At 37.8% G+C, this 144,179-nt stretch overlaps 1 non-coding gene across 1 annotated transcript; it reads left to right on the forward strand.

Annotated features, from left to right (window-relative positions):
* Positions 1 to 140,241: 140,241 nt before the first annotated feature.
* On the forward strand, positions 140,242 to 140,352 carry LOC148698566 (small nucleolar RNA R71). Its single transcript, XR_015960267.1, has one exon. It is a non-coding gene; the product is annotated as a small nucleolar RNA R71 (small nucleolar RNA).
* Positions 140,353 to 144,179: the final 3,827 nt, after the last annotated feature.

Raw genomic sequence — 144,179 nt, forward strand, 5'->3', positions numbered from 1 at the left:
TGGTATGGCTAGCTAAGGGGTTCATCTCCATACATGTTACACTTGCATAATAAAATGATTTCCAATTGCATTTCAATAAACCATGAATTCTCAACACCCCGGGTTAATTAGGTCCGCTTAAATTAACCGTCAAGTTTTCCTTAAGTTAATGAATTGGATGATTGCATACGACAACCCAAAGCATTCCTCACAAGTTCCCTACATGAATTGCATAATAGAGAAACAAGCAAGAATCATTAAGCATCATGAAAACTATAAGTGTTGACGAGGCATTCGTTACTATGATTGCATGAAACTTATGCCAAGAATTCGTTTAACGCGATTGTTTATAAGCAACCTCCACTACTTGTGAATATAAGTTCATAACGATTAGGTGAAACTCACTTATATTCTAGCGTCATATTCATGCATGAAAATTAAGCGCGCATTCTTAATAAACATACATAAATAAGTTATCAATCAAATGGTTAAACAACTTGAATCCACAACTTATGAAACGCAATTAGAAGTAATCAAATCAAAATGCAAGCATAAACATATATTTCGAATCCCCCCCTAGCTAAAGGGGGGTTTAGTTCCTCATACAAAACAAAGAGAATTGAAATTAAACATTGAAATCAAAGAAACACCTAAACATTCCAACAACTCAAACTTGAATTGTATGAACGTTTAGGCACTCTTCTCTTCCATTCCTTATACGTACAAAACAAAGAGAATTAAAATGAAACATTGAAATCAAAGAATCACCTAAACATTCCAACAACTCAAACTTGAATTGTATGAACGTTTAGGTCCTCTTCTCTTCCTCGTTGTTGTAGCACAAGGTCTAAGGTGAGGTTTGGGGGATTATGGAAATGTGGAATGGAGTGAGGAGTGATGGAAATGGAAAGATGGTTTTGGATTCTAAGGGGACTCACGGCAAAGAGAAGGAATGGAAGTGTTTGTGGTGTGTTGTGTATGAAATGAGATGTGATTTTTGTGTATGAATGCATGGGTTTTTATAGGGGGAATGGGAGAATATGTGGGTGATTGTTTAAGAGTGAATGTGGTTGTTATGATTGAGAGTGCATGTGGATGAAATAATGATGGAAAAAGAGCTAGGTTGTTGGTGTGTGAATGCATGTGTTGAATTGGTGGTGCAATGATGAAAGAGTAAGTGCATGTGTGTGTGAATGGTGGTGCAATGATGAAAGAGTAAGTGCATGTGTGTGTGAATGGTGAATGGTGGTGCAATGATGAAAGAATAAGTGCATGTGTGTGTGAATGGTGGTAGCTAGGGTGAATTATGATGCATGCATGTGGAATAAAGATGGAGAAGGTGGTGTAATGATGAAGGAGTAAGTGCATGTGTGTGTGAATGGTGAATGGTGGTGCAATGATGAAAGAATAAGTGCATGTGTGTGTGAATGGTGGTAGCTAGGGTGAATTATGATGAATGCATATGGAATAAAGATGGAGAAGGTGGTGTAATGATGAAGGAGTAAGTGCATGTGTGTGTATGTTTTGTTTGTTGGTTAAAGCTTGTGTTTGCATGTGAATGTTGTTTGTGTGAAGTGTGTGTGAATGTGCATGTGTTTTAAAGAATGAATGGTGGTATAATGATGAAGTGTGATGAGTGATAAGTGTATGATATGTTGAGTGATATGTTGAGTGGTAAGTGAATGATAAGATAAGTGATAAGTGAATGATATGTTGAGTGATAAGATAAGTGGTTATTGATATGTAGATGAATGAATGATATGATAAGTAATAAATGAATGATAAGTGGTTATTGATATGTAGATGAATGAATGATATGATAAGTAATAAATGAATGATAAGTGGTTATTGATATGTAGATGAATGAATGATATGATAAGTAATAAATGAATGATATGTGGTGATGATAAGATAAGTGTATGATATGATAAGTGGTGAATGAAGGAGTGGAATGTTGGAATGTTATGCACGACTAAGGATATAGGAAAGGTTTAAATATCCTAAAACTAAAGGGAACAAGGTTCCAACACTTTGGTCTTCAATTAGGTTTTCAATTTCGTCCAACACTTTGGCTCCAAGCATAAGCTTTCCATCCTTAGCCCAAAAGTGCTTCAAACGTCTCCAAAATGCATCTTTTTGCTCCTTTAGCCCTTTTGGCCTACAAACACACGAAAATAGCTTAAAGTACTAAAATAACTAAAGAAACATAACGTAAATGCACGAGAACAAGCCATTTAAGTCGCATGAATATGCTCCTATCAAATACCCCCACACTTATCTTTTGCTAGTCCTCGAGCAAAACAAAACAAAAGAAACCAGAAACAAAACAAAACGAACAAGTAAAACACAACCTAAACCTTCCAACAAACGTCTCAGGGATTTCCAATGCACATGACACGTTAAAAATCATTATTCCCACAGATTTTAGTCATCTTCACACTTAAGTACATTCTTAATCATAGTCACCATATACTAGTTCACAATTAAGCATTTAAAACCATGTTTTGAATGTAGTAACATGCCTTAGAGAAATTGCTCAAATCCTTACAAGATATGCACTCGTTTTTCACATAGATTTTCTGACTACACACCCTACACTAGTTATATGTGAGAAGATTGATGTAAACATGTAGACGAACACTCACATATGTTATAACAAGGAAAGCATTTTCTGGATTTACGATAATGACATGAATATGATCTCATGAATGGAATGCTACTACTTAGAATGAGAACCAGTGATTCCATAAGCTCATATCAATTTCAAACTCCACATTATTGAACACATAACGATCAAGATAGAAGTCAAAGGGGTGTAACGGGGCTAAAGGTGTTTGGCTAACAAAGAAGGTATATGGAAAACAAAGGTTCTTAAAGAAATAGCGAGCAAAGCATTTGAATTAACGTAGAATTCACTTTTGAATGAAAACTCAACTTTTGAACAACAAGGGGGAACAAGCTCTTTTTTTTTTTTTTTTTTTTTTTTTTTTTTTTCTTTCTTTCTTTTCTCTTCTTTTCTGTTTTTCTTTTTCATATGTTTTTCACAATTTTTTTTTTTTTCTTCTTTTCTTTTGACTCTCAAAACATACAAACTTAAGAACAAACTTTTACTCCCCCACACTCATTTTCTTGCAAAATGTACTCAAAAGGAATTCATTTAAGTCATGCTCACTATCTTTTAAGAACAAGGGTACGGATGGTCCTAATCTAGGCTAGGTAAGGGGTGATATGGTTAGCAAAGAAAATAGGTTAAACGAGGCTCAACGGTGTTAAGACTTACAATATATACGAAATATGGGAAGTAAGGCTATTTGGCTATGGTGGCAACTACACAACTTCATCTTGATATATGTTATGCAACTCAATATCATGCTTTGAATGAAACGGATATAAGTTCTAGCATTTAGTTCTATCATGATACAATTGCATTCTAAGTAGCAACCAAGCAAGGAATAATGAGATCATTCAACAACTTTAGAAAACAAAGAATCACAGAAAATAACTCTCCAAAGAAGGTAATGGCTCAAGTCTCATAGGGTTGTAGCGTTTGTTTGAGTTCCTTCCTTCAAGCATGTTACAAAAACGAATTTTTCTTTTATGATTGCATGTGAAGTCATACAATATAACCATAACTAAGCATAAACCAAGAGTAAATCAAACTTTTCTCTATGTTTATAACTCTTTTTAACAGTCATGCAATTACAAACCAAATCCTTATCATTGTGTTGGAAGGTACCCTAAGACACAAACTCACAAAAACGACTCAAAACACTCTTTTTAGGCTTTTCAAAACAATTTTTCAAATTTTTATGTGCTTTTCGGAGTTATAAAAACAAAACATACTAAAACACTCTAAAACAACTTAAAAACACCTTAAAACAGCAAGGAACAACATTTGAAGTTATGGGTGATAAAATCCCACGAATTTGCATTAACAACATTAGTTACCCCCCCACATTTAAATCAAACATTGTCCTCAATGTTTTAAGCATAGATTCACACAAAACATAAGTAATCACACAAACAACAACTAAACATACTAAACATGGCAGAATGTAATTAACAAAGAGAAGAGTTTAGGGACGCAAATCTGGTTATGGAGTGTAAATTCCCTCTTCTCTTTGTTGATTGCATTGAGGCTTGATCTTGATGATTCCACAGGCTTACTCTCGAACTGGTTTCCGCCCATCATTGATTTTCCTTTGTGCTACTTCTTGAACTGGGCAGCAGGATGGTTCTTTTGGTCTCCCCCGAAGGTCTGAGCATACCCTTTTGGTCTGTTTCTTTGTTCAATCTTTCCAATTCGTATTGAAAAGGGTTGGAGGATAACTCAGCCTATGTTTGTCTCCACATGCTTCAATGTATCATTTTCACTTGCCTTACTCGCTCCCCTTTGCAGAAGTGGTCCCTTCTCCGGAAGTGTATCAACCGTTGAAGATGACTACTCGAGAGCAACGCTAGGTAAGCAATCAGGAATAGATTCCAGGCAGTTGGCTCCAGATCGGAAGATTGACTCCAAGTGCCGGCTGATTGCTTCTTTTACTTTGCCATGCGAGTAAGAACAAGGACAAAGAAAAAGACAGGGAAAGAGCATGATATGAGATACTTTTGCTTTTGACCTTGATGATATGAGATACCTTTGCTTTGAAGAAGCGGTGGATGAATCAGCACATGCTTCAATCCGCCGTTTCCTCCTGGGTCATATGTACTCCAGGCATCTGGAATCATCTTTGGGGAAGAAGAAAGAATTGAGTATTTTGAAAGGCCTTGCTGGGAGTGCGCCCTCAGAGGTGAGGGAGAGTTGGGCATTTTCTTCAGGTTTGCCCTGCCATAAAAGACGAAGGTCGACATATATAGAGATAATATCAAGTGGTGGTACTTTTTACCCTTGTCGACAAACGTTTTGATCCCGCAATTCCGGCTTTTTGAAATAGTGGCGCCTCTTCGATCTTTGAATACGCCTCTTCGATTTCTGAGCAGGCGCCCCTTCGATTTCTGAACGACGCCCCTTCGCTTTCTGAACGACACGTGGTAGTGTAGATGCGACTCCTTTTGACAAAGCTGCACGCGTCTTCTGAAAAGCAGAGAAAGCGTCGCCGAACTTTGCGCTTGTCGGCTAAAGATATGTAGTTGCGGTGATGGCCTCCACGTGTTGTCTGAAAAGAAGAAATCTTTTGACAAAGCTGCACGCGTCTTCTGAAAAGCAGAGAAAGCGTCGCCAAAATTACGCCGGAAATTCCGGCTTTTTGAATCGGTGGACGCGTCGCCTTGGCTTTTTTATTGAGCTATCGATCACCACAACAAACACACTCTGAAGATTTCCCATTCCTGAAACTCGACTCCGGCCCTTTGTGAAATTTTTAACTCCATCCACCCCTTCTCTTTGAACACTTTTGAAAAAAATGGCAAACTCATCGAACCTTAGCTTAGATTTGAGTCTCAGCAGCGATCCGGTTGCGCCCCGTCAAGGTAATGTATGGCGCCCTTCTTTTTTATCTTCTAACGGTCCTCTTTCAGGTGAAGACTCTGTGATGCAGGACGCCACAACAGCTACAATAGTAGCTAAAAACCTCCTCACTCCAAAAGATAGTAGGCTGCTGTCAGGACGGTCCGATGAGTTGGCCGTTCAAGAGTCCCTCGCACTTAGTGTTCAGTGTGCGAGCTCTGTGTCCAACATGGGCCTACGCCTGCTTGCCCGCTCCCGTCAGGTGGAATCGTTGATGGCAGAGGTGGAAAGACTTAAGCAAGAGATCCAGCAGCTTAAGTACGAGAATAGAAGTTTGCATGTGCTTGCAAATAACTATTCGTCGGGGATGAAGAGGAAGCTTGATGAGCTGCAAGAATCTGAGGGTCGAATTCACAGTGATCGTCAAAGGCTTGCGTCTTATCTCCAGAGGCACCTTTTTCCTGGGTCATCCAGCGCTTGGCCAAGTATTGAGGCTTGGAATGCTCTAGCTCCGATGCCTCCCGCTCCGATGCCTCCCGCTCCGATGCCTTCCGCTTCGATGCCTCCCGCTTCTGCGCCTTCCGCTTCTGCGCCTCGTAGTGGGACTTCACGCAAATAACCTTTGTGAAGCTCCACCTTTCTCCATGTTTAGTATCTTTCTTTTTTTTCTTTTTCTTTTTTTTTTTTTTTTTCTTTTTTTTTTTTTTTTTTTTTTAACATAAATAAAATCAAACGGCATGGAATTGGTCCTTGAATGGAAGGTGATAATTGAAGTGAACCGGCATTGGTTTGAATTCTAGTGTAGGTGCCACTCCTTTGAAAGTTTCAGGGATATTGGACTTGGCCAGATTGCAAGTGATGGTTATTACTTGTCCAATGTCATCAAATTTAACTTCTTTGGATTTTGTGGTTTCAAGAACGTCCTCTTTGATGGATTCATGACATTCCCTACTTGTCACCTTTGGAAGGGCTTCCAAGATGTCTTTTTCACCTTCTTCTTCCTTGGAAGTCATGAATCTGCAAGGAATAGGGTTAAAAATAATGAAATTTGGAACAACCATACCTGTATTAGATGGCATAGGAGCAATAGGAGCCTCCGGTAAAGGTGTTTCCACCCTTTCCGTGGGTTGGGTGTATTCCTCTTCCTTGTGATTTGATTTTGATGGTTGAGGGTCCGTTCCAACCTCCTTGTCACTTCTCAACATGATTTCCTTGGCAGTTTCAAATTCTCCCTTCTGATTTGCAATGGTTGAACTAGGGAGTTCGCCTTGGTCGCAAGATTGTCCTTCGAACTCCGCTATATTACTTTGGGCAGGTTGTGGTGGCTGCATAGGTGTTGAATAGAACTCCTCATACGGCTGCCAATATCCTTCTTGTTGAGCCTCATTGTCTTGATTTTGTAAGCCCTGCACCAAACAAATTAATTCATCAAGCTTTTGGTTATAATTTATTGACGAACTTAAATTTGGTTGGGCATATTGAATATGAGGTTGTGGTGGCTGCCAATATCCTCCTTGTTGAGCATTTTGAGGTTCCCACCACATAGAGTTTGAATGATCACTCCAATCCGAATTGTAAGTATTGGAAAACACGTTATTCCTTGATTGAAGATTAAATATATCAACTCTTTGCATTTGGGACCTTTCCATGAGTTGTGACAAAAGAGAAGCATTATCAAGTGCCATCTTGTTCTTAACAAACAAAACACAAATAAAAAAAAAACTAAATCTAAAAGACAATACAGAAACAAACAATCCAAGGGATTAGCAAATTTTCTAATCCCCGGCAACGGCGCCAAAATTTGATGGGTGGTTTATACGCACACAAATTAAACCCTCTTTTTATCAGTTGTAGTATAGGTGCAAGTAGGGATCGTTCTGGACCGGGGATTAGGAGGGATTGTTAATCACTTGGATTTGACTTAAAAACGTAAAAACATAATATAAAACACTAAACTAGACTCAAAGAATGTAAAACTAAACTTTAAAACACTAAAACAAATCAAAAGACTCAAAATGCTTTTAAAAACACAAACTAAAATGCTATACTAAACTTGAAGAATTCAAAACTAAAAATAAGAAAGATTAAGACTAAGACTTAAACGAAATATGGGGGGATTGATTTTGGACGAATTTAAACTAAAATGGATAGATTGTAAAGAAAACAAATTGTAAATATGAAATTGACGGAAATGAATGGATGGTATGGCTAGCTAAGGGGTTCATCTCCATACATGTTACACTTGCATAATAAAATGATTTCCAATTGCATTTCAATAAACCATGAATTCTCAACACCCCGGGTTAATTAGGTCCGCTTAAATTAACCGTCAAGTTTTCCTTAAGTTAATGAATTGGATGATTGCATACGACAACCCAAAGCATTCCTCACAAGTTCCCTACATGAATTGCATAATAGAGAAACAAGCAAGAATCATTAAGCATCATGAAAACTATAAGTGTTGACGAGGCATTCGTTACTATGATTGCATGAAACTTATGCCAAGAATTCGTTTAACGCGATTGTTTATAAGCAACCTCCACTACTTGTGAATATAAGTTCATAACGATTAGGTGAAACTCACTTATATTCTAGCGTCATATTCATGCATGAAAATTAAGCGCGCATTCTTAATAAACATACATAAATAAGTTATCAATCAAATGGTTAAACAACTTGAATCCACAACTTATGAAACGCAATTAGAAGTAATCAAATCAAAATGCAAGCATAAACATATATTTCGAATCCCCCCCTAGCTAAAGGGGGGTTTAGTTCCTCATACAAAACAAAGAGAATTGAAATTAAACATTGAAATCAAAGAAACACCTAAACATTCCAACAACTCAAACTTGAATTGTATGAACGTTTAGGCACTCTTCTCTTCCATTCCTTATACGTACAAAACAAAGAGAATTAAAATGAAACATTGAAATCAAAGAATCACCTAAACATTCCAACAACTCAAACTTGAATTGTATGAACGTTTAGGTCCTCTTCTCTTCCTCGTTGTTGTAGCACAAGGTCTAAGGTGAGGTTTGGGGGATTATGGAAATGTGGAATGGAGTGAGGAGTGATGGAAATGGAAAGATGGTTTTGGATTCTAAGGGGACTCACGGCAAAGAGAAGGAATGGAAGTGTTTGTGGTGTGTTGTGTATGAAATGAGATGTGATTTTTGTGTATGAATGCATGGGTTTTTATAGGGGGAATGGGAGAATATGTGGGTGATTGTTTAAGAGTGAATGTGGTTGTTATGATTGAGAGTGCATGTGGATGAAATAATGATGGAAAAAGAGCTAGGTTGTTGGTGTGTGAATGCGTGTGTGTGAATGGTGGTGCAATGATGAAAGAGTAAGTGCATGTGTGTGTGAATGGTGAATGGTGGTGCAATGATGAAAGAATAAGTGCATGTGTGTGTGAATGGTGGTAGCTAGGGTGAATTATGATGCATGCATGTGGAATAAAGATGGAGAAGGTGGTGTAATGATGAAGGAGTAAGTGCATGTGTGTGTGAATGGTGAATGGTGGTGCAATGATGAAAGAATAAGTGCATGTGTGTGTGAATGGTGGTAGCTAGGGTGAATTATGATGAATGCATATGGAATAAAGATGGAGAAGGTGGTGTAATGATGAAGGAGTAAGTGCATGTGTGTGTATGTTTTGTTTGTTGGTTAAAGCTTGTGTTTGCATGTGAATGTTGTTTGTGTGAAGTGTGTGTGAATGTGCATGTGTTTTAAAGAATGAATGGTGGTATAATGATGAAGTGTGATGAGTGATAAGTGTATGATATGTTGAGTGATATGTTGAGTGGTAAGTGAATGATAAGATAAGTGATAAGTGAATGATATGTTGAGTGATAAGATAAGTGGTTATTGATATGTAGATGAATGAATGATATGATAAGTAATAAATGAATGATAAGTGGTTATTGATATGTAGATGAATGAATGATATGATAAGTAATAAATGAATGATAAGTGGTTATTGATATGTAGATGAATGAATGATATGATAAGTAATAAATGAATGATATGTGGTGATGATAAGATAAGTGTATGATATGATAAGTGGTGAATGAAGGAGTGGAATGTTGGAATGTTATGCACGACTAAGGATATAGGAAAGGTTTAAATATCCTAAAACTAAAGGGAACAAGGTTCCAACACTTTGGTCTTCAATTAGGTTTTCAATTTCGTCCAACACTTTGGCTCCAAGCATAAGCTTTCCATCCTTAGCCCAAAAGTGCTTCAAACGTCTCCAAAATGCATCTTTTTGCTCCTTTAGCCCTTTTGGCCTACAAACACACGAAAATAGCTTAAAGTACTAAAATAACTAAAGAAACATAACGTAAATGCACGAGAACAAGCCATTTAAGTCGCATGAATATGCTCCTATCACACACTCATTCATACACAATCCATTCACCACAGAAATAAGGCCTTTGTGCCAGAAATTCATCCATTCCAAACACTCTTCCATAAACTCATCCATTGTAGAAATGTAGACATCAAACCACCCTTGTGCCGTGCCTTCCCTATTAATCCAAACACCACTCCCCAAACCATTCACACCATCAAACTATCCTTAGACCTTGTGCTACAACAACCAGGAAGAGAAGAGTGCCTAAACGTTCATACAATTCAAGTTTGAGTTGTTGGAATGTTTAGGTGTTTCTTTGATTTCAATGTTTAAATTCAATTCTCTTTGTTTTGTACGTATGAGGAATGGAAGAGAAGAGTGCCTAAACGTTCATACAATTCAAGTTTGAGTTGTTGGAATGTTTAGGTGTTTCTTTGATTTCAAAGTTATGAGGAAATTCGAAATATATGTTTATGCTTACATTTTTATTTGATTACTTCTACTTGCGTTTCATAAGTTGTGATTCAATTTGTTTAACCGTTTGATTGATAACTTATTTATGTATGTTTATTGAGAGTGCACGCTTAATTTTCATGCATGAATATGACGCTAGAATATAAGTGAGTTTCACCTAATAGTTACGAACTTATATTCACAAGTAGTGGAGGTTGCTTATAAACAATCGCGTTAAACGAATTCTTGGCATAAGTTTCATGCAATCATAGTAACGAATGCCTCGTCAACACTTATAATTTTCATAGAGCGTAATGATTCTTGCTTGTACCTCTTCTATGCATTCATGTTGAGGACTTGTGGGGAATGTTTTGAATTGTCGCATGCATCATCCAATTCAATAACGTTAGGAAGATTTGAAGGTTAATTAGTGCATCACGGTTAACTTGGGGTGTTGAGTATCATAGTTTATTGAAATGCAATTGGAAATCATTTTATTATGCAAGTGTAACATGTGTGGAGAAGAACCCTCTTAGCTAGCTTCCCATTCATTCAATTCCATCAAATTCATCTTTACTATCTGTTTTAATTTGAATCTGTACATTTAATTTAATTTCGTCCAAAACTCAATCCCCCTTTACTTTATTGTCTAATTTAGTTAGAAAGTGTCTTAGTTTGTGTTTATAAGAGTTTTGATTCAATTTGTTACACAAATTCGTCCAAATTCACCAAAGTGCTCAAAACTGCCCAGAAAGTGATTTTAAGGCAGTTTTGAGTGTTTTGGGTGATGTTTGAGTCTTTTGGTTTGTTTTAGTGTTTTAAAGTTTAGTTTTGCATTCTTTGAGTCTAGTATAGTGTTTTATATTGTGTTTTTACGTTTGAATCAAACCATAATCTTAAATTCGTCTAACATTGGGTTTAAGGTCAGAAACTGCCTAGTTAGTGTTTTTAGGCAGTTTTGAGTCTTTTGAACTTGTTTTGAGTCCTTTGAGTCTTTGTGAACGTTTTTAACTTTGTTTTTACGTTTTTGAGTCAAATCCAAGTGATTAACAATCCCTCCTAATCCCCGGTCCAGAACGATCCCTACTTATACATATACTACAATTTGACGAAAAGAGGGTTTAATTTGTGTGCGTATAATTCCCGCATCAGTAAGAATGTACTTAAGTGTAAAGATGGCTAAAATCTGTGGGAATAATGATTTTTAACTTATCATGTGCATTGGAAATCCCTGAGACGATTGTTGGAAGGTTTAGGTTGTGTTTTACTTGTTTAGTGTCGTTTTGCTTGTTTTGTTTTTCTGTTTTACTTTCCTATACCCTTGTTCTTGAAGTATAGTGAGAATGACTTAAATGAATTCCTTTTGATTAATATGTTGCAGAAAATAAGTGTGGGGGAAGGGATTTTTGTGTGTATGTATGTGCCTAAGTCTTAAAGGAGGCACGGGAAAAAGAAAAAAAATGTGAGAAAAAGAAGAAGAAAAGAAAGAAAAAGAGTGAAAATAAGTGAGAATGGACTCACAAGTGTGATTGTTGAAGAAAGGGCCCAAAAAGTTTGAATATGGCCCTAAGTTTTGTGTGACTTCCCCTTGGGTGTTCAAAGTTGACTTCTGCGTTCTAAAGGGAATTCTAAGTGCCTAATTCAATACTTTGCTCACTATTGCTTAAAGAACATTTGTTTTCCCTATCCTTTCTTTGTTAGCCAAACACCTTTAGCCCCGTTTCAACCCTTATGCTTCTATCTTGATCGTTATGTGTTCAATATGTGAAGTTTGGAATTGATATGAGCTTATGGTGTCACTGGTTCTCGCATCTAAGTAGGAGCATTCCATTCTTGAGATCATATCTAAACATGCTTATTAACTCCAGAAAATGCTTTCTTTGTTATAACATATGTGAGATACTAGTCTTTCATGTTTACATCAATCTCTCACATATAACTAGTGTAGGGTGTGTAGTCAGAAAATCTGTGTGAAAATAGAGTGCATTCTAGTAAGGAATTGAGGAAATTCTCTAAGGCATGTTACTACATTCAAAACATGGTTTTAAATGCTTAATTGTGAAATAGTATGTGGTGACTATGATTAAGAATGTACTTAAGTGTGAAGATGACAAAAATCTATGGGACTAATGATTTTTAACTTGTCATGTGCATTGGAAATCCGTGAGACGATTGTTGGAAGGTTTAGGTTGTGTTTTTCTTGTTTAGTGTCGTTTTGTTTTTGGTTTCTTTTGTTTTGTTTTGCTTGAGGACTAGCAAAAGATAAGTGTGCGGGTATTTGATAGGAGCATATTCATGCGACTTAAATGGCTTGTTCTCGTGCATTTACGTTATGTTTCTTTAGTTATTTTAGTACTTTAAGCTATTTTCGTGTGTTTGTAGGTCCAAAGGGCTAAAGGAGCAAAAAGATGCATTTTGGAGACTTTTGGAGCACTTTTGGGCTAAGGATGGATAGCTTATGCTTGGCGCCAAAATGTTGGACGAAATTGAAGACCAAAGTGTTGGAACCTTGTTCCCTTTAGTTTTAGGACATTTAAACCTTTCCAATTCCCTTATGCCGTGCATCTCCACCTTTCTCCCAAAACCATACACATGCATTCATTATTCATTCCCTCACATGCTCCCATTACTTATCATCACCACTTATCATTTATCGTAACCACATATCATATCACTTATCACTTATCATAACCACTTATCATCATCACTTATCATATCACTTATCATAATCACTTATCACTTAACATGCACAAAACCTTGCAGCCACATGCATTCCCCTTTTGCACATGCTTTCCCATTTCATTATTCATTCACCTTAATCATTCCCTCACATGTTTTCCCAACCCATTGCAGCACATGCACATTCACCCTTCATTATTTCCATCCACATGCATTTATCATCATTCACCCAAGCTTTAATTCACATGCAAACACATTCATATCAGCCACATGCATCTCCCATCTCATTTCCAGATTGTCCCCTTGCACATGCAGCCACTTATTCAAAGCACATGCACTTGTTCCTCTAACATTTCAGCCACTTGCACTCCCATTCTCTCCCAAAACCGTGCACATGCCTTCTCCTTGCATTTCCAGCCATTCCACATGCTATTTCAGCCACATGCACTCATAATCATTCAACCAACATGTGCACATGCAACCTTGTTGATGTATATTTCCTTCCTAATGCTAGAATATATTTAGTATAATGGCACAAGCAAGGGTGTCGAATCCACAGGGACTAATTGGACCTATGTAACTACTTGTTTGCAAGAAATCTAAGAAATGAATCAAACTAGTCTAAATAGGCAGATTTGAATCAAACTAATCAAACTATGCAGATTTGTTGTTTTAACTTGAAAGCATAAGAGAATGAAGTAAACACAAATCAATGAATCAACAACCAATATAATGAGATAGTATCAATGGAAATGAAACTAGGGATTCGATTTCACCATTGCTCAATTAAATCCATGTTTGTTAAGTTGGTTTATACTCATTCATCTACAAATTTCTTGAGTTTGTTTCACTTGGATATGATCAACCATATGATGTGTGGATTTGATCAAATGTCTATAATCTTGAACCTAATTGTGATGTGCAACTTTGGTTCATAATCTAGAGTATGTAATGCACAAGAAACGTTCACTAAACCAAAGGGAACACTTGGCAGGATGTTTGCCAATCTTTCCCTTCATTCATTCACAAATCCACCAATATTAGACATGATGTATGTTTTAATCTTGGCTAAATAACTTGTGGTTAACTCAAATGGCGATCAAGCATACAAATCAACCCACAAATTCACAATTATAACAGAGAATGAATCAAGAACTAGGTAGACAAACTGAGCATTCTAACTTAATTACATAGCAAACTTTGCAAGGTTACATCGAATCCCTAGAGGAAGCTTAGTTACAATTCATGTCTACAAAAGATTTAACATAAACATATGAAACATGAATGAACATAGAATTGATAAGAATGAACCCTTGAAGCCAAAACTGATGTTGAAGTCCTTGAAGAGTTCCTTGGTGTTGCTTCTCCAAATGTGGTGCGGATGAAGTAGATTGGTTTGGTTTGGATGGTTTCTGCCCTTAGGACAGAAATGGACAGAGAATGGAGTGAAGTAGGGGGGTTTTAGAGTGTGTAATGGACTGAAAATGAAGAAGGAACCTTGCGGATGGGAAAGGGGGAGAAAATGAGCAGTTTCTGTGAAAGGAAAAGAATGTAGAATGCAATGCAATGGAGAGGACGAATTAGAGTGAATGATGGACAGAAAATGCAGCCAAATAGAGTGTGTGTGATCCCCCAACATTCAGATTGGATCTAACATTTATTTAACTCAGATGGCAGAGCATAAATCAGATGGAATGATGGGTTTCTGAGTGTGATACCTGCAAAGCATGGACATGATCTGCAAGTGTGGTTTATTTAATCCAAAACACATGTGGAATGTCTGCAAGCATGAGTGGAATCTGCCAAAAATGAATTGTTTGTACAAATTCTGGAAATGTGAAATGGGCACACGGCATGGGTAAAGGGATGAGTGAATTTCTGGAATAAAGGATGCAAGGAATGGACATAATCTGCAGGTATATGGATATTTAATCCAAGATACATGTGCAAAGTCTGCCACAAGGGAGTGGACAATCTGAAACTGTTAGAATAATCTGGAATTGGGTATGGAAGTGCACGGATTGGACATGAAAGAGATGGGAATGCAAAGGTGATGTGTAGAAATGTAATGGAGTGCACGGGTCAGGTTGTGGACATGCATGTGAATGCATGTTTTGAGTGTTACACATGGAATCTGTACGAAATGGACTGATTGAGTTGGAAGTGCAAAGGGAGCTCGGCAAAGTGTTTGAACATGCATGTGAATGCATGTTTTTGGTGTTAGAACCTCCCAATCTGAATTCAATCTTTTTGCCTTGTTTAGCTTCACCCAAAGTGACACCAATGCACCACTTTCTGTTTAGAACCATCTAATGTGGTCGAATTACACCCTTGGCTGCACACTAACACAAAACAAAGTAAAATGCAACTAGTTTAATCCAAAACAATCATAAAGATGCCAAATAAGTGATAGGAGCATATTCATGCGACTTAAATGGCTTGTTCTCGTGCATTTACGTTATGTTTCTCTCGTTATTTTAGTCCTTTATGCTTCTTTTGTGTGTTTTCAGGTTCTAAGGGCCTAGGGAGCAAGAAAGTGCATTTTGAGGCCATTTGGAGCATTTTTGGGCATGGATTGGATAGCTTATCCATGGAGCCAAGAGGATGGACGAATTTGAAGGCCTTGTATGCACTTGAAGACACAAAACAATGGCTCTAGCCCAATCAAACACATTATGCCATACAAACCAACCTATTTTAGGCCCATTCTATGTACTTAAACCCTAGCCCTTTAAACTAATTCATTTATCACTTATCAAACCATTCACTTATCACTCACCACATATCATTCACTTATCACTTAACATATCATTCATTTATTTCACTTCCATACTCCTCTTAATTCCACATGCATTCTCACACATGCACATCATTCACTCACATTTCCACCATTCATTCTTTATTCCTTTCCAAACATCTCACATGCATTTCCACCTTCCTACTTCATCATTTCACCACATTCTCCCTCTTTAACTCACATGCATTCATCATAATTCACAACACAAAACAACTTCATTGTCGTGGGTTCCCATTTCCTTTCCAAACATCTCACATGCATTTCTTCATTATTTCCTAACCCTACATGCATTATTTATTGCATCTTCACATGCATTCACACACACTTTACATGCATTATTTATTGCATCTTCATTATTTCCTATATGCCATTTTCAGATTTCCACCCACTAACCTAGTCATCAACACATGCACTTCCACCTTTCATCCACAATGATTCATGATTCATTCACTTTGCATCCTTTAAATCACATACTTTTCCATCATTAATTAGCCACTTGCATCTTAAACAAACAACCATATGTTCCCTCCACTACTCCTATAAATACCCTTGCATTCATTCATTCAAGAACATCTCATTCACAACACAACACCCCTCAAACACTTCCATTCTTTCCTTAGCCGTGAGTCCCCCCTCCCTACTAATCCAAACACCAACCATCTTTCCATTTCCATCACTCCTCACTCCATTCCACACTTCCATTCCCCCAAACCAACTATCCTTAGACCTTATGCTACAACAACGAGGAAGAGAAGAGGACCTAAACGTTCATACAATTCAAGTTTGAGTTGTTGGAATGTTTAGGTGATTCTTTGATTTCAATGTTTCATTTTAATTCTCTTTGTTTTGTACGTATGAGGAATGGAAGAGAAGAGTGCCTAAACGTTCATACAATTCAAGTTTGAGTTGTTGGAATGTTTAGGTGTTTCTTTAATTTCAAAGTTATGAGGAAATAAACCCCCCCTTTAGCTAGGGGGTGATTCGAAATAAATGTTTATACTTGCATTTTGATTTGATTACCTTTCGTTGGAATTTCATAAGTTTTGAATTCAATTTGTTTAACCGTTTGATTGATAACTTATTTATGAATGTTTATTAAGAATGCGCGCTTAATTTTCATGCATAAATATGACGCTAGAATATAAGTGAATTTCACCTAATCGTTATGAACTTATATTCACAAGTAGTGGAGGTTGCTTATAAACAATCGCGTTAAACGAATTCTTGGCATAAGTTTCATGCGTATTCCATAGTAACGAATGCCTCGTCAACACTTATAGTTTTCATAATGCTTAATGATCTTTGATTGTATCTTTATTGTGCTTTTCACGTAAAGGACTTTTGGAGAATGTGGTGAATTGCGTTGCGCTAACCCATCCAATTCATTAACTTAAGGAGAACTTGACGGTTAATTTAAGCGGACCTAATTAACCCGGGGCGTTGAGTTTCATAATTTATCGAAAGACCAACTGAGAATCAATCTTGTATGCAAGTGTAACATGTATGGAGATGAACCCCTTAGCTAGCCATACCATCCATTCATTTCCGTCAATTTCATATTTACAATTTGTTTTCTTTACAATCTATCCATTTTAGTTTAAATTCGTCCAAAATCAATCCCCCCATATTTCGTTTAAAGTCTTAGTCTTAATCTTTCTTATTTTTAATTTTGAATTCTTCGAGTTTAGTATAGCATTTTAGTTTGTGTTTTTAAAAGCATTTTGAGTCTTTTGATTTGTTTTAGTGTTTTAAAGTTTAGTTTTACATTCTTTGAGTCTAGTTTAGTGTTTTATATTATGTTTTTACGTTTTTAAGTCAAATCCAAGTGATTAACAATCCCTCCTAATCCCCGGTCCAGAACGATCCCTACTTATACTTATACTACAATTGTCAAAAAGAGGGTTTAATTTGTGTGCGTATAAATCTCGCATCAAATTTTGGCGCCGTTGCCGGGGATTAGAAAATTTGCTAATCCCTTGGATTGTTTGTTTCTGTATTGTCTTTTAGATTTAGTTTTTTTTTTATTTGTGTTTTGTTTGTTAAGAACAAGATGGCACTTGATAATGCTTCTCTTTTGTCACAACTCATGGAAAGGTCCCAAATGCAAAGAGTTGATATATTTAATCTTCAATCAAGGAATAACGTGTTTTCCAATACTTACAATTCGGATTGGAGTGATCATTCAAACTCTATGTGGTGGGAACCTCAAAATGCTCAACAAGGAGGATATTGGCAGCCACCACAACCTCATATTCAATATGCCCAACCAAATTTAAGTTCGTCAATAAATTATAACCAAAAGCTTGATGAATTAATTTGTTTGGTGCAGGGCTTACAAAATCAAGACAATGAGGCTCAACAAGAAGGATATTGGCAGCCGTATGAGGAGTTCTATTCAACGCCTATGCAGCCACCACAACCTGCCCAAAGGAATGTAGGTAATTCAAATGATAATGATACGATTTTTCAATTACTTACTACTCTGGAAAAGCAAATTGGGCAGATAGCGGAGTTCGAAGGACAATTTTGCGACCAAGGCGAACTCCCTAGTTCAACCATTGCAAATCAGAAGGGAGAATTTGAAACTGCCAAGGAAATCATGTTGAGAAGTGACAAGGAGGTTGGAACGGACCCTCAACCATCAAAATCAAATCACAAGGAAGAGGAATACACCCAACCCATGGAAAGGGTGGAAACACCTTTACCGGAGGCTCCTATGCCATCTAATACAGGTATGGTTGTTCCAAATTTCATTATTTTTAACCCTATTCCTTGCAGATTCATGACTTCCAAGGAAGAAGAAGGTGAAAAAGACATCTTGGAAGCCCTTCCAAAGGTGACAAGTAGGGAATGTCATGAATCCATCAAAGAGGACGTTCTTGAAACCACAAAATCCAAAGAAGTTAAATTTGATGACATTGGACAAGTAATAACCATCACTTGCAATCTGGCCAAGTCCAATATCCCTGAAACTTTCAAAGGAGTGGTATTTGTCATTGAGTTCTTGTCGGACAAAACAAGTAAGTATTTTTTTCCAAATTCCATTAGATTTTATACTAACTTGCTATTTTTTTTGAATCAGGCACCTACACTAGAATTCAAACCAATGCCGGTTCACTTCAATTATCACCTTCCATTCAAGGACCAATTCTATGCCGTTTGATTTTATTTATGTTAATAAAAAAATAAAAATAAAAAAAAAAAAAAAAAAAGAAAAAAAGAAAGATACTAAACATGGAGAAAGGTGGAGCTTCACAAAGGTTGTTTGCGTGAAGTCCCACTACGAGGCGCAGAAGCGGAAGGCGCAGAAGCGGGAGGCATAGAAGCGGGAGGCATCGAAGCGGAAGGCATCGGAGCGGGAGGCATCGGAGCTAGAGCATTCCAAGCCTCAATACTTGGCCAAGCGCTGGATGACCCAGGAAAAAGGTGCCTCTGGAGATAAGACGCAAGCCTTTGACGGTCACTGTGAATTCGACCCTCAGATTCTTGCAGCTCATCAAGCTTCCTCTTCATCCCCGACGAATAGTTATTTGCAAGCACATGCAAACTTCTATTCTCGTACTTAAGCTGCTGGATCTCTTGCTTAAGTCTTTCCACCTCTGCCATCAACGATTCCACCTGACGGGAGCGGGCAAGCAGGCGTAGGCCCATGTTGGACACAGAGCTCGCACACTGAACACTAAGTGCGAGAGACTCTTGAACGGCCAACTCATCGGACCGTCCTGACAGCAGCCTACTATCTTTTGGAGTGAGGAGGTTTTTAGCTACTATTGTAGCTGTTGTGGCGTCCTGCATCACAGAGTCTTCACCTGAAAGAGGACCGTTAGAAGATAAAAAAGAAGGGCGCCATACATTACCTTGACGGGGCGCAACCGGATCGCTGCTGAGACTCAAATCTAAGCTAAGGTTCGATGAGTTTGCCATTTTTTTCAAAAAGTGTTCAAAGAGAAGGGGTGGATGGAGTTAAAAATTTCACAAAGGGCCGGAGTCGAGTTTCAGGAATGGGAAATCTTCAGAGTGTGTTTGTTGTGGTGATCGATAGCTCAATAAAAAAGCCAAGGCGACGCGTCCACCGATTCAAAAAGCCGGAATTTCCGGCGTAATTTTGGCGACGCTTTCTCTGCTTTTCAGAAGACGCGTTCAACTTTGTCAAAAGATTTCTTCTTTTCAGACAACACGTGGAGGCCATCACCGCAACTACATATCTTTAGCCGACAAGCGCAAAGTTCGGCGACGCTTTCTCTGCTTTTCAGAAGACGCGTGCAGCTTTGTCAAAAGGAGTCGCATCTGCACTACCACGTGTCGTTCAGAAAGCGAAGGGGCGTCGTTCAGAAATCGAAGGGGCGTATTCAAAGATCGAAGAGGCGCCACTATTTCAAAAAGCCGGAATTGCGGGATCAAAACGTTTGTCGACAAGGGTAAAAAGTACCACCACTTGATATTATCTCTATATATGTCGACCTTCGTCTTTTATGGCAGGGCAAACCTGAAGAAAATGCCCAACTCTCCCTCACCTCTGAGGGCGCACTCCCAGCAAGGCCTTTCAAAATACTCAATTCTTTCTTCTTCCCCAAAGATGATACCAGATGCCTGGAGTACATATGACCCAGGAGGAAACGGCGGATTGAAGCATGTGCTGATTCATCCACCGCTTCTTCAAAGCAAAGGTATCTCATATCATCAAGGTCAAAAGCAAAAGTATCTCATATCATGCTCTTTCCCTGTCTTTTTCTTTGTCCTTGTTCTTACTCGCATGGCAAAGTAAAAGAAGCAATCAGCCGGCACTTGGAGTCAATCTTCCGATCTGGAGCCAACTGCCTGGAATCTATTCCTGATTGCTTACCTAGCGTTGCTCTCGAGTAGTCATCTTCAACGGTTGATACACTTCCGGAGAAGGGACCACTTCTGCAAAGGGGAGCGAGTAAGGCAAGTGAAAATGATACATTGAAGCATGTGGAGACAAACATAGGCTGAGTTATCCTCCAACCCTTTTCAATACGAATTGGAAAGATTGAACAAAGAAACAGACCAAAAGGGTATGCTCAGACCTTCGGGGGAGACCAAATGAACCATCCTGCTGCCCAGTTCAAGAAGTAGCACAAAGGAAAATCAACGATGGGCAGAAACCAGTTCAAGAGTAAGCCTGTGGAATCACAAAGATCAAAAGCCTCAATGCAATTACCAAGGAGAAGATGGAATTTACACTCTATAACCAGATTTGCGTCTCTAAACTCTTCTCTTTGTTAATTACATTATGCCATGTTTAGTATGTTTAAGTGCTTTTTGTGTATTTACTTATGCTTTGTGTGAATCTATGCTTAAAACATTGAGGACAATGTTTGATTTAAGTGTGGGGCGGTAACTAAGTATATTTGATGCAAATTCGTTGGATTTTATCACCTATCACTTCACATGTTGTTTCTCACTGTTTTAAAACTGTTTTAGTGTGTTTTGTCTTAAAAATTCGAAAGTCCCATAAAAATTTGAAAAATTGTTTTGAAAAACCCAAAAAAGAGTTGTTTTAAAGTTGTTTTTGTGTGTGTGTTTGTGTCTTAGGATACCTTCCAACACAATGATAAGGATTTGGTTTGTAATTGCATGACTGTTAAAAAGAGTTATTAACATAGAGAAAAGTTTGATTTACTCTTGGTATATGCTTGGTTATGGTTATAATGTATAACTTCACATGCAATCATAAAAGAAAATTTAGTTTTTGTAACATGCCTGAAGGAAGGAACTCAAACAAATGCTACAACCCTGAGAGACTTGAGCCTATAACGTTCTTTGGAGAGTATAATCTGTGATTTCTTGTTTTCTAAAATCGTTGCATGATCTCATTATTCTTTGCTTGGTTACTACTTAGAAGGCGTTTCATCATATAGTTCCAAATGCTAGAACTCATGCCCATTTCATTCAAAGCATGTTATTGATTTGCATAACATATATCAAGATGAAGTTGTGTAGTTGCCACCATAGCCAAATAGCCTCGCTTCCCATATTTCGTATATGTTGTAAGTTTTACCCCCGTTGAGCCATGTTAACCCATGTTCTTTGTTAACCCACTTTATCTTCACCTAACCTAGAATATGACCGTCCTTACCCTTGTTCTTAAAAGATAGTGAGCATGACTTAATTGAATTCCTTTTGAGTTACATTATGAAAGAAAATAAGTGTGGGGGAGAGAATGTTTAAGTGTTTTTGTTTTGAGATTCAAAAGAAAAAAAAAAAAAATAAAAAATAAAAAAAATAAAAAAGAGAAAAGAATAAGTGATTGAAGAAAGGTTCCAAAACACCAATTCTGGGCGTAAATTGTCTAAATTCTCCCTTTTTGTTCAAAAGTTGAGTTTTCATTCAAAAGTGAATTCTAAGTTGATTAAAATGCTTTGCTCACTATTTCTTTAAGAACCTTTGTTTTCCATATCCCTTCTTTATCCACATACCCCAAGCCCCGTTACAACCCTTGACTTCTATCTTGAGTGTTGTGTATTTCAATTTGTGGAGTTTGAACTTGGTATGAGCTTATGGTGTCACTGGTTCTCGCGTCTAAGTAGTAGCATTCCATTCATGAGATCATATCTAAACTTGATTATTAACTCCAGAATTTGCGTTCTTTGTGATACATATATGTGAGTGTCGTTTTCATGTTTACATCAATCTTCTCACATATGACTAGATTAGGGTGTGTAGTTAGAAAATCTGAGTAAAAATTGAGTGCATATCTTGAAAGGAATTGAGCAAATTCTCTAAGGCATGTTACTACATTCAAAACATGGTTTTAAATGCTTAATTGTGAACTAGTATATGGTGACTATGATTAAGAATGTACTTAAATGTGAAGATGACTAAAATCTGTGAGAATGATGATTTTTAACTTGTCATGTGCATTGGAAATCCCTAAGACGGTTGTTGGAAGGTTTAGGTTGTGTTTTACGTGTTTAGTGTCGTTTTGTTTATTTGTTTTTATTCTGTTTTGCTCGAGGACTAGCAAAAGCTAAGTGTGGGGGTATTTGATAGGAGCATATTCATGCGACTTAAATGGCTTGTTCTCGTGCATTTACGTTATGTTTCTCTCGTTATTTTAGTCCTTTATGCTTCTTTTGTGTGTTTTCAGGTTCTAAGGGCCTAGGGAGCAAGAAAGTGCATTTTGAGGCCATTTGGAGCATTTTTGGGCATGGATTGGATAGCTTATCCATGGAGCCAAGAGGATGGACGAATTTGAAGGCCTTGTATGCACTTGAAGACACAAAACAATGGCTCTAGCCCAATCAAACACATTATGCCATACAAACCAACCTATTTTAGGCCCATTCTATGTACTTAAACCCTAGCCCTTTAAACTAATTCATTTATCACTTATCAAACCATTCACTTATCACTCACCACATATCATTCACTTATCACTTAACATATCATTCATTTATTTCACTTCCATACTCCTCTTAATTCCACATGCATTCTCACACATGCACATCATTCACTCACATTTCCACCATTCATTCTTTATTCCTTTCCAAACATCTCACATGCATTTCCACCTTCCTACTTCATCATTTCACCACATTCTCCCTCTTTAACTCACATGCATTCATCATAATTCACAACACAAAACAACTTCATTGTCGTGGGTTCCCATTTCCTTTCCAAACATCTCACATGCATTTCTTCATTATTTCCTAACCCTACATGCATTATTTATTGCATCTTCACATGCATTCACACACACTTTACATGCATTATTTATTGCATCTTCATTATTTCCTATATGCCATTTTCAGATTTCCACCCACTAACCTAGTCATCAACACATGCACTTCCACCTTTCATCCACAATGATTCATGATTCATTCACTTTGCATCCTTTAAATCACATACTTTTCCATCATTAATTAGTCACTTGCATCTTAAACAAACAACCATATGTTCCCTCCACTACTCCTATAAATACCCTTGCATTCATTCATTCAAGAACATCTCATTCACAACACAACACCCCTCAAACACTTCCATTCTTTCCTTAGCCGTGAGTCCCCCCTCCCTACTAATCCAAACACCAACCATCTTTCCATTTCCATCACTCCTCACTCCATTCCACACTTCCATTCCCCCAAACCAACTATCCTTAGACCTTATGCTACAACAACGAGGAAGAGAAGAGGACCTAAACGTTCATACAATTCAAGTTTGAGTTGTTGGAATGTTTAGGTGATTCTTTGATTTCAATGTTTCATTTTAATTCTCTTTGTTTTGTACGTATGAGGAATGGAAGAGAAGAGTGCCTAAACGTTCATACAATTCAAGTTTGAGTTGTTGGAATGTTTAGGTGTTTCTTTAATTTCAAAGTTATGAGGAAATAAACCCCCCCTTTAGCTAGGGGGTGATTCGAAATAAATGTTTATACTTGCATTTTGATTTGATTACCTTTCGTTGGAATTTCATAAGTTTTGAATTCAATTTGTTTAACCGTTTGATTGATAACTTATTTATGAATGTTTATTAAGAATGCGCGCTTAATTTTCATGCATAAATATGACGCTAGAATATAAGTGAATTTCACCTAATCGTTATGAACTTATATTCACAAGTAGTGGAGGTTGCTTATAAACAATCGCGTTAAACGAATTCTTGGCATAAGTTTCATGCGTATTCCATAGTAACGAATGCCTCGTCAACACTTATAGTTTTCATAATGCTTAATGATCTTTGATTGTATCTTTATTGTGCTTTTCACGTAAAGGACTTTTGGAGAATGTGGTGAATTGCGTTGCGCTAACCCATCCAATTCATTAACTTAAGGAGAACTTGACGGTTAATTTAAGCGGACCTAATTAACCCGGGGCGTTGAGTTTCATAATTTATCGAAAGACCAACTGAGAATCAATCTTGTATGCAAGTGTAACATGTATGGAGATGAACCCCTTAGCTAGCCATACCATCCATTCATTTCCGTCAATTTCATATTTACAATTTGTTTTCTTTACAATCTATCCATTTTAGTTTAAATTCGTCCAAAATCAATCCCCCCATATTTCGTTTAAAGTCTTAGTCTTAATCTTTCTTATTTTTAATTTTGAATTCTTCGAGTTTAGTATAGCATTTTAGTTTGTGTTTTTAAAAGCATTTTGAGTCTTTTGATTTGTTTTAGTGTTTTAAAGTTTAGTTTTACATTCTTTGAGTCTAGTTTAGTGTTTTATATTATGTTTTTACGTTTTTAAGTCAAATCCAAGTGATTAACAATCCCTCCTAATCCCCGGTCCAGAACGATCCCTACTTATACTTATACTACAATTGTCAAAAAGAGGGTTTAATTTGTGTGCGTATAAATCTCGCATCAATAAGGAAGATATAAATGTATGCAAAATGTGACTTAACAAATACCCCCAAACCTGGTTTTTGCTAGTCCTCGAGCAAACTTAAAACTAAAACACAAAATACAAACATCTAACTAAACCACTTTCGCTGGCCACACGATTGCACTGAGCATGTGCAACAAGCCTTTGAACCCCTAGGTGTCCCTAGTTGGAGGAGTTGTGTCTCCTGAGGGTTTACAGTGATGACACCCTGATGCGAAAATAGTTAAACACACAAATTAAACCCTATGGATGACAATTGTAGTAAATGAGCAAATAGGGATCGTTCTAGACCGGGGATTAACTAGGGATGCTAATCAATGTGAAATTGACTCAAAAACGTAAGAACACAATATAAAACACTTACTAGACTCAAAGAATGCAAAACTAAACTTTAAAACACTAAAACAAACCAAAAGACTCAAACATCACCCAAAACACTCAAAACTGCCTTAAAAACACTTTCTGGGCAGTTTTGAGCACTTTGGTGAATTTGGACGAATTTGTGTAACAATTTGAATCAAAACACTTAAAAACACAAACTAAGACACTTTCTAACTAAGTTGGACACTAAAGTAAAGGGGGATTAAGGTTTTGACGAAATTAAATTAAATAAAACAAGTTAATAAACTAGGCAGATTGTATAAACGGATTTGAGAAACAAGATGATGGATGGATTAGTTAGAGGTCCATTCTCCACACATGACACATTTATATATGAATCGATTCTCCAATTGTTTTTCATTAACTATGATGCTCAACACCCCAAGTTAACCGTGATGCACTAATTAACTCTCAAATTTTCCTTAAGTTATTGAATTGGATGATGCATGCGACAATTCAAATCATTCTCCAATGGTTCTCAACATGAATGCATAGAAGAGATACAATGAGAGATCATTATGCTCTATGAAAATTATAAGTGTTGACGAGGCAATTGTAACTATGAATGCATGATACTTTTGCCAAGAATTCAATTAACGCGGTTGTGACTAGCAACCTTCACTACTCATGTTTATAAACTTGTGACGATTAGGTGAAACTCATTTATAAACTAGCATCGAGTTTATGCATGAAGACTAAGTATGCATCCCTAATCAACATACAAAAACAAGTCTTTAATAAACATGATAATTGAATTGCAATCACAAATTAACAAATCACAAATGGAAGAAATCAATTCATATTTCAAACATATCCATGGCTTCAAACTTTCCCCTAACTAATTAGGGGTTTAGCCACTCATGATTACAACAAACTTAGAGAGTAATAACAAAGTAAACATTGAAAACAAGAATCGAAGTACACCTAAAAATTCCAACAACTCAATCTTGAATTGTATGAACGTTTAGGCCTCTTCTCCTCTAGTTGCTGCGGCACAAGGGGTTTTGGTGAGTTTTGGGGGTTATGGATGATGTAGAAGGATGTGTTTAGGGTAGGGATGGATGTAGGGGAAGGTAAGGAGTGTTTTTGGGCAGAAAATATGAAGAATGGTGAAGTATGGTAGTGCTAGAGAGAGGGGAGGAATTTCTGGCGTGAATGAATGTGTATGAGAGATGGTTTTCTGAAATGGAAGAGTGTGTGATTTGTGGCTGCAATGGATGCTTATTTATAGGTGAAAAAGAGGGAACATGACAGCTAGGAACTTGGTGGAAAGCTAGAAATGCATGTGGAGTGGCTGAAATTGTAAGGGGAATGCATGTGGAAATGATAGAATGTGTTGATGTGCAATGATGAATTGGGATGGCTGAAAATCTGGAGTGGGAGTGCATGTGGGTGTTTGGTGGCTGAAATGATGAAGGGGGAAGTGCATGTGGCTGCAATGGTAAAGGGGGAAGTGCATGTGGCTGCAATGGATTAAAGAAAGGGGGAAGTGCATGTGCTGAAATGATGGTGTGGAATGATGTGTGATGCAATCTGAAATGGGAGAGCATGTGGGTGGAAATGCATGTGGGTGAATGTGTGGCTGCATGGTTGAATGATTAAAGGGGCATGTGGGTTGGAAATGCATGTGGAGTGGTTGGAATGAAGTGTGTATAAAAGGCTAGAATCTGATTTAAGGAGAATGGCATTTGTTTTGAACTTTGTTTCCTTATTTTCCACCTCCAAATCAGGTTTTCATTACTTTAAAATATGGTTGAGAGGATGACAAACAAGGTAAGTGTTTAAGGTAAGTTAAATGGCTCAAATCTGATGTAAATGGTATTTCCACATATGGCATGTGTTTTGAGCGTTTTTTTTCTTGTTTTTACAACTTGCAAATCAGGTTTACACCTTCTTGCCTTCCAATTGATCCTATTACACACTTGGGTGATAAGTGAATGGTTTGGTCTTCAATTTCGTCCATCTACTTGGCTTTAAGCATATGATATCCATTCCCATCTCTAATTTGCTCCAAAAGGCTCCGAAAGGCATCCTTTTGCATCCTTAGCCATATGAACCTATAAACACACGAAAATGACTTTAAACACTAAATTAAGTAAGAAAACACAACATAAATGCATAAGAACTAGCTAACTAAGGCGCATAAATATGCTTCTATCAAATTCCCCCACACTTAGCTTTTGCTAGTCCTCGAGCAAAACAAAGAAACAAAACATAACCTAAACCTTCCAACGTTCACCTCAGGGATTTCCAATGGTACATGACAAGTTAAAAATCATCATCCCCACAGATTTGAGTCATCTTTACAATTGAAAACATACTTAATCATAGTCACCACTTACTAGTTCACAATTAATCGATTAAAAGAATGTTTTGAATGTAGTAACATGCCTTAGAGAATTTGCTCAATCCTTACAAGATATGCACTCAATTTTCACTCAGATTTTCTAACTACACACCCTATACTAGTTATATGTGAGAAGATTGATGTAAATATGAAAACGAATGCTCACATATACGTATAAGAAAGAACGCAATTTATGGAGTTAATAAGCATGTTTAGAAATGATCTCATGAATGGAATGCTACTACTTAGATGGAGAACTAATGACCATATGCTCATACCAAATTCAAACTCCACAAATTGAAACACATAACACTCAAGAATGAAGTCAAGGGTTGTAACGGGGTTTGGGGTAGTGGTTAACAAAGAAAAGATAAGGAGAACAAGCGTTCTTCAAGTAATAGTAAGCAAAGTAGTGTACTTAAGACTTAGAATTCATTTAGATTGCAGAAATTAACTTTAAAACACAAGGGGAAGACTTAGACAACTCCTTAGGGCCGAATTCATTGTTTTGGACCCTTACTTCAACAAACAATACTTTGGAATTCTTTTTCACAACTTTTCAACTCTTTTTCATACTTTTCACGCCTTTTTTTTTTTTTTTTTTTTTTTTTTTTTTTTTTTTTTTTTCTTTTCTTTCATGCCGTGCCTATGGCACACAAATTCTCACACAAGAACACTTCCCCCACACTTGTTTTCTGCCAACATAAATCGAAAGAAATTCAATTTGAATCATGCTTTACTAAGCTTTAAGAACAAGGGTGTGGATGGTCCTAATCTAGGCTAGGTGAGGATAATGTGGGTTAACTTAAACATAAAATGACATGGGATACACGGCAATATGGCTAAGGTGGTGGTCACTACACAACTTCATCTTGAATCTGTGTTATGCAAATCAATAACATGCTTTAAATGAAATGGGCATGAGTTCTAGCAATTGGAACTAAATGATGAAACGCCTCTAAGTAGTAACCAAGCAAAGAATAATGAGATCATACAACGACTTAGAAAACAAAAATGCACAGATTCTAACTCTCCAAATAAACGTTTAGGCTCAAGTCTCACAAGGTTGTAGTGTTAATTTGAGTTCCTTCCTTCAAGCATGTTACAAAAACTGATTTTTTATTTTTTATTTTTTATGATTGCATGTGAAGTCATAAGTTATAACCACAACCAAGCATACACAAAGAGTAAATCAAACTTTCATCCATGTTAATCACTCTCTTTAACAGCCATGTAATTACAAACCGAATCCTCATCATTGTGTTGGAAGGTACCCTAAAACAAAAACAAACACACAAAAACACTTTGAAAACAACTCTTTTTGGGTTTTTAAAACAAATTTTTCAAATTTTTATGTGATTTTCGGATTTTTACTTCAAAACACACTAAAACACACCAAAACTGCTTAAAAACACTTAAAAACAGCAAGGAACAAGTCTATAAGTAAAGGGTGATAAAATCCCATGAATTTGCATCAAAAACACTTAGTTACCCCCCCACACTTAAATCAAACATTGTCCTCAATGTTTCAAGCATAAAATCACACAAAACACAAAGAAACACACAAACAGCAAGTAAAACAACTAAATAGGCAGATTCGAAATAAACAACAAAGTGAAGGGTTTAGGAACGCAAATCTGGAATTGGAGTGATTCCTTGAGCTTCCTTTGTTGAATTGCATGGGTTGCCTCCCAAGTAGCGCTTTCTTTAACGTCTTGCAGCCGGACGAAGACACGTTCATGCTCCATTAGAGCCCACGGCATGGAGTGGGATCTCCTCCACGACATGCTCCACAAAGTTCTCATAGTATGGCTTCAATCTATGTCCGTTCACCTTGAACTCGTGGCCACTTTTTAAGCTTTGGACTTGGACTGCACCATGAGGAAAAACATTAGTAACAACAAGAGGTCCAATCCATTTAGAACGTAACTTACCAGGGAATAACCGAAGTCTTGAATCAAAAAGCAACACTTTCTGCCCCTTGGAGAACGTTTTGGTACGAAGCATCTTATCATGATAAGCCTTCGTCTTGTCCTTGTAGATGCGAGCATTCTCGTAAGCCTCGTTCCTAATCTCCTCAAGTTCATCTAATTGGAGCTTCCTATGAACTCCAGCAGCGTCTATGTCCAAATTGAAGGTTTTCACAGCCCAATGTGCCTTGTGCTCTAACTCAACGGGCAAATGACATGGCTTACCATATATAAGCCGAAAAGGTGACATGCCAAGGGGAGTTTTGTAAGCCGTACGATAGGCCCACAATGCATCGTCCAAGCGCAAACTCCAATCTCTTCTTGAGGGTCCCACGGTTTTCTCTAGGACTTGTTTGATCTCCCTATTTGAAACCTCCGCTTGCCCATTGGTTTGAGGGTGATAAGGTGTGGAAACCTTATGAGTAACGTTGTACTTCTTGAGCAAAGCTTCAATGGTGCGGTTACGAAAGTGAGAACCCCCATCACTAATTAAAACTCGTGGCATCCCAAACCTAGCAAAAATATTAGATTTCACAAAATCTGCAACAACCTTAGAATCGTTAGTACGGGTGGCTTTGGCTTCCACCCATTTGGAAACATAATCGACAGCTAGCAAGATATAAGTGAAACCAAAAGATGGAGGGAAGGGGCCCATGAAATCAATACCCCAAACATCAAAAATTTCCACAAAGGAGAGAGATTGTTGCGGCATTTGGTCCTTAGGCCCTATGTTACCTGTTCTTTGACACTTATCGCATGTTACACAAAACATTTTAGCATCTTTAAAGAGATTAGGCCAATAAAATCCAGATTGTAACACCTTTAGGGCTGTCCTTTGGGTGCCAAAATGTCCCCCACATGCATAAGTATGGCAGAATGTAAGAATGGAATTAAATTCAGATTCGGGCACACATCTACGCACAATCTGATCTGGGCAGAATTTCCATAAATATGGATCATCCCAAACATAAAAACGTGCATCATGAACAAGTTTATCACGTTGGAACTTGTTTAGGGTACTAGGAACTTGCTTAGACACCAAGAAATTGACCAAATCGGCATACCAAGGGGTTCTTACCTCAATGGACAGAAGTTGCTCATCCGGAAACGTTTCTAAAATGGGGGTGGACTCTTCCTCATGCACCATTCTACTTAGGTGGTCAGCCACCACGTTTTCACACCCTTTCTTGTCTCGGATTTCAAGATCGAACTCTTGAAGTAGGAGCATCCAACGAATAAGTCTTGGCTTAGCCTCTTTTTTGGTGAGAAGATACTTCAAGGCTGCATGGTCAGTGAAAACAATTACTTTAGTACCAAGAAGATATGATCTAAACTTATCTAAAGCAAATACAACCGCCAAAAGTTCTTTTTCGGTTGTAGAATAATTCAATTGAGCATCATTTAAAGTGCGTGAAGCATAATAAATAACATGTGGCTGTTTATTTTTCCTTTGACCCAAAACAGCCCCAAGTGCATAATCCGATGCATCACACATCAATTCAAAGGGAATGGACCAATCCGGGGGAGTTATGATGGGTGCCGTGGTGAGTAAGTCTTTTAGATGCTTGAATGCCTTCTCACACGCCTCGTTGAACTCAAAAGACACATCCTTTTGGAGTAGGCGGCATAGGGGTTGTGCAATCTTGGAAAAGTCCTTGATAAATCGTCGATAGAATCCTGCATGGCCAAGAAAAGAACGGACATCTCTAACCGACGTAGGAGAGGGTAAGTGACGTACAAGATCTATTTTAGACTTATCAACTTCAATTCCTTTTTCAGAGATGATATGACCCAAAACTATACCTTGTTTAACCATAAAATGACATTTTTCCCAATTCAAAACAAGGTTAGTTTCCATGCATCTTTTCAAGATTAAAGTGAGATTATGCAAACAAGCATCAAATGAGTCTCCAAACACACTAAAATCGTCCATAAATACTTCAATTATCTTTTCAACATAATCAGAGAAGATACTTACCATGCATCGTTGGAAAGTGGCCGGTGCATTGCATAAACCAAATGGCATACGACGATATGCAAAAGTACCAAATGGACAAGTAAAGGTGGTCTTTTCTTGATCATCCGGCGTTATGACAATTTGATTATAACCCGAATAACCATCAAGAAAGCAATAAAAAGAATGACCGGCTAACCTTTCAAGCATTTGATCAATGAATGGCAAAGGGAAGTGATCTTTCCTTGTTGCGGCATTTAGCTTTCTATAGTCAATGCACACCCTCCAACCGGTTTGAATGCGTGTAGGCACAAGTTCATCTTCTTCATTCTTCACCACAGTCACTCCGGATTTCTTTGGCACAACTTGAACCGGTGAAACCCAACGGCTATCCGAGATAGGATAGATCACCCCACAATCTAGAAGCTTGATAATCTCCTTTTTCACAACTTCCATCATTGGAGGGTTGAGCCGGCGTTGAGCCTCTCTGGTTGGTTTAGCCCCCTCCTCTAAAAGTATGCGATGCATGCAAGTTGTAGGACTAATACCCTTTATGTCGGCCAAGGTCCAGCCTATGGCCGTCTTGTGCTCTTTCAACACCCGAATCAATTTCTCCTCCTCCATTGCTGTGAGGGATAAGGAAACTATGACAGGCAACGTCTCATTGTCTCCCAAATAGACATACTTCAAATGATCCGGCAATGGTTTAAGCTCAAGAATGGGTGCCTGAATCACTGAAGGTAACAACTTGTTAGTCGAAACAGGAATTGGACTCGGTTTTGGAGGCTTACCAAAGTGTTGTGGCAATGACTCAAGTGCAGCAACCATCTCGGCCTCATCTTCACTTCTAGGCACGGCAAAACCAGATTTTTGCCCAATTCCTTGTGCAATTGTTGTTTCAAGTGTATCCCTCTCCAAAGAATCGAGAAATTCCTGCGCCAAATCATCAATTATATCAATAGAAAAGCAAGAATGATCGTCCTTAGGAAATTTAATACTTTCAGAAAGATTGAAATCAATGACTTCCCCATCAAATTCCATCGTTAAAGTTCCTTTAAACACATCTATCTTGGTGCGGGCTGTTTTCATGAAGGGCCTCCCTAATAGAATCGGTAATGGGGTGGAATGGGGTGAATCCTCCATGTCAAGCACGTAGAAATCCGCTGGAAAAATCAAGTTATCAACCTGTACCAAAACATCTTCCAAAACACCCTTTGGATATGCATTAGAACGATCGGCTAATTGAATTATCACACCATCATTTTTAAGCTCACCTAAGTTCATAGATGCATAAATAGAGTATGGCATAACATTAATCGAAGCCCCTAAGTCTAACATGCATTGTTCAAACTTAGTATTACCAATAACGCACGGAATTGTAAAACTACCCGGATCTTTGCATTTAGGGGGTAATTTCCTTTGTAACACAGCAGAGACATTTTCACTTACCTGGACCACCTCCTTGTTTGAAATCCTCTTCCTCGTTGTGCAAAGCTCTTTTAAGAACTTGGCATACTTAGGGACTTGCTTGATTGCATCAAGGAGCGGAATGTTAACTTGAACTTTCCTAAAGGTTTCCAAAATGTCCTTTTCACTCTCCTCCTTCTTTGATTGCCTAAACCTGCTAGGAAAGGGCACGTTTAGTGGAATAGAACTTGACAAAGTCGAATTTGGACTTACCTTAGGCATATTGGACGGTTTTGGCACAATAGGGGGCTGCGGCAAAGATTCTTTCACCCTTGCCGTGGCCTTTATTCCTTGTTCCTCCTCTTCTTGCAGCAACACGTCCTCTTCTTGACTTGTTTTGGACGTGCTTGGGGTGGTTTCGACCTCCTTACCACTTCTCAACATGATTGCCTTGGCAGATTCGAATCCTCCCCTTGGATTGACAATGGTTGAGCTAGGGAGCTTGCCTTTGTCTCGGAATTGTCCTACAAATTCCGCAATCTGCCCAATTTGTTTCTCCAAGTGATCCACCCTTTTGTCTTGGTTTTGCATGGCTTTGGTTTGATCCTCTTGCCCCTGAGACAAATTGGTAAGTAATTTAAGAAGTGTTTCATTTCCCAACGACGTACCTTGATTGTTTTGGGCAGGTTGTGCTTGGTTTGGATTGGGGCCGAATGGCTTGGTGTAGAACCCCGGGGGTTGTTGTCTAAAGCCTCCTTGTTGTTGAGGTTGTTGAGGTTCCCTCCACTTGAAGTTTGGATGGTCTCTCCAACCCGGATTGTATGTGTTGGAATATGGATCATTCCTTGGTTGATTGTGGCTCGGAAATCCAATGGCATTTGCACTCTCCCATCCCCCATTCTCAATCAATTGAGGGCATTTTTCCGAAGGGTGTCCTTGGATAGAACATACACCACATACAATCGGTCCTTGTATCTTCATTCCTTCGGCCATCTGAGACACAATAGAAGTAAGATTAGCTATCTGAGATTGAATATCGGATTGAGAACTTACCTCATTCAAGTGTTGCCGTGGGGGGTCCCTTTGCCCAAGTCCTTCATATTGTTGTGCATTTAGAGCACGGTTTGCAATTAGGGTCTTGGCCGACATAGGAGTTTTGTCCACCAATGCACCTCCCGCCGAAGCATCGAGCATTTGCCTTTCAATGGGAAGAAGGCCCTCATAGAAATATTGAAGGAGAAGCTCCTCCTTCATTTGATGTTGAGGACATGATGCAACAAGGGCTTTAAAACGCTCGTAGTATGCCGGAAAAGATTCTCCTTGACTTTGTTGGATTCCGCTAATTTTCTTCCTCAAGAGAATGACTCTTGAAGTAGGGAAGAACTTCTCCAAGAACGCTCTCTTCATGCTCTCCCAAGAAGTAACGGTCCCGGGTGCCAATTCATAAAGCCAATCCTTAGCTTTTTCCACAAGAGAGAATGGAAAAGCTTTCATCATTAGTATGTTCCCATCGACATTTATGGGTGTCATGCTCGAACAAACAACCTCGAACTCCTTGAGATGCTTGTTGGGATCTTCCATGGAAAGCCCATGGTATTTCGGAATGTGGTGCAACAAGCTTGACTTCAACTCGAATTCATCGGTCTTGCCTTGGGCAGCAGCGGGGTATTGAATGCATAATGGTGCGGCATTGGCCAACCCCGAGGCCGAAAGCTCTTTAATGGTCCGATTGTCCGCTGCCATAACTTCTTCTTCCACACTTTCAAACTCAGATTCGGCCTCTGAACTTGAACTAGGTTCACTAGGTTCACTAGGTTCGGGATGCCTCCTCTTTCTTCTCAAATCACGTTCAAAATCGTCGTTAAAGTCCAAGATATGTGCATGCACAGTTTGAGAACTCCGCGTCATGCACTAGTACCTAAACCAAGAAAACAAAACAAAATAAGAAAACTAGGTAAATTACACTAAAAACATACGGCAAAAACACAAGGGATTAGCAATTTTGCTAATCCCCGGCAACGGCGCCAAAATTTGATGCGAAAATAGTTAAACACACAAATTAAACCCTATGGATGACAATTGTAGTAAATGAGCAAATAGGGATCGTTCTAGACCGGGGATTAACTAGGGATGCTAATCAATGTGAAATTGACTCAAAAACGTAAGAACACAATATAAAACACTTACTAGACTCAAAGAATGCAAAACTAAACTTTAAAACACTAAAACAAACCAAAAGACTCAAACATCACCCAAAACACTCAAAACTGCCTTAAAAACACTTTCTGGGCAGTTTTGAGCACTTTGGTGAATTTGGACGAATTTGTGTAACAATTTGAATCAAAACACTTAAAAACACAAACTAAGACACTTTCTAACTAAGTTGGACACTAAAGTAAAGGGGGATTAAGGTTTTGACGAAATTAAATTAAATAAAACAAGTTAATAAACTAGGCAGATTGTATAAACGGATTTGAGAAACAAGATGATGGATGGATTAGTTAGAGGTCCATTCTCCACACATGACACATTTATATATGAATCGATTCTCCAATTGTTTTTCATTAACTATGATGCTCAACACCCCAAGTTAACCGTGATGCACTAATTAACTCTCAAATTTTCCTTAAGTTATTGAATTGGATGATGCATGCGACAATTCAAATCATTCTCCAATGGTTCTCAACATGAATGCATAGAAGAGATACAATGAGAGATCATTATGCTCTATGAAAATTATAAGTGTTGACGAGGCAATTGTAACTATGAATGCATGATACTTTTGCCAAGAATTCAATTAACGCGGTTGTGACTAGCAACCTTCACTACTCATGTTTATAAACTTGTGACGATTAGGTGAAACTCATTTATAAACTAGCATCGAGTTTATGCATGAAGACTAAGTATGCATCCCTAATCAACATACAAAAACAAGTCTTTAATAAACATGATAATTGAATTGCAATCACAAATTAACAAATCACAAATGGAAGAAATCAATTCATATTTCAAACATATCCATGGCTTCAAACTTTCCCCTAACTAATTAGGGGTTTAGCCACTCATGATTACAACAAACTTAGAGAGTAATAACAAAGTAAACATTGAAAACAAGAATCGAAGTACACCTAAAAATTCCAACAACTCAATCTTGAATTGTATGAACGTTTAGGCCTCTTCTCCTCTAGTTGCTGCGGCACAAGGGGTTTTGGTGAGTTTTGGGGGTTATGGATGATGTAGAAGGATGTGTTTAGGGTAGGGATGGATGTAGGGGAAGGTAAGGAGTGTTTTTGGGCAGAAAATATGAAGAATGGTGAAGTATGGTAGTGCTAGAGAGAGGGGAGGAATTTCTGGCGTGAATGAATGTGTATGAGAGATGGTTTTCTGAAATGGAAGAGTGTGTGATTTGTGGCTGCAATGGATGCTTATTTATAGGTGAAAAAGAGGGAACATGACAGCTAGGAACTTGGTGGAAAGCTAGAAATGCATGTGGAGTGGCTGAAATTGTAAGGGGAATGCATGTGGAAATGATAGAATGTGTTGATGTGCAATGATGAATTGGGATGGCTGAAAATCTGGAGTGGGAGTGCATGTGGGTGTTTGGTGGCTGAAATGATGAAGGGGGAAGTGCATGTGGCTGCAATGGTAAAGGGGGAAGTGCATGTGGCTGCAATGGATTAAAGAAAGGGGGAAGTGCATGTGCTGAAATGATGGTGTGGAATGATGTGTGATGCAATCTGAAATGGGAGAGCATGTGGGTGGAAATGCATGTGGGTGAATGTGTGGCTGCATGGTTGAATGATTAAAGGGGCATGTGGGTTGGAAATGCATGTGGAGTGGTTGGAATGAAGTGTGTATAAAAGGCTAGAATCTGATTTAAGGAGAATGGCATTTGTTTTGAACTTTGTTTCCTTATTTTCCACCTCCAAATCAGGTTTTCATTACTTTAAAATATGGTTGAGAGGATGACAAACAAGGTAAGTGTTTAAGGTAAGTTAAATGGCTCAAATCTGATGTAAATGGTATTTCCACATATGGCATGTGTTTTGAGCGTTTTTTTTCTTGTTTTTACAACTTGCAAATCAGGTTTACACCTTCTTGCCTTCCAATTGATCCTATTACACACTTGGGTGATAAGTGAATGGTTTGGTCTTCAATTTCGTCCATCTACTTGGCTTTAAGCATATGATATCCATTCCCATCTCTAATTTGCTCCAAAAGGCTCCGAAAGGCATCCTTTTGCATCCTTAGCCATATGAACCTATAAACACACGAAAATGACTTTAAACACTAAATTAAGTAAGAAAACACAACATAAATGCATAAGAACTAGCTAACTAAGGCGCATAAATATGCTTCTATCACACCCACAAACATTTACCAAATCTGCACATAACTTGGTTAAAACATGCTTTAAACAAACTAATAAGAATCAATGAAGATTATATCATATATTCAAACTCAACAGTTTGCCACTTCAAAGAATCGTATCAATTGTAACGTATAAAGATATTTCTCCATGTCTTACAACTTCAAGGTCACCATACCCAAATGCTTAAGATAGAATTCGCCTCAACTCTACTTCTCACAGAATCCACTCAAGTTCTTCCTCAGATCCTAAGGTTTAATCTCTCCACAACCATATATGAGCGAAATTATGTAAAGGAAATCAAAAGTCTCACATATGAATTTCGAAATAAAAGCACAATTTCTGAGTAGATCTCATGAAATGAATCAAATGCTAAGAATATAGAAATACACACACTTACCATCACCCATGAATACATCCTTAATGATCAGTTAGGTCTTTCTCAGGGATGTAATGCAAGGCTTAGGGTATAGGTTATGAAAGAAGTGATATGGAATACTAGAGCTTGGGGCGTACCAAAGTGTTCTTGAGGATCATGCTCTTCACTTGCATTTGTTTTCTTTCTTCTTTGTTTTTGGCATCCAGGTCCTATGTCTTATCATGAGGAGATTTGGAAATTGTATCCACTTTGATTCTCTTATTTTCTTTTTTTTTTTTTTTTTTTTTTTATTTTTTTTTTTTATAACCTTTTTTTTTTAGAAGAATCTTCAACATAGGTGCTCTCGGTACATGCCACAATCTTGTTCTAAGCTCAATTTACCTTTAGTCTTCACCTTGGTATTCCCCAAACTATAAGGTATGGCTTGTAATGGGCTAGAATGGGTAGAGTATGGTGTGGGTGATGAAAGAATTGGGCTAAAGTGTTTGGCTGCAACGAGGGTGAATGGAGCACACAAATGGGTAGGACTTAAGCCTTTTAGTAGTTAACATGCATAGCCTAACATCATCTCATTGAGTTCATTCACGAATGATACTAAACACATGGTATCTACAAAGGAGAATGATTCTTAGCATCCAAACGAAATAGAAATAATGAGATCATTTAAAGTGAAAATGAAAGAAAAAGATAGGAGTAGAAACACTTTAAACCCTCTCAAAGAAGCAATTAGGCTCAAAATAACTCGCTAGGGTAGTCTCCACTATTCCTCTTCCAGAATTTGAGTATGGTACCTCTATCATCATAATTTCAAGAGTTATAGCTTTATAAATGACAACAAGATGCAACTCTTTTCCATAGCAACCCAATCGTTTGTTTTCAAACATAGTCCTCATATACATTCGTATTAGCATGCAAAAACACTCTTAACCAAAACTAACACCTCAAACAAACACAACACAAAACAAACCTTCCAAACCACCCCCAAAACCTAACTTAAACATTGTCCTCGATGTTTAAAATTGTATGCAATGTAAGTAGGCAAAGAAAATGGAATGGTAACAAAATAAACACAACATAAAGAAAGAACACAAACCACACTAGGTTGCCTCCTAGCAAGCGCTTTATTTAATGTCTAGGCAAGACATGGTAGTTTGTTCATGGTGTTGTAAACTCAAGAACATCCACGACTTGATACACTTGCTCTTCATCCACTTTATCCAAGTATGGTTTCAATCGCTGCCCATTGACTTTAAAAGAAGTGCCATTCTTCATGTTCTCTATCTCCACAGCTCCATGGGGAAATGTTTGCAAGACTTTGAATGGTCCCACCCACCTAGACTTCAATTTTCCTGGAAAAAGTCTCAAACGTGAGTCAAACAAAAGTACTTTCATACCTTGGTGAAACTCCTTCCTTAGGATGGCCTTGTCATGATAGAGCTTAGTCCGTTCCTTGTAGATTTTGGCATTCTCATATGCCTCATTTCTAAGCTCTTCCAACTCATTCAGTTCGAGCTTCCTTGCTACTCCAGCATCCTTGTAATCAAAGTTGAACTTCTTGATGGCCCAATATGCACGGTGTTCAAGCTCCATTGGGAAATGACAAGCTTTCCCAAACACAAGTGATGCGAAAATAGTTAAACACACAAATTAAACCCTATGGATGACAATTGTAGTAAATGAGCAAATAGGGATCGTTCTAGACCGGGGATTAACTAGGGATGCTAATCAATGTGAAATTGACTCAAAAACGTAAGAACACAATATAAAACACTTACTAGACTCAAAGAATGCAAAACTAAACTTTAAAACACTAAAACAAACCAAAAGACTCAAACATCACCCAAAACACTCAAAACTGCCTTAAAAACACTTTCTGGGCAGTTTTGGACACTTTGGTGAATTTGGACGAATTTGTGTAACAAATTGAATCAAAACACTTAAAAACACAAACTAAGACACTTTCTAACTAAGTTGGACACTAAAGTAAAGGGGGATTAAGGTTTTGACGAAATTAAATTAAATAAAACAAGTTAATAAACTAGGCAGATTGTATAAACGGATTTGAGAAACAAGATGATGGATGGATTAGTTAGAGGTCCATTCTCCACACATGACACATTTATATATGAATCGATTCTCCAATTGTTTTTCATTAACTATGATGCTCAACACCCCAAGTTAACCGTGATGCACTAATTAACTCTCAAATTTTCCTTAAGTTATTGAATTGGATGATGCATGCGACAATTCAAATCATTCTCCAATGGTTCTCAACATGAATGCATAGAAGAGATACAATGAGAGATCATTATGCTCTATGAAAATTATAAGTGTTGACGAGGCAATTGTAACTATGAATGCATGATACTTTTGCCAAGAATTCAATTAACGCGGTTGTGACTAGCAACCTTCACTACTCATGTTTATAAACTTGTGACGATTAGGTGAAACTCGTTTATAAACTAGCATCGAGTTTATGCATGAAGACTAAGTATGCATCCCTAATCAACATACAAAAACAAGTCTTTAATAAACATGATAATTGAATTGCAATCACAAATTAACAAATCACAATTGGAAGAAATCAATTCATATTTCAAACATATCCATGGCTTCAAACTTTCCCCTAACTAATTAGGGGTTTAGCCACTCATGATTACAACAAACTTAGACAGTAATAACAAAGTAAACATTGAAAACAAGAATCGAAGTACACCTAAAAATTCCAACAACTCAATCTTGAATTGTATGAACGTTTAGGCCTCTTCTCCTCTAGTTGCTGCGGCACAAGGGGTTTTGGTGAGTTTTGGGGGTTATGGATGATGTAGAAGGATGTGTTTAGGGTAGGGATGGATGTAGGGGAAGGTAAGGAGTGTTTTTGGGCAGAAAATATGAAGAATGGTGAAGTATGGTAGTGCTAGAGAGAGGGGAGGAATTTCTGGCGTGAATGAATGTGTATGAGAGATGGTTTTCTGAAATGGAAGAGTGTGTGTTTTGTGGCTGCAATGCATGCTTATTTATAGGTGAAATGGGGGGAACATGATGACTAGGAATTAGGTGGAAAGCTGAAATGGTGATGGGAGATGCATGTGGCAGAAATGCATGTGATTAAAGGGTGGGAATGCATGTGTTTTGACAGAAAATAAAAGGGAATGTTGGAAATCTGGAATGGGAACCCACGGCATGGTTGTTTTCTGGTGGTGAATGGGTTTATGTTTGAATGGTGCATGTGGGTTGATTATTTAAAGGGAGTGCATGTGTTGAATGATTATGGGTGTATGTGGGTGGAAATGCATGTGGGAATGCATGTGATTTGGCTGAAATGAAAGGTAGTGGGAAGTGCATGTAAGCCACGGCAAGGAATGCATTTTCTGAATGAATGAAGGCAGGTTATGTGGAAGGGCTTGAACAAAGGTAGAAGCATGGCACAAAGGTGAATGGGTGATGTGTGAATGTGGTTGAATGATTAAAGTGTAAATGATTAATGAATGGTTCTTTGTTGATGGTGGAAATCTGAAATGATTAAGTGGAATGTGCATGTGGCTGCAATGATGGTGTTTTGCACGGCAATGATGGAGAAAGAATGTGTGGATGTATGGTTGTGTTGGTGATGAATGTGAACTCTTTGTTCTTCATTTTCATTCCTTTGGTCTTCAATTTCGTCCATCTACTTGGCTTTAAGCATATGCAATCCATTCCAATCTCTAATTTGCTCCAAAAGGCTCCGAAAGGCATCCTTTTGCATCCTTAGCCATATGAACCTATAAACACACGAAAATGACTTTAAACACTAAATTAAGTAAGAAAACACAACATAAATGCATAAGAACTAGCTAACAAAGGCGCATAAATATGCTTCTATCAAATTCCCCCACACTTAGCTTTTGCTAGTCCTCGAGCAAAACAAAGAAACAAAACATAACCTAAACCTTCCAACGTTCACCTCAGGGATTTCCAATGGTACATGACAAGTTAAAAATCATCATCCCCACAGATTTGAGTCATCTTTACAATTGAAAACATACTTAATCATAGTCACCACTTACTAGTTCACAATTAATCGATTAAAAGAATGTTTTGAATGTAGTAACATGCCTTAGAGAATTTGCTCAATCCTTACAAGATATGCACTCAATTTTCACTCAGATTTTCTAACTACACACCCTATACTAGTTATATGTGAGAAGATTGATGTAAATATGAAAACGAATGCTCACATATACGTATAACAAAGAACGCAATTTATGGAGTTAATAAGCATGTTTAGAAATGATCTCATGAATGGAATGCTACTACTTAGATGCGAGAACTAATGACCATATGCTCATACCAAATTCAAACTCCACAAATTGAAACACATAACACTCAAGAATTGTAGTATATGTATAAGTAGGGATCGTTCTGGACCGGGGATTAGGAGGGATTGTTAATCACTTGGATTTGACTCAAAAACGTAAAAACAAAGTTAAAAACGTTCACAAAGACTCAAAGGACTCAAAACAAGTTCAAAAGACTCAAAACTGCCTAAAAACACTAACTAGGCAGTTTCTGACCTTAAACCCAATGTTGGACGAATTTAAGATTATGGTTTGATTCAAACGTAAAAACACAATATAAAACACTATACTAGACTCAAAGAATGCAAAACTAAACTTTAAAACACTAAAACAAACCAAAAGACTCAAACATCACCCAAAACACTCAAAACTGCCTTAAAATCACTTTCTGGGCAGTTTTGAGCACTTTGGTGAATTTGGACGAAATTGGGAAACAAAATGAATCAAAACACTCATAAACACAAACGAAAACACTTTCTAACTCAAAGAATGTAAAACTAAACACTTAAAACATTAAAACAAACCAAAAGACTCAAACATCACCCAAAACACTCAAAACTGCCTTAAAATCACTTTCTGGGCAGTTTTGAGCACTTTGGTGAATTTGGACGAAATTGGGAAATAAAATGAATCAAAACACTCATAAACACAAACTAAATGTATTTCTAACTAAATTGGACATTAAAGTAAAGGGGGATTGGTTTTGGATGAAATTAAACTAAAATGTACAGATTCGAATTAAAACAGATAGTATATATGAATGTGATGAAATGAATGGATGAATGCTAGCTAGAAGGTTCTTCTCCACACATGTTACACTTGCATAATAAAATGATTTCCAATTGCATTTCAATAAACCATTAATTCTCAACACCCCAAGTTAACCGTGATGCACTAATTAACCTTCAAATCTTCCTAACGTTATTGAATTGGATGATGCATGCGACAATTCAAAACATTCCCCACAAGTCCTCAACATGAATGCATAGAAGAGGTACAAGCAAGAATCATTACGCTCTATGAAAATTATAAGTGTTGACGAGGCATTCGTTACTATGATTGCATGAAACTTATGCCAAGAATTCGTTTAACGCGATTGTTTATAAGCAACCTCCACTACTTGTGAATATAAGTTCGTAACTATTAGGTGAAACTCACTTATATTCTAGCGTCATATTCATGCATGAAAATTAAGCGTGCACTCTCAATAAACATACATAAATAAGTTATCAATCAAACGGTTAAACAAATTGAATCACAACTTATGAAACGCAATTAGAAGTAATCAAATCAAAATGTAAGCATAAACATATATTTCGAATTTCCTCATAACTTTGAAATCAAAGAAACACCTAAACATTCCAACAACTCAAACTTGAATTGTATGAACGTTTAGGCACTCTTCTCTTCCATTCCTCATACGTACAAAACAAAGAGAATTGAATTTAAACATTGAAATCAAAGAAACACCTAAACATTCCAACAACTCAAACTTGAATTGTATGAACGTTTAGGCACTCTTCTCTTCCTCCTCCATTGCAGTCACATGCACATTCAAACAAACACAATCATTCCAGCCATACCTTGCATTTTCAGATTGTTCCTCCATCATTGCACCACAATGCAGCCACATGCACTTGTTCCTCTAACATTTCAGCCACTTGCACTCCCATTCTCTCCCAAAACCGTACACATGACTTCTCCTTGCATTTCCAGCCATTCCACATGCTATTTCAGCCACATGCACTCATAATCATTCAACCAACATGTGCACATGCAACCTAGCTGTCATGTTCCCCCCATTTCACCTATAAATACTCATTCATTCACACTCATTCATACACAATCCATTCACCACAGAAATAAGGCCTTTGTGCCAGAAATTCATCCATTCCAAACACTCTTCCATAAACTCATCCATTGCAGAAATGTAGACATCAAACCACCCTTGTGCCGTGCCTTCCCTATTAATCCAAACACCACTCCCCAAAGGTAGATCATTATGCTCTATGAAAATTATAAGTGTTGACGAGGCAATTGTAACTATGAATGCATGATACTTTTGCCAAGAATTCAATTAACGCGGTTGTGACTAGCAACCTTCACTACTCATGTTTATAAACTTGTGACGATTAGGTGAAACTCGTTTATAAACTAGCATCGAGTTTATGCATGAAGACTAAGTATGCATCCCTAATCAACATACAAAAACAAGTCTTTAATAAACATGATAATTGAATTGCAATCACAAATTAACAAATCACAATTGGAAGAAATCAATTCATATTTCAAACATATCCATGGCTTCAAACCGGGGATTAACTAGGGATGCTAATCAATGTGAAATTGACTCAAAAACGTAAGAACACAATATAAAACACTTACTAGACTCAAAGAATGCAAAACTAAACTTTAAAACACTAAAACAAACCAAAAGACTCAAACATCACCCAAAACACTCAAAACTGCCTTAAAAACACTTCACCACCAGAAAACAACCATGCCGTGGGTTCCCATTCCAGATTTCCAACATTCCCTTTTATTTTCTGTCAAAACACATGCATTCCCACCCTTTAATCACATGCATTTCTGCCACATGCATCTCCCATCACCATTTCAGCTTTCCACCTAATTCCTAGTCATCATGTTCCCCCCATTTCACCTATAAATAAGCATGCATTGCAGCCACAAAACACACACTCTTCCATTTCAGAAAACCATCTCTCATACACATTCATTCACGCCAGAAATTCCTCCCCTCTCTCTAGCACTACCATACTTCACCATTCTTCATATTTTCTGCCCAAAAACACTCCTTACCTTCCCCTACATCCATCCCTACCCTAAACACATCCTTCTACATCATCCATAACCCCCAAAACTCACCAAAACCCCTTGTGCCGCAGCAACTAGAGGAGAAGAGGCCTAAACGTTCATACAATTCAAGATTGAGTTGTTGGAATTTTTAGGTGTACTTCGATTCTTGTTTTCAATGTTTACTTTGTTATTACTGTCTAAGTTTGTTGTAATCATGAGTGGCTAAACCCCTAATTAGTTAGGGGAAAGTTTGAAGCCATGGATATGTTTGAAATATGAATTGATTTCTTCCAATTGTGATTTGTTAATTTGTGATTGCAATTCAATTATCATGTTTATTAAAGACTTGTTTTTGTATGTTGATTAGGGATGCATACTTAGTCTTCATGCATAAACTCGATGCTAGTTTATAAACGAGTTTCACCTAATCGTCACAAGTTTATAAACATGAGTAGTGAAGGTTGCTAGTCACAACCGCGTTAATTGAATTCTTGGCAAAAGTATCATGCATTCATAGTTACAATTGCCTCGTCAACACTTATAATTTTCATAGAGCATAATGATCTCTCATTGTATCTCTTCTATGCATTCATGTTGAGAACCATTGGAGAATGATTTGAATTGTCGCATGCATCATCCAATTCAATAACTTAAGGAAAATTTGAGAGTTAATTAGTGCATCACGGTTAACTTGGGGTGTTGAGCATCATAGTTAATGAAAAACAATTGGAGAATCGATTCATATATAAATGTGTCATGTGTGGAGAATGGACCTCTAACTAATCCATCCATCATCTTGTTTCTCAAATCCGTTTATACAATCTGCCTAGTTTATTAACTTGTTTTATTTAATTTAATTTCGTCAAAACCTTAATCCCCCTTTACTTTAGTGTCCAACTTAGTTAGAAAGTGTCTTAGTTTGTGTTTTTAAGTGTTTTGATTCAATTTGTTACACAAATTCGTCCAAATTCACCAAAGTGTCCAAAACTGCCCAGAAAGTGTTTTTAAGGCAGTTTTGAGTGTTTTGGGTGATGTTTGAGTCTTTTGGTTTGTTTTAGTGTTTTAAAGTTTAGTTTTGCATTCTTTGAGTCTAGTAAGTGTTTTATATTGTGTTCTTACGTTTTTGAGTCAATTTCACATTGATTAGCATCCCTAGTTAATCCCCGGTCTAGAACGATCCCTATTTGCTCATTTACTACAATTGTCATCCATAGGGTTTAATTTGTGTGTTTAACTATTTTCGCATCAAATTTTGGCGCCGTCATGCGAGAATTATACGCACACAAATTAAACCCTCTTTTTGTCGATTTGTAGTATAAGTATAAGTAGGGATCGTTCTGGACCGGGGATTAGGAGGGATTGCAAATCTCTTGGAAACTGACTCAAAAACGTAAAATAAAGTTTAAAACACTAAACTAGACTCAAAGAATGCAAAATTAAACTTTAAAACACTAAAACAAACCAAAAGACTCAAACAGTACCCAAAGCACTCGAAACTAAAAAAAACACTTTCTGGGCAGTTTTGAGCACCTTGAGTACTTTGGACGAATTTGGGAAACAAAATGAATCAAAATACTTATAAGCACAAGCTAAATGTATTTCTAACTAATCTAACACTTTAAAATAAATGGGGGATTGGTTTTGGATGAATTTAAACTAAATGCACAGATTCTAATTAAAACAGATTATAAAAACGAAATTGATAAAATAGAATGATGAAAAACTAGTTAGAGGGTTCCTTATCCACACATGAACATAAGCATATAATTTGACTCCCAGTTATGACTTCAACAAACGATGAATGACAATGCTCCAAGTTAATTAGGTCCGCTTAAATTAACCTTCAGATTTCCCTAGATTCATTGGATTGAATGGGATACGCATTACAACCAAATTATTCCTAATCAAAGTCTCTCACATGGAATACGCATGATGGAGACATTCAACAAAGATCATTAAGTTCAACGGAAATCATAAACATCGACTAGGCATTCATAACTATGGGATACGCATGTTAATCCAGCCTAGGGTTTACTAAACACAATTGTGACTAGCGATTTTTACTACTCATGAATATAAGTTCATAACGATTAGGTGAAATTCCCTTATATCCTAGCATCAAGTTTTAGGCATGCAAATTAAGTGTCGACCCTCAACCCACATACATAAACAAGTTCTTAATCAAAACAGGAAAGTAACCCACATCTAAAGTTCATGAATTCATAACTGGAGTAAATCAAATCATAACCAGCATATTTCCTCATAGAGTGTAACTAGTACCTAAAACAAGAAACAAAACAAGATTAAGAATCTGGAATAAAAACAAACGAAAATAAAACAATCCAAGGGATTAGCAAATTTTCTAATCCCCGGCAACGGCGCCAAAATTTGGTGCGAGATTTATACGCGCATAAATTAAACCCTCTTTTCGTCAAATTGTAGTATAAGTATAAGTAGGGATCGTTCTGGACCGGGGATTAGGAGGGATTGTTAATCACTTGGATTTGACTCAAAAACATAAAAACAAAGTTAAAAACGTTCACAAAGACTCAAAGGACTCAAAACAAGTTCAAAAGACTCAAAACTGCCTAAAAACACTAACTAGGCAGTTTCTGACCTTAAACCCAATGTTGGACGAATTTAAGATTATGGCTTGATTCAAACGTAAAATAACAATATAAAACACTATACTAGACTCAAAGAATGCAAAACTAAACTTTAAAACACTAAAACAAACCAAAAGACTCAAAACACACAAACACACTCAAATCTGCCTAAAAACCACTTTCTGGGCAGATTTGAGCACAAACACAAATTTGGACGAATTTGTGTAACAAAATGACTCAAAACTCTTATAAACACAAACTAAGACACTTTCTAACTAAATTGGACATTAAAGTAAAGGGGGATTGAGGTTTATACGAAATTAAATTAAATGAACAAATTAAACTTAAAACAGAATGTAACTATGAAATTGATGAAATGGAATGAATGGATGATAGAATAGCCAAGGGGTTCATCTCCACATATGTTATACTTGCATAATAAAATGATTTCCAATTGCATTTCAATAAATCATTAATTCTCAACACCCCAAGTTAACCGTGATGCACTAATTAACCTTGATAGTCACATTTTGCATGCATTTATATCTTCTTTATTTGGCATCTTTGTGATTGTTTTGGAGTAAACTAGTTGCGTTTTACATTGTTTTGTGTTAGTGTGCAGCCAAGTGTGTAATAATATCAATCGGAAGACAAATGATGAAATGTGGTGCAATTCGACCACATTGGATGGTTCTAAACAGAAAGTGATGCATTGGAGTCACTTTGGGTGGTTCTAAACAAGGCAAAAACATGCAACCACATGCATGTCCACAACCTGCCCGTGCACTCCCATTTGGTTCCAAATCAGATTATGCACCTCTAAAACATCAAAACATGCATTCACATGCATGTCACAACCTTGTGCCGTGTATTCCCTTGCATTTCCACACTCATTCCCATTAACTAAAACATTCAGCAACATTCCACCAACAAACACAATCTGACCGTGCATTCCATCACCTTAATCCACTTCAACCTTGCAGAAATTCACATGCATGAGTCAATTAAAATAGCCACATGCTTGAACATTGTCCATTCCGTGCAGATTCCATATTTTAACACCCATTTCATCCCATCATTCCATGTCATTTCCATTTCCTTCATGTCCAAACCGTGCACTCCCATACCCAATTCCAGATTATTCTAACCAATTTGCAGGTTCCACTCCCTTGCTTGCAGACATTCCACATGTGTTTGGATTAAATAAACCACACACTTGCAGAGCATGTCCATGCTTTGCAGGTATCATGCCAGAAATCCACTCATCCAACCATTTGATGCGATTCCATCTCCTTAATGTCCATACTGTGCACATTCATTCTCTTTTCAGAATTCCTTTCACATGGACCATGTCAGTTTTCCACATGCATTTCTGATTATTCTCCATCATTAGCACATTAAGAATTTCACCAAGGAACACTCACTCATCTCTCACTCGGATCAGATTGGAAACACACTCAATTGGCTCCATTTTTTCTGTCCCTGATCCGCACACATTCTCTCCATTATTCCATTGGATTCCACTTTCTTTTCCTTGCACAGAAACTGACCATATTCTCTCCCTTTCCCATCCGCAATTATTATTCATCATCCATTCCATTACATACATCATTTTTGCTCCATTTTCTGCCCATCATTCACTCTCATTCCCCCTCTCCATTCCATTTCATTCGACACTCTCTCCCTTTCACAAAAACTGTCCATTTCTCTCCATTTATGCACCACTCACAGAAACCATTCGACATAAGTTTCTCCACCCTCATTTACAAACACATTTGGGAGCACCAACACCGAAGGCACTCTTCAAGGAATTCAACATCAGTTTTGCTTCAAGGGTCCCTTCTACTTAATTCTATGTTCATTCATGTTGTGTATCTTTATGTTAAACATTCTGTAAACATGAATTGTAACTAATCTTTCTCTAGGGATTCGATGTAACCTTGCAAAGTTTGCCATGTAATTAAGTTAGAATGCTCATTTTGTCCATCTATTTCTTGTTTCATTTTCTGTTTTAATGGTGACTTAGTATGTTGATTTTAATGTTTGATCATCATTTGAATTAATCACTAAGTTGTGTAGCCAAGATTAAAGCACACATCATGCATAATCTTGGTAGATATGTGAATGAATGAAGGGAGTGTTTAGCACACATCCTGCCGAATTACTCCCTTTGGTTTTATGAAAGTTTCTTGTACATTACATAATCTTGATTATGAACCAAAGTTGCACATCACAATTAGGCTCATGATTAGAGACATTTGATCAAATCCACACATCATATGGTTGATCATATCCAAGTGAAACAAACTCAAGAAATAGGTAGATGAATGAGTATAAACTAACTTGACAAACATGGATTTAATTAAGCAATGGTGAAATCGAATCCCTAGTTTCATTTCCATTGATACTATCTCGTTATATTGGTTGTTGATTCATTTAGTTGTGTTTACTTCTTTTATTTATGCTTTTAAGTAACAACAACAAATCTGCTCAATTTGATTAGTTTGATTCATTTCTTAGATTTCTTGCAAACAAGTAGTTACATAGGTCCAATTAGTCCCTGTGGATTCGACACCCTTACTTATGCCATTATACTAAACATATTCTAGCATTAGGAAGGAATATTACATCAACAAAAATGGCGCCGTTGCCGGGGACTGATTTCAGTCCCTTGTAATTGCTTGTTTGCTTGTTTGTTATTTTGATTAGTGTCAAGGTTCTTAACTTGTCAAATTGATAACTGGAAGTTGATTTAAGTTGCATATATTTCAGGGGTGGAAAAGAATCCCTTAGCCATTCCATTATCCATTGGTTTACATCAACTTGCTTTACAATCTGGTTTTGTTATAATCTGACCATTTAATTGCATTTCGTCCAAATACAATTTTCCCCATATTTTGTTAGGTTTTAGGCTTAGAATCTGTCTTATCTTGTGTTTTGAAGCATTTTGAGTCAAGTCCAAACCTAATTTTCGTCCAAAATTGAGTTTAGTGTCAAAACTGCCCAATTTGTGTTTTTAGGCAGTTTTGAGCGTTTTTAGCTTGTTTTGAGTCTTGTGAATCTGTTTTGAGTCCTTTGAGTCTTTGTTTTGTCCAAATTAGTTAGAAAGTGTTTTGATTTGTGTTTATAAGTGTTTTGACTCAAGTTTCCATCCAATTTCGTCCAAATTAGTGTAGGTGCTCAAAACTGCCCAGAAAGGGGTTTTTAGGCAATTTTGAGTCTTCTAGTTGCTGTTTTGGTTTTTTGGATTGTTTAAGTGTTCTAAGAGTTTAGTTCCACATCCCTTGAGTCTTTTCAAACGTTTTTAAGTTTATTTTTGTTCTTTTCATTGTTGTTGCTTCTTGATTTTCATTCACACTTGTGTTACTTTGTTTCAGGTAGTATATGTCAAATAAACTTGTTGAGTTAGGCCAAAGAATTGAAAGATTAAAGGGCCACACTTTGGACAACTTTGTGCCATCAAATTCATCCTTTAACCGTGAGGAAGAGGAAGGGAATTCACCTAGTTCAACAAGTAAAGAATCTGAGCAATTTGATTGGGCAAGAGAGGAAGAGATGGCGGGCAACGAAGATGAACTTCGAGCTTTGGAGGACTTTGCTAATCCCTTGGATTGTTTTAATTTTGTTTGTTTGTATTTTTACAGATTCTTAATTTTGTTTTGTTTCTTGTTTTAGGTACTAGTTCATGACTCGGAGTTCTCATCCGATTCGTGAACATATCCTGGAGTGATTGGGTTCTTCGTCCGGCTGCAAGACGTAAAAGAAAGCGCTACTTGGGAGGCAACCCAATGCACTGAATAAAACAAAGCATGTCAAAAAAAAAAAAAAAAAAAAAAAAAAAAAAAAAAGTTTCATTTATTAAATAAAATACTAAACATGGAGAAAGGTGGTGCTTCACAAAGGTTGTTTACGTGAAGCCCCACTACGAGGCGTCGAAGCAGAAGGCTTCGAAGCAGATGGCATTGGAGCGGAAGGCATCGGAGCGGAAGGCATCGGAGCGGAAGGCATCGGAGTGGGAGGCATCGGAGCTTGAGCATTCCAGGCCTCAATACTTGGCCAAGCGCTGGATGAGCCAGGAAAAAGGTGCCTCTGGAGGAAAGACGAAAACCTTTGACGGTCACTGTGAATCCGACCTTCAGACTCTTGCAGCTCATCAAGCTTCCTCTTCATGCCCGACGAATAGTTATTTGCAAGCACATGCAAACTTCTATTCTCGTGCTTAAGCTGCTGGTTCTCTTGCTTAAGACTTTCCACCTCTGCCATCAATGATTCCACCTGACGGGAGCGGGCAAGCAGGCGTTGGCCCATGTTGGACACTGAGCTCGCACACTGAACACTAAGTGCGAGGGACTCTTGAACGGCCAACTCATCGGACCGTCCTGACAGCAGCCTACTATCTTTTGGAGTGAGGAGGTTCCTAGCTACTATTGTAGCTGTTGTGGCGTCCTGCATCACGGAGTCTTCACCTGTAAGAAGACCGTTAGATGATAAAAAAGAAGGGCGCCATACATTACCTTGACGGGGCGCAACCGGATCGCTGCTGAGACTCAAATCTAAGCTAAGGTTCGATGAGTTTGCCATTTTTTTCACAAGTGTTCAAAGAGAAGTGGTGGATGGAGTTAATTTTCAAAGAGTCGGAGTCGATTTTCAAGAATGGGAATTCTTCAGAGTGTGTTTGTTGTGATGATAGATAGCTCTATAAAATGCCAAGGCGACGCGTCCACCCATTCAGAAAGCCGGATTTTCCTCCGCAAATTTTGACGACGCGTTCGCGGTTTTTCAGAAAACGCGTTCAACTTTGTCAAAAGATATCTGACAAAGTCGAAGACACGTGGAGGCCATCATCACAACTTCACGTCTTTAGCCGACAAGCGCAAATATCGGCGACGCTTTCTCTGCTTTTCAGAAACCGCGTGCAGCTCTGTCAAAATGAGCCGCACCCGTGACTACTTTTACCGTTCAGAAATCGAAGAGGCGTTCAAAGATCGAAGAGGCGCCACTATTTCAAAAAGCCGGAGTTGCGGGATCAAAACGTTTGTCGACAAAGGTACAAAGTACCACCACTTGATATTATCTCTATATATGTCGACCTTCGTTTTTTTTTTTATGGCAGGGCAAGCCTGAAGAAAATACCCAACTCTCCCTCACCTCTGAGGGCGCACTCCCAGCAAAGCCTCTTGAAATACTCAATTCTTTCTTCTTCCCCAAAGATGATACCAGATGCCTGGAGTACATATGACCCAGGAGGAAACGGCGGATTGAAACATGCGCTGATTCATTCATCGTTTCTTCAAAAGCAAAGGTATCTCATATCATTAAGGTCAAAAGCAAAAATATCTCATATCATGCTCTTTCCCTGTCCTTTTCTTTGTCCTTGTTATTACTCGCATGGCAAAGTGAAAGAAGCAATCAGCCGGCACTTGGAGTCAGTCTTCCAATCTGGTGCCAACTGCCTGGAATCTATTCCTGATTGCTTACCTAGCGTTGCTCTCGAGTAGTCATCTTCAACGGTTGATACACTTCCAGAGAAGGGACCACTACTGCAAAGATTGAACAAAGAAACAGATAAAGGGGGGAAGCTCAGACCTTCGGGGGAGACCAAAAGAACCATCCTGCTGCCCAGTTCAAGAAGTAGCACAAAGGAAAATCAACGATGGGCAGAAACCAGTTCAAGAGTAAGCCTGTGGAGTCACTATGATCAAAGCCTCAATGCAATTACCAAGGAGAAGAGGGAATTTACACTCCATAACCAGATTTGCGTCCCTAAACTCTTCTCTTTGTTAATTACATTCTGCCATGTTTAGTATGTTTAAGTGCTTTTTGTGTGTTTACTTATGATTTGTGTGAATCTATGCTTAAAACATTGAGGACAATGGTTGATTTAAGTGTGGGGGGGTAACTAAGATTTTAATGCAAATTCGTGGGATTTTATCACCCATAACTTCAAATGTTGTTCCTTGCTGTTTTTAGGAGTTTCTAAATTGTTTTAGAGTGTTTTAGTGTGTTTTGTTTTATAACTCCGAAAATCACATAAAAATTTGAAAAACTTGTTTTAAAAAGCCTAAAAAGAGTGTTTTGAGTCGTTTTTGTGTGTTTGTGTTTGTTTGAGGTGTTAGTTTTGGTTAAGAGTGTTTTTGCATGCTAATATGAATGTATATGAGGACTATGTTTGAAAACAAACGATTGGGTTGCTATGGAAAAGAGTTGCATCTTATTGTCATTTATAAAGTTATAACTCTTGAAATTATGATCATGGAGGTACCATACTCAAATTGTGGAAGAAGAATAGTGGAGACTACCCTAGTGAGTTATTTTGAGCCTAATTGCTTCTTTGAGAGGGTTTAAATTGTTTCTACTCCTATCGTTTTCTTTCATTTTCACTTTAAATGATCTCATTACTTCTATTTCGTTTGGATGCTAAGAATCATTCTTCTTTGCAGATACCATGTATTTAGTATCATTCATGAATGAACTCAATGAGATGATGTTAGGCTATGCATGTTTAACTACTAAAAGGCTTAATTCCTACCCCTTTGTGTGCTCCATTCACCCTTGTTGCAGCCAAACACTTTAGCCCAATTCTTTCAGCACCCACACCATACTCTACCCATTCTAGCCCATTACAAGCCATACCTTATAGTTTGGGGAATACCAAGGTGATGAAGACTAAAGGTAAATTGAGCTTAGAACAAGATTATGGCATGTACCGAGGTATCCTATGTTGAAGATGCTTCTAAAAAAAAAAGTTATAAAAAAAAAAGAGAAGAGAATCAAAGTGGATACAAGTTCCAAATCTCCTCATGATAAGACATAGGGCCTGGATGCCAAAAACAAAGAAGAAAGAAAACAAATGCAAGTGAAGAGCATGATCCTCAAGGACACTCTGGTATGCCCCAAGCTCTAGTATTTCATATCACTTCTTTCGTAACCTATAACCTAAGCCTTACATTACAATCTTGAGAAAAGACCTAGCTGATCATTGAGGATGTATTCATGAGGTGATGGTAAGTGTGTGTGTTATCTATATTCTTAGCATTTGATTTATTTCATGAGATCTACTCAGAAATTGTGCGTTCATTTCAGATTTCATATGTGAGAATTTGGATTCCATTTACATAATTTCACTCACATATGGTTGTGGAGAGATTAAACATTAGGATCTGAGTGAAAATTTGAGTGAAATCTGTGAGGAGTAGAGTTGAGGCGAATTCTATCTTAAGCATTTGGGTATGGTGACCTTGAAGTTGTAAGACATGGAGAAATATCTTTATACGTTACAATTGATACGATTCTTTGAAGTGACAATCTTTTGAGTTGAATGAATGACAAAATCTTCATTGGTTCTTATTAGTTTGTTTAAAGCATGTTTTAACCAAGTATTTGCAGAATTGGTGAATGTTTGTGGGTGTCATCACTGTAAACCCTCAGGAGACACAACTCCTCCAACTAGGGACACCTAGGGGTTCAAAGGCGTGTTGCACATGCTCAGTGCAATCGTTTGGCCAGCGAAAGTGGTTTAGTTAGATGTTTGTATTTTGTGTGTTTTAGTTTTAAGTTTGCTCGAGGACTAGCAAAAACCAGGTTTGGGGGTATTTGATAGTCACATTTTGCATGCATTTATATCTTCTTTATTTGGCATCTTTGTGATTGTTTTGGAGTAAACTAGTTGCGTTTTACATTGTTTTGTGTTAGTGTGCAGCCAAGTGTGTAATAATATCAATCGGAAGACAAATGATGAAATGTGGTGCAATTCGACCACATTGGATGGTTCTAAACAGAAAGTGATGCATTGGAGTCACTTTGGGTGGTTCTAAACAAGGCAAAAACATGCAACCACATGCATGTCCACAACCTGCCCGTGCACTCCCATTTGGTTCCAAATCAGATTATGCACCTCTAAAACATCAAAACATGCATTCACATGCATGTCACAACCTTGTGCCGTGTATTCCCTTGCATTTCCACACTCATTCCCATTAACTAAAACATTCAGCAACATTCCACCAACAAACACAATCTGACCGTGCATTCCATCACCTTAATCCACTTCAACCTTGCAGAAATTCACATGCATGAGTCAATTAAAATAGCCACATGCTTGAACATTGTCCATTCCGTGCAGATTCCATATTTTAACACCCATTTCATCCCATCATTCCATGTCATTTCCATTTCCTTCATGTCCAAACCGTGCACTCCCATACCCAATTCCAGATTATTCTAACCAATTTGCAGGTTCCACTCCCTTGCTTGCAGACATTCCACATGTGTTTGGATTAAATAAACCACACACTTGCAGAGCATGTCCATGCTTTGCAGGTATCATGCCAGAAATCCACTCATCCAACCATTTGATGCGATTCCATCTCCTTAATGTCCATACTGTGCACATTCATTCTCTTTTCAGAATTCCTTTCACATGGACCATGTCAGTTTTCCACATGCATTTCTGATTATTCTCCATCATTAGCACATTAAGAATTTCACCAAGGAACACTCACTCATCTCTCACTCGGATCAGATTGGAAACACACTCAATTGGCTCCATTTTTTCTGTCCCTGATCCGCACACATTCTCTCCATTATTCCATTGGATTCCACTTTCTTTTCCTTGCACAAAAACTGACCATATTCTCTCCCTTTCCCATCCGCAATTATTATTCATCATCCATTCCATTACATACATCATTTTTGCTCCATTTTCTGCCCATCATTCACTCTCATTCCCCCTCTCCATTCCATTTCATTCGACACTCTCTCCCTTTCACAAAAACTGTCCATTTCTCTCCATTTATGCACCACTCACAGAAACCATTCGACATAAGTTTCTCCACCCTCATTTACAAACACATTTGGGAGCACCAACACCGAAGGCACTCTTCAAGGAATTCAACATCAGTTTTGCTTCAAGGGTCCCTTCTACTTAATTCTATGTTCATTCATGTTGTGTATCTTTATGTTAAACATTCTGTAAACATGAATTGTAACTAATCTTTCTCTAGGGATTCGATGTAACCTTGCAAAGTTTGCCATGTAATTAAGTTAGAATGCTCATTTTGTCCATCTATTTCTTGTTTCATTTTCTGTTTTAATGGTGACTTAGTATGTTGATTTTAATGTTTGATCATCATTTGAATTAATCACTAAGTTGTGTAGCCAAGATTAAAGCACACATCATGCATAATCTTGGTAGATATGTGAATGAATGAAGGGAGTGTTTAGCACACATCCTGCCGAATTACTCCCTTTGGTTTTATGAAAGTTTCTTGTACATTACATAATCTTGATTATGAACCAAAGTTGCACATCACAATTAGGCTCATGATTAGAGACATTTGATCAAATCCACACATCATATGGTTGATCATATCCAAGTGAAACAAACTCAAGAAATAGGTAGATGAATGAGTATAAACTAACTTGACAAACATGGATTTAATTAAGCAATGGTGAAATCGAATCCCTAGTTTCATTTCCATTGATACTATCTCGTTATATTGGTTGTTGATTCATTTAGTTGTGTTTACTTCTTTTATTTATGCTTTTAAGTAACAACAACAAATCTGCTCAATTTGATTAGTTTGATTCATTTCTTAGATTTCTTGCAAACAAGTAGTTACATAGGTCCAATTAGTCCCTGTGGATTCGACACCCTTACTTATGCCATTATACTAAACATATTCTAGCATTAGGAAGGAATATTACATCAACAAACCTTCAAATCTTCCTAACGTTATTGAATTGGATGATTGCATACGACAACCCAAAACATTCCCCACAAGTCCCCTACATGATTGCATAATAGAGATACAAGCAAGAATCATTACGCTCTATGAAAATTATAAGTGTTGACGGGGCATTCGTTACTATGATTGCATGAAACTTATGCCAAGAATTCGTTTAACACGATTGTTTATAAGCAACCTCCACTACTTGTGAATATAAGTTTGTAACTATTAGGTGAAACTCACTTATATTCTAGCGTCAAATTCATGCATGAAAATTAAGTGTGCACTCTCAATAAACATACATAAATAAGTTATCGATCAAATAGTTAAACAAATTGAATCCACAACTTATGAAACGCAATTAGAAGTAATCAAATCAAAATGCAAGCATAAACATTTATTTCGAATCCCCCCCTAGCCAAGGGGGGTTTAGTTCCTCATAACTTTGAAATCAAAGAAACACCTAAACATTCCAACAACTCAAACTTGAATTGTATGAACGTTTAGGCACTCTTCTCTTCCATTCCTCATACGTACAAAACAAAGAGAATTGAATTTAAACATTGAAATCAAAGAAACACCTAAACATTCCAACAACTCAAACTTGAATTGTATGAACGTTTAGGCACTCTTATCTTCCTCGTTGTTGTATCACAAGGTCTAAGGTGAGTTTTGGGATAGTGTGAAGTGTTTTGGAGGGATGGGGAGTGGTTGGAGTGGTGTTTGGATTAGTAGGGAAACTCACGGATGATTTCTAGTGGTGTTTTGGATGATTTTCTGAATATGGACGAATTTAATGAGAATGAATGCAATGGATGCTTATTTATAGGTGAAATGGGGGGAACATGACAGCTAGGAGGGAATGTGGCTGCATGTTTGAATGATTAAAGGATGCATGTGGGTTGGAATTGCATGTGCAATGAATATGTGGCTGCATGTGCAAGGGGACAATCTGAAAATGCATGTGAAAGCATGTGTTGGCTGCAATGATGAAATGGATGGGAGTGCATGTGGGTTAATTAATTAAAGGGAGTGCATGTGCAATGTTTTAAAGGATGGAATGCATGTGAATATGATGGAAATCTGATATGGTGATGGGAGATGCATGTGGCTGATTTATGCATGTGATTAAAGGGAGTGCATGTTTGGTTGTTGTTGGTCCAATGATGGAGGAACAAGTGCATGTGGCTGAAATGTGGAAGGTGTGTGGCTACTTCAAGTAGGAATCCTTGTGACATCAATTCTTCAATTTCGTCCATTCCTTTTGCTCCAAGTATAAGTTATCCCTTCCAAGTCCAATTTTGCTCCAAAATGCTCCAAAATGCATCTTTTTGCTTCCTTAGCCACATGAACCTAAAAACACACGAAAATGGCTTAAACGCCAAAAACAACTATGAATTAACAATATAAATGCACGAAAACAAGCTAAGTAAGTCGTCTAAATATGCTCCTATCAAATTCCCCCACACTTAGCTTTTGCTAGTCCTCGAGCAAACCAAAACAAAAGAAACCAAAAACAAAACAAAACGAACAAAACACAACCTACACCTTCCAACAATCGTCTCAGGGATTTCCAATGCACATGACATGTTAAAAATCATTATTCCCACAGATTTTGGTTATCTTTACACTTAAGTACATACTTAATCATAGTCACCACATACTAATTCACAATTAAGCATTTAAAACTATATTTTGAATGTAGTAACATGCCTTAGAGAATTTGCTCAATTCCTTACAATATATGCACTCAATTTTCACTCAGATTTTCTGACTACACACCTTAAACTAGTTATATGTGAGAAGATTGATTTAACATAAAAACGAACACTCACATATACGTATGGCGCCCTGATAGGAGCATATTCATGCGACTTAAATGGCTTGTTCTCGTGCATTTACGTTATGTTTCTTTAGTTATTTTAGTCCTTTATGCTTCTTTTGTGTGTTTTCAGGTTCTAAGGGCAAAGTATGGAAAAGGATGCCTTTTGGAGCCTTTTGGAGCAAATTAGAGATTGGAATGGATATCATATGCTTGGAGCCAAGAGGATGGACGAAATTGAAGGATTCCTCCTCCATTGCAGCCACATGCACATTCAATCATTCACACCAAAACCTTGCACATGCTTTCCCATTTCATTATTCATTCACCTTGCAGCCACTCCACATGCATTTCTAGCTTTTCCCTTGCATTCCCCCTTTAATCAACACATGCATCCACTCACCAAGAAATCATTCATTCCACATGCACCCAAAACACCACCAGAAATCATCATTGCCGTGGGTACCTATCCCATTTCAGATTGTCATTCCACTTCATTGCACATGCATCTTCATAATTCAACACATGCATTCATTATTTATTTACTTTGCATCCTTTAATTTAATCACATGCACATTCAAACAAACACAATCATTCCAGCCATACCTTGCATTTTCAGATTGTTCCTCCATCATTGCACCACAATGCAGCCACATGCACTTGTTCCTCTAACATTTCAGCCACTTGCACTCCCATTCTCTCCCAAAACCGTGCACATGCCTTCTCCTTGCATTTCCAGCCATTCCACATGCTATTTCAGCCACATGCACTCATAATCATTCAACCAACATGTGCACATGCAACCTAGCTGTCATGTTCCCCCCATTTCACCTATAAATACTCATTCATTCACACTCATTCATACACAATCCATTCACCACAGAAATAAGGCCTTTGTGCCAGAAATTCATCCATTCCAAACACTCTTCCATAAACTCATCCATTGCAGAAATGTAGACATCAAACCACCCTTGTGCCGTGCCTTCCCTATTAATCCAAACACCACTCCCCAAACCATTCACACCATCAAACTATCCTTAGACCTTGTGCTACAACAACGAGGAAGAGAAGAGTGCCTAAACGTTCATACAATTCAAGTTTGAGTTGTTGGAATGTTTAGGTGTTTCTTTGATTTCAATGTTTAAATTCAATTCTCATTGTTTTGTACGTATGAGGAATGGAAGAGAAGAGTGCCTAAACGTTCATACAATTCAAGTTTGAGTTGTTGGAATGTTTAGGTGTTTCTTTGATTTCAAAGTTATGAGGAAATTCGAAATATATGTTTATGCTTACATTTTGATTTGATTACTTCTAATTGCGTTTCATAAGTTGTGATTCAATTTGTTTAACCGTTTGATTGATAACTTATTTATGTATGTTTATTGAGAGTGCACGCTTAATTTTCATGCATGAATATGACGCTAGAATATAAGTGAGTTTCACCTAATAGTTACGAACTTATATTCACAAGTAGTGGAGGTTGCTTATAAACAATCGCGTTAAACGAATTCTTGGCATAAGTTTCATGCAATCATAGTAACGAATGCCTCGTCAACACTTATAATTTTCATAGAGCGTAATGATTCTTGCTTGTACCTCTTCTATGCATTCATGTTGAGGACTTGTGGGGAATATTTTGAATTGTCGCATGCATCATCCAATTCAATAACGTTAGGAAGATTTGAAGGTTAATTAGTGCATCACGGTTAACTTGGGGTGTTGAGAATTAATGGTTTATTGAAATGCAATTGGAAATCATTTTATTATGCAAGTGTAACATGTGTGGAGAAGAACCTTCTAGCTAGCATTCATCCATTCATTTCATCACATTCATATATACTATCTGTTTTAATTCGAATCTGTACATTTTAGTTTAATTTCATCCAAAACCAATCCCCCTTTACTTTAATGTCCAATTTAGTTAGAAATACATTTAGTTTGTGTTTATGAGTGTTTTGATTCATTTTATTTCCCAATTTCGTCCAAATTCACCAAAATGCTCAAAACTGCCCAGAAAGTGATTTTAAGGCAGTTTTGAGTGTTTTGGGTGATGTTTGAGTCTTTTGGTTTGTTTTAATGTTTTAAGTGTTTAGTTTTACATTCTTTGAGTTAGAAAGTGTTTTAGTTTGTGTTTATGAGTGTTTTGATTCATTTTGTTTCCCAATTTCGTCCAAATTCACCAAAGTGCTCAAAACTGCCCAGAAAGTGATTTTAAGGCAGTTTTGAGTGTTTTGGGTGATGTTTGAGTCTTTTGGTTTTTTTTAGTGTTTTAAAGTTTAGTTTTGCATTCTTTGAGTCTAGTATAGTGTTTTATATTGTGTTTTTACGTTTGAATCAAACCATAATCTTAAATTCGTCCAACATTGGGTTTAAGGTCAGAAACTGCCTAGTTAGTGTTTTTAGGCAGTTTTGAGTCTTTTGAACTTGTTTTGAGTCCTTTGAGTCTTTGTGAACGTTTTTAACTTTGTTTTTACGTTTTTGAGTCAAATCCAAGTGATTAACAATCCCTCCTAATCCCCGGTCCAGAACGATCCCTACTTATACATATACTACAATTTGACGAAAAGAGGGTTTAATTTATGCGCGTATAAATCTCGCATCAAATTTTGGCGCCGTTGCCGGGGATTAGAAAATTTGCTAATCCCTTGGATTGTTTTATTTTTGTTTGTTTTTATTCCAGATTCTTAATCTTGTTTTGTTTCTTGTTTTAGGTACTAGTTTATGACTCGGAGTTCTCATCCGATTCGTGAACATATCCTGGAGTGATTGGGTTCTTCGTCCGGCTGCAAGACGTAAAAGAAAGCGCTACTTGGGAGGCAACCCAATGCACTGAATAAACAAAGCATGTTTAAAAAAAAAAAAAAAAAAAAAAAAAAAAAAAAAAAAAAGAAAATTTATATATTAAATAAAGATACTAAACATGGAGAAAGTTGGAGCTTCACAAAGGTTGTTTACGTGAAGCCCCACTACGAGGCGTCGGAGCGGAAGGCATAGAAGCAGGAGCCATAGAAGCGGAAGGCATCGGAGCGGAAGGCATCGGAGCGGGAGGCATCGAAGATAAAGCATTCCAGGCCTCAATACTTGGCCAAGCGCTGGATGAGCCAGGAAAAAGGTGCCTCTGGAGATAAGCAGAAAACCTTTGACGGTCGCTTTGAATCCGACCTTCAGACTCTTGCAGTTCATCAAGCTTCCTCTTCATGCCCGTCGAATAGTTGTTTGCAAGCACGTGCAAACTTCTATTCTCATACTTAAGCTGCTGGATCTCTTGCTTAAGACTTTCTACCTCTGCCATCAACGATTCAACCTGACGGGAGCGAGCAAGAAGGCGTTGGCCCATGTTGGACACAGAGCCTGCACACTGAACGCTGAGAGCGAGGGACTCTTGAACGGCCAACTCATCGGACCGTCCTGACAGCAGCCTACTATCTTTTGGAGTGAGGAGGTTCCTAGCTACTATTGTAGCTGTTGTGGCGTCCTGCATCACGGAGTCTTCACCTGAAAGAGGACCGTTAGAAGATAAGAAAGAAGGGCGCCATACGTTACCTTGACGCGGCGCGCCCGTATCACTGCTAAGGCTCAATTCCAAGCTAAGGTTCGATGAGTTTGCCATTTTTCAAAAGTGTTCAAAGAGAAGAGATGGAGTTAAATTTCAAAGGGCCGGAGTCGATTTTCAAGAATGGGAAATCTTCAGAGTGTGTTTGTTTGTTTTGATCGATAGCTCTATAAGAAGCCAAGGCGACGCGTCCACCGATTCAAAAGGCCGGAATTTCCGGCGTAATTTAGGCGACGCTTTCTCGGCTTTTCAGAAGACGTGTTCAACTTTGTCAAAAGTTCACGTGGAGGTCATCATCGCAGCTACACTTTTGCCGACAAGCGTAAATTTCGGCGACGCTTTCTCTGCTTTTCAGAAAACGCGTGCGACTTTGTCAAAAGAGCTCTGACAGAGCCGCATCCGCACTACCACGTGTCGTTCAGAAAGCGAAGGGGCGTCCGTTCAGAAATCGAAGAGCCGTTTGCTCAGAAATTGAAGAGACGTTTGTCGACAAGGGTAAAAGAACAGTACCACCACTTGATATTATCTCTATATATGTCGACCTTCGTCTTTTATGCCAAGGCAAACCTGAAGAAAATGTCCGACTCTTCCGCACCTCTGAGGGCGCTCTCCCAGCAACGCCTTTTGAAATACTCAATTTTTTCTCCCCCAAAGAAGATACCAGAAACCTGGAGTACAAATAAGGCAGAAGGAAACGGTCGATCGAAGCATGTGGAGACAGCCACAACAAATACATGTGCTGATTCATTCGCCGTTTCTTCAAAAGCAAAGGTATCTCATATCATCAAGGTCTAAAGCAAAAGTATCTCATATCATGCTCTTTCCCTGTCCTTTCCTTTGTCCTTGTTATTACTCGCATGGCTAAGTAAAACGAAAGCAATCAGAGGCACTTGGAGTCAGTCTTCCGATCTGGAGCCAACTGCCTGGAATCTATTCCTGATTGCTTACCTAGCGTTGCTCTCGAGTAGTCATCTTCAACGGAGCAAGTAAGGCAAGGGAAAATGATACATTGAAGCATGTGGAGACAAGCATAGGCTGAGTTATCCTCCAACCCTTTTCAATACGAATTGGAAAGATTGAACAAAGAAACAGACCAAAGGAGTAAGCTCAGACCTTCGGGGGAGACCAAAAGAATCCTGCTGCCCAGTTCAAGAGTAGCACAAAGGAAAATCAACGATGGGAGGAACCCCTGTGGAATCACCAACATCAAGCCTCAATGCAATCAACAAGGAGAAGATGGAATTTACATTCCACAACCAGATTTGCGTCTCTAAACTCTTCTCTTTGTTATTTACATTATGCCATGTTTAGTATGTATAAATGCTGTTTGTGTGTTTACTTATGTTTTGTGTGAATCTATGCTTAAAACATTGAGGACAATGTTTGATTTAAGTGTGGGGGGGTAACTAATGTTGTTAATGCAAATTCGTGGGATTTTATCACCCATAACTTCAAATGTTGTTCCTTACTTTTTTTAAGGTGTTTTTAAGTTGTTTTAGAGTGTTTTAGTATGTTTTGTTTTTATAACTCCAAAAATCACATAAAAATTTGAAAAACATGTTTTAAAAAGCCTAAAAAGAGTGTTTTGAGTCGTTTTTGTGTGTTTGTGTCTTAGGGTACCTTCCAACACAATGATAAGGATTTGGTTTGTAATTGCATGACAGTTAAAAAGAGTTATAAACATACAGAAAAGTTTGATTTACTCTTGGTATATGCTTGGTTATGGTTATAATGTATGACTTCACATGCAATCATAAAAGAAAAATTCGTTTTTGTAACATGCTTGAAGGAAGGAACTCAAACAAACGCTACATCCCTGTGAGACTCGAGCCATTACTTTCTTTGGAGAGTTATTTTTTGTGATTCTTTGTTTTCTAAAGTTGTTGCATGATCTCATTATTCCTTGCTTGGTTGCTACTTAGAATGCAATTGTATCATGATAGAACTAAATGCTAGAACTTATATCCGTTTCATTCAAAGCATGACATTGAATTGCATAATATATATCAAGATGAAGTTGTTGCCACCATAGCCAAATAGCCTTACTTCCCATATTTCGTATATATTAGTTTTAACCCCGTTGAGCCTCGTTTAGGCTATTTTCTTTGCTAACCAAATCACCCCTTACCTAACCTAGAGTAGGACTTTCCTATACCCTTGTTCTTGAAGTATAGTGAGCATGACTTAAAAGAATTCCTTTTGATTAATATGTTGCAGAAAATAAGTGTGGGGGAAGGGATTTTTGTGTGTATGTATGTGCCTAAGTCTTAAAGGAGGCACGGGAAAAAGAAAAAAAAAATGTGAGAAAAAGAAGAAGAAAAGAAAGAAAAAGAGTGAAAATAAGTGAGAATGGACTCACAAGTGTGATTGTTGAAGAAAGGGCCCAAAAAGTTTGAATATGGCCCTAAGTTTTGTGTGACTTCCCCTTGGGTGTTCAAAGTTGACTTCTGCGTTCTAAAGGGAATTCTAAGTGCCTAATTCAATACTTTGCTCACTATTGCTTAAAGAACATTTGTTTTCCCTATCCTTTCTTTGTTAGCCAAACACCTTTAGCCCCGTTTCAACCCTTATGCTTCTATCTTGATCGTTATGTGTTCAATAATGTGGAGTTTGGAATTGATATGAGCTTATGGAATCACTGGTTCTCGTTCTAAGTAGTAGCATTCCATTCATGAGATCATATATATACATGTTAATAATTCCAGAAAATGCTTTCCTTGTTATAACATATGTGAGTGTTCGTCTACATGTTTACATCAATCTTATCACATATACCTAGTGTAGGGTGTGTAGTCAGAAAATCTGTGTGAAAAACGAGTGCATATCTTGTAAGGATTTGAGCAAATTCTCTAAGGCATGTTACTACATTCAAAACATAGTTTTAAATGCTTAATTGTGAAATAATATGTGGTGACTATGAGTAAGAATGTACTTAAGTGTGAAGATGACAAAAATCTATGGGACTAATGATTTTTAACTTGTCATGTGCATTGGAAATCCGTGAGACGATTGTTGGAAGGTGTAGGTTGTGTTTTGTTCGTTTTGTCTAGTTTCGTGTTCTTTTGTTGTTTTGTTTTGCTCGAGGACTAGCAAAAGATAAGTGTGGGGGTATTTGATAGGAGCATATTCATGCGACTTAAATGGCTTGTTCTCGTGCATTTACGTTATGTTTCTTTAGTTATTTTAGTCCTTTATGCTTCTTTTGTGTGTTTTCAGGTTCTAAGGGCAAAGTATGGAAAAGGATGCCTTTTGGAGCCTTTTGGAGCAAATTAGAGATTGGAATGGATATCATATGCTTGGAGCCAAGAGGATGGACGAAATTGAAGGATTCCTCCTCCATTGCAGCCACATGCACATTCAATCATTCACACCAAAACCTTGCACATGCTTTCCCATTTCATTATTCATTCACCTTGCAGCCACTCCACATGCATTTCTAGCTTTTCCCTTGCATTCCCCCTTTAATCAACACATGCATCCACTCACCAAGAAATCATTCATTCCACATGCACCCAAAACACCACCAGAAATCATCATTGCCGTGGGTACCTATCCCATTTCAGATTGTCATTCCACTTCATTGCACATGCATCTTCATAATTCAACACATGCATTCATTATTTATTTACTTTGCATCCTTTAATTTAATCACATGCACATTCAAACAAACACAATCATTCCAGCCATACCTTGCATTTTCAGATTGTTCCTCCATCATTGCACCACAATGCAGCCACATGGACTTGTTCCTCTAACATTTCAGCCACTTGCACTCCCATTCTCTCCCAAAACCGTGCACATGCCTTCTCCTTGCATTTCCAGCCATTCCACATGCTATTTCAGCCACATGCACTCATAATCATTCAACCAACATGTGCACATGCAACCTAGCTGTCATGTTCCCCCCATTTCACCTATAAATACTCATTCATTCACACTCATTCATACACAATCCATTCACCACAGAAATAAGGCCTTTGTGCCAGAAATTCATCCATTCCAAACACTCTTCCATAAACTCATCCATTGCAGAAATGTAGACATCAAACCACCCTTGTGCCGTGCCTTCCCTATTAATCCAAACACCACTCCCCAAACCATTCACACCATCAAACTATCCTTAGACCTTGTGCTACAACAACGAGGAAGAGAAGAGTGCCTAAACGTTCATACAATTCAAGTTTGAGTTGTTGGAATGTTTAGGTGTTTCTTTGATTTCAATGTTTAAATTCAATTCTCATTGTTTTGTACGTATGAGGAATGGAAGAGAAGAGTGCCTAAACGTTCATACAATTCAAGTTTGAGTTGTTGGAATGTTTAGGTGTTTCTTTGATTTCAAAGTTATGAGGAAATTCGAAATATATGTTTATGCTTACATTTTGATTTGATTACTTCTAATTGCGTTTCATAAGTTGTGATTCAATTTGTTTAACCGTTTGATTGATAACTTATTTATGTATGTTTATTGAGAGTGCACGCTTAATTTTCATGCATGAATATGACGCTAGAATATAAGTGAGTTTCACCTAATAGTTACGAACTTATATTCACAAGTAGTGGAGGTTGCTTATAAACAATCGCGTTAAACGAATTCTTGGCATAAGTTTCATGCAATCATAGTAACGAATGCCTCGTCAACACTTATAATTTTCATAGAGCGTAATGATTCTTGCTTGTACCTCTTCTATGCATTCATGTTGAGGACTTGTGGGGAATATTTTGAATTGTCGCATGCATCATCCAATTCAATAACGTTAGGAAGATTTGAAGGTTAATTAGTGCATCACGGTTAACTTGGGGTGTTGAGAATTAATGGTTTATTGAAATGCAATTGGAAATCATTTTATTATGCAAGTGTAACATGTGTGGAGAAGAACCTTCTAGCTAGCATTCATCCATTCATTTCATCACATTCATATATACTATCTGTTTTAATTCGAATCTGTACATTTTAGTTTAATTTCATCCAAAACCAATCCCCCTTTACTTTAATGTCCAATTTAGTTAGAAATACATTTAGTTTGTGTTTATGAGTGTTTTGATTCATTTTATTTCCCAATTTCGTCCAAATTCACCAAAGTGCTCAAAACTGCCCAGAAAGTGATTTTAAGGCAGTTTTGAGTGTTTTGGGTGATGTTTGAGTCTTTTGGTTTGTTTTAATGTTTTAAGTGTTTAGTTTTACATTCTTTGAGTTAGAAAGTGTTTTAGTTTGTGTTTATGAGTGTTTTGATTCATTTTGTTTCCCAATTTCGTCCAAATTCACCAAAGTGCTCAAAACTGCCCAGAAAGTGATTTTAAGGCAGTTTTGAGTGTTTTGGGTGATGTTTGAGTCTTTTGGTTTGTTTTAGTGTTTTAAAGTTTAGTTTTGCATTCTTTGAGTCTAGTATAGTGTTTTATATTGTGTTTTTACGTTTGAATCAAACCATAATCTTAAATTCGTCCAACATTGGGTTTAAGGTCAGAAACTGCCTAGTTAGTGTTTTTAGGCAGTTTTGAGTCTTTTGAACTTGTTTTGAGTCCTTTGAGTCTTTGTGAACGTTTTTAACTTTGTTTTTACGTTTTTGAGTCAAATCCAAGTGATTAACAATCCCTCCTAATCCCCGGTCCAGAACGATCCCTACTTATACATATACTACAATTTGACGAAAAGAGGGTTTAATTTATGCGCGTATAAATCTCGCATCACGCCCTTCTTTCTTATCTTCTAACGGTCTTCTTACAGGTGAAGACTCCGTGATGCAGGACGCCACAACAGCTACAATAGTAGCTAGGAACCTCCTCACTCCAAAAGATAGTAGGCTGCTGTCAGGACGGTCCGATGAGTCGGCCGTTCAAGAGTCCCTCGCACTTAGTGTTCAGTGTGCGAGCTCTGTGTCCAACATGGGCCAACGCCTGCTTGCCCGCTCCCGTCAGGTGGAATCATTGATGGCAGAGGTGGAGAGTCTTAAGCAAGAGATCCAGCAGCTTAAGTACGAGAATAGAAGTTTGCATGTGCTTGCAAATAACTATTCGTCGGGCATAAAGAGGAAGCTTGATGAGCTGCAAGAATCTGAGGGTCGAATTCACAGTGACCGTCAAAGGCTTGCGGCTTGTCTCCAGAGGCACCTTTTTCCTGGGTCATCCAGCGTTTGGCCAAGTATTGAGGCCTGGAATACTCTAGCTCCGATGCCTCCCGCTCCGATGCATTCCGCTTCGATGCCTTCCGCTTCGATGCCTTCCGCTTCGATGCCTCCCGCTTCTGCGCCTCGTAGTGGGGCTTCACGTAAACAACCTTTGTGAAGCTCCACCTTTCTCCATGTTTAGTATCTTTTTTTTTTTTTTTTTTTTATGAACAAGCTTTGTTTTATTCAGTGCATTGGGTTGCCTCCCAAGAAGCGCTTTCTTTTACGTCTTGCAGCCGGACGAAGAACCCAGTCACTCCAGGATATGTTCACGAATCGGATGAGAACTCCAAGTCATATACAAGTACCTAAAACAAGAAACAAAACAAGATTAAGAATCTAGAATAAAATAAAAACAGACGAAAATAAAACAATCCAAGGGATTAGCAAATTTTCTAATCCCCGGCAACGGCGCCAAAATTTGGTGCGAGATTTATACGCACACAAATTAAACCCTCTTTTTGACAATTGTAGTATAAGTATAAGTAGGGATCGTTCTGGACCGGGGATTAGGAGGGATTGTTAATCACTTGGAACTGATTCAAAAACGTAAAATAAAGTTTAAAACACTATACTAGACTCAAAGAATTCAAAAATACTTTAAAACATAAACTAAACAGATTCTAAGCACTAAAGAACAAGAAAGTAAAGGGGGGGTTTGATTTGACGAAATTAACTAAATTGCACAAATTGTAATTTAAGGCACAACGTAAATATGAATGTGATGAAAATATGGATGATGGAATAGCCAAGGGGTTCTTCTCCACACATGTTACACTTGCATACAAGATTGAATCTCAGTTGGTCTTTCGATAGATTATGAAACTTAACACCCCGGGTTAATTAGGTCCGCTTAAATTAACCGTCAAGTTCTCCTTAAGTTAATGAATTGGATGGGTTAGCGCAACGCAATTCACCACATTCTCCAAAAGTCCTTTACGTGAAAAGCACAATAAAGATACAATCAAAGATCATTAAGCAATATGAAAACTATAAGTATTGACGAGGCATTCGTTACTATGGAATACGCATGAAACTTATGCCAAGAATTCGTTTAACACGATTGTTTATAAGCAACCTCCACTACTTGTGAATATAAGTTCATAACGATTAGGTGAAATTCACTTATATTCTAGCGTCATAATTATGCATGAAAATTAAGCGCGCATTCTTAATAAACATTCATAAATAAGTTATCAATCAAACGGTTAAACAAATTGAATCCACAACTTATGAAATTCCAACGAAAGTTAATCAATTCATATTGCAAATATAAACATAGTTTCGAATCACCCCCTAGCTAAAGGGGGTTTTTAGTTCCTCATAACTTTGAAATCAAAGAAACACCTAAACATTCCAACAACTCAAACTTGAATTGTATGAACGTTTAGGCACTCTTCTCTTCCATTCCTCATACGCACAAAACAAAGAGAATTGAATTTAAACTTTGAAATCAAAGAAACACCTAAACATTCCAACAACTCAAACTTGAATTGTATGAACGTTTAGGCCCTCTTATCCCCGGCAACGGCGCCAAAATTTGATGCGCGATTTATACGCACACAAATTAAACCCTCTTTTTGTCAAATCCAACCCTTTTCAATACGAATTGGAAAGATTGAACAAAGAAACAGACTAAAGGAGTAAGCTCAGACCTTCGGGGGAGACCAAAAGAATCCTGCTGCCCATTTCAATAGTAGCACAAAGGAAAATCAACGATGGGAGGAACCCCTGTGGAATCAACAACATCAAGCCTCAATGCAATCACCAAGGAGAAGAGGGAATTTACACTCCATAACCAGATTTGCGTCTCTAAACTCTTCTCTTTGTTAATTACATTCTGCCATGTTTAGTATGTTTAAATGCTTTTTGTGTGTTTACTTATGCTTTGTATGAATCTATGCTTAAAACATTGAGGACAATGTTTGATTTAAGTATGGGGGGGGGGTAACTAAGTATATTTGATGCAAATTCGTGGGATTTTATCACCCATAACTTCAAATGTTGTTCCTTGCTGTTTTAAGGTGTTTTTAAGATGTTTTAGAGTGTTTTAGTATGTTTTGTTTTTATAACTCCGAAAATCACATAAAAATTTGAAAAAATTGTTTTGAAAAGCCTAAAAAGAGTGTTTTGAGTCGTTTTTGTGTGTTTGTGTCTTAGGATACCTTCCAACACAATGATAAGGATTTGGTTTGTAATTGCATGACTGTTAAAAAGAGTTATAAACATAGAGAAAAGTTTGATTTACTCTTGGTATATGCTTGGTTATGGTTATAATGTATGACTTCACATGCAATCATAAAAGAAAAATTCGTTTTTGTAACATGCTTGAAGGAAGGAACTCAAACAAACGCTACATCCCTGTGAGACTCGAGCCATTACTTTCTTTGGAGAGTTATTTTCTGTGATTCTTTGTTTTCTAAAGTTGTTGCATGATCTCATTATTCCTTGCTTGGTTGCTACTTAGAATGCAATTGTATCATGATAGAACTAAATGCTAGAACTTATATCCGTTTCATTCAAAGCATGACATTGAATTGCATAATATATATCAAGATGAAGTTGTTGCCACCATAGCCAGATAGCCTTACTTCCCATATTTCGTATATATTAGTTTTAACCCCGTTGAGCCTCGTTTAGCCTATTTTCTTTGCTAACCAAATCACCCCTTACCTAACCTAGAGTAGGACTTTCCTATACCCTTGTTCTTGAAGTATAGTGAGCATGACTTAAAAGAATTCCTTTTGATTAATATGTTGCAGAAAATAAGTGTGGGGGAAGGGATTTTTGTGTGTATGTATGTGCCTAAGTCTTAAAGGAGGCACGGGAAAAAGAAAAAAAAAATGTGAGAAAAAGAAGAAGAAAAGAAAGAAAAAGAGTGAAAATAAGTGAGAATGGACTCACATGTGTGATTGTTGAAGAAAGGGCCCAAAAAGTTTGAATATGGCCCTAAGTTTTGTGTGACTTCCCCTTGGGTGTTCAAAGTTGACTTCTGCGTTCTAAAGGGAATTCTAAGTGCCTAATTCAATACTTTGCTCACTATTGCTTAAAGAACATTTGTTTTCCCTATCCTTTCTTTGTTAGCCAAACACCTTTAGCCCCGTTTCAACCCTTATGCTTCTATCTTGATCGTTATGTGTTCAATAATGTGGAGTTTGGAATTGATATGAGCTTATGGAATCACTGGTTCTCGTTCTAAGTAGTAGCATTCCATTCATGAGATCATATATATACATGTTAATAATTCCAGAAAATGCTTTCCTTGTTATAACATATGTGAGTGTTCGTCTACATGTTTACATCAATCTTCTCACATATACCTAGTGTAGGGTGTGTAGTCAGAAAATCTGTGTGAAAAACGAGTGCATATCTTGTAAGGATTTGAGCAAATTCTCTAAGGCATGTTACTACATTCAAAACATAGTTTTAAATGCTTAATTGTGAAATAATATGTGGTGACTATGAGTAAGAATGTACTTAAGTGTGAAGATGACAAAAATCTATGGGACTAATGATTTTTAACTTGTCATGTGCATTGGAAATCCGTGAGACGATTGTTGGAAGGTGTAGGTTGTGTTTTGTTCGTTTTGTCTAGTTTCGTGTTCTTTTGTTGTTTTGTTTTGCTCGAGGACTAGCAAAAGATAAGTGTGGGGGTATTTGATAGGAGCATATTCATGCGACTTAAATGGCTTGTTCTCGTGCATTTACGTTATGTTTCTTTAGTTATTTTAGTCCTTTATGCTTCTTTTGTGTGTTTTCAGGTTCTAAGGGCAAAGTATGCAAAAGGATGCCTTTTGGAGCCTTTTGGAGCAAATTAGAGATTGGAATGGATATCATATGCTTGGAGCCAAGAGGATGGACGAAATTGAAGGATTCCTCCTCCATTGCAGCCACATGCACATTCAATCATTCACACCAAAACCTTGCACATGCTTTCCCATTTCATTATTCATTCACCTTGCAGCCACTCCACATGCATTTCTAGCTTTTCCTTTGCATTCCCCCTTTAATCAACACATGCATCCACTCACCAAGAAATCATTCATTCCACATGCACCCAAAACACCACCAGAAATCATCATTGCCGTGGGTACCTATCCCATTTCAGATTGTCATTCCACTTCATTGCACATGCATCTTCATAATTCAACACATGCATTCATTATTTATTTACTTTGCATCCTTTAATTTAATCACATGCACATTCAAACAAACACAATCATTCCAGCCATACCTTGCATTTTCAGATTGTTCCTCCATCATTGCACCACAATGCAGCCACATGCACTTGTTCCTCTAACATTTCAGCCACTTGCACTCCCATTCTCTCCCAAAACCGTGCACATGCCTTCTCCTTGCATTTCCAGCCATTCCACATGCTATTTCAGCCACATGCACTCATAATCATTCAACCAACATGTGCACATGCAACCTAGCTGTCATGTTCCCCCCATTTCACCTATAAATACTCATTCATTCACACTCATTCATACACAATCCATTCACCACAGAAATAAGGCCTTTGTGCCAGAAATTCATCCATTCCAAACACTCTTCCATAAACTCATCCATTGCAGAAATGTAGACATCAAACCACCCTTGTGCCGTGCCTTCCCTATTAATCCAAACACCACTCCCCAAACCATTCACACCATCAAACTATCCTTAGACCTTGTGCTACAACAACGAGGAAGAGAAGAGTGCCTAAACGTTCATACAATTCAAGTTTGAGTTGTTGGAATGTTTAGGTGTTTCTTTGATTTCAATGTTTAAATTCAATTCTCTTTGTTTTGTACGTATGAGGAATGGAAGAGAAGAGTGCCTAAACGTTCATACAATTCAAGTTTGAGTTGTTGGAATGTTTAGGTGTTTCTTTGATTTCAAAGTTATGAGGAAATTCGAAATATATGTTTATGCTTACATTTTGATTTGATTACTTCTAATTGCGTTTCATAAGTTGTGATTCAATTTGTTTAACCGTTTGATTGATAACTTATTTATGTATGTTTATTGAGAGTGCACGCTTAATTTTCATGCATGAATATGACGCTAGAATATAAGTGAGTTTCACCTAATAGTTACGAACTTATATTCACAAGTAGTGGAGGTTGCTTATAAACAATCGCGTTAAACGAATTCTTGGCATAAGTTTCATGCAATCATAGTAACGAATGCCTCGTCAACACTTATAATTTTCATAGAGCGTAATGATTCTTGCTTGTATCTCTTCTATGCATTCATGTTGAGAACCATTGGAGAATGATTTGAATTGTCGCATGCATCATCCAATTCAATAACTTAAGGAAAATTTGAGAGTTAATTAGTGCATCACGGTTAACTTGGGGTGTTGAGCATCATAGTTAATGAAAAACAATTGGAGAATCGATTCATATATAAATGTGTCATGTGTGGAGAATGGACCTCTAACTAATCCATCCATCATCTTGTTTCTCAAATCCGTTTATACAATCTTCCTAGTTTATTAACTTGTTTTATTTAATTTAATTTCGTCAAAACCTTAATCCCCCTTTACTTTAGTGTCCAACTTAGTTAGAAAGTGTCTTAGTTTGTGTTTTTAAGTGTTTTGATTCAATTTGTTACACAAATTCGTCCAAATTCACCAAAGTGTCCAAAACTGCCCAGAAAGTGTTTTTAAGGCAGTTTTGAGTGTTTTGGGTGATGTTTGAGTCTTTTGGTTTGTTTTAGTGTTTTAAAGTTTAGTTTTGCATTCTTTGAGTCTAGTAAGTGTTTTATATTGTGTTCTTACGTTTTTGAGTCAATTTCACATTGATTAGCATCCCTAGTTAATCCCCGGTCTAGAACGATCCCTATTTGCTCATTTACTACAATTCTCATCCATAGGGTTTAATTTGTGTGTTTAACTATTTTCGCATCAAAATCCCCGGCAACGGCGCCAAAATTTGATGCGAAAATAGTTAAACACACAAATGAAACCCTATGGATGACAATTGTAGTAAATGAGCAAATAGGGATCGTTCTAGACCGGGGATTAACTAGGGATGCTAATCAATGTGAAATTGACTCAAAAACGTAAGAACACAATATAAAACACTTACTAGACTCAAAGAATGCAAAACTAAACTTTAAAACACTAAAACAAACCAAAAGACTCAAACATCACCCAAAACACTCAAAACTGCCTTAAAAACACTTTCTGGGCAGTTTTGGACACTTTGGTGAATTTGGACGAATTTGTGTAACAAATTGAATCAAAACACTTAAAAACACAAACTAAGACACTTTCTAACTAAGTTGGACACTAAAGTAAAGGGGGATTAAGGTTTTGACGAAATTAAATTAAATAAAACAAGTTAATAAACTAGGCAGATTGTATAAACGGATTTGAGAAACAAGATGATGGATGGATTAGTTAGAGGTCCATTCTCCACACATGACACATTTATATATGAATCGATTCTCCAATTGTTTTTCATTAACTATGATGCTCAACACCCCAAGTTAACCGTGATGCACTAATTAACTCTCAAATTTTCCTTAAGTTATTGAATTGGATGATGCATGCGACAACTCAAATCATTCTCCAATGGTTCTCAACATGAATGCATAGAAGAGATACAATGAGAGATCATTATGCTCTATGAAAATTATAAGTGTTGACGAGGCAATTGTAACTATGAATGCATGATACTTTTGCCAAGAATTCAATTAACGCGGTTGTGACTAGCAACCTTCACTACTCATGTTTATAAACTTGTGACGATTAGGTGAAACTCGTTTATAAACTAGCATCGAGTTTATGCATGAAGACTAAGTATGCATCCCTAATCAACATACAAAAACAAGTCTTTAATAAACATGATAATTGAATTGCAATCACAAATTAACAAATCACAATTGGAAGAAATCAATTCATATTTCAAACATATCCATGGCTTCAAACTTTCCCCTAACTAATTAGGGGTTTAGCCACTCATGATTACAACAAACTTAGACAGTAATAACAAAGTAAACATTGAAAACAAGAATCGAAGTACACCTAAAAATTCCAACAACTCAATCTTGAATTGTATGAACGTTTAGGCCTCTTCTCCTCTAGTTGCTGCGGCACAAGGGGTTTTGGTGAGTTTTGGGGGTTATGGATGATGTAGAAGGATGTGTTTAGGGTAGGGATGGATGTAGGGGAAGGTAAGGAGTGTTTTTGGGCAGAAAATATGAAGAATGGTGAAGTATGGTAGTGCTAGAGAGAGGGGAGGAATTTCTGGCGTGAATGAATGTGTATGAGAGATGGTTTTCTGAAATGGAAGAGTGTGTGTTTTGTGGCTGCAATGCATGCTTATTTATAGGTGAAATGGGGGGAACATGATGACTAGGAATTAGGTGGAAAGTTGAAATGGTGATGGGAGATGCATGTGGCAGAAATGCATGTGATTAAAGGGTGGGAATGCATGTGTTTTGACAGAAAATAAAAGGGAATGTTGGAAATCTGGAATGGGAACCCACGGCATGGTTGTTTTCTGGTGGTGAATGGGTTTATGTTTGAATGGTGCATGTGGGTTGATTATTTAAAGGGAGTGCATGTGTTGAATGATTATGGGTGTATGTGGGTGGAAATGCATGTGGGAATGCATGTGATTTGGCTGAAATGAAAGGTAGTGGGAAGTGCATGTAAGCCACGGCAAGGAATGCATTTTCTGAATGAATGAAGGCAGGTTATGTGGAAGGGCTTGAACAAAGGTAGAAGCATGGCACAAAGGTGAATGGGTGATGTGTGAATGTGGTTGAATGATTAAAGTGTAAATGATTAATGAATGGTTCTTTGTTGATGGTGGAAATCTGAAATGATTAAGTGGAATGTGCATGTGGCTGCAATGATGGTGTTTTGCACGGCAATGATGGAGAAAGAATGTGTGGATGTATGGTTGTGTTGGTGATGAATGTGAACTCTTTGTTCTTCATTTTCATTCCTTTGGTCTTCAATTTCGTCCATCTACTTGGCTTTAAGCATATGCAATCCATTCCAATCTCTAATTTGCTCCAAAAGGCTCCGAAAGGCATCCTTTTGCATCCTTAGCCATATGAACCTATAAACACACGAAAATGACTTTAAACACTAAATTAAGTAAGAAAAGACAACATAAATGCATAAGAACTAGCTAACAAAGGCGCATAAATATGCTTCTATCAAATTCCCCCACACTTAGCTTTTGCTAGTCCTCGAGCAAAACAAAGAAACAAAACATAACCTAAACCTTCCAACGTTCACCTCAGGGATTTCCAATGGTACATGACAAGTTAAAAATCATCATCCCCACAGATTTGAGTCATCTTTACAATTGAAAACATACTTAATCATAGTCACCACTTACTAGTTCACAATTAATCGATTAAAAGAATGTTTTGAATGTAGTAACATGCCTTAGAGAATTTGCTCAATCCTTACAAGATATGCACTCAATTTTCACTCAGATTTTCTAACTACACACCCTATACTAGTTATATGTGAGAAGATTGATGTAAATATGAAAACGAATGCTCACATATACGTATAACAAAGAACGCAATTTATGGAGTTAATAAGCATGTTTAGAAATGATCTCATGAATGGAATGCTACTACTTAGATGCGAGAACTAATGACCATATGCTCATACCAAATTCAAACTCCACAAATTGAAACACATAACACTCAAGAATGAAGTCAAGGGTTGTAACGGGGCTTGGGGTAGTGGTTAACAAAGAAAAGATAAGGAGAACAAGCGTTCTTCAAGTAATAGTAAGCAAAGTAGTGTACTTAAGACTTAGAATTCATTTAGATTGCAGAAATTAACTTTAAAACACAAGGGGAAGACTTAGACAACTCCTTAGGGCCGAATTCATTGTTTTGGACCCTTACTTCAACAAACAATACTTTGGAATTCTTTTTCACAACTTTTCAACTCTTTTTCATACTTTTCATGCCTTTTTTTTTTTTTCTTTTTCTTTTCTTTCATGCCGTGCCTATGGCACACAAATTCTCACACAAGAACACTTCCCCCACACTTGTTTTCTGCCAACATAAATCGAAAGAAATTCAATTTGAATCATGCTTTACTAAGCTTTAAGAACAAGGGTGTGGATGGTCCTAATCTAGGCTAGGTGAGGATAATGTGGGTTAACTTAAACATAAAATGACATGGGATACACGGCAATATGGCTAAGGTGGTGGTCACTACACAACTTCATCTTGAATCTGTGTTATGCAAATCAATAACATGCTTTGAATGAAATGGGCATGAGTTCTAGCATTTGGAACTAAATGATGAAACGCCTCTAAGTAGTAACCAAGCAAAGAATAATGAGATCATGCAACGACTTAGAAAACAAAAATGCACAGATTCTAACTCTCCAAATAAACGTTTAGGCTCAAGTCTCACAAGGTTGTAGCGTTAATTTGAGTTCCTTCCTTCAAGCATGTTACAAAAACTGATTTTTTATTTTTTTTTTAGGTTGCATGTGAAGTCATAAGTTATAACCACAACCAAGTATACACAAAGAGTAAATCAAACTTTCATCCATGTTAATCACTCTCTTTAACAGCCATGTAATTACAAACCGAATCCTCATCATTGTGTTGGAAGGTACCCTAAAACAAAAACAAACACACAAAAACACTTTGAAAACAACTCTTTTTGGGTTTTTAAAACAAGTTTTTCAAATTTTTATGTGATTTTCGGATTTTTACTTCAAAACACACTAAAACACACCAAAACTGCTTAAAAACACTTAAAAACAGCAAGGAACAAGTCTATAAGTAAAGGGTGATAAAATCCCATGAATTTGCATCAAAAACACTTAGTTACCCCCACACACTTAAATCAAACATTGTCCTCAATGTTTCAAGCATAAAATCACACAAAACACAAAGAAACACACAAACAGCAAGTAAAACAACTAAATAGGCAGATTCGAAATAAACAACAAAGTGAAGGGTTTAGGAACGCAAATCTGGAATTGGAGTGATTCCTTGAGCTTCCTTTGTTGAATTGCATGGGTTGCCTCCCAAGTAGCGCTTTCTTTAACGTCTTGCAGCCGGACGAAGACACGTTCATGCTCCATTAGAGCCTACGGCATGGAGTGGGATCTCCTCCACGACATGCTCCACAAAGTTCTCATAGTATGGCTTCAATCTATGTCCGTTCACCTTGAACTCGTGGCCACTTTTTAAGCTTTGGACTTGGACTGCACCATGAGGAAAAACATTAGTAACAACAAGAGGTCCAATCCATTTAGAACGTAACTTACCAGGGAATAACCGAAGTCTTGAATCAAAAAGCAACACTTTCTGCCCCTTGGAGAACGTTTTGGTACGAAGCATCTTATCATGATAAGCCTTCGTCTTGTCCTTGTAGATGCGAGCATTCTCGTAAGCCTCGTTCCTAATCTCCTCAAGTTCATCTAATTGGAGCTTCCTATGAACTCCAGCAGCGTCTATGTCCAAATTGAAGGTTTTCACAGCCCAATGTGCCTTGTGCTCTAACTCAACGGGCAAATGACATGGCTTACCATATATAAGCCGAAAAGGTGACATGCCAAGGGGAGTTTTGTAAGCCGTACGATAGGCCCACAATGCATCGTCCAAGTGCAAACTCCAATCTCTTCTTGAGGGTCCCACGGTTTTCTCTAGGACTTGTTTGATCTCCCTATTTGAAACCTCCGCTTGCCCATTGGTTTGAGGGTGATAAGGTGTGGAAACCTTATGAGTAACGTTGTACTTCTTGAGCAAAGCTTCAATGGTGCGGTTACGAAAGTGAGAACCCCCATCACTAATTAAAACTCGTGGCATCCCAAACCTAGCAAAAATATTAGATTTCACAAAATCTGCAACAACCTTAGAATCGTTAGTACGGGTGGCTTTGGCTTCCACCCATTTGGAAACATAATCGACAGCTAGCAAGATATAAGTGAAACCAAAAGATGGAGGGAAGGGGCCCATGAAATCAATACCCCAAACATCAAAAATTTCCACAAAGGAGAGAGATTGTTGCGGCATTTGGTCCTTAGGCCCTATGTTACCTGTTCTTTGACACTTATCGCATGTTACACAAAACATTTTAGCATCTTTAAAGAGATTAGGCCAATAAAATCCAGATTGTAACACCTTTAGGGCTGTCCTTTGGGTGCCAAAATGTCCCCCACATGCATAAGTATGGCAGAATGTAAGAATGGAATTAAATTCAGATTCGGGCACACATCTACGCATAATCTGATATGGGCAGAATTTCCATAAATATGGATCATCCCAAACATAAAAACGTGCATCATGAACAAGTTTATCACGTTGGAACTTGTTTAGGGTACTAGGAACTTGCTTAGACACCAAGAAATTGACCAAATCGGCATACCAAGGGGTTCTTACCTCAATGGACAGAAGTTGCTCATCCGGAAACGTTTCTAAAATGGGGGTGGACTCTTCCTCACGCACCATTCTACTTAGGTGGTCAGCCACCACGTTTTCACACCCTTTCTTGTCTCAGATTTCAAGATCGAACTCTTGAAGTAGGAGCATCCAACGAATGAGTCTTGGCTTAGCCTCCTTTTTGGTGAGAAGATACTTCAAGGCTGCATGGTCAGTGAAAACAATTACTTTAGTACCAAGAAGATATGATCTAAACTTATCTAAAGCAAATACAACCGCCAAAAGTTCTTTTTCGGTTGTAGAATAATTCAATTGAGCATCATTTAAAGTGCGTGAAGCATAATAAATAACATGTGGCTGTTTATTTTTCCTTTGACCCAAAACAGCCCCAAGTGCATGATCCATATTCCAACACATACAATCCGGGTTGGAGAGACCATCCAAACTTCAAGTGGAGGGAACCTCAACAACCTCAACAACAAGGAGGCTTTAGACAACAACCCCCGGGGTTCTACACCAAGCCATTCGGCCCCAATCCAAACCAAGCACAACCTGCCCAAAACAATCAAGGTACGTCGTTGGGAAATGAAACACTTCTTAAATTACTTACCAATTTGTCTCAGGGGCAAGAGGATCAAACCAAAGCCATGCAAAACCAAGACAAAAGGGTGGATCACTTGGAGAAACAAATTGGGCAGATTGCGGAATTTGTAGGACAATTCCGAGACAAAGGCAAGCTCCCTAGCTCAACCATTGTCAATCCAAGGGGAGGATTCGAATCTGCCAAGGCAATCATGTTGAGAAGTGGTAAGGAGGTCGAAACCACCCCAAGCACGTCCAAAACAAGTCAAGAAGAGGACGTGTTGCTACGAGGAAGAGGATTTCAAACAAGGAGGTGGTCCAGGTAAGTGAAAATGTCTCTGCTGTGTTACAAAGGAAATTACCCCCTAAATGCAAAGATCCGGGTAGTTTTACAATTCCGTGCGTTATTGGTAATACTAAGTTTGAACAATGCATGTTAGACTTAGGGGCTTCGATTAATGTTATGCCATACTCTATTTATGCATCTATGAACTTAGGTGAGCTTAAAAATGATGGTGTGATAATTCAATTAGCCGATCGTTCTAATGCATATCCAAAGGGTGTTTTGGAAGATGTTTTGGTACAGGTTGATAACTTGATTTTTCCAGCGGATTTCTACGTGCTTGACATGGAGGATTCACCCCATTCCACCCCATTACCGATTCTATTAGGGAGGCCCTTCATGAAAACAGCCCGCACCAAGATAGATGTGTTTAAAGGAACTTTAACGATGGAATTTGATGGGGAAGTCATTGATTTCAATCTTTCTGAAAGTATTAAATTTCCTAAGGACGATCATTCTTGCTTTTCTATTGATATAATTGATGATTTGGCGCAGGAATTTCTCGATTCTTTGGAGAGGGATACACTTGAAACAACAATTGCACAAAGAATTGGGCAAAAATCTGGTTTTGCCGTGCCTAGAAGTGAAGATGAGGCCGAGATGGTTGCTGCACTTGAGTCATTGCCACAACACTTTGGTAAGCCTCCAAAACCGAGTCCAATTCCTGTTTCGACTAACAAGTTGTTACCTTCAGTGATTCAGGCACCCATTCTTGAGCTTAAACCATTGCCGGATCATTTGAAGTATGTCTATTTGGGAGACAATGAGACGTTGCCTGTCATAGTTTCCTTATCCCTCACAGCAATGGAGGAGGAGAAATTGATTCGGGTGTTGAAAGAGCACAAGACGGCCATAGGATGGACCTTGGCCGACATAAAGGGTATTAGTCCTACAACTTGCATGCATCGCATACTTTTAGAGGAGGGGGCTAAACCAACCAGAGAGGCTCAACGCCGGCTCAACCCTCCAATGATGGAAGTTGTGAAAAAGGAGATTATCAAGCTTCTAGATTGTGGGGTGATCTATCCTATCTCGGATAGCCGTTGGGTTTCACCGGTTCAAGTTGTGCCAAAGAAATCCGGAGTGACTGTGGTGAAGAATGAAGAAGATGAACTTGTGCCTACACGCATTCAAACCGGTTGGAGGGTGTGCATTGACTATAGAAAGCTAAATGCCGCAACAAGGAAAGATCACTTCCCTTTGCCATTCATTGATCAAATGCTTGAAAGGTTAGCCGGTCATTCTTTTTATTGCTTTCTGGATGGTTATTCGGGTTATAATCAAATTGTCATAACGCCGGATGATCAAGAAAAGACCACCTTTACTTGTCCATTTGGTACTTTTGCATATCGTCGTATGCCATTTGGTTTATGCAATGCACCGGCCACTTTCCAACGATGCATGGTAAGTATCTTCTCTGATTATGTTGAAAAGATAATTGAAGTATTTATGGACGATTTTAGTGTGTTTGGAGACTCATTTGATGCTTGTTTGCATAATCTCACTTTAATCTTGAAAAGATGCATGGAAACTAACCTTGTTTTGAATTGGGAAAAATGTCATTTTATGGTTAAACAAGGTATAGTTTTGGGTCATATCATCTCTGAAAAAGGAATTGAAGTTGATAAGTCTAAAATAGATCTTGTACGTCACTTACCCTCTCCTACGTCGGTTAGAGAGGTCCGTTCTTTTCTTGGCCATGCAGGATTCTATCGACGATTTATCAAGGACTTTTCCAAGATTGCACAACCCCTATGCCGCCTACTCCAAAAGGATGTGTCTTTTGAGTTCAACGAGGCGTGTGAGAAGGCATTCAAGCATCTAAAAGACTTACTCACCACGGCACCCATCATAACTCCCCCGGATTGGTCCATTCCCTTTGAATTGATGTGTGATGCATCGGATTATGCACTTGGGGCTGTTTTGGGTCAAAGGAAAAATAAACAGCCACATGTTATTTATTATGCTTCACGCACTTTAAATGATGCTCAATTGAATTATTCTACAACCGAAAAAGAACTTTTGGCGGTTGTATTTGCTTTAGATAAGTTTAGATCATATCTTCTTGGTACTAAAGTAATTGTTTTCACTGACCATGCAGCCTTGAAGTATCTTCTCACCAAAAAGGAGGCTAAGCCAAGACTCATTCATTGGATGCTCCTACTTCAAGAGTTCGATCTTGAAATCCGAGACAAGAAAGGGTGTGAAAACGTGGTGGCTGACCACCTAAGTAGAATGGTGCGTGATAGGAGCATATTCATGCGACTTAAATGGCTTGTTCTCGTGCATTTACGTTATGTTTCTTTAGTTATTTTAGTCCTTTATGCTTCTTTTGTGTGTTTTCAGGTTCTAAGGGCAAAGTATGCAAAAGGATGCCTTTTGGAGCCTTTTGGAGCAAATTAGAGATTGGAATGGATATCATATGCTTGGAGCCAAGAGGATGGACGAAATTGAAGGATTCCTCCTCCATTGCAGCCACATGCACATTCAATCATTCACACCAAAACCTTGCACATGCTTTCCCATTTCATTATTCATTCACCTTGCAGCCACTCCACATGCATTTCTAGCTTTTCCTTTGCATTCCCCCTTTATTCAACACATGCATTCATTATTTATTTACTTTGCATCATTTAATTTAATCACATGCACATTCAAACAAACACAATCATTCCAGCCATACCTTGCATTTTCAGATTGTTCCTCCATCATTGCACCACAATGCAGCCACATGCACTTGTTCCTCTAACATTTCACCCACTTGCACTCCCATTCTCTCCCAAAACCGTGCACATGCCTTCTCCTTGCATTTCCAGCCATTCCACATGCTATTTCAGCCACATGCACTCATAATCATTCAACCAACATGTGCACATGCAACCTTGCTGTCATGTTCCCCCCATTTCACCTATAAATACTCATTCATTCACACTCATTCATACACAATCCATTCACCACAGAAATAAGGCCTTTGTGCCAGAAATTCATCCATTCCAAACACTCTTCCATAAACTCATCCATTGCAGAAATGTAGACATCAAACCACCCTTGTGCCGTGCCTTCCCTATTAATCCAAACACCACTCCCCAAACCATTCACACCATCAAACTATCCTTAGACCTTGTGCTACAACAACGAGGAAGAGAAGAGTGCCTAAACGTTCATACAATTCAAGTTTGAGTTGTTGGAATGTTTAGGTGTTTCTTTGATTTCAATGTTTAAATTCAATTCTCTTTGTTTTGTACGTATGAGGAATGGAAGAGAAGAGTGCCTAAACGTTCATACAATTCAAGTTTGAGTTGTTGGAATGTTTAGGTGTTTCTTTGATTTCAAAGTTATGAGGAAATTTGAAATATATGTTTATGCTTACATTTTGATTTGATTACTTCTAATTGCGTTTCATAAGTTGTGATTCAATTTGTTTAACCATTTGATTGATAACTTATTTATGTATGTTTATTGAGAGTGCACGCTTAATTTTCATGCATGAATATGACGCTAGAATATAAGTGAGTTTCACCTAATAGTTACGAACTTATATTCACAAGTAGTGGAGGTTGCTTATAAACAATCGCGTTAAACGAATTCTTGGCATAAGTTTCATGCAATCATAGTAACGAATGCCTCGTCAACACTTATAATTTTCATAGAGCGTAATGATTCTTGCTTGTACCTCTTCTATGCATTCATGTTGAGGACTTGTGGGGAATATTTTGAATTGTCGCATGCATCATCCAATTCAATAACGTTAGGAAGATTTGAAGGTTAATTAGTGCATCACGGTTAACTTGGGGTGTTGAGAATTAATGGTTTATTGAAATGCAATTGGAAATCATTTTATTATGCAAGTGTAACATGTGTGGAGAAGAACCTTCTAGCTAGCATTCATCCATTCATTTCATCACATTCATATATACTATCTGTTTTAATTCGAATCTGTACATTTTAGTTTAATTTCATCCAAAACCAATCCCCCTTTACTTTAATGTCCAATTTAGTTAGAAATACATTTAGTTTGTGTTTATGAGTGTTTTGATTCATTTTATTTCCCAATTTCGTCCAAATTCACCAAAGTGCTCAAAACTGCCCAGAAAGTGATTTTAAGGCAGTTTTGAGTGTTTTGGGTGATGTTTGAGTCTTTTGGTTTGTTTTAGTGTTTTAAAGTTTAGTTTTGCATTCTTTGAGTCTAGTATAGTGTTTTATATTGTGTTTTTACGTTTGAATCAAACCATAATCTTAAATTCGTCCAACATTGGGTTTAAGGTCAGAAACTGCCTAGTTAGTGTTTTTAGGCAGTTTTGAGTCTTTTGAACTTGTTTTGAGTCCTTTGAGTCTTTGTGAACGTTTTTAACTTTGTTTTTACGTTTTTGAGTCAAATCCAAGTGATTAACAATCCCTCCTAATCCCCGGTCCAGAACGATCCCTACTTATACATATACTACAATTTGACGAAAAGAGGGTTTAATTTATGCGCGTATAAATCTCGCATCAAATTTTGGCGCCGTTGCCGGGGATTAGAAAATTTGCTAATCCCTTGGATTGTTTTATTTTTGTTTGTTTTTATTCCAGATTCTTAATCTTGTTTTGTTTCTTGTTTTAGGTACTAGTTTATGACTCGGAGTTCTCATCCGATTCGTGAACATATCCTGGAGTGATTGGGTTCTTCGTCCGGCTGCAAGACGTAAAAGAAAGCGCTACTTGGGAGGCAACCCAATGCACTGAATAAACAAAGCATGTTAAAAAAAAAAAAAAAAAAAAAAAAAAAAAAAAAAAAAAATTTATATATTAAATAAAGATACTAAACATGGAGAAAGTTGGAGCTTCACAAAGGTTGTTTACGTGAAGCCCCACTACGAGGCGTCGGAGCGGAAGGCATAGAAGCAGGAGGCATAGAAGCGGAAGGCATCGGAGCGGAAGGCATCGGAGCGGAAGGCATCGGAGCGGGAGGCATCGAAGATAGAGCATTCCAGGCCTCAATACTTGGCCAAGCGCTGGATGAGCCAGGAAAAAGGTGCCTCTGGAGATAAGCAGAAAACCTTTGACGGTCGCTTTGAATCCGACCTTCAGACTCTTGCAGTTCATCAAGCTTCCTCTTCATGCCCGTCGAATAGTTGTTTGCAAGCACGTGCAAACTTCTATTCTCATACTTAAGCTGCTGGATCTCTTGCTTAAGACTTTCTACCTCTGCCATCAACGATTCAACCTGACGGGAGCGAGCAAGAAGGCGTTGGCCCATGTTGGACACAGAGCCTGCACACTGAACGCTGAGAGCGAGGGACTCTTGAACGGCCAACTCATCGGACCGTCCTGACAGCAGCCTACTATCTTTTGGAGTGAGGAGGTTCCTAGCTACTATTGTAGCTGTTGTGGCGTCCTGCATCACGGAGTCTTCACCTGAAAGAGGACCGTTAGAAGATAAGAAAGAAGGGCGCCATACGTTACCTTGACGCGGCGCGCCCGTATCACTGCTAAGGCTCAATTCCAAGCTAAGGTTCGATGAGTTTGCCATTTTTCAAAAGTGTTCAAAGAGAAGTGATGGAGTTAAATTTCAAAGGGCCGGAGTCGATTTTCAAGAATGGGAAATCTTCAAAGTGTGTTTGTTTGTTTTGATCGATAGCTCTATAAGAAGCCAAGGCGACGCGTCCACCCATTCAAAAGGCCGGAATTTCCGGCGTAATTTAGGCGACGCTTTCTCGGCTTTTCAGAAGACGCGTTCAACTTTGTCAAAAGTTCACGTGGAGGTCATCATCGCAGCTACACTTTTGCCGACAAGCGTAAATTTCGGCGACGCTTTCTCTGCTTTTCAGAAAACGCGTGCGACTTTGTCAAAAGAGCTCTGACAGAGCCGCATCCGCACTACCACGTGTCGTTCAAAAAGCGAAGGGGCGTCCGTTCAGAAATCGAAGAGCCGTTTGCTCAGAAATTGAAGAGACGTTTGTCGACAAGGGTAAAAGAACAGTACCACCACTTGATATTATCTCTATATATGTCGACCTTCGTCTTTTATGCCAAGGCAAACCTGAAGAAAATGTCCGACTCTTCCGCACCTCTGAGGGCGCTCTCCCAGCAACGCCTTTTGAAATACTCAATTTTTTCTCCCCCAAAGAAGATACCAGAATCCTGGAGTACAAATAAGGCAGAAGGAAACGGTCGATCGAAGCATGTGGAGACAGCCACAACAAATACATGTGCTGATTCATTCGCCGTTTCTTCAAAAGCAAAGGTATCTCATATCATCAAGGTCTAAAGCAAAAGTATCTCATATCATGCTCTTTCCCTGTCCTTTCCTTTGTCCTTGTTATTACTCGCATGGCTAAGTAAAACGAAAGCAATCAGAGGCACTTGGAGTCAGTCTTCTGTTCTGGAACCGACTGCCTGGAATCGATTCCTGATTGCTTACCTAGCGTTGCTCTCGAGTAGTCATCTTCAACGGTTGACACACTTCCAGAGAAGGGACCACTTCTGCAAGGGGAGCAAGCAAGGCAAAGGAAAATGATACATTGAAGCATGTGGAGACAAACATAGGCTGAGTTATCCTCCAACCCTTTTCAATACGAATTGGAAAGATTGAACAAAGAAACAGACCAAAGGAGTAAGCTCAGACCTTCGGGGGAGACCAAAAGAATCCTGCTGCCCATTTCAATAGTAGCACAAAGGAAAATCAACGATGGGTGGAACCCCTGTGGAATCAACAACATCAAGCCTCAATGCAATCACCAAGGAGAAGAGGGAATTTACACTCCATAACCAGATTTGCGTCTCTAAACTCTTCTCTTTGTTAATTACATTCTGCCATGTTTAGTATGTTTAAATGCTTTTTGTGTGTTTACTTATGCTTTGTATGAATCTATGCTTAAAACATTGAGGACAATGTTTGATTTAAGTGTGGGGGGGTAACTAATGTTGTTAATGCAAATTCGTGGGATTTTATCACCCATAACTTCAAATGTTGTTCCTTACTGTTTTAAGGTGTTTTTAAGTTGTTTTAGAGTGTTTTAGTATGTTTTGTTTTTATAACTCCGAAAATACCATAAAAATTTGAAAAAAAAATTGTTTTGAAAAGCCTAAAAAGAGTGTTTTGAGTCATTTTTGTGTGTTTGTGTCTTAGGATACCTTCCAACACAATGATAAGGATTTGGTTTGTAATTGCATGACTGTTAAAAAGAGTTATGAACATAGAGAAAAGTTTGATTTACTCTTGGTATATGCTTGGTTATGGTTATAATGTATGACTTCACATGCAATCATAAAAGAAAAATTCGTTTTTGTAACATGCTTGAAGGAAGGAACTCAAACAAACGCTACATCCCTGTGAGACTCAAGCCATTACTTTCTTTGGAGAGTTATTTTCTGTGATTCTTTGTTTTCTAAAGTTGTTGCATGATCTCATTATTCCTTGCTTGGTTGCTACTTAGAATGCAATTGTATCATGATAGAACTAAATGCTAGAACTTATATCCGTTTCATTCAAAGCATGACATTGAATTGCATAATATATATCAAGATGAAGTTGTTGCCACCATAGCCAAATAGCCTTACTTCCCATATTTCGTATATATTAGTTTTAACCCCGTTGAGCCTCGTTTAGCCTATTTTCTTTGCTAACCAAATCACCCCTTACCTAACCTAGAGTAGGACTTTCCTATACCCTTGTTCTTGAAGTATAGTGAGCATGACTTAAAAGAATTCCTTTTGATTAATATGTTGCAGAAAATAAGTGTGGGGGAAGGGATTTTTGTGTGTATGTATGTGCCTAAGTCTTAAAGGAGGCACGGGAAAAAGAAAAAAAAAATGTGAGAAAAAGAAGAAGAAAAGAAAGAAAAAGAGTGAAAATAAGTGAGAATGGACTCACAAGTGTGATTGTTGAAGAAAGGGCCCAAAAAGTTTGAATATGGCCCTAAGTTTTGTGTGACTTCCCCTTGGGTGTTCAAAGTTGACTTCTGCGTTCTAAAGGGAATTCTAAGTGCCTAATTCAATACTTTGCTCACTATTGCATAAAGAACATTTGTTTTCCCTATCCTTTCTTTGTTAGCCAAACTCCTTTAGCCCCGTTTCAACCCTTATGCTTCTATCTTGATCGTTATGTGTTCAATAATGTGGAGTTTGGAATTGATATGAGCTTATGGAATCACTGGTTCTCGTTCTAAGTAGTAGCATTCCATTCATGAGATCATATATATACATGTTAATAATTCCAGAAAATGCTTTCCTTGTTATAACATATGTGAGTGTTCGTCTACATGTTTACATCAATCTTATCACATATACCTAGTGTAGGGTGTGTAGTCAGAAAATCTGTGTGAAAAACGAGTGCATATCTTGTAAGGATTTGAGCAAATTCTCTAAGGCATGTTACTACATTCAAAACATAGTTTTAAATGCTTAATTGTGAAATAATATGTGGTGACTATGAGTAAGAATGTACTTAAGTGTGAAGATGACAAAAATCTATGGGACTAATGATTTTTAACTTGTCATGTGCATTGGAAATCCGTGAGACGATTGTTGGAAGGTGTAGGTTGTGTTTTGTTCGTTTTGTCTAGTTTCGTGTTCTTTTGTTGTTTTGTTTTGCTCGAGGACTAGCAAAAGATAAGTGTGGGGGTATTTGATAGGAGCATATTCATGCGACTTAAATGGCTTGTTCTCGTGCATTTACGTTATGTTTCTTTAGTTATTTTAGTCCTTTATGCTTCTTTTGTGTGTTTTCAGGTTCTAAGGGCAAAGTATGCAAAAGGATGCCTTTTGGAGCCTTTTGGAGCAAATTAGAGATTGGAATGGATATCATATGCTTGGAGCCAAGAGGATGGACGAAATTGAAGGATTCCTCCTCCATTGCAGCCACATGCACATTCAATCATTCACACCAAAACCTTGCACATGCTTTCCCATTTCATTATTCATTCACCTTGCAGCCACTCCACATGCATTTCTAGCTTTTCCTTTGCATTCCCCCTTTATTCAACACATGCATTCATTATTTATTTACTTTGCATCATTTAATTTAATCACATGCACATTCAAACAAACACAATCATTCCAGCCATACCTTGCATTTTCAGATTGTTCCTCCATCATTGCACCACAATGCAGCCACATGCACTTGTTCCTCTAACATTTCACCCACTTGCACTCCCATTCTCTCCCAAAACCGTGCACATGCCTTCTCCTTGCATTTCCAGCCATTCCACATGCTATTTCAGCCACATGCACTCATAATCATTCAACCAACATGTGCACATGCAACCTTGCTGTCATGTTCCCCCCATTTCACCTATAAATACTCATTCATTCACACTCATTCATACACAATCCATTCACCACAGAAATAAGGCCTTTGTGCCAGAAATTCATCCATTCCAAACACTCTTCCATAAACTCATCCATTGCAGAAATGTAGACATCAAACCACCCTTGTGCCGTGCCTTCCCTATTAATCCAAACACCACTCCCCAAACCATTCACACCATCAAACTATCCTTAGACCTTGTGCTACAACAACGAGGAAGAGAAGAGTGCCTAAACGTTCATACAATTCAAGTTTGAGTTGTTGGAATGTTTAGGTGTTTCTTTGATTTCAATGTTTAAATTCAATTCTCTTTGTTTTGTACGTATGAGGAATGGAAGAGAAGAGTGCCTAAACGTTCATACAATTCAAGTTTGAGTTGTTGGAATGTTTAGGTGTTTCTTTGATTTCAAAGTTATGAGGAAATTTGAAATATATGTTTATGCTTACATTTTGATTTGATTACTTCTAATTGCGTTTCATAAGTTGTGATTCAATTTGTTTAACCATTTGATTGATAACTTATTTATGTATGTTTATTGAGAGTGCACGCTTAATTTTCATGCATGAATATGACGCTAGAATATAAGTGAGTTTCACCTAATAGTTACGAACTTATATTCACAAGTAGTGGAGGTTGCTTATAAACAATCGCGTTAAACGAATTCTTGGCATAAGTTTCATGCAATCATAGTAACGAATGCCTCGTCAACACTTATAATTTTCATAGAGCGTAATGATTCTTGCTTGTACCTCTTCTATGCATTCATGTTGAGGACTTGTGGGGAATATTTTGAATTGTCGCATGCATCATCCAATTCAATAACGTTAGGAAGATTTGAAGGTTAATTAGTGCATCACGGTTAACTTGGGGTGTTGAGAATTAATGGTTTATTGAAATGCAATTGGAAATCATTTTATTATGCAAGTGTAACATGTGTGGAGAAGAACCTTCTAGCTAGCATTCATCCATTCATTTCATCACATTCATATATACTATCTGTTTTAATTCGAATCTGTACATTTTAGTTTAATTTCATCCAAAACCAATCCCCCTTTACTTTAATGTCCAATTTAGTTAGAAATACATTTAGTTTGTGTTTATGAGTGTTTTGATTCATTTTATTTCCCAATTTCGTCCAAATTCACCAAAGTGCTCAAAACTGCCCAGAAAGTGATTTTAAGGCAGTTTTGAGTGTTTTGGGTGATGTTTGAGTCTTTTGGTTTGTTTTAGTGTTTTAAAGTTTAGTTTTGCATTCTTTGAGTCTAGTATAGTGTTTTATATTGTGTTTTTACGTTTGAATCAAACCATAATCTTAAATTCGTCCAACATTGGGTTTAAGGTCAGAAACTGCCTAGTTAGTGTTTTTAGGCAGTTTTGAGTCTTTTGAACTTGTTTTGAGTCCTTTGAGTCTTTGTGAACGTTTTTAACTTTGTTTTTACGTTTTTGAGTCAAATCCAAGTGATTAACAATCCCTCCTAATCCCCGGTCCAGAACGATCCCTACTTATACATATACTACAATTTGACGAAAAGAGGGTTTAATTTATGCGCGTATAAATCTCGCATCAGTGCGTGAGGAAGAGTCCACCCCCATTTTAGAAACGTTTCCGGATGAGCAACTTCTGTCCATTGAGGTAAGAACCCCTTGGTATGCCGATTTGGTCAATTTCTTGGTGTCTAAGCAAGTTCCTAGTACCCTAAACAAGTTCCAACGTGATAAACTTGTTCATGATGCACGTTTTTATGTTTGGGATGATCCATATTTATGGAAATTCTGCCCAGATCAGATTATGCGTAGATGTGTGCCCGAATCTGAATTTAATTCCATTCTTACATTCTGCCATACTTATGCATGTGGGGGACATTTTGGCACCCAAAGGACAGCCCTAAAGGTGTTACAATCTGGATTTTATTGGCCTAATCTCTTTAAAGATGCTAAAATGTTTTGTGTAACATGCGATAAGTGTCAAAGAACAGGTAACATAGGGCCTAAGGACCAAATGCCGCAACAATCTCTCTCCTTTGTGGAAATTTTTGATGTTTGGGGTATTGATTTCATGGGCCCCTGATGCGAGATTTATACGCACACAAATTAAACCCTCTTTTCGTCAAATTGTAGTATATGTATAAGTAGGGATCGTTCTGGACCGGGGATTAGGAGGGATTGTTAATCACTTGGATTTGACTCAAAAACGTAAAATAACAATATGAATGTATTTCTAACTAATCTAACACTTTTAAAATAAATGGGGGATTGGTTTTGGATGAATTTAAAGTAAAACAGAAACTTGGAATTAAAACAGATTCTAAAAAACGAAATTAATGAAATTGAATGATGATAAACTAGTTAGAGGGTTCCTTATCCACACATGAACATAAGCATATAAATTGACTCCCAGTTATGACTTCAACAAACGATGAATGACAATGCTCCAAGTTAATTAGGTCCGCTTAAATTAACCTTCAAATTTCCCTAGATTCATTGGATTGAATGGGATACGCATTACAACCAAATTATTCCTAATCAAAGTCTCTCACATGGAATACGCATGATAGAGACATTCAACAAAGATCATTAAGTTCAACGGAAATCATAAACATCGACTAGGCATTCATAACTATGGGATACGCATGTTAATCCAGCCTAGGGTTTACTAAACACAATCGTGACTAGCGATTTTTACTACTCATGAATATAAGTTCATAACGATTAGGTGAAATTCCCTTATATCCTGGCATCAAGTTTTAGGCATGCAAATTAAGTGTCGACCCTCAACCCACATACATAAACAAGTTCTTAATCAAAACAGGAAAGTAACCCACATCTAAAGTTCATGAATTCATAACTGGAGTAAATCAAATCATAATCAACATATGTCCATGGCTTCAAATTCGCTTCTAACTAAAAAGAAATTAGTTTCACATGTTTAACAGAATTGAATAACAAGTTAAATTAAACATGAAAACAGAAACAAGAAAAGAAAGAACAAATGGATGGAATTGAATGGATGGAAAGTTAGCTACGGGGTTCATCTCCACATATGTTATACTTGCATAATAAAACGATTTCCAATTGCATTTCAACAAATCATTAATTCTCAACGCCCCGGGTCAATTAGGTCCGCTTAAATTAACCGTCAAGTTTTCCTTAAGTTAATGAATTGGATGGGTTAGCGCAACGCAATTCACAACATTCTCCAAAAGTCCTTTACGTGAAAAGCACAATAAAGATACAATCAAAGATCATTAAGCATCATGAAAACTTTAAGTGTTGACGAGGCATTCGTTACTATGGAATACGCATGAAACTTATGCCAAGAATTCATTTAACTCGATTGTTTATAAGCAACCTCCACTACTTGTGAATATAAGTTCGTAACTATTAGGTGAAACTCACTTATATTCTAGCGTCATATTCATGCATGAAAATTAAGTGTACACTCTCAATAAACATATATAAATAAGTTATCAATCAAACGGTTAAACAAATTGAACCACAACTTATGAAACGCAATTAGAAGTAATCAAATCAAAATGCAAGCATAAACATATATTTCGAATCACCCCCTAGCTAAAGGGGGTTTAGTTTATTATAACTTTGAAATCAAAGAAACACCTAAACATTCGAACAACTCAAACTTGAATTGTATGAACGTTTAGGCACTCTTCTCTTCCATTCCTCATACGTACAAAACAAAGAGAATTGAATTTAAACTTTGAAATCAAAGAAACACCTAAACATTCCAACAACTCAAACTTGAATTGTATGAACGTTTAGGCCCTCTTATCTTCCTCGTTGTTGTAGCACAAGGACTAAGGTGAGGTTTGGGGGATTATGAAAATGGATGAGGAGTGGTGTAGAAGTGGAAGGGGAATGGAAAAATGGTGTTTGGATTATAAGGGGAAAGATGGGAAGCTCACGGCTAGGGAAGGGAGAATGTGTTTGTAATGTGTTGTGTATGAAATGAGATGATATTTTTGTGTATGAATGCATGGGTTTTTATAGGGGGAATGGGAGAATATGTGATTGATTGTTTAAGAGTGAATGTGGTTGTTATGATTGAGAGTGCATGTGGATGAAATAATGATGGAAAAAGAGCTAGGTTGTTGGTGTGTGAATGCATGTGTTGAATTGGTGGTGCAATGATGAAAGAGTAAGTGCATGTGTGTGTGAATGGTGGTGCAATGATGAAAGAGTAAGTGCATGTGTGTGTGAATGGTGAATGGTGGTGCAATGATGAAAGAATAAGTGCATGTGTGTGTGAATGGTGGTAGCTAGGGTGAATTATGATGAATGCATGTGGAATAAAGATGGAGAAGGTGGTGTAATGATGAAGGAGTAAGTGCATGTGTGTGTGAATGGTGAATGGTGAGTGAATGATAAGATAAGTGATAAGTGAATGATATGTTGAGTGATAAATGAATGATATGTTGAGTGATAAGATAAGTGGTTATTGATATGTAGATGAATGAATGATATGATAAGTAATAAATGAATGATATGTGGTGATGATAAGATAAGTGTATGATATGATAAGCGGTGAATGAAGGAGTGGAATGTTGGAATGTTATGCACGACTAAGGATATAGGAAAGGTTTAAATATCCTAAAACTAAAGGGAACAAGGTTCCAACACTTTGGTCTTCAATTAGGTTTTCAATTTCGTCCAACACTTTGGCTCCAAGCATAAGCTTTCCATCCTTAGCCCAAAAGTGCTCCAAACGTCTCCAAAATGCATCTTTTTGCTCCTTTAGCCCTTTTGGCCTACAAACACACGAAAATAGCTTAAAGTACTAAAATAACTAAAGAAACATAACGTAAATGCACGAGAACAAGCCATTTAAGTCGCATGAATATGCTCCTATCAAATAGCCCCACACTTATCTTTTGCTAGTCCTCGAGCAAAACAGAAAGAAAAAAACAGAACAAAACCAAACGAAACAAAACAAGTAAAACACAACCTAAACCTTCCAACAACCGTCTTAGGGATTTCCAATGCACATGACACGTTAAAAATCATCATTCCCACAGATTTTGGTTATCTTTACACTTAAGTACATACTTAATCATAGTCACCACATACTAATTCACAATTAAGCATTTAAAACTATATTTTGAATGTAGTAACATGCCTTAGAGAATTTGCTCAAATCCTTACAAGATATGCACTCAGTTTTCACTCAGATTTTCTGACTACACACCCTAAACTAGTTATATGTGAGAAGATTGATGTAAACATAAAAACGAACACTCACATATATGTGATGCGAAATATATTAAGCACACAAATTAAACCCTCTTCTGACAATTGTAGCAAAGTATGTAAGTAGGGATCGTTCAAAACCGGGGATTAGGAGGGATTGCTAAACTCTTGAAAACTGACCTAAGAACTCCAAAACAAAGTTAAAAACACTAATTTGGACTCAAAGAATGAAAAACCAAAGTTAAAACACTAAAACAAAACAAAAACTTAAAACAGCAACTAGAAGACTCAAAACTACCTAAAAACCACTTTCTGGGCAGTTTTGAGCACCTACACTAATTTGGACGAAATTGGTTGAAAACTTGACTCAAAACACTTAAAAACATGAACCAAAACAATTTCTAACTAAATTGAGACTTCAAAGTAAAGGGGGATTTGATTTGGACGAAATTAAAGTTGAGAAAACAGATTGCAAAGTAAAACTGATTTTGAAACGTTTTTGGGGTTTTTAATGGATGATGGACTAGTTAGGGGTTCCTTCTCCACACATGACAAGTATGCAAATGACTCGATTTCCAGTTATTCCTTCATAGAATTATGAATGACAATGCCCCAAATTAACCATGACATCACTAGTTAATTCTCAAGTTTTCCTTGTGTTATTGAATTGGATGACATCATACGACAACCCAAAGCATTCTTCAAAAGTTCCTTACATGACATCATAATAAAGATACAATCAAAGATCATTACGTTCAATGAAAACTATAAGCATTGACAAAGCACTTGTGACTATGACATCATGACACTTATGCTAGGAATTGAACTTAACGCGATTGTGACTAGCAACCTTCACTACTTGTGAATATAAGTGTGTGACAATTATGTGAAACAAACTTATATTCTAGCATCATATTCATGCAAGCCAATTAAGTGTCGACCCCTAATTAACAAACACAAATACGTTATTACTCTCACAGTTAAGCCAATTGCATTCACGATTCAAGAACTCATAACTGGAATTTATCAAATCAACTTGCACACATAGTTATGGCTTCGAAATCACCCCTAACCAATAGGGGTTTAGCCATTCATGTTCATAGCAAAATGAAAGGAAAATAAATTAAACATTGAAATCATAAAACGAATTACACCTAGAATGCACCAACGACGAAGCTTGAGCATCCAAGAGTCTTTCCTTCTTTCTCCTTGCTACGGCACAAAGGTGGATGGGATGGTTGGGATGTGTTTTAGGATCAGGGATTATGGAATTGGATGGAGGATAGGCACGGCAAGGTGTAGTGTTTGGTTGGAATTGTGTTTTTAGGATTTTAGGATGTATAGAGTGGTGTGGCTAGATGAATGGACGAAAATTGGGTGAATGAGTGATCCCCCCAAGTGCCTTGCTGCAAAGCCTTATTTATAGGGCTAGGAAAGGTTTTTGAACTTAGTTGAAACACTTAAAGGATATATGTGTGTAGCTTGGACAAGGTAGGAGACAAGGTAGGACGGCTAGGAGACAAGGTAGGACGGCTAGGAGACAAGCTAGGACGGCTAGGAGACAAGCTAGGACGGCTAGTGACAAGCTAGGACGGCTAGGAGACAAGCTAGGACGGCTAGTGACAAGCTAGGACGGCTAGGAGACAAGCTAGGACGGCTAGGAGACAAGGTAGGACGGCTAGTGACAAGCTAGGACGGCTAGGAGACAAGGTAGGACGGCTAGGAGACAAGCTAGGACGGCTAGGAGACAAGCTAGAAATTAGGCACCATGTGTGATTAGATAAAGCCTTCTAGAAATAAGGTTTTTTAGGCCCCCTTGCAGCTCCCTAACTGAATTCAAGCCTTCAAATTCGTCCATCCTTATGCCTCCATGCTTGCACTATCCAATCTTGGCCCAAAAATGCTCTAGAATGCTCCAAATTGCTTCTTTTTGCATACTTTGACACTAAAACCTGAAATTGCACGAAAATGACTTTAAACACTAAACTAACTAAGGAAAAACAACATAAATGCATGAGAACAAGCCAATTAAGTCGCATAAAAATGCTCCTATCAAATTCCCCCACACTTAGCTTTTGCTAGTCCTCGAGCAAAACAAAGAAATAAAACAAGACAAAACAAACAAACATAATCTAAACCTTCCAACGTTTGCCTCAGGGATTTCCAATGCACATGACATGTTAAAGATTATCATTCCCACAGATTTGAGTCAATTTAACACTTAAGCACATGCTTAATCATAGTCACTACTTACTAGTTCACAATTAACCAATTAAAACAATGTTTTGAATGTAGTAACATGCCTTAGAGAATTCCTTCTATCCTTAATAGATTTGCACTCTATTTTCACTCAGATTTTCTAACTACACACCCTATACTAGTTATATGTGAGAGAATTGATGTAGATATAAAAACGAATGCTCACATATATGTATCACAAAGAATGCAATTTCCCGAGTTAATAGGCATGTTTAGATATGATCTCATGAATGGAATGCTACTACTTAGATGCGAGAACCAGTGACACCATATGCTCATACCAAATTCAAACTCAACAAATTGAAACACATAACACTCAAGATAGAAATTTAAGGGTTGCAACGGGGCTTGGGGTATTGGTTAACAAAGAAAGGATAGGGAAAACAAACGTTACTTCAAGCATTAGTAAGCAAAGTAATGAAATTAAGACTTAGAATTCACTTAGTTTGCAGAAATTAACTTAAAAACACAAGGGGAAGACTTTAAACAACTTCTTAGGGCCGAATTCAACTTTTTGGACCCTTTCTTCAACAAACAACACCTTGGAACTCTTTTTCTCATGTTGTTCAACTCTTTTCATACTTTTTTTTTTTTTTTTTTTTTACGAATTTTTCTTTTCTTTTCTTTCTACTTCCCCCACACTTGGTTTCTGCCATAAAGGAATTCCATTTGAATCATGCTTACTATACTTTAAGAACGAGGGTATGGATAGTCCTAATCTAGGCTAGGTGAAGGTAATGTGGGTTAACAAAGAAAAGGCTAAACAAGGCTCAATGGGGTTAACACCTAAACATATAATGGAGTAGGGCACACGGCTTTTTGGTTAAAGTGGTGGTCACTACACAACTTCATCTTGAATATGTGTTATGCTAATCAATACCATGCTTTGAATGAAATGGGCATGACTTCTAGTGTTTGGAACTAAATGATGAAACGCCTTCTAAGTAGCAACCAAGCAAAGAATAATGAGATCATGCAACGATTTTAGAAAACAAAGAATGCACAGATTTTAACTCTCCAAATAAACGTTTAGGTTCAAGTCTCACAAGGTTGTAGCGTTAATTTGAGTTCCTTCCTTCAAGCATGTTACAAAAACTGATTTTTTTCTTTTATGATTGCATGTGAATTCATAAGTTATAACCACAACCAAGCATAAACATAGAGTAAATCAAACTTTCATCCATGTTAATCACTCTCTTTAACAGCCATGTATTTAAAAACCAAATCCTCATCATTGTGTTGGAAGGTACCCTAAGACACAAACAAACACACAAAAACAACTCTTTTTTGGGTTTTTTAAAACAAATTTTTCAAATTTTTCTTTGATTTTCGGATTTTTATTCAAAACATACTAAAACACACCAAAACTGCTTAAAAACACTTAAAAACAGCAAGGAACAAGTTTTGAAATAATGGGTGATAAAATCCCACGAATTTGCATGAAAAACACTTAGTTACCCCCCCACACTTAAAATCAAACATTGTCCTCAATGTTTTAAGCATAAAATCACACAAAGAAACACACAAACAGCAAGTAAAACAACTAAATAGGCAGATTAGAAAGAATCAACAAAGATAAGGGTTTAGGAACGCAAATCTGGAATTGGAGTGCTTTCTAGGTCTTCCTTTGTTGAATGGCATGGGTTGCCTCCCAAGTAGCGCTTTCTTTAACGTCTTGTAGCCGGACGAAGAACATGTTCAGGCACCATTGGTGCCCACGGCATGGAGTGAGATCTCCTCCACAACCTGCCCCACGGCATTCTCATAGTATGGCTTCAATCTATGTCCGTTGACCTTGAATTCCACCCCATTCCTTAAGCTTTGGACTTGAACTGCACCATGTGGAAAAACATTAGTAACAACAAAAGGTCCAATCCATTTAGAACGTAACTTTCCGGGAAATAAACGTAGACGAGAATTAAAAAGTAAAACTTTCTGCCCAATTGTGAAGGTTTTGCCCCTAATCATCTTGTCATGAAACGCCTTCGTCTTTTCCTTGTAAATGCGGGCATTCTCGTAGGCTTCATTCCTTAGTTCCTCAAGCTCATTCAATTGGAGCTTTCGATGCATTCCAGCAGCATCTAAGTCCAAATTGAACGTTTTGATGGCCCAATGTGCCTTATGCTCTAGCTCCACGGGTAAGTGACAAGGTTTTCCATAAACTAGCCGAAATGGAGACATCCCTAGGGGTGTTTTGTAGGCAGTGCGATATGCCCATAGTGCATCGTCTAAACGCATGCTCCAATCCTTCCGGTTAGGCCCCACGGTCTTCTCCAAGATTTGCTTGACCTCTCTATTTGATACTTCGGCTTGGCCACTTGTTTGTGGGTGATAAGGTGTTGAAACCTTATGCTTGACATTGTACTTCTTGAAGAGTGCCTCAATGGTCCTATTGCAGAAATGTGAACCTCCATCACTTATAAATACCCGCGGCATCCCAAATCTAGAGAAAATGTTAGTCTTGATGAAATCTGAAACCACTCTAGAATCGTTAGTACGGGTAGCTTTTGCTTCTACCCATTTAGAAACATAATCAACCGCAAGCAAAATATAAGTGAAACCAAATGAAGAAGGAAAAGGACCCATGAAATCAATACCCCAAACATCAAAGATTTCAACATTGAAGATGGGTGTTTGCGGCATTTGGTCTTTTGCACCAATAGAACCTGTTCTTTGACATCTATCACATGTTAAGCAAAACATTCTAGCATCTTTGAACAATGTAGGCCAATAAAAACCAGATTCTAACACTTTACGAGCTGTCCTTTGGGTACCAAAATGGCCTCCACATGCATAAGAATGACAAAATGCTAGAATTGAGTTAAAATCAGAAGTTGGCACACATCTTCTAATAATCTGATCTGGGCAATATTTCCATAGATATGGATCATCCCACACATAAAATCTTGCATCATGTATCAATTTATCACGTTGAACCTTGCTTAGGGTGTTAGGAACTTGCTTAGTCACCAAGAAATTAACCAAATCGGCATACCAAGGGGTACTTACCTCAATGGACAGAAGTTGTTCATCCGGAAACGTCTCAGAAATGGGGAGGGATTCTTCTTCACGCACCAATCTACTCAAGTGGTCAGCCACCATGTTTTCACAACCTTTCTTGTCCCTAATTTCAATATCGAACTCTTGAAGTAGGAGCATCCAACGAATGAGCCTTGGTTTGGCCTCCTTTTTGGTGAAAAGATACTTCAAGGCTGCATGGTCAGTGAAAACAATTACTTTAGTTGCAATAAGATATGATCTAAACTTATCTAAAGCAAATACAACCGCCAAGAGTTCTTTTTCGGTTGTAGAATAATTCAATTGAGCATCATTTAAAGTGCGGGAAGCATAATAAATAACATGTGACTGTTTATTTTTCCTTTGACCCAAAACAGCCCCAAGTGCATAATCTGAGGCATCACACATCAATTCAAATGGAATGGACCAATCCGGGGGAGTTATGATGGGTGCCGTGGTTAGGAGCTCTTTGAGATGCTTGAATGACTTCTCGCATGCCTCGTTGAACTCAAAAGACACATCTTTTTGGAGGAGGCGGCATAGGGGTTGTGCAATCTTGGAAAAGTCCTTGATAAATCGTCTATAGAATCCTACATGACCAAGAAAAGAACGAACCTCTCTAACCGAAGTAGGAGAGGGTAAGTAGCGTACAAGATCTACTTTAGACTTATCAACTTCAATTCCTTTTTCAGAGATTATATGACCCAAAACAATACCTTGTTTAACCATAAAATGGCATTTTTCCCAATTTAAAACAAGGTTTGTTTCAACACAACGTTTCAAGATTAAAGTGAGATTATCCAAGCATTTATCAAAAGAATCACCAAAAACACTAAAGTCATCCATGAATATCTCAATAATCCTTTCAACATAATCAGAAAATATGCTTACCATACACCTTTGAAACGTGGCAGGGGCATTGCACAAACCAAATGGCATGCGTCGATATGCAAATGTTCCAAAGGGACAAGTAAAAGTGGTCTTTTCTTGATCATCCGGGGCAATGACAATTTGATTATAACCTGAATATCCATCAAGAAAGCAATAAAAAGAATGACCCGCTAACCTTTCCAACATTTGATCTAGGAACGGCAATGGGAAGTGGTCCTTCCTTGTGGTGGCATTTATCTTCCTATAATCGATGCATACACGCCAACCGGTTTGGATTCTCATGGGTACAAGCTCATTCTCGGCATTTTCCACAACCGTCACTCCGGATTTCTTAGGCACACATTGGATAGGTGAAACCCAACGACTATCGGAGATAGGATAAATGACTCCACAATCAAGAAGTTTGATTATCTCCTTTTTCACAACTTCCATCATTGGAGGGTTAAGACGGCGTTGAGCCTCTCTAGTTGGTTTGGTCCCCTCCTCAAGAAATATGTGATGCATACAAGTTGTGGGGCTTATACCTTTGATATCGGCCAATGTCCATCCTAGGGCAGATTTGTACTCCTTCAACACATGCATGAGTTTTTCCTCCTCTTGTGCCGTGAGGGATGATGATATGATGGCAGGCAGTGTCTCATTTTTTCCCAAGAAAATGTACTTCAAATGGCTTGGCAAAGGTTTGAGTTCAAGGATAGGTGCCTGAATTATGGATGGAAGCAACTTGTTAGTCGAAATGGGAATGGACTCTTTGTTAGGAAACTTACCATCATGTATTGGTGATGACTCAAGGGCAGCAACTACTTCAAGAAAATCCTCACTAGGAGGCACGGCATAGGATAGTGTATTTGTGCCGTGGGGTTGCATGGATGTTGCTCCCTTGGTTTTGACTTCTACACCACTTGTAATGACTTTTTCAAGCATATCATCATTCAAATCTTCAAGGTATCCCTGCGCCAAAGAGTCAACAGTATCAATAGAGAAACATGAATGATCTTCACTAGGATACTTAATAGAATCAGAAAGATTGAAATTAACAACTTCCCCATCAAATTCCATGGACAAAGTTCCATTAAACACGTCAATCTTAGTCCGGGCCGTTTTCATGAATGGCCTTCCAAGTAGAATGGGCAGCGAGGGTGCATGATCCGATTCATCCATCTCAAGGACATAGAAATCCGCCGGAAAGATCAAATGATTAACCTGCACCAAAACATCTTCCAAAACTCCCTTTGGATAGGCATTAGATCTATCGGCCAATTGTATGATAACACCATCCTTTTTCAATGATCCTAGGTTCATAGAGACATATATGGAATATGGCATAACATTTATAGAGGCACCTAAGTCAAGCATGGCAGATTCAAATCTAGTGTTACCTATGACACAAGGAATGGTGAAACTACCCGGATCTTTGCATTTGGGAGGTAGTTTGCGTTGCAAGATGGCGGACACATTCTCACCTACTTTTACCACTTCCTTGGTCGACATCCTCTTCCTAGTGGTGCACAACTCCTTCAAAAACTTGGCGTATCTAGGGACTTGCTTGATTGCATCCAACAAGGGTATGTTCACTTGAACTTTCCTAAATGTCTCAAGGATGTCCTTTTCAGCTTCTTCCTTCCTTGTTTGCATAAACCTACTAGGAAAAGGAGCATTCGAAGGAAAAGCATTAGTAGAAACCGAATTTGACACATTCTTACCCTTTTTGGCCGAATTAGACAGTTTTGGGGCACTAGGAACTTGCGGCAAAGACTCTCCCACCTTTGTCATGGGTTTGCTTGATTCTTCCTCTTCAATTTGCAAGTTTTCATCACCTTTGGGACCTGATTGTGATGGTGTAGGATCTGCCCCAATCTCTTTTTCACTTCTCAAGGTTATGGCTTTTGCACTTTCGAAGCTTCCCTTTGGATTTGGAACGGTGGAACTAGGGAGCTTTCCTTGTTCACGAAACTGCCCCATAAACTCGGCAATTTGCCCCATTTGTTTCTCCAATTGATCCACCCTTTTGTCTTGGTTTTGCATAGCCTTAGCTTGATCGTCCTGCCCATTAGACAACTTAGTTAGTATCTTAAGAAGTGCATCATTGTCAAGAGACGTACCTGAGGCACTTGGGCCGGATTGGGCTTGATTTTGGGGTGGGCCGTAGGTTTTGGGAAAGAACCCAGGGGGTTGTTGCCTAAAGCCTCCTTGGTTTTGAGATTGTTGGGGCTCCCTCCATTTGAAATTTGGGTGGTCTCTCCAACCGGGATTATATGTGTTGGAATAAGGATCGTTCCTTGGTTGGTTTTGGCCTTGAAACCCAATTGCATTGGCGCTTTCCCATCCACCATTTTCAATCAACTGTGGACATTTTTCAGAGGCATGTCCATGCATAGAACATACGCCACATACAATTGGTCCTTGCATCTTCATGCCCTCGGCCAACTGAGACACAATAGAAGTAAGATTAGCCAATTGTGAATTAATGTCGGAAGTAGAACTTACCTCATGAACATGTTGCCGTGGGGGTCCTCTTTGGCCTACTCCTTCGTATTGTTGATCGTTCAACGCTCGATTAGAAATCAAGGTCTTGGCAGCCATAGGTGTTTTGTCCACTAATGCTCCACCTGCCGAGGCATCGAGCATTTGACGTTCTAATGGTAGGAGGCCCTCGTAGAAGTATTGCAAAAGTAGCTCCTCCTTCATCTGATGCTGTGGACAAGAAGCAACAAGTGATTTAAAACGTTCATAGTATGCAGGAAAAGACTCACCTTCATCTTGTTGAATTCCACTTATTTTTTTACGAAGAAGAATGATGCGAGAAGTTGGGAAAAACTTCTCCAAAAACGCTCTTTTCATACTCTCCCATGAAGTGACAGTGCCAGGAGCCAACTCGTATAACCAATCCTTAGCTTTATCCATTAAAGAGAACGGAAAAGCTTTCATCTTCAAAATACTTCCGTCAACATTGACGGGAGTCATGCTTGAACAAACTACCTCAAACTCTTTAAGATGCTTGTTTGGATCTTCCATGGAAAGCCCATGGTATTTAGGAATGTGGTGCAACAGGCTTGACTTCAACTCGAATTCATCGGTCTTGCCTTGGGCAGCCGCGGGGTATTGAATGCATAATGGTGCGGCATTGGCCAACCCTGAGGTCGAAAGCTCTTTAATGGTCCGATTGTCTGCTGCCATAACTTCTTCTTCCACTTCTTCAAACTCAGATTCGGCCTCTAAACTTGAACTAGGTTCACTACGTTCGGGATGCCTCCTCTTTCTTCTCAAATCACGTTCAAAATCGTCGTTAAAGTCTAAGATATGTGCATGCACAGTTTGAGAACTCCGCGTCATGCACTAGTACCTAAAAAACAAGAAACAAAAATAGGTCAGAAACTAAAACAAAATCAGAAACAAAGTGAAATAAATGAAACAAAAACAATCCAAGGGATTTAGCAAAGTTGCTAATCCCCGGCAACGGCGCCAAAAATTTGATGCGAAATATATTAAGCACACAAATTAAACCCTCTTCTGACAATTGTAGCAAAGTATGTAAGTAGGGATCGTTCAAAACCGGGGATTAGGAGGGATTGCTAAACTCTTGAAAACTGACCTAAGAACTCCAAAACAAAGTTAAAAACACTAATTTGGACTCAAAGAATGAAAAACCAAAGTTAAAACACTAAAACAAAACAAAAACTTAAAACAGCAACTAGAAGACTCAAAACTACCTAAAAACCACTTTCTGGGCAGTTTTGAGCACCTACACTAATTTGGACGAAATTGGTTGAAAACTTGACTCAAAACACTTAAAAACATGAACCAAAACAATTTCTAACTAAATTGAGACTTCAAAGTAAAGGGGGATTTGATTTGGACGAAATTAAAGTTGAGAAAACAGATTGCAAAGTAAAACTGATTTTGAAACGTTTTTGGGGTTTTTAATGGATGATGGACTAGTTAGGGGTTCCTTCTCCACACATGACAAGTATGCAAATGACTCGATTTCCAGTTATTCCTTCATAGAATTATGAATGACAATGCCCCAAATTAACCATGACATCACTAGTTAATTCTCAAGTTTTCCTTGTGTTATTGAATTGGATGACATCATACGACAACCCAAAGCATTCTTCAAAAGTTCCTTACATGACATCATAATAAAGATACAATCAAAGATCATTACGTTCAATGAAAACTATAAGCATTGACAAAGCACTTGTGACTATGACATCATGACACTTATGCTAGGAATTGAACTTAACGCGATTGTGACTAGCAACCTTCACTACTTGTGAATATAAGTGTGTGACAATTATGTGAAACAAACTTATATTCTAGCATCATATTCATGCAAGCCAATTAAGTGTCGACCCCTAATTAACAAACACAAATACGTTATTACTCTCACAGTTAAGCCAATTGCATTCACGATTCAAGAACTCATAACTGGAATTTATCAAATCAACTTGCACACATAGTTATGGCTTCGAAATCACCCCTAACCAATAGGGGTTTAGCCATTCATGTTCATAGCAAAATGAAAGGAAAATAAATTAAACATTGAAATCATAAAACGAATTACACCTAGAATGCACCAACGACGAAGCTTGAGCATCCAAGAGTCTTTCCTTCTTTCTCCTTGCTACGGCACAAAGGTGGATGGGATGGTTGGGATGTGTTTTAGGATCAGGGATTATGGAATTGGATGGAGGATAGGCACGGCAAGGTGTAGTGTTTGGTTGGAATTGTGTTTTTAGGATTTTAGGATGTATAGAGTGGTGTGGCTAGATGAATGGACGAAAATTGGGTGAATGAGTGATCCCCCCAAGTGCCTTGCTGCAAAGCCTTATTTATAGGGCTAGGAAAGGTTTTTGAACTTAGTTGAAACACTTAAAGGATATATGTGTGTAGCTTGGACAAGGTAGGAGACAAGGTAGGACGGCTAGGAGACAAGGTAGGACGGCTAGGAGACAAGCTAGGACGGCTAGGAGACAAGCTAGGACGGCTAGTGACAAGCTAGGACGGCTAGGAGACAAGCTAGGACGGCTAGTGACAAGCTAGGACGGCTAGGAGACAAGCTAGGACGGCTAGGAGACAAGGTAGGACGGCTAGTGACAAGCTAGGACGGCTAGGAGACAAGGTAGGACGGCTAGGAGACAAGCTAGGACGGCTAGGAGACAAGCTAGAAATTAGGCACCATGTGTGATTAGATAAAGCCTTCTAGAAATAAGGTTTTTTAGGCCCCCTTGCAGCTCCCTAACTGAATTCAAGCCTTCAAATTCGTCCATCCTTATGCCTCCATGCTTGCACTATCCAATCTTGGCCCAAAAATGCTCTAGAATGCTCCAAATTGCTTCTTTTTGCATACTTTGACACTAAAACCTGAAATTGCACGAAAATGACTTTAAACACTAAACTAACTAAGGAAAAACAACATAAATGCATGAGAACAAGCCAATTAAGTCGCATAAAAATGCTCCTATCAATATGTATTTCAAAGGAAGCAATTTCTGGAGTTAATAAGCATGTTTAGATATGATCTCATGAATGGAATGCTACTACTTAGACGCGAGAACCAGTGACACCAAAAGCTCATACCAAGTTCAAACTCCACAATTGAAATACATAACACTCAAGATAGAAGTCAAGGGTTGTAACGGGGCTAGGGTATTGGCTAACAATGAAAGGTGAAGGATAAACAAACATTCTTAAAGCAATAGTGAGCAAAGTATTGAATCAGGCACTTAGAATTCCCTTAAGAACGCAGAAGTCAACTTTGAACACCCAAGGGAAAGTCACACAAAACTTAGGGCCATATTCACTTTTTGGACCCTTTCTTCAATCACTCATTCTTTCATTTTTTTTTTTTCAAGCTCTCTTTTTTTTTTTTTTTTTTTTTTTTTTTCTTTCTATCTTTCTTTTCTTTTGAATCTCAAACATACTTAAGAACAAGCATTCCTTCCCCCACACTCATTTTCTTGCATAATGTAACTCAAAAGGAATTCATTTAAGTCATGCTCACTATCTTTTAAGAACAAGGGTGTGGATTGTCCTAAACTAGGCTAGGTGAGGAAAATATGGGTAAACAAAGAATAGAGGCTAAACAAGGCTCAACGGGGTTAAAACTTACAACAAATACGAAATATGGGAAGTGAGGCTATTTGGCTATGGTGGCAACTACACAACTTCATCTTGATATATGTTATGCAAATCAATAACATGCTTTGAATGAAATGGGCATGAGTTCTAGCATTTGGAACTATATGATGAAACGCCTTCTAAGTAGTAACCAAGCAAAGAATAATGAGATCATGCAACGACTTTAGAAAACAAGAAATCACAGATTATACTCTCCAAAGAACGTTATAGGCTCAAGTCTCTCAGGGTTGTAGCGTTTGTTTGAGTTCCTTCTTTCAAGCATGTTACAAAAACGAATTTTTTTCTTTTATGATTGCATGTGAAGTCATACATTATAACCATAACTAAGCATATACCAAGAGTAAATCAAACTTTTCTCCATGTTTATAACTCTTTTTAACAGTCATGCAATTACAAACCAAATCCTTATCATTGTGTTGGAAGGTGACCTACGACACAAACACACAAAAACAACTTTAAAACAACTCTTTTTGGGTTTTTCAAGACAATTTTTCAAATTTTTATGGGATTTTCGAATTTTTAAGTCAAAACACACTAAAACACTCTAAAACAATTTAAAAACACCTTAAAACAGCAAGGAACAACATTTGAAGTTATGGGTGATAAAATCCCACGAATTTGCATTAACAACATTAGTTACCCCCCACACTTAAATCAAACATTGTCCTCAATGTTTTAAGCATAGATTCACACAAAGCATAAGTAAATACATAAAAAGCACTTAAACATACTAAACATGGCATAATGTAATTAACAAAGAGAAGAGTTTAGAGATGCAAATCTGGTTATAGAGTGTAAATTCCATCTTCTCCTTGGTAATTGCATTGAGGCTTTTGATCTTTGTGATTCCACAGGCTTACTCTTGAACTGGTTTCTGCCCATCGTTGATTTTCCTTTGTGCTACTTCTTGAACTGGGCAGCAGGATGGTTCCTTTGGTCTCCCCCGAAGGTCTGAGCTTACCCTTTTGGTCTGTTTCTTTGTTCAATCTTTCCAATTCGTATTGAAAAGGGTTGGAGGATAACTCAGCCTATGTTTGTCTCCACATGCTTCAATGTATCATTTTCACTTGCCTTACTCGCTCCCCTTTGCAGAAGTGGTCCCTTCTCCGGAAGTGTATCAACCGTTGAAGATGACTACTCGAGAGCAACGCTAGGTAAGCAATCAGGAATAGATTCCAGGCAGTTGGCTCCAGATCGGAAGACTGACTCCAAGTGCCGGCTGATTGCTTCTTTTACTTTGCCATGCGAGTAAGAACAAGGACAAAGAAAAAGACAGGGAAAGAGCATGATATGAGATACTTTTGCTTTTGACCTTGATGATATGAGATACCTTTGCTTTGAAGAAGCGGTGAATGAATCAGCACATGCTTCAATCCGCCGTTTCCTCCTGGGTCATATGTACTCCAGGCATCTGGTATCATCTTTGGGGAAGAAGAAAGAATTGAGTATTTTGAAAGGCTTTGCTGGGAGTGCGCCCTCAGAGGTGAGGGAGAGTTGGGCATTTTCTTCAGGTTTGCCCTGCCATAAAAGACGAAGGTCGACATATATAGAGATAATAGCAAGTGGTGGTATTTTTTACCTTTGTCGACAAACGTTTTGATCCCGCAACTCTGGCTTTTTGAAATAGTGGCGCCTCTTCGATTTCTGAGCAGGCGCCCCTTCGATTTCTGAACGACGCCCCTTCGCTTTCTGAACGACACGTGGTAGTGCAGATGCGGCTCCTTTTGACAAAGCTGCACGCGTTTTCTGAAAAGCAGAGAAAGCGTCGCCGAACTTTGCGCTTGTCGGCTAAAGATGTGTAGTTGCGATGATGGCCTCCACGTGTTTTCAGCTTTGTCAGAAATCTTTTGACAAAGTTGAACGCGTCTTCTGAAAAGCCGAGAACGCGTCGCCTAAATTACGCCGGAAAATCCGGCTCTTTGAATCGGTGGACGCGTCGCCTTGGCTTTTTATAGAGCTATCGATCACCGCCAACATACACACTCTGAAGAACTCCCATTCTTGAAAATTGTCTCCGGCCCTTCGAAAATTAACTCCATCCACTCCTTCTCTTTGAACACTTTTGAAAAAAATGGCAAACTCATCGAACCTTAGCTTGGAATTGAGCCTTAGCAGTGATACGGGCGCGCCGCGTCAAGGTAACGTATGGCGCCCTTCTTTTTTATCTTCTAACGGTCCTCTTTCAGGTGAAGACTCTGTGATGCAGGACGCCACAACAGCTATAATAGTAGCTAGGAACCTCCTCACTCCAAAAGATAGTAGGCTGCTGTCAGGACGGTCTGATGAGTTGGCCGTTCAAGAGTCCCTCGCACTTAGTGTTCAGTGTGCGAGCTCTGTGTCCAACATGGGCCTACGCCTGCTTGCCCGCTCTCGTCAGGTGGAATCGTTGATGGCAGAGGTGGAAAGACTTAAGCAAGAGATCCAGCAGCTTAAGTACGAGAATAGAAGTTTGCATGTGCTTGCAAATAACTATTCGTCGGGCATGAAGAGGAAGCTTGATGAGCTGCAAGAATCTGAGGGTCGAATTCACAGTGACCGTCAAAGGCTTGCGGCTTGTCTCCAGAGGCACCTTTTTCCTGGGTCATCCAGCGTTTGGCCAAGTATTGAGGCCTGGAATGCTCTAGCTCCGATGCCTCCCGCTCCGATGCCATCCGCTTCGATGCCTCCCGCTTCAATGCCTCCCGCTTCTGCGCCTTCCGCTTCTGCGCCTCGTAGTGGGGCTTCACGTAAACAACCTTTGTGAAGCTCCACCTTTCTCCATGTTTAGTATCTTTCTTTCAATTTTTTTTTTATTTTTTTTTATTTTTTTTTATTTTTTTTTTTACATAAATAAAATCAAACGGCATGGAATTTATCTTTGAATGGGCGGTGATACTTGAAATGATCCGGTAATAGTTTAAATTCCAGATTGGGTGCCTGAATCATTAACCACATGTTAGTATAAAAGAAAATTGAAATTCGGGGAGGCGGCTTACCTGTGCGCTCCAAAATGAACTCCAGAATAAACACCCCTTCGAAAGTTATGACTTGTCCCGTGTCATAAAATCCAACTTCCTTGGGAATTGTGGTTTCAAATTTGTCCTCTTTGATGCCTTCTACATCTTCTCCAGCCACTACCTTCTCTTGAATCATTCTTCTTGGTGTACAAAGTCCTTTGAAGAATTCAACACCATCTAAAACTTGCTGTGTTGCACCAAGAATTTGAATAGCATTTTGCACCTTTGGGAAGGCTTCCACGATGTCCTTTTTACTCTCTTCTTGGTTGGGAATCAAAAACCTGCTAGGAAAAGGGACATTGGGTGGAATAACATCAGAATAACATGAAATTGGGACGTCCTTACTGGTGGTGGGTGGTTTAGAGGGCTTAGGGGGCTGCGGCAAGGGTTGTTCTACCCTTGCCGTGTGCATGTCTTCTTCCTCCTCCTCAATTAGCAGCTCTTCATCCACTTCTAGGCTATGGTTGGACATTTTTAGGTCAGCTCCAACCTCCATAGCACTTCCCAAAGTGATAGCATTATGGATTTCAAAATCTTCCTTCGAGTTTTCAATAGTTGAGTTGGAAAGTTCACTTTGCTCTTGAATTTGTTTCATGAACTCCATAATCTGCCCAAATTGCTCGTCCAATTTACCCAACTTCTTGTCTTGATTTTGTTCGTCCTGCGTCAAAGAGGTTAGTAATTGAAAATTTTTATCATTATCCATGGACATACTTGAACTTGATTGGAATTGTTGTGGGGGAGGTTGTGGTGGCTGCATAGGTGTTGTATTGAACTCCTCATATGGTTGCCAATATGCTTCACGTTGAACTTGTTGATCTTCCCACCATATAGAGTTTGAATGATCCCTCCAATCTCTTTGTGGACATTGATTGGCTTGAAATCCTTGCCTATATGAAGCACCAAATGTAGGGACACTCTGCATTGTGGTCCTTTCGGCATACGGCGACAATTTAGAAGTAAGATTTGCCAATTGAGCTTGAATGCTAGCAAAATCCATATCTTACTTCTCTAGTACCTAAAATCAAAGAAAGAGAACTAAATCAAAAATCAAAAGTAACAACAAACAAAGAAAACAACACTAAGTTAGAAACTAAAACGAAAACAACTAAACCAAAAAAAAAAAAAAAAAAAAGAAAAGAACCAAGGGATTAGCAAAGTTGCTAATCCCCGGCAACGGCGCCAAAATTTGATGCGAGATTTATACGCACACAAATTAAACCCTCTTTTCGTCAAATTGTAGTATATGTATAAGTAGGGATCGTTCTGGACCGGGGATTAGGAGGGATTGTTAATCACTTGGATTTGACTCAAAAACGTAAAATAACAATATGAATGTATTTCTAACTAATCTAACACTTTTAAAATAAATGGGGGATTGGTTTTGGATGAATTTAAAGTAAAACAGAAACTTGGAATTAAAACAGATTCTAAAAAACGAAATTAATGAAATTGAATGATGATAAACTAGTTAGAGGGTTCCTTATCCACACATGAACATAAGCATATAAATTGACTCCCAGTTATGACTTCAACAAACGATGAATGACAATGCTCCAAGTTAATTAGGTCCGCTTAAATTAACCTTCAAATTTCCCTAGATTCATTGGATTGAATGGGATACGCATTACAACCAAATTATTCCTAATCAAAGTCTCTCACATGGAATACGCATGATAGAGACATTCAACAAAGATCATTAAGTTCAACGGAAATCATAAACATCGACTAGGCATTCATAACTATGGGATACGCATGTTAATCCAGCCTAGGGTTTACTAAACACAATCGTGACTAGCGATTTTTACTACTCATGAATATAAGTTCATAACGATTAGGTGAAATTCCCTTATATCCTGGCATCAAGTTTTAGGCATGCAAATTAAGTGTCGACCCTCAACCCACATACATAAACAAGTTCTTAATCAAAACAGGAAAGTAACCCACATCTAAAGTTCATGAATTCATAACTGGAGTAAATCAAATCATAATCAACATATGTCCATGGCTTCAAATTCGCTTCTAACTAAAAAGAAATTAGTTTCACATGTTTAACAGAATTGAATAACAAGTTAAATTAAACATGAAAACAGAAACAAGAAAAGAAAGAACAAATGGATGGAATTGAATGGATGGAAAGTTAGCTACGGGGTTCATCTCCACATATGTTATACTTGCATAATAAAACGATTTCCAATTGCATTTCAACAAATCATTAATTCTCAACGCCCCGGGTCAATTAGGTCCGCTTAAATTAACCGTCAAGTTTTCCTTAAGTTAATGAATTGGATGGGTTAGCGCAACGCAATTCACAACATTCTCCAAAAGTCCTTTACGTGAAAAGCACAATAAAGATACAATCAAAGATCATTAAGCATCATGAAAACTTTAAGTGTTGACGAGGCATTCGTTACTATGGAATACGCATGAAACTTATGCCAAGAATTCATTTAACTCGATTGTTTATAAGCAACCTCCACTACTTGTGAATATAAGTTCGTAACTATTAGGTGAAACTCACTTATATTCTAGCGTCATATTCATGCATGAAAATTAAGTGTACACTCTCAATAAACATATATAAATAAGTTATCAATCAAACGGTTAAACAAATTGAACCACAACTTATGAAACGCAATTAGAAGTAATCAAATCAAAATGCAAGCATAAACATATATTTCGAATCACCCCCTAGCTAAAGGGGGTTTAGTTTATTATAACTTTGAAATCAAAGAAACACCTAAACATTCGAACAACTCAAACTTGAATTGTATGAACGTTTAGGCACTCTTCTCTTCCATTCCTCATACGTACAAAACAAAGAGAATTGAATTTAAACTTTGAAATCAAAGAAACACCTAAACATTCCAACAACTCAAACTTGAATTGTATGAACGTTTAGGCCCTCTTATCTTCCTCGTTGTTGTAGCACAAGGACTAAGGTGAGGTTTGGGGGATTATGAAAATGGATGAGGAGTGGTGTAGAAGTGGAAGGGGAATGGAAAAATGGTGTTTGGATTATAAGGGGAAAGATGGGAAGCTCACGGCTAGGGAAGGGAGAATGTGTTTGTAATGTGTTGTGTATGAAATGAGATGATATTTTTGTGTATGAATGCATGGGTTTTTATAGGGGGAATGGGAGAATATGTGATTGATTGTTTAAGAGTGAATGTGGTTGTTATGATTGAGAGTGCATGTGGATGAAATAATGATGGAAAAAGAGCTAGGTTGTTGGTGTGTGAATGCATGTGTTGAATTGGTGGTGCAATGATGAAAGAGTAAGTGCATGTGTGTGTGAATGGTGGTGCAATGATGAAAGAGTAAGTGCATGTGTGTGTGAATGGTGAATGGTGGTGCAATGATGAAAGAATAAGTGCATGTGTGTGTGAATGGTGGTAGCTAGGGTGAATTATGATGAATGCATGTGGAATAAAGATGGAGAAGGTGGTGTAATGATGAAGGAGTAAGTGCATGTGTGTGTGAATGGTGAATGGTGAGTGAATGATAAGATAAGTGATAAGTGAATGATATGTTGAGTGATAAATGAATGATATGTTGAGTGATAAGATAAGTGGTTATTGATATGTAGATGAATGAATGATATGATAAGTAATAAATGAATGATATGTGGTGATGATAAGATAAGTGTATGATATGATAAGTGGTGAATGAAGGAGTGGAATGTTGGAATGTTATGCACGACTAAGGATATAGGAAAGGTTTAAATATCCTAAAACTAAAGGGAACAAGGTTCCAACACTTTGGTCTTCAATTAGGTTTTCAATTTCGTCCAACACTTTGGCTCCAAGCATAAGCTTTCCATCCTTAGCCCAAAAGTGCTCCAAACGTCTCCAAAATGCATCTTTTTGCTCCTTTAGCCCTTTTGGCCTACAAACACACGAAAATAGCTTAAAGTACTAAAATAACTAAAGAAACATAACGTAAATGCACGAGAACAAGCCATTTAAGTCGCATGAATATGCTCCTATCAGCCCCTTCCCTCCATCTTTTGGTTTCACTTATATCTTGCTAGCTGTCGATTATGTTTCCAAATGGGTGGAAGCCAAAGCCACCCGTACTAACGATTCTAAGGTTGTTGCAGATTTTGTGAAATCTAATATTTTTGCTAGGTTTGGGATGCCACGAGTTTTAATTAGTGATGGGGGTTCTCACTTTCGTAACCGCACCATTGAAGCTTTGCTCAAGAAGTACAACGTTACTCATAAGGTTTCCACACCTTATCACCCTCAAACCAATGGGCAAGCGGAGGTTTCAAATAGGGAGATCAAACAAGTCCTAGAGAAAACCGTGGGACCCTCAAGAAGAGATTGGAGTTTGCACTTGGACGATGCATTGTGGGCCTATCGTACGGCTTACAAAACTCCCCTTGGCATGTCACCTTTTCGGCTTATATATGGTAAGCCATGTCATTTGCCCGTTGAGTTAGAGCACAAGGCACATTGGGCTGTGAAAACCTTCAATTTGGACATAGACGCTGCTGGAGTTCATAGGAAGCTCCAATTAGATGAACTTGAGGAGATTAGGAACGAGGCTTACGAGAATGCTCGCATCTACAAGGACAAGACGAAGGCTTATCATGATAAGATGCTTCGTACCAAAACGTTCTCCAAGGGGCAGAAAGTGTTGCTTTTTGATTCAAGACTTCGGTTATTCCCTGGTAAGTTACGTTCTAAATGGATTGGACCTCTTGTTGGTACTAATGTTTTTCCTCATGGTGCAGTCCAAGTCCAAAGCTTAAAAAGTGGCCACGAAGGTAGTTAAACACATTGAAGCATGGGGAGCAAGCAAGGCAAAGGAAAATGATACATTGAAGCATGTGGAGACAAACATAGGTTGAGTTATCCTCCAACCCTTTTCAATACGAATTGGAAAGATTGAACAAAGAAACAGACCAAAGGAGTAAGCTCAGACCTTCGGGGGAGACCAAAAGAATCCTGCTGCCCATTTCAATAGTAGCACAAAGGAAAATCAACGATGGGAGGAACCCCTGTGGAATCAACAACATCAAGCCTCAATGCAATCACCAAGGAGAAGAGGGAATTTACACTCCATAACCAGATTTGCGTCTCTAAACTCTTCTCTTTGTTAATTACATTCTTCCATGTTTAGTATGTTTAAATGCTTTTTGTGTGTTTACTTATGCTTTGTATGAATCTATGCTTAAAACATTGAGGACAATGTTTGATTTAAGTGTGGGGGGGTAACTAATGTTGTTAATGCAAATTCATGGGATTTTATCACCCATAACTTCAAATGTTGTTCCCTACTGTTTTAAGGTGTTTTTAAGTTGTTTTAGAGTGTTTTAGTATGTTTTGTTTTTATAACTCCGAAAATCACATAAAAATTTGAAAAAAAAATTGTTTTGAAAAGCCTAAAAAGAGTGTTTTGAGTCATTTTTGTGTGTTTGTGTCTTAGGATACCTTCCAACACAATGATAAGGATTTGGTTTGTAATTGCATGACTGTTAAAAAGAGTTATGAACATAGAGAAAAGTTTGATTTACTCTTGGTATATGCTTGGTTATGGTTATAATGTATGACTTCACATGCAATCATAAAAGAAAAATTCGTTTTTGTAACATGCTTGAAGGAAGGAACTCAAACAAACGCTACATCCCTGTGAGACTCGAGCCATTACTTTCTTTGGAGAGTTATTTTCTGTGATTCTTTGTTTTCTAAAGTTGTTGCATGATCTCATTATTCCTTGCTTGGTTGCTACTTAGAATGCAATTGTATCATGATAGAACTAAATGCTAGAACTTATATCCGTTTCATTCAAAGCATGACATTGAATTGCATAATATATATCAAGATGAAGTTGTTGCCACCATAGCCAAATAGCCTTACTTCCCATATTTCGTATATATTAGTTTTAACCCCGTTGAGCCTCGTTTAGCCTATTTTCTTTGCTAACCAAATCACCCCTTACCTAACCTAGAGTAGGACTTTCCTATACCCTTGTTCTTGAAGTATAGTGAGCATGACTTAAAAGAATTCCTTTTGATTAATATGTTGCAGAAAATAAGTGTGGGGGAAGGGATTTTTGTGTGTATGTATGTGCCTAAGTCTTAAAGGAGGCACGGGAAAAAGAAAAAAAAATGTGAGAAAAAGAAGAAGAAAAGAAAGAAAAAGAGTGAACATAAGTGAGAATGGACTCACAAGTGTGATTGTTGAAGAAAGGGCCCAAAAAGTTTGAATATGGCCCTAAGTTTTGTGTGACTTCCCGTTGGGTGTTCAAAGTTGACTTCTGCGTTCTAAAGGGAATTCTAAGTGCCTAATTCAATACTTTGCTCACTATTGCTTAAAGAACATTTGTTTTCCCTATCCTTTCTTTGTTAGCCAAACACCTTTAGCCCCGTTTCAACCCTTATGCTTCTATCTTGATCGTTATGTGTTCAATAATGTGGAGTTTGGAATTGATATGAGCTTATGGAATCACTGGTTCTCGTTCTAAGTAGTAGCATTCCATTCATGAGATCATATATATACATGTTAATAATTCCAGAAAATGCTTTCCTTGTTATAACATATGTGAGTGTTCGTCTACATGTTTACATCAATCTTATCACACATACCTAGTGTAGGGTGTGTAGTCAGAAAATCTGTGTGAAAAACGAGTGCATATCTTGTAAGGATTTGAGCAAATTCTCTAAGGCATGTTACTACATTCAAAACATAGTTTTAAATGCTTAATTGTGAAATAATATGTGGTGACTATGAGTAAGAATGTACTTAAGTGTGAAGATGACAAAAATCTATGGGACTAATGATTTTTAACTTGTCATGTGCATTGGAAATCCGTGAGACGATTGTTGGAAGGTGTAGGTTGTGTTTTGTTCGTTTTGTCTAGTTTCGTGTTCTTTTGTTGTTTTGTTTTGCTCGAGGACTAGCAAAAGATAAGTGTGGGGGTATTTGATAGGAGCATATTCATGCGACTTAAATGGCTTGTTCTCGTGCATTTACGTTATGTTTCTTTAGTTATTTTAGTCCTTTATGCTTCTTTTGTGTGTTTTCAGGTTCTAAGGGCAAAGTATGGAAAAGGATGCCTTTTGGAGCCTTTTGGAGCAAATTAGAGATTGGAATGGATATCATATGCTTGGAGCCAAGAGGATGGACGAAATTGAAGGATTCCTCCTCCATTGCTGATAGGAGCATATTCATGCGACTTAAATGGCTTGTTCTCGTGCATTTACGTTATGTTTCTTTAGTTATTTTAGTCCTTTAAGCTATTTTCGTGTGTTTGTAGGTCCAAAGGGCTAAAGGAGCAAAAAGATGCATTTTGGAGACTTTTCGAGCACTTTTGGGCTAAGGATGGATAGCTTATGCTTGGCGCCAAAGTGTTGGACGAAATTGAAGACCTAATTGAAGACCAAAGTGTTGGAACCTTGTTCCCTTTAGTTTTAGGACATTTAAACCTTTCCAATTTCCTTAGCCGTGCATAACATTCCAACATTCCACTCCTTCATTTCAGCCACACTCCCACATATCATTACTTATCACCACATATCACTTATCACTTATCATCACCACATATCACTTATCACTTATCATTCACCACTTATCATATCATTCACTTATCATATCATACACTTAATTAATTAACCCACATGCACCCTTTATTCTTTCATCATTGCAGCCACATTTCCACCCACATCCATTTAATTCACATGCTTTCACATGCATTTTCAGCCATGCACATTCACCTTGCATTTGCAGAAAATCCACTTCCTTTGCACATGCATTCATCATCATCACTCTAGTTTTAATTCACATGCAAAACCATGCACTCCACATGCATTTCCACCCTTACAAGACCATAATCATTCATCCACACAATCTGCCATCATTCACACAAACACCATCATTGCACCACAATGCAGCCACATGCACTTGTTCCTCCAACATTTCAGCCACATGCACTCCCATTCTCTCCCAAAACCGTGCACATGCATCTCCCATCTCATTTTCAGATTGTCCCCTTGCACATGCAGCCACTTATTCAAAGCACATGCATTTCCACCCTTTAATCACATGCATAAATCAGCCACATGCATCTCCCATCACCATTCCAGATTTCCACCACCCTCCTAGCTGTCATGTTCCCCCCATTTCACCTATAAATAACCCTTCATTGCAGCCACAAGAGGGGGAATCCATTCACCACAGAAATAAGGCCTTTGTGCCAGAAATTCATCCATTCCAAACACTCTTCCATAAACTCATCCATTGCAGAAATGTAGACATCAAACCACCTTTGTGCCGTGCCCTCCCTTACAATCCAAACACCATTCCTTCCATTTTCACCACTCCCCAAACCATTCACACCATCAAACTATCCTTAGACCTTGTGCTACAACGAAGAGGAAGAGAAGAGTGCCTAAACGTTCATACAATTCAAGTTTGAGTTGTTGGAATGTTTAGGTGTTTCTTTGATTTCAATGTTTAATTTCAATGCTCTTTGTTTTGTACGAATGAGGAATGGATGATAAGAGGGCCTAAACGTTCATACAATTCAAGTTTGAGTTGTTGGAATGTTTAGGTGTTTCTTTGATTCTCTTTGTTTTGTACCATGAGGAACTAAACTCCCCCTTGGTTGGGGGGTGATTCGAATATATGTTTATGCTTGCATTTTGATTTGATTACTTCTAATTGCGTTTCATAAGTTGTGATTCAATTTGTTTAACCGTTTTATTGATAACTTATTTATGTATGTTTATTGAGAGTGCACGCTTAATTTTCATGCATGAATATGACGCTAGAATATAAGTGAGTTTCACCTAATAGTTACGAACTTATATTCATAAGTAGTGGAGGTTGCTTATAAACAATCGCGTTAAACGAATTCTTGGCAAGAGTTTCATGCATTCATAGTAACGAATGCCTCGTCAACACTTATAATTTTCATAGAGCGTAATGATTCTTGCTTGTACCTCTTCTATGCATTCATGTTGAGGACTTGTGGGGAATGTTTTGAATTGTCGCATGCATCATCCAATTCAATAACGTTAGGAAGATTTGAAGGTTAATTAGTGCATCACGGTTAACTTGGGGTGTTGAGAATTCATGGTTTATTGAAATGCAATTGGAAATCATTTTATTATGCAAGTATAACATGTATGGAGATGAACCCCTTGGCTAGCATCCATCCATTCATTCCATTTCATCACATTCATATATACTATCTGTCTTAATTCGAATCTGTACATTTTATTTAATTTCGTATAAAACTCAATCCCCCTTTACTTTAATGTCCAATTTAGTTAGAAATCAATTTAGTTTGTGCTTTTAAGTGTTTTGATTCATTTTATTTCCCAATTTCGTCCAAATTCACCAAAGTGCTCAAAACTGCCCAGAAAGTGATTTTAAGGCAGTTTTGAGTGTTTTGGGTGATGTTTGAGTCTTTTGGTTTGTTTTAATGTTTTAAGTGTTTAGTTTTACATTCTTTGAGTTAGTTTAGTGTTTTATATTGTGTTTTTACGTTCTTGAGTCAAGTTATTACTTAATTTCGTCCAAACTTGTGTTTGTGCTCAAATCTGCCCAGAAAGTGGTTTTTAGGCAGATTTGAGTGTGTTTGTGTTGTTTTGAGTCTTTTGGTTTGTCTTAGTGTTTTAAAGTTTAGTTTTGCATTCTTTGAGTCTAGTATAGTGTTTCATATTGTTATTTTACGTTTTTGAGTCAAATCCAAGTGGTTAACAATCCCTCCTAATCCCCGGTCTAGAACGATCCCTACTTATACATATACTACAATTTGACGAAAAGAGGGTTTAATTTATGCGCGTATAAATCTCGCATCAATTGCAGCCACATGCACATTCAATCATTCACACCAAAACCTTGCACATGCTTTCCCATTTCATTATTCATTCACCTTGCAGCCACTCCACATGCATTTCTAGCTTTTCCTTTGCATTCCCCCTTTAATCAACACATGCATCCACTCACCAAGAAATCATTCATTCCACATGCACCCAAAACACCACCAGAAATCATCATTGCCGTGGGTACCTATCCCATTTCAGATTGTCATTCCACTTCATTGCACATGCATCTTCATAATTCAACACATGCATTCATTATTTATTTACTTTGCATCCTTTAATTTAATCACATGCACATTCAAACAAACACAATCATTCCAGCCATACCTTGCATTTTCAGATTGTTCCTCCATCATTGCACCACAATGCAGCCACATGCACTTGTTCCTCTAACATTTCAGCCACTTGCACTCCCATTCTCTCCCAAAACCGTGCACATGCCTTCTCCTTGCATTTCCACCCATTCCACATGCTATTTCAGCCACATGCACTCATAATCATTCAACCAACATGTGCACATGCAACCTAGCTGTCATGTTCCCCCCATTTCACCTATAAATACTCATTCATTCACACTCATTCATACACAATCCATTCACCACAGAAATAAGGCCTTTGTGCCAGAAATTCATCCATTCCAAACACTCTTCCATAAACTCATCCATTGCAGAAATGTAGACATCAAACCACCCTTGTGCCGTGCCTTCCCTATTAATCCAAACACCACTCCCCAAACCATTCACACCATCAAACTATCCTTAGACCTTGTGCTACAACAACGAGGAAGAGAAGAGTGCCTAAACGTTCATACAATTCAAGTTTGAGTTGTTGGAATGTTTAGGTGTTTCTTTGATTTCAATGTTTAAATTCAATTCTCTTTGTTTTGTACGTATGAGGAATGGAAGAGAAGAGTGCCTAAACGTTCATACAATTCAAGTTTGAGTTGTTGGAATGTTTAGGTGTTTCTTTGATTTCAAAGTTATGAGGAAATTCGAAATATATGTTTATGCTTACATTTTGATTTGATTACTTCTAATTGCGTTTCATAAGTTGTGATTCAATTTGTTTAACCGTTTGATTGATAACTTATTTATGTATGTTTATTGAGAGTGCACGCTTAATTTTCATGCATGAATATGACGCTAGAATATAAGTGAGTTTCACCTAATAGTTACGAACTTATATTCACAAGTAGTGGAGGTTGCTTATAAACAATCGCGTTAAACGAATTCTTGGCATAAGTTTCATGCAATCATAGTAACGAATGCCTCGTCAACACTTATAATTTTCATAGAGCGTAATGATTCTTGCTTGTACCTCTTCTATGCATTCATGTTGAGGACTTTTGGGGAATGTTTTGAATTGTCGCATGCATCATCCAATTCAATAACGTTAGGAAGATTTGAAGGTTAATTAGTGCATCACGGTTAACTTGGGGTGTTGAGAATTAATGGTTTATTGAAATGCAATTGGAAATCATTTTATTATGCAAGTGTAACATGTGTGGAGAAGAACCTTCTAGCTAGCATTCATCCATTCATTTCATCACATTCATATATACTATCTGTTTTAATTCGAATCTGTACATTTTAGTTTAATTTCATCCAAAACCAATCCCTCTTTACTTTAATGTCCAATTTAGTTAGAAATACATTTAGTTTGTGTTTATGAGTGTTTTGATTCATTTTATTTCCCAATTTCGTCCAAATTCACCAAAGTGCTCAAAACTGCCCAGAAAGTGATTTTAAGGCAGTTTTGAGTGTTTTGGGTGATGTTTGAGTCTTTTGGTTTGTTTTAATGTTTTAAGTGTTTAGTTTTACATTCTTTGAGTTAGAAAGTGTTTTCGTTTGTGTTTATGAGTGTTTTGATTCATTTTGTTTCCCAATTTCGTCCAAATTCACCAAAGTGCTCAAAACTGCCCAGAAAGTGATTTTAAGGCAGTTTTGAGTGTTTTGGGTGATGTTTGAGTCTTTTGGTTTGTTTTAGTGTTTTAAAGTTTAGTTTTGCATTCTTTGAGTCTAGTATAGTGTTTTATATTGTGTTTTTACGTTTGAATCAAACCATAATCTTAAATTCGTCCAACATTGGGTTTAAGGTCAGAAACTGCCTAGTTAGTGTTTTTAGGCAGTTTTGAGTCTTTTGAACTTGTTTTGAGTCCTTTGAGTCTTTGTGAACGTTTTTAACTTTGTTTTTACGTTTTTGAGTCAAATCCAAGTGATTAACAATCCCTCCTAATCCCCGGTCCAGAACGATCCCTACTTATACATATACTACAATTTGACGAAAAGAGGGTTTAAATTTGTGTGCGTATAAATAGGAGCATATTTAGGCGACTTACTTAGCTTGTTTTCGTGCATCTATGTTGTTAATTCATAGTTGTTTTAGTAGTTTAAGCCATTTTCGTGTGTTTTTAGGTTCATATGGCTAAGGAAGCAAAAAGATGCATTTTGGAGCATTTTGGAGCAAAATTGGGCTTGGAATGGATAGCATATGCTTGGAGCCAAAGTGTTGGACGAATTTGAAAGCCTTGTATGCACTTTGGACATAAAACAAAGGGCCTAGCCCAATCAAACAATCCTTTGAGCCATGCAAAACCTCTAGCCCAATCAACAACCCTTAGCCACATGCATTCACATGCATCACAACCCCAAAACCATCAAGAAACACCATTCACACACACATGCACTTACTCTTTCATCATTGCACCACCATTCACACACACATGCACTTACTCTTTCATCATTGCACCACCAATTCAACACATGCATTCACACACCAACAACCTAGCTCTTTTTCCATCATTATTTCATCCACATGCACTCTCAATCATAACATCCACATTCACTCTTAAACAATCACCCACATATTCTCCCATTCCCCCTATAAATACCCTTGCATTCATTCATTCAAGATCATCTCATTTTCATACACAACACACCACAAACACTTCCATTCCTTCTCTTTGCCGTGAGTTCCCTTATAATCCAAACACCATTTTTCCATTCCCCTTCCACTTCTACACCACTCCTCATCCATTTCCATAATCCCCCAAACCTCACCTTAGACCTTGTGCTACAACAACGAGGAAGATAAGAGGGCCTAAACGTTCATACAATTCAAGTTTGAGTTGTTGGAATGTTTAGGTGTTTCTTTGATTTCAATGTTTAAATTCAATTCTCTTTGTTTTGTACGTATGAGGAATGGAAGAGAAGAGTGCCTAAACGTTCATACAATTCAAGTTTGAGTTGTTGGAATGTTTAGGTGTTTCTTTGATTTCAAAGTTATGAGGAAATTCGAAATATATGTTTATGCTTACATTTTGATTTGATTACTTCTAATTGCGTTTCATAAGTTGTGATTCAATTTGTTTAACCGTTTGATTGATAACTTATTTATGTATGTTTATTGAGAGTGCACGCTTAATTTTCATGCATGAATATGACGCTAGAATATAAGTGAGTTTCACCTAATAGTTACGAACTTATATTCACAAGTAGTGGAGGTTGCTTATAAACAATCGCGTTAAACGAATTCTTGGCATAAGTTTCATGCAATCATAGTAACGAATGCCTCGTCAACACTTATAATTTTCATAGAGCGTAATGATTCTTGCTTGTACCTCTTCTATGCATTCATGTTGAGGACTTGTGGGGAATGTTTTGAATTGTCGCATGCATCATCCAATTCAATAACGTTAGGAAGATTTGAAGGTTAATTAGTGCATCACGGTTAACTTGGGGTGTTGAGAATTAATGGTTTATTGAAATGCAATTGGAAATCATTTTATTATGCAAGTATAACATGTATGGAGATGAACCCCTTAGCTAGCCTTCATTCCATTCAAATTCTATCACACATTCACATTTACATTTTGCTTTAATTTGAATCTGTGCATTTTAGTTAATTTCGTCCAAAACTAAATCCCCCTTTACTTTATTGTCCAATTGAGTTAGAAAGTGTCTTAGTTTATGTTTCTAAGTGTTGTGATTCAATTTATTACATAAATTCGTCCAAATTCACCAACGTGCTCAAAACTGCCCAGAAAGTGTTTTTAAGGCAGTTTTGAGTGTTTTGGGTGATGTTTGAGTCTTTTGGTTTGTTTTAATGTTTTAAGTGTTTAGTTTTACATTCTTTGAGTCTAGTATAGTGTTTTATATTGTGTTTTTACGTTTGAATCAAACCATAATCTTAAATTCGTCCAACATTGGGTTTAAGGTCAGAAACTGCCTAGTTAGTGTTTTTAGGCAGTTTTGAGTCTTTTGAACTTGTTTTGAGTCCTTTGAGTCTTTGTGAACGTTTTTAACTTTGTTTTTACGTTTTTGAGTCAAATCCAAGTGATTAACAATCCCTCCTAATCCCCGGTCCAGAACGATCCCTACTTATACTTATACTACAATTGTCAAAAAGAGGGTTTAATTTGTGTGCGTATAAATCCCGCATCAAAAAATTTGATGCGGGATTTATACGCACACAAATTTAAACCCTCTTTTTGACAATTGTAGTATAAGTATAAGTAGGGATCGTTCTGGACCGGGGATTAGGAGGGATTGTTAATCACTTGGAACTGATTCAAAAACGTAAAATAAAGTTTAAAACACTATACTAGACTCAAAGAATTCAAAAATACTTTAAAACATAAACTAAACAGATTCTAAGCACTAAAGAACAAGAAAGTAAAGGGGGGGTTTGATTTGACGAAATTAACTAAATTGCACAAATTGTAATTTAAGGCACAACGTAAATATGAATGTGATGAAAATATGGATGATGGAATAGCCAAGGGGTTCTTCTCCACACATGTTACACTTGCATACAAGATTGAATCTCAGTTGGTCTTTCGATAAATTATGAAACTTAACACCCCGGGTTAATTAGGTCCGCTTAAATTAACCGTCAAGTTCTCCTTAAGTTAATGAATTGGATGGGTTAGCGCAACGCAATTCACCACATTCTCCAAAAGTCCTTTACGTGAAAAGCACAATAAAGATACAATCAAAGATCATTAAGCAATATGAAAACTATAAGTATTGACGAGGCATTCGTTACTATGGAATACGCATGAAACTTATGCCAAGAATTCGTTTAACACGATTGTTTATAAGCAACCTCCACTACTTGTGAATATAAGTTCATAACGATTAGGTGAAATTCACTTATATTCTAGCGTCATAATTATGCATGAAAATTAAGCGCGCATTCTTAATAAACATTCATAAATAAGTTATCAATCAAACGGTTAAACAAATTGAATCCACAACTTATGAAATTCCAACGAAAGTTAATCAATTCATATTGCAAATATAAACATAGTTTCGAATCACCCCCTAGCTAAAGGGGGTTTTTAGTTCCTCATAACTTTGAAATCAAAGAAACACCTAAACATTCCAACAACTCAAACTTGAATTGTATGAACGTTTAGGCACTCTTCTCTTCCATTCCTCATACGCACAAAACAAAGAGAATTGAATTTAAACTTTGAAATCAAAGAAACACCTAAACATTCCAACAACTCAAACTTGAATTGTATGAACGTTTAGGCCCTCTTATCTTCCTCGTTGTTGTAGCACAAGGTCTAAGGTGAGGTTTGGGGGATTATGGAAATGGATGAGGGGTGGTGTAGAAGTGGAAGGGGAATGGAAAAATGGTGTTTGGATTATAAGGGAACTCACGGCAAAGAGAAGGAATGGAAGTGTTTGTGGTGTGTTGTGTATGAAAATGAGATGATCTTGAATGAATGAATGCAAGGGTATTTATAGGGGGAATGGGAGAATATGTGGGTGATTGTTTAAGAGTGAATGTGGATGTTATGATTGAGAGTGCATGTGGATGAAATAATGATGGAAAAAGAGCTAGGTTGTTGGTGTGTGAATGCATGTGTTGAATTGGTGGTGCAATGATGAAAGAGTAAGTGCATGTGTGTGTGAATGGTGGTGCAATGATGAAAGAGTAAGTGCATGTGTGTGTGAATGGTGTTTCTTGATGGTTTTGGGGTTGTGATGCATGTGAATGCATGTGGCTAAGGGTTGTTGATTGGGCTAGAGGTTTTGCATGGCTCAAAGGATTGTTTGATTGGGCTAGGCCCTTTGTTTTATGTCCAAAGTGCATACAAGGCTTTCAAATTCGTCCAACACTTTGGCTCCAAGCATATGCTATCCATTCCAAGCCCAATTTTGCTCCAAAATGCTCCAAAATGCATCTTTTTGCTTCCTTAGCCATATGAACCTAAAAACACACGAAAATGGCTTAAACTACTAAAACAACTATGAATTAACAACATAGATGCACGAAAACAAGCTAAGTAAGTCGCCTAAATATGCTCCTATTTATACGCACACAAATTTAAACCCTCTTTTCGTCAAATTGTAGTATATGTATAAGTAGGGATCGTTCTGGACCGGGGATTAGGAGGGATTGTTAATCACTTGGATTTGACTCAAAAACGTAAAAACAAAGTTAAAAACGTTCACAAAGACTCAAAGGACTCAAAACAAGTTCAAAAGACTCAAAACTGCCTAAAAACACTAACTAGGCAGTTTCTGACCTTAAACCCAATGTTGGACGAATTTAAGATTATGGTTTGATTCAAACGTAAAAACACAATATAAAACACTATACTAGACTCAAAGAATGCAAAACTAAACTTTAAAACACTAAAACAAACCAAAAGACTCAAACATCACCCAAAACACTCAAAACTGCCTTAAAATCACTTTCTGGGCAGTTTTGAGCACTTTGGTGAATTTGGACGAAATTGGGAAACAAAATGAATCAAAACACTCATAAACACAAACGAAAACACTTTCTAACTCAAAGAATGTAAAACTAAACACTTAAAACATTAAAACAAACCAAAAGACTCAAACATCACCCAAAACACTCAAAACTGCCTTAAAATCACTTTCTGGGCAGTTTTGAGCACTTTGGTGAATTTGGACGAAATTGGGAAATAAAATGAATCAAAACACTCATAAACACAAACTAAATGTATTTCTAACTAAATTGGACATTAAAGTAAAGGGGGATTGGTTTTGGATGAAATTAAACTAAAATGTACAGATTCGAATTAAAACAGATAGTATATATGAATGTGATGAAATGAATGGATGAATGCTAGCTAGAAGGTTCTTCTCCACACATGTTACACTTGCATAATAAAATGATTTCCAATTGCATTTCAATAAACCATTAATTCTCAACACCCCAAGTTAACCGTGATGCACTAATTAACCTTCAAATCTTCCTAACGTTATTGAATTGGATGATGCATGCGACAATTCAAAACATTCCCCACAAGTCCTCAACATGAATGCATAGAAGAGGTACAAGCAAGAATCATTACGCTCTATGAAAATTATAAGTGTTGACGAGGCATTCGTTACTATGATTGCATGAAACTTATGCCAAGAATTCGTTTAACGCGATTGTTTATAAGCAACCTCCACTACTTGTGAATATAAGTTCGTAACTATTAGGTGAAACTCACTTATATTCTAGCGTCATATTCATGCATGAAAATTAAGCGTGCACTCTCAATAAACATACATAAATAAGTTATCAATCAAACGGTTAAACAAATTGAATCACAACTTATGAAACGCAATTAGAAGTAATCAAATCAAAATGTAAGCATAAACATATATTTCGAATTTCCTCATAACTTTGAAATCAAAGAAACACCTAAACATTCCAACAACTCAAACTTGAATTGTATGAACGTTTAGGCACTCTTCTCTTCCATTCCTCATACGTACAAAACAAAGAGAATTGAATTTAAACATTGAAATCAAAGAAACACCTAAACATTCCAACAACTCAAACTTGAATTGTATGAACGTTTAGGCACTCTTCTCTTCCTCGTTGTTGTAGCACAAGGTCTAAGGATAGTTTGATGGTGTGAATGGTTTGGGGAGTGGTGTTTGGATTAATAGGGAAGGCACGGCACAAGGGTGGTTTGATGTCTACATTTCTGCAATGGATGAGTTTATGGAAGAGTGTTTGGAATGGATGAATTTCTGGCACAAAGGCCTTATTTCTGTGGTGAATGGATTGTGTATGAATGAGTGTGAATGAATGAGTATTTATAGGTGAAATGGGGGGAACATGACAGCTAGGTTGCATGTGCACATGTTGGTTGAATGATTATGAGTGCATGTGGCTGAAATAGCATGTGGAATGGGTGGAAATGCAAGGAGAAGGCATGTGCACGGTTTTGGGAGAGAATGGGAGTGCAAGTGGCTGAAATGTTAGAGGAACAAGTGCATGTGGCTGCATTGTGGTGCAATGATGGAGGAACAATCTGAAAATGCAAGGTATGGCTGGAATGATTGTGTTTGTTTGAATGTGCATGTGATTAAATTAAAGGATGCAAAGTAAATAAATAATGAATGCATGTGTTGAATTATGAAGATGCATGTGCAATGAAGTGGAATGACAATCTGAAATGGGATAGGTACCCACGGCAATGATGATTTCTGGTGGTGTTTTGGGTGCATGTGGAATGAATGATTTCTTGGTGAGTGGATGCATGTGTTGATTAAAGGGGGAATGCAAAGGAAAAGCTAGAAATGCATGTGGAGTGGCTGCAAGGTGAATGAATAATGAAATGGGAAAGCATGTGCAAGGTTTTGGTGTGAATGATTGAATGTGCATGTGGCTGCAATGGAGGAGGAATCCTTCAATTTCGTCCATCCTCTTGGCTCCAAGCATATGATATCCATTCCAATCTCTAATTTGCTCCAAAAGGCTCCAAAAGGCATCCTTTTGCATACTTTGCCCTTAGAACCTGAAAACACACAAAAGAAGCATAAAGGACTAAAATAACTAAAGAAACATAACGTAAATGCACGAGAACAAGCCATTTAAGTCGCATGAATATGCTCCTATCAAATACCCCCACACTTATCTTTTGCTAGTCCTCGAGCAAAACAAAACAACAAAAGAACACGAAACTAGACAAAACGAACAAAACACAACCTACACCTTCCAACAATCGTCTCACGGATTTCCAATGCACATGACAAGTTAAAAATCATTAGTCCCATAGATTTTTGTCATCTTCACACTTAAGTACATTCTTACTCATAGTCACCACATATTATTTCACAATTAAGCATTTAAAACTATGTTTTGAATGTAGTAACATGCCTTAGAGAATTTGCTCAAATCCTTACAAGATATGCACTCGTTTTTCACACAGATTTTCTGACTACACACCCTACACTAGGTATATGTGAGAAGATTGATGTAAACATGTAGACGAACACTCACATATGTTATAACAAGGAAAGCATTTTCTGGAATTATTAACATGTATATATATGATCTCATGAATGGAATGCTACTACTTAGAACGAGAACCAGTGATTCCATAAGCTCATATCAATTCCAAACTCCACATTATTGAACACATAACGATCAAGATAGAAGCATAAGGGTTGAAACGGGGCTAAAGGTGTTTGGCTAACAAAGAAAGGATAGGGAAAACAAATGTTCTTTAAGCAATAGTGAGCAAAGTATTGAATTAGGCACTTAGAATTCCCTTTAGAACGCAGAAGTCAACTTTGAACACCCAAGGGGAAGTCACACAAAACTTAGGGCCATATTCAAACTTTTTGGGCCCTTTCTTCAACAATCACACATGTGAGTCCATTCTCACTTATTTTCACTCTTTTTCTTTCTTTTCTTCTTCTTTTTCTCACATTTTTTTTTTCTTTTTCCCGTGCCTCCTTTAAGACTTAGGCACATACATACACACAAAAATCCCTTCCCCCACACTTATTTTCTGCAACATATTAATCAAAAGGAATTCTTTTAAGTCATGCTCACTATACTTCAAGAACAAGGGTATAGGAAAGTCCTACTCTAGGTTAGGTAAGGGGTGATTTGGTTAGCAAAGAAAATAGGCTAAACGAGGCTCAACGGGGTTAAAACTAATATATACGAAATATGGGAAGTAAGGCTATCTGGCTATGGTGGCAACAACTTCATCTTGATATATATTATGCAATTCAATGTCATGCTTTGAATGAAACGGATATAAGTTCTAGCATTTAGTTCTATCATGATACAATTGCATTCTAAGTAGCAACCAAGCAAGGAATAATGAGATCATGCAACAACTTTAGAAAACAAAGAATCACAGAAAATAACTCTCCAAAGAAAGTAATGGCTCGAGTCTCACAGGGATGTAGCGTTTGTTTGAGTTCCTTCCTTCAAGCATGTTACAAAAACGAATTTTTCTTTTATGATTGCATGTGAAGTCATACATTATAACCATAACCAAGCATATACCAAGAGTAAATCAAACTTTTCTCTATGTTTATAACTCTTTTTAACAGTCATGCAATTACAAACCAAATCCTTATCATTGTGTTGGAAGGTATCCTAAGACACAAACACACAAAAACGACTCAAAACACTCTTTTTAGGCTTTTCAAAACAATTTTTTCAAATTTTTATGTGATTTTCGGAGTTATAAAAACAAAACATACTAAAACACTCTAAAACATCTTAAAAACACCTTAAAACAGCAAGGAACAACATTTGAAGTTATGGGTGATAAAATCCCACGAATTTGCATCAAATATACTTAGTTACCCCCCCATACTTAAATCAAACATTGTCCTCAATGTTTTAAGCATAGATTCATACAAAGCATAAGTAAACACACAAAAAGCATTTAAACATACTAAACATGGCAGAATGTAATTAACAAAGAGAAGAGTTTAGAGACGCAAATCTGGTTATGGAGTGTAAATTCCCTCTTCTCCTTGGTGATTGCATTGAGGCTTGATGTTGTTGATTCCACAGGGGTTCCTCCCATCGTTGATTTTCCTTTGTGCTACTATTGAAATGGGCAGCAGGATTCTTTTGGTCTCCCCCGAAGGTCTGAGCTTACTCCTTTGGTCTGTTTCTTTGTTCAATCTTTCCAATTCGTATTGAAAAGGGTTGGAGGATAACTCAGCCTATGTTTGTCTCCACATGCTTCAATGTATCATTTTCCTTTGCCTTGCTTGCTCCCCTTGCAGAAGTGGTCCCTTCTCTGGAAGTGTGTCAACCGTTGAAGATGACTACTCGAGAGCAACGCTAGGTAAGCAATCAGGAATCGATTCCAGGCAGTCGGTTCCAGAACAGAAGACTGACTCCAAGTGCCTCTGATTGCTTTCGTTTTACTTAGCCATGCGAGTAATAACAAGGACAAAGGAAAGGACAGGGAAAGAGCATGATATGAGATACTTTTGCTTTAGACCTTGATGATATGAGATACCTTTGCTTTTGAAGAAACGGCAAATGAATCAGCACATGTATTTGTTGTGGCTGTCTCCACATGCTTCGATCGACCGTTTCCTTCTGCCTTATTTGTACTCCAGGTTTCTGGTATCTTCTTTGGGGGAGAAAAAATTGAGTATTTCAAAAGGCGTTGCTGGGAGAGCGCCCTCAGAGGTGCGGAAGAGTCGGACATTTTCTTCAGGTTTGCCTTGGCATAAAAGACGAAGGTCGACATATATAGAGATAATATCAAGTGGTGGTACTGTTCTTTTACCCTTGTCGACAAACGTCTCTTCAATTTCTGAGCAAACGGCTCTTCGATTTCTGAACGGACACCCCTTCGCTTTCTGAACGACACGTGGTAGTGCAGATGCGGCTCTGTCAGAGCTCTTTTGACAAAGTCGCACGCGTTTTCTGAAAAGCAGAGAAAGCGTCGCCGAAATTTACGCTTGTCGGCAAAAGTGTAGCTGCGATGATGACCTCCACGTGAACTTTTGACAAAGTTGAACGCGTCTTCTGAAAAGCCGAGAAAGCGTCGCCTAAATTACGCCGGAAATTCCGGCCTTTTGAATCGGTGGACGCGTCGCCTTGGCTTCTTATAGAGCTATCGATCAAAACAAACAAACACACTCTGAAGATTTCCCATTCTTGAAAATCGACTCCGGCCCTTTGAAATTTAACTCCATCTCTTCTCTTTGAACACTTTTGAAAAATGGCAAACTCATCGAACCTTAGCTTGGAATTGAGCCTTAGCAGTGATACGGGCGCGCCGCGTCAAGGTAACGTATGGCGCCCTTCTTTCTTATCTTCTAACGGTCCTCTTTCAGGTGAAGACTCCGTGATGCAGGACGCCACAACAGCTACAATAGTTAAACACACAAATTAAACCCTATGGATGACAATTGTAGTAAATGAGCAAATAGGGATCGTTCTAGACCGGGGATTAACTAGGGATGCTAATCAATGTGAAATTGACTCAAAAACGTAAGAACACAATATAAAACACTTACTAGACTCAAAGAATGCAAAACTAAACTTTAAAACACTAAAACAAACCAAAAGACTCAAACATCACCCAAAACACTCAAAACTGCCTTAAAAACACTTTCTGGGCAGTTTTGGACACTTTGGTGAATTTGGACGAATTTGTGTAACAAATTGAATCAAAACACTTAAAAACACAAACTAAGACACTTTCTAACTAAGTTGGACACTAAAGTAAAGGGGGATTAAGGTTTTGACGAAATTAAATTAAATAAAACAAGTTAATAAACTAGGCAGATTGTATAAACGGATTTGAGAAACAAGATGATGGATGGATTAGTTAGAGGTCCATTCTCCACACATGACACATTTATATATGAATCGATTCTCCAATTGTTTTTCATTAACTATGATGCTCAACACCCCAAGTTAACCGTGATGCACTAATTAACTCTCAAATTTTCCTTAAGTTATTGAATTGGATGATGCATGCAACAATTCAAATCATTCTCCAATGGTTCTCAACATGAATGCATAGAAGAGATACAATGAGAGATCATTATGCTCTATGAAAATTATAAGTGTTGACGAGGCAATTGTAACTATGAATGCATGATACTTTTGCCAAGAATTCAATTAACGCGGTTGTGACTAGCAACCTTCACTACTCATGTTTATAAACTTGTGACGATTAGGTGAAACTCGTTTATAAACTAGCATCGAGTTTATGCATGAAGACTAAGTATGCATCCCTAATCAACATACAAAAACAAGTCTTTAATAAACATGATAATTGAATTGCAATCACAAATTAACAAATCACAATTGGAAGAAATCAATTCATATTTCAAACATATCCATGGCTTCAAACTTTCCCCTAACTAATTAGGGGTTTAGCCACTCATGATTACAACAAACTTAGACACTCTTCCATTTCAGAAAACCATCTCTCATACACATTCATTCACGCCAGAAATTCCTCCCCTCTCTCTAGCACTACCATACTTCACCATTCTTCATATTTTCTGCCCAAAAACACTCCTTACCTTCCCCTACATCCATCCCTACCCTAAACACATCCTTCTACATCATCCATAACCCCCAAAACTCACCAAAACCCCTTGTGCCGCAGCAACTAGAGGAGAAGAGGCCTAAACGTTCATACAATTCAAGATTGAGTTGTTGGAATTTTTAGGTGTACTTCGATTCTTGTTTTCAATGTCATTGCCGTGGGTACCTATCCCATTTCAGATTGTCATTCCACTTCATTGCACATGCATCTTCATAATTCAACACATGCATTCATTATTTATTTACTTTGCATCCTTTAATTTAATCACATGCACATTCAAACAAACACAATCATTCCAGCCATACCTTGCATTTTCAGATTGTTCCTCCATCATTGCACCACAATGCAGCCACATGCACTTGTTCCTCTAACATTTCAGCCACTTGCACTCCCATTCTCTCCCAAAACCGTGCACATGCCTTCTCCTTGCATTTCCAGCCATTCCACATGCTATTTCAGCCACATGCACTCATAATCATTCAACCAACATGTGCACATGCAACCTAGCTGTCATGTTCCCCCCATTTCACCTATAAATACTCATTCATTCACACTCATTCATACACAATCCATTCACCACAGAAATAAGGCCTTTGTGCCAGAAATTCATCCATTCCAAACACTCTTCCATAAACTCATCCATTGCAGAAATGTAGACATCAAACCACCCTTGTGCCGTGCCTTCCCTATTAATCCAAACACCACTCCCCAAACCATTCACACCATCAAACTATCCTTAGACCTTGTGCTACAACAACGAGGAAGAGAAGAGTGCCTAAACGTTCATACAATTCAAGTTTGAGTTGTTGGAATGTTTAGGTGTTTCTTTGATTTCAATGTTTAAATTCAATTCTCTTTGTTTTGTACGTATGAGGAATGGAAGAGAAGAGTGCCTAAACGTTCATACAATTCAAGTTTGAGTTGTTGGAATGTTTAGGTGTTTCTTTGATTTCAAAGTTATGAGGAAATTCGAAATATATGTTTATGCTTACATTTTGAATTTGACTCAAAGGAATTAGGTGGAAAGCTGAAATGGTGATGGGAGATGCATGTGGCAGAAATGCATGTGATTAAAGGGTGGGAATGCATGTGTTTTGACAGAAAATAAAAGGGAATGTTGGAAATCTGGAATGGGAACCCACGGCATGGTTGTTTTCTGGTGGTGAATGGGTTTATGTTTGAATGGTGCATGTGGGTTGATTATTTAAAGGGAGTGCATGTGTTGAATGATTATGGGTGTATGTGGGTGGAAATGCATGTGGGAATGCATGTGATTTGGCTGAAATGAAAGGTAGTGGGAAGTGCATGTAAGCCACGGCAAGGAATGCATTTTCTGAATGAATGAAGGCAGGTTATGTGGAAGGGCTTGAACAAAGGTAGAAGCATGGCACAAAGGTGAATGGGTGATGTGTGAATGTGGTTGAATGATTAAAGTGTAAATGATTAATGAATGGTTCTTTGTTGATGGTGGAAATCTGAAATGATTAAGTGGAATGTGCATGTGGCTGCAATGATGGTGTTTTGCACGGCAATGATGGAGAAAGAATGTGTGGATGTATGGTTGTGTTGGTGATGAATGTGAACTCTTTGTTCTTCATTTTCATTCCTTTGGTCTTCAATTTCGTCCATCTACTTGGCTTTAAGCATATGCAATCCATTCCAATCTCTAATTTGCTCCAAAAGGCTCCGAAAGGCATCCTTTTGCATCCTTAGCCATATGAACCTATAAACACACGAAAATGATTTTAAACACTAAATTAAGTAAGAAAACACAACATAAATGCATAAGAACTAGCTAACAAAGGCGCATAAATATGCTTCTATCAACAAGGCGATAAGGACTCATGCCAATGGGGGTCTTGTATGCTGTTCTATATGCCCATAGTGCATCATTTAACCTTAGTGACCAGTCTTTCCTTGTAGGGCTCACAGTCTTCATCAAAATATTCTTGATCTCCCTATTGCTAATCTCCACTTGTCCTGAGGGCTGAGGATGGTACGGGGTTGCCACTTTGTGGTTGATGTTGTACTTCTTCATCAAGGATTCAAAAGGTTTGTTGCAGAAATGGCTGCCACCATCACTAATAATAGCTCTTGGGGTTCCAAACCTACAAAAAATCACATCTTTAATAAAACTCAACACAACCTTATGATCATTAGTTCTTGTAGCAATGGCTTCAACCCATTTGGATACGTAATCCACTGCCACTAATATGTATAAGTAGCCAAAAGAGGATGGAAATGGTCCCATGAAGTCAATTCCCCAAACATCAAAGAGTTCCACCACCAAAATGTTGTTCAATGGCATCTCATTTCTTCGGCTAATGTTCCCCATTTTCTGGCACCTATCACATTTAGAGCAAAAATCAAAAGCATCTTTGAATAAAGTAGGCCAAAAGAAACCAGATTGTAAAACCTTTAGAGATGTCTTTTTGGCACCAAAATGGCCTCCACATGCCAATGTGTGGCTAAATGTTAGGATGCTTTGTTGCTCACTCTCTGGGACACATCTCCTAATGATTTGATCAGGGCAATATTTAAACAAATATGGTTCGTCCCAAACGTAGTGCTTTACCATGGCAAGGAACTTCTTTCTTTCCTGAAAAGAAAGGTCATTTCTCATTATATCACAAGCAAGATAATTCACAAAGTCCGCATACCATGGTTCTTTTTCTTGAACAACAAAAAGTTGCTCATCTGGAAATGATTCATTTAGGGGCAAAGGTTGTCCAACTCCATGGTTTTCATTAAGCCTGGACAAATGGTCAGCCACAACATTATCACTGCCCTTCTTATCTCGAATTTCCAAGTCAAACTCTTGTAGCAAGAGTATCCATCTAATCAAGCGTGGTTTAGCATCCTTCTTTGTCATCAAATACCTAATGGCTGCATGATCAGAAAACACAATAACTTTAGATCCCACAAGATATGACCTAAACTTTTCTAAGGCAAAAACAACAGCAAGCAACTCCTTTTCAGTTGTGGAATAGTTAAGTTGAGCATCATGCAGAGTCCGGCTTGCATAGTAGATCACATGTGGAAGCTTGTTCACCCTTTGCCCTAAAACTGCACCAATAGCATAGTCAGAGGCATCACACATTAATTCAAAAGGTAACGACCAATCTGGTGCCATAATAATAGGGGCTGAGGTTAGTTCATTTTTCAAAGTATTGAATGCATCCATACAAGCCTTATCAAAATGAAATACAACATCTTTAGCTAACAGATTGCATAATGGATGAGTGATCATTGAAAAGTTCTTAATGAAACGACGATAAAAACCCGCATGGCCCAAAAAACTTCTTACTCCCTTCACAGTGGTGGGGGCTACCATATTGGTGATGACGTCAATTTTGGCTTTGTCTACCTCCATTCCTTTGCTAGAGATTACATGCCCCAACACAATTCCTTGTTTCACCATAAATTGGCACTTTTCCCAATTGAGAACCAAATTTGTTTCCTGACATCTTTGAAGTACTAACGATAGATGGTTAAGACATTCATCAAAAGAGGAACCAAACACTGAGAAATCATCCATAAATACCTCGATGAACCTTTCTACCATGTCAGAAAAGATGGCCAACATGCATCTTTGGAATGTTGCTGGAGCATTGCAAAGTCCAAAAGGCATTCTTCTGTATGCAAATGTGCCAAAGGGGCAAGTAAAGGTTGTTTTCTCTTGATCCTCCGGAGCGATTGCAATTTGATTGTAACCTGAGTAACCATCCAGAAAACAATAATGTGAGTAACCTGCCAACCTCTCAAGCATTTGATCTATGAAAGGCATAGGAAAGTAATCTTTTCTAGTGCTAGAATTCAACTTCCTGTAATCGGTGCAAACACGCCAACTGGTTGTGGGCTTTGTGGGCACAAGCTCATTGTTGTCATTCCTCATCACAGTGATTCCTACCTTCTTAGGCACCACTTGAATGGCACTCACCCATTTGCTATCAGAGATGGGATATATGATCCCCACATCTAACAATTTCAATACCTCATTCCTAACAACTTCCTTCATATGTGGATTGAGCCTTCTTTGTGGCTCACGGCTTGTTTTTGCTCCTTCCTCCAAAAGGATCCTATGCATGCACATGGTAGGGCTTATTCCCTTGATATCTGCAATAGACCAACCAAAAACAGATTTGAACTCTTTTAACACCCTAATTAGTTTATCTTCTTCATTTGGGGTGAGATCAGAAGCTATGATAATTGGAAGAGTTTCAAATTCAGCTAGATATGCATATTTTAGATGTGGTGGAAGTGGCTTAAGTTCAAGTTTTGGTGCCTTAACAGTAGAAGGAGTTAGATGTGACATTGATGATTCTAAAGGCTCAAAACGAGGTGAAACATTGAAAGGATACAATGCTAATGCCTCCAAAGCAGCTACTTCTTCCATGAGTGCATCCTCCTCATCAAACTCATCTGGAGATTGACTCAAAACAGTTTGCAATGGTTCATTCGATTGTGCCTGCAAGAACTTAGAGAATACAAGTGAATCAAGCACATCAATGGCATAACAATCAAGAGATGACGAAGGATGAGAAAGAGATTCAAACACTTTGAATTGAACTGTCTCTCCTAACACTGTCATAGTGAGGAGTCCATTTTGCACATCAATGATGGTCTTGGCCGTGGCCATGAAAGGTCTCCCAAGCAATATTGGCAACTCACGATCATGTATAGGAGCTTCTTCCATGTCCAACACTACAAAATCTGCAGGCAAGTTTAGTTTATCAACTTGAACTAGAATATCTTCTACTATACCTCTTGGATATTTCACAGATCTGTCTGCAAGTTGTAATGAAATGGTGGTGGCTTTCAAATCTCCCAAACCTAGTTGAAGGTACACTGAATAAGGCATTAAGTTGATGCTAGCACCCAAGTCAAGCATTGCCTTCTCTACTTTCTTGTCCCCTATGGTGATGTTGATAGAGAAACTGCCTGGATCCTTGAGCTTTGGTGGAAGTTTTCTTTGCAAAACTGCACTTACATTCTCAGACACCACAACCTTCTCATGTGGTCCATACTTCCTTTTATAGCTGTTTAACTCCTTGAAGAACTTCCCATATGTCGGCATGTTCCTAATGACATCAAGCAAAGGTAAGTTAACATTCACTTTGCTTAGTATATCAAAAATTTCTTTGAATGACTTATCCTGCTTGCTCTTGGCAAGTCTTCCAGGGAATGGTATTGGTGGAGTGTATGGTTTCTCGGCCTTGTGAAGATTTGGTGCTTCTAGTGAGGAAGTGGCATGGCTTGGTTCCTCAATTGATTTCTCATTGTCTCCTTGAGTGACACCTGCATTCACATGATCATATTCATTAGTAACTTCATTGCCAACTCTATTATCAATAACCTTACCACTTCTAAGTGTAGTGATTGCTTTGGCTTGCTCTTGGTTCCTTTGGAGTATCACAGGTTGGCTTGGAAACTTCCCAACCTCTCTTTGGTTCAAGGCATCTGCAATCTGCCCCAATTGTGTCTCCATTTTGGTTAGGGCTGCTGAATGTTGTTGGAGAGTGCTATTTGTGGACTGTTGGAATTGCAAGGTGTTTTGGGCTAACAATTTAACCGTATCCTCTAGACTAGGGGCATGTTTTGGTTGGAAATTTTGGATTGGATTGTTGTTCTTCCATGAAAAGTTGGGATGATCTCTCCAACTCGGGTTATATGTATTGGAATACATATCATTCCTTGGTCTTTGGTTGTAAGAATTCATGAGGTTCACTTGTTCTTGAACATACTCGGGGTAAGCTTCCCTAGATGGACATTGGTGAGTAGGATGGCTTGGTATGTTGCAAATGGTACACACTTCATTTGCTTTTGGCACCATGTTGAGCACGGATTCAAGCTTCCTTTCTAGGTTAGCTACCTGCAACAAAAGCTCATGGTTAGAACTTGTTTCATAGACTCCAACTTTCTTACCCCTTAAGTCTTTGTGTTGAGCATTAGACCCCAACATCTCATAAATGTTATATGACTCTTGAGCATTCTTTTTCTTCAATGCTCCACCTGCTGCATTATCAACAGTTGATTGACAAGTTTGGGTTAATCCATCATAGAAAATTTGCATTTGTAAGTGAAAAGGTAACCCATGGTGTGGACATTGGATCAAGAGGCCTTTAAAACGCTCCCAACACTCATTGAAAGGTTCACCATCATCTTGTTTGAAGTTGAAGATTTGTCCCCTTAATGTGGCTGTCTTTTGAGTGGAAAAGAACTTCTCCAAGAACTTCTTAGCCACGGCATCCCATGTGGTGAGGGAACCTGGTGTTAGAGTCATCAACCAACTCTTGGCCCTATCTTTCAAGGTGTAAGGAAACACTCTCATCCTCAAATTTGCTTCACTTACTCCCTGCAAAGGTAAACCACTCACAACATTGTAAAACTCTTTAATATGAGCTAAAGGGTCTTCATTAGGTAAGCCATAAAATGAAGGAAACATATGGAAATGTGAAGATTTGAGATCATAGTTTCTAGCTTCTGTGGGCAGCAAGATGCATGAAGGTGAGTTTGGTATGATTGGTTGAGCAAAGTCCTCCAAAGCTCGAAGTTCATCTAGATTGTTCGCCATCTCTTCCTCTCTTTCCCAATCAAATTGCTCAGATCCTTTACTTGTTGAACTAGGAGAAGCCCTTTCCTCTTCCTCACAGATTAGGGATGAACTTGATGGCACAAAGTTGTCCAAAGTGTGGCCCTTTAACCGTTCAATTCTTTGGCCTAACTCAACAAGTTTATTTGACATATACTACCTGAAACAAAGTAACACAAGTGTGAATGAAAATCAAGAAGCAAACAACAATGAAAAGAACAAAAATAAACTTAAAAACGTTTGAAAAGACTCAAGGGATGTGGAACTAAACGCTTAGAACACTTAAACAATCCTAAAACCCAAAACAGCAACTAGAAGACTCAAAACTGCCTAAAAACCACTTTCTGGGCAGTTTTGAGCACCTACACTAATTTGGACGAAATTGGATGGAAACTTGAATCAAAACACTTACAAACACAAATCAAAACACTTTCTAACTAATTTGGACAAAACAAAGACTCAAAGGACTCAAAACAGATTCACAAGACTCAAAACAATCTAAAAACTCTCAAAACTGCCTAAAAACACAAACTGGGCAGTTTTGACACTAAACTCAATTTTGGACGAAAATTACGTTTGAGCTTGACTCAAAATGCTTCAAAACACAAGATAAGACAGATTCTAAGCTTAAGACTTAACAAACTATGGGGAGAAATTGTATTTGGACGAAATGCAATTAAATGGACAGATTATAACAAAAGCAGATTGTAACGCAAGTTGATGTAAACCAATGGATAATGGAATGGCTAAGGGATTCTTTTCCATATATGAAATGTATGCAACTTAAATCAACTTCCAATTATCAATTTGACAAGTTATGAACCTTGACACTAATCAAAATAGAAAACAAGCAAACAAGCAATTACAAGGGACTGAAATCAGTCCCCGGCAACGGCGCCATTTTTGTTGATGTATATTTCCTTCCTAATGCTAGAATATATTTAGTATAATGGCACAAGCAAGGGTGTCGAATCCACAGGGACTAATTGGACCTATGTAACTACTTGTTTGCAAGAAATCTAAGAAATGAATCAAACTAGTCTAAATAGGCAGATTTGAATCAAACTAATCAAACTATGCAGATTTGTTGTTTTAACTTGAAAGCATAAGAGAATGAAGTAAACACAAATCAATGAATCAACAACCAATATAATGAGATAGTATCAATGGAAATGAAACTAGGGATTCGATTTCACCATTGCTCAATTAAATCCATGTTTGTTAAGTTGGTTTATACTCATTCATCTACAAATTTCTTGAGTTTGTTTCACTTGGATATGATCAACCATATGATGTGTGGATTTGATCAAATGTCTATAATCTTGAACCTAATTGTGATGTGCAACTTTGGTTCATAATCTAGAGTATGTAATGCACAAGAAACGTTCACTAAACCAAAGGGAACACTTGGCAGGATGTTTGCCAATCTTTCCCTTCATTCATTCACAAATCCACCAATATTAGACATGATGTATGTTTTAATCTTGGCTAAATAACTTGTGGTTAACTCAAATGGCGATCAAGCATACAAATCAACCCACAAATTCACAATTATAACAGAGAATGAATCAAGAACTAGGTAGACAAACTGAGCATTCTAACTTAATTACATAGCAAACTTTGCAAGGTTACATCGAATCCCTAGAGGAAGCTTAGTTACAATTCATGTCTACAAAAGATTTAACATAAACATATGAAACATGAATGAACATAGAATTGATAAGAATGAACCCTTGAAGCCAAAACTGATGTTGAAGTCCTTGAAGAGTTCCTTGGTGTTGCTTCTCCAAATGTGGTGCGGATGAAGTAGATTGGTTTGGTTTGGATGGTTTCTGCCCTTAGGACAGAAATGGACAGAGAATGGAGTGAAGTAGGGGGGTTTTAGAGTGTGTAATGGACTGAAAATGAAGAAGGAACCTTGCGGATGGGAAAGGGGGAGAAAATGAGCAGTTTCTGTGAAAGGAAAAGAATGTAGAATGCAATGCAATGGAGAGGACGAATTAGAGTGAATGATGGACAGAAAATGCAGCCAAATAGAGTGTGTGTGATCCCCCAACATTCAGATTGGATCTAACATTTGTTTAACTCAGATGGCAGAGCATAAATCAGATGGAATGATGGGTTTCTGAGTGTGATACCTGCAAAGCATGGACATGATCTGCAAGTGTGGTTTATTTAATCCAAAACACATGTGGAATGTCTGCAAGCATGAGTGGAATCTGCCAAAAATGAATTGTTTGTACAAATTCTGGAAATGTGAAATGGGCACACGGCATGGGTAAAGGGATGAGTGAATTTCTGGAATAAAGGATGCAAGGAATGGACATAATCTGCAGGTATATGGATATTTAATCCAAGATACATGTGCAAAGTCTGCCACAAGGGAGTGGACAATCTGAAACTGTTAGAATAATCTGGAATTGGGTATGGAAGTGCACGGATTGGACATGAAAGAGATGGGAATGCAAAGGTGATGTGTAGAAATGTAATGGAGTGCACGGGTCAGGTTGTGGACATGCATGTGAATGCATGTTTTGAGTGTTACACATGGAATCTGTACGAAATGGACTGATTGAGTTGGAAGTGCAAAGGGAGCTCGGCAAAGTGTTTGAACATGCATGTGAATGCATGTTTTTGGTGTTAGAACCTCCCAATCTGAATTCAATCTTTTTGCCTTGTTTAGCTTCACCCAAAGTGACACCAATGCACCACTTTCTGTTTAGAACCATCTAATGTGGTCGAATTACACCCTTGGCTGCACACTAACACAAAACAAAGTAAAATGCAACTAGTTTAATCCAAAACAATCATAAAGATGCCAAATAAGGAAGATATAAATGTATGCAAAATGTGACTTAACAAACCTAGCTGTCATGTTCCCCCCATTTCACCTATAAATACTCATTCATTCACACTCATTCATACACAATCCATTCACCACAGAAATAAGGCCTTTGTGCCAGAAATTCATCCATTCCAAACACTCTTCCATAAACTCATCCATTGCAGAAATGTAGACATCAAACCACCCTTGTGCCGTGCCTTCCCTATTAATCCAAACACCACTCCCCAAACCATTCACACCATCAAACTATCCTTAGACCTTGTGCTACAACAACCAGGAAGAGAAGAGTGCCTAAACGTTCATACAATTCAAGTTTGAGTTGTTGGAATGTTTAGGTGTTTCTTTGATTTCAATGTTTAAATTCAATTCTCTTTGTTTTGTACGTATGAGGAATGGAAGAGAAGAGTGCCTAAACGTTCATACAATTCAAGTTTGAGTTGTTGGAATGTTTAGGTGTTTCTTTGATTTCAAAGTTATGAGGAAATTCGAAATATATGTTTATGCTTACATTTTGATTTGATTACTTCTAATTGCGTTTCATAAGTTGTGATTCAATTTGTTTAACCGTTTGATTGATAACTTATTTATGT

This window comes from Pyrus communis, chromosome 2, assembly GCF_041283825.1.
Source record: "Pyrus communis isolate YQ-2024b chromosome 2, ASM4128382v1, whole genome shotgun sequence".
Classification (NCBI taxonomy): domain Eukaryota; kingdom Viridiplantae; phylum Streptophyta; class Magnoliopsida; order Rosales; family Rosaceae; genus Pyrus; species Pyrus communis.